Here is a 144,179-nt window from a genome sequence, read left to right as displayed (position 1 = left end):
GCCCCTCATATAACCCAACGCTTCATTTTCCACCTGCATCTCATTCCAGTTCATGTACTTGTTAGAAGCTGCCACCTCCCCACTTATCACCACCAGCAGAACCCTAATGGGTCTCTGACCAATTAGTGATTCAATCTAAAAAACCACCATATGGGGCTTCATGCTCAGACCTCCATCACCACCTGTCTTAGTCCGAGTTCTCTCAAATTCAGAGCCTGAGACAAAGGCCTGAGTGAAGAGTTGTTTACAGAAAAATGATCCTAGGAGAAAATATAAAGGATCACGGAAGTAAAACAGGGAAGAAGAGAAGGCTAATAAAAAATAAGTTATTGGTCACCACTGTGGGTAATTGCTATTCCATGTCACTAGAACTCTTTGAAACCCCTAATGAAATGCATCTCAGAATGAAACACATAGAAAACAAAATAGAAAAGAATTTCCTCACTGGCTTCCATCATTATGGATGTTAACTTTCTTACACTTCTGGGTTGTACATGGAAAAGTGTTGAGCAAATTCTTGCTGGAATGCCACACTGCAGAAGCATCAAAGATATAAAGTACCAGCCCTGCTGAGAAGCCACCCAATGATACCTGTACAAACTTGCTGAAGGCTAACTGCAGAGGCTATAATAAGATGTAAGGCCAAGGAAATTTTTTAGTTGTGTACAAGAGGTTTCCAATACACCTGAGAACCTCAGCTCTGGGTATTAAATTATCTGACTATTCTAATTCCAGTGTTTGGGTTTTTCTATTTGCAAAAAACTGAATCGAAAACATATTACTGCTGCAGCTAAGGATGGTCCCAAAAGATATTGGTGTAAAGTAGTGCTCTCCGTGGACAGATTTTAAGAAGTTCAATGGGTTATCAATTTTGTGTAAAAGAAGAAGTAGCCTGCAGTCAGGTTATACACTGAATCTTGAGCAATGGTGAATGGTTTATCTGGTTGGCCTTATCTTAGAAGAAGCATGGCTGGAAGATCAGAGATAGGAGGTCTGTGGGTGAATTTATAGAAGTGGGTGTATAAAATGTGCAGATTTTTATGTCTATGTCAATGTCCACCAGAAAGTGTATATTTTAGAGAGTCACTGAACAATCAAGTGGCTAAAATGACCCATCCAGTAAATTTGAACAAGTTTTTGTCCTCAGCTACCCAATGTTTGCACAAAGTAGACAGGATAGCAGCGATGGGATCTTTGCATGGACCCATCAGCTTGGGCTCCCTCTCACAGCAGCTATACTACATGTTAATTGTTGGCCTGAAAACAACAGATATCAACACGGAGCCTTCAATATGGTAACATCCTTCAAGAAGCCACTAGATGGCAAAGTGATCACACCATTCCAATAAATACTAGAGGAGAGTACTTTTCTACTAAAATTAAAATAAATTCTGGATATGGGTATTTCTCTGCTTAGAGTGATTTAGCCAGCACCTATTCAAGGACTCGTAGTGTCTGGTTTACCATCATAAGATCCTGCTAAACATCATCTTAGAGAAAATTTTTACCTTACAATAAAGAGGCACAAAGTAAATGTAACCACAGAATCCACAAATCCTTATATATCATCAAAAAGCTGCCAGCCTAACAGATATTGAAACCACTTAGAGATGTAGCTAAATTACATCGTGGAGTTGGGCATTGTCATTTGAAGTACCACATATAAAGGCTATTATATGCCAGCTAGAATTTATAGGCCTGGGAACCAAGGGGTTAAAAATAGGAGTATGCCTCATTGACTCATTTAGGAATTTGTGATCCACTGCTCCAGACTTGCGTCTCTGCTAAACTAGAGGGCCAGTTCTTGGTGGAGTTAAGTTGTTATCTCTACCAGGAGTCATAGTAAGATTCCATTAAACCTGAAATGACAGCTGCCATCTGGTCATTTTGTGAACTTCATGTTAGTAGACCATCCAGCAGGCAGTAGAAGAGATTGCTCTATTGGCAGGCTTAGATGACCATGATTTTAGTGAGGAAATAGTACATAAGACAAGCAGGGAAGAGTATGTCTGGAATTCAGAGGATTTACTGGGATACTCTTGGTGCTTCCATGCCTGTTAAGAACATTTGCAGCACAGAAACAGGTTTTTCGGTTCCTCAGGAATGATGTAAGCCTCACCACCAGGAAAGCAACTGCTGGTCAAGTATGAGCAAAATCTAGAATGAGTAGCAGGGGGGAAGATCTTGAATGTCAGTTATGATGACTATGAAATCAGTTGCAGCAATGAAAACTGTAGCTTAGACTTTGCTGATGTGTATAATTTAAAAATATAAATAAATTATGACTAGCTACCAAACTGAAGTAGCTGGGATGGAAAGGAGTGAACTTTACGTGAGCTGTGAGGGAATATGGGTGCGACACCCACAGCATCTGTGAGGCCATCTCCCCTTGTCACTACCCTTTCTGCACATTCCAATGACATCTTACTGCAAATATCAAAGATCCCTCATTTGAGGATTTGCTCTCAACTCACATGTGGCCAGGCCAGGAGTGTTAGGAGATTGTGCTTTCAGGAGCAATCCCCGTTCAGAGATTGAAGTAAGTTGGAGGAAAAGCACCCCAGGTTGCTAACCTATCCTAGAGGAAACCTGAAGGCGTGTTTTACAATGTTTCCTTGAGTTACCTCAGGAGATCTGAGCTCCTGGTTCCCTCAAAGGGACCTGCTAGATGTGTTCCATTTACTGGCTTCATTCCCTTCCAGTTTTCACTTTCCCACTCTCCTACCTTGCTTCTTGGGATCACCATCCAAATAAATATGCCTTGCTCACAAATCCATGTTTCAGGAACTGAACCTCAGAAAACAGGCCTAAGACTGCCTCTGTTCATTGTATGATAGAGATAAAAACCAGCTATCTTATAGGATTGTAATCAGGATAACAGGAGATATTTAAGTTGTCCAGATCTTAGAATTCAGTTATTAAAAATGAACAATGATTGTGATGATGATTATGATGATGATTCACTCAGCAAACACAGAAGGACTATAATGAAGTTATTGGATTTGAATCTTAAGATCCAGTTACTAGTAGCTCTATGATTTTGGACAAGTTAGTAAATCTGTGCCCTACCTTTTGGAAAATTGGGGGGACATATTTGTCGGGAGAATTAAACTAGAGTGATAGTAAGGTTAAAAAAATAGGTGCCAAAAACTTTGTCCTTGCCTGTGAGTTAAACTTCTCATATACTGAACCTACCGTAAAAGCAATAAACTTAAGTAAGTGCATTTAACATTTCAGAAAATTAGCCCTCAAAAGTTATATTGGGTTTCTCCTGACCTTGCTTCCAAACTGGAGACACATGTCACCATATTTCAGATTAGGTAAATAAATGCCGTATACTTTGAACAATTGCAAAGGACCTCAAAGTTCTCTTCTAGCAACATTTTGCAATTTCTGAGAAATCAGGCCAAGCACATCCAGCCTATCCACCAAACAACAGCTGCAAAATTCATTTCATCATCTAGCCTAGTCACTGTATTAGCTTTTTGGTTTCGGTTTCCGAATTCCTCCCCCTTTTCACTTGGTTTGTATTTCATGTTCAAACTGTCTGCTTTAGGAGGAAGGAAGAGGGGGTGGAGAGAAAAGAAATCCCCAGGATTGGGTGAGGCAGAAGTATTTAAAAAATCTTCACAGTTATTATAAATTAAGAAACAAGAGCTTGAACTTGTAACGGGTTGACATCAAAGCAGCTTTCTTACGAGTTCTATAAGATCTCTTCTGATTTTCCAGTCAAGGTAAGAATGGAGCAAGAAAGGGAAGAGATTTTCAAGGCTCAGTTAGTTTTAAAAAACATTCTATGCAGGATAGGATGCAGCTTAGCCTGATGTAGTGTATCAGACCTCAGTAAAGACTAAAATGTGGTGTTAATCAGACAGACAGCAGTAGTCATTAAGAGCCGGTTACATTTGGTTTCCACTGAATTAGACACAAGAAAGTGTGGGGACTAAACAGAGAGTTTGAAATGCCTTCAAGCTGATTTTTTTCCCTTTGCCATTTTATGATCTATCAGGATCATAATTGTTACTTAAGTTGCCTTTGTCTTTGGTAAAACCTAATTAAGTTGGTTCCAACTGCACCCTGAAAGTTTCAAGAAATATGATTGTATTATTATTTTTTGGTGTAAGACCCTATTTTTTTATTTTTTAAATTTTGTTTTAATAAATTTAGGGGGTACAAAGTTTCTGTCACATGGATAAATTGTATAGTGGAGAAGTCTAGGCTTTTAGTGTACTTATCACCTGAAAGGTGTACATTGTATCTGATAGGCAATTTTTCATCTTGCACACTCCTCTCAACCTCCTCCTTCTGAGTCTCTAATGTCCACTATGTAATTCAGTATGATGATGCATACCCATTGCTTAGCTCTCACTTATAAGTGAGAACATGCAGTGTTTGGTTTTTTGTTCCTGGGTTACTTCACTTAGGATAATGGCCTCCAGTTCCATCTATGTTGTTGCAAATAACATTATATCATTTCTTTTCAGATCTGGGTAATATTCCGTGGGGGGTGTATTTCACATTGTTTTAATCCGCTCATCACTTATGCTGTGATAAACATATGAATGCAGATGTCCTTTTTATAAAATGACTTCTTTTCCTTTGGGTAGATCTCCAGTACTGGGATTGATGGATTGAATGGTAGATCTACTTTTAGTTCATTAAGAAATCTCCATACTGTTTTCTGTAGAGGTTGTATTAGTGGCCTCTGAGTGGAGGTTTATCCAAGTTCAGTGATCATCAGGAAAATAATTTCAGGCAGGACACACCATGTCAGCCCAGCAAGCGACAGGTTTTTTTTTTTGTTTTTTTTTTTGAAAGCTGAAAAACATCTCTCAGGGAAGAGAGAGCTAACAGAGCAGCTGCACCAGGAAGAAGTGGTGTGGTTTTCAGTCTTTTTTTTGTTTTTTTTTTTGAGACAGAGTCTCGCTTTGTTGCCCAGGCTAGAGTGAGTGCTGTGGCGTCAGCCTAGCTCACAGCAACCTCAAACTCCTGGGCTCAAGCAATCCTTCTGTCTCAGCCTCCCAAGTAGCTGGGACTACAGGCATGAGCCACCATGCCCGGCTAATTTTTTCTATATATGTTAGTTGGCCAATTAGTTTCTTTCTATTTATAGTAGAGACGGGGTCTCGCTCTTGCTCAGGCTGGTTTCGAACTCCCGACCTCCAGCAATCCGCCCGCCTCGGCCTCCCAGAGAGCTAGGATTACAGGTGTGAGCCACCGCGCCCTGCCGGTTTTCAGTCTTTTGAAGTCTTACTAATTGAGGGGAGGAATATTCAAAGCTAAGGGATTGGCTTTTACTAAGAATGTGGGTAGTAATTCCTAGAATTGGTTTCCCCTCAATTTTTATACTTTATATGGTTGTCTCAGAACTCTCGTGGTGATTTCAAGGGTGGAGAAATTTTAAAACCACAATGTAAATGATATTAGAATTAGCCAAAGTTTATGTAAGGTGACAGAGATAGCTGATAAGCTACTTGAAGCCTTTTCTTGCCTGTGGTTATTAGTCCTCCTAGTTAGCTTCTGGCTGAGGATTGTTTTCTTTAACACCTGCACCTACTCTGCCAGCCCCTGCATCTAGTCTCAGCCCTGTCTCCTGGTCTCCTGCTCTACCCATTGTATTAACACACATTCCCATCTACAGTGCATAAATGTTCCCTTTCCATGGCATCTGCTGTAGCATCTGTTGTTTTTTACTTTACAATAATGGCCACTCTGACAGGAGTAATGTGGTATCTCATTGTGCTTTTAGTTTGTATTTTCCTGACAACTAATGATGCTGAGGTGTTTGTTTTTTTTTTTCATGTGTGTTGGCCATTTGTTTCTCTTCTGAAAAATGTCTGTTCATGTCTTCTGTCTACTTTGTAATGGGGTTATTTGGGTTTTTCTTGCTAATTTGTTTGAGTTCCATATAGATTCTGGATATTACTCCTTTGTCAGATGTATAGTTGTAAATATTTTCTCCCATTCTGTAGGTTGTCTATTTACTGTTGATTATTTCTTTTGCTATGCAAAGGCTTTTTATTTTAAGTCCATCCTATTTATTTATTTTTGCTTTTGTTATATTTGCTCTTGGGGTCTTAGTCATAAATTCTTTACCTGGGCCAGTATCAGGGATAGGTTTTCTTATGGTTTCTTCTAATATTTATATGGTTTCATGTTTTACATTTAAGTCTTTCATTCATCTTGAGTTACTTTTTGTGTATACTGAGAAATAGGGATCCAGTTTCATTCTTCTGCATGTGGCTATCCAATTTTCCTAGCACCATTTGTTGAATAGGGTGCCCTTTCCCCAGTGTATGTTTTTGTCTACTTTGTCAAAGGTCAGTTGGCTTTTCATATTTGGCTTTATTTCTGGGTTCTCTATTCTTCTCATTGCTCTATGACTCTAATTTCATGTAAGTATCATGATGTTTTGGTTACTATCACTTTGTAATAGAATTTGAAGTTAGGTAATGTGATGCCTCTAGATTTATTCTTTTTGCTTGGAATTACTCTGGCTATTCAGGCTCTTTTTTGGTTCCATATGGATTTTAGGATTGTTTTTTCTAATTCTATGAAAAATGACATTGGAATTTTGATAAGAATTGCATTCAATCTGTAGATTACTTTGGGCAGGGTGGATATTTTTAGCAATACTGATTCTTTCAATCCATCAGCATGGGATGCTTTTTCATTTGTTTGTGTCATCTAAAATTTGTTTCAACATTTTTTTGTAGTTCTCCTTATAGAGAGCTTCCACCTCCTTGGGTAAGTACATTTCAAGATATTTTATTTATTTATTTATTTATTTATTTTTGCAGCTATTGTAAATGGGATTGAGTTCTTGATTTGATTCTTAGCTTGGTTGTTATTTTTTTGTTATTAGTATATAGAAATGATACTGATTTGTACACATTGATTTTATAGCCTAAAACTTTACTGAATTCATTGATCATTCTAGGAGTCTTTTGAAGGAGACTTTAGGGTTTCCTATGTATAATATCATATCATTGGCAAGCAAAGGTAGTTTTACTTCCTTTTTTCTGTTGTGGAAGCCCTTTATTTCTTTCTCTGCCTAATTCTTCTGGCTAGGACTTCCAGTACTAGGTAGAAGAGAAGTGGTGAAAGTGGGCATCCCTGTCTCGTTCCAGTTTTCAGGGAGAATGCTTTCAGCTTTTCCCCATTCAGTATGATGTTGGTTGTGGGTTTGTTATGTACAGCTTTTATCATTTAAGGTATGTTCCTTTTTCGCTTAGTTTGTTCATGGTTTATATCATGAAGCCAAGCTGGATTTTGTCAAATGTTTATTCTGCATCTATTGATATGATCATATGTTTTTTGTTTTTAATTCTGTTTATGTAGTGAATCATATTTATTGATTTGCAAATGTTGAACCATCCTTGCATCCCTGTCATGAAAACCTCCTGACTGTGGTGAATTGCTAGTATTTTGTTGAAGATTTTTACATCTATGTTCATGATGGATAATGGTCTATAGTTTTCTATTTTTGTTGTGTCTTTTCTTGGCTTTGGTATCAGGGTGATATTGGCTTTATAGAATGAGTCAGGGATGATTTCCTTCTTCTCTGTCTTTTGGACCAGTTTCAGTAGGATTGATACCTGTTCTTCTTTATTGTTCCAGTAGAATTCAGCTGCGAATTCATCTCATCCTGGGCATTTTTAGTAGTGAGATTTTTTTGTTAATTGCTTGAATCTTGTTACTCACTGTGGTCTGTTTAGGGTTTCTGTTTCTTCCTGATTTAGGCTTGGGAGGTTGTCTGCTTTCTAGGAATTTGTCCATTTCCTCTAAAAATTTTCTAGTTTCTGTGTGTAGAGGTGTTTATAGTAGTCTCAGATGATGTTTGTATTTTTATATCAGTTGTAATGGCTCCTTTTTCATTTCTGATTTAGCTTATTTGAGTCTTTTCTTTTCATGGTTAATCTAGTTTTTGGTCTAACAAATTTGTTTACGGTCACAAAGAACCAACTCTTCATTTCATCCATATGTGAGATACTGATCCAGATATTATGTCGATTGTTACTTAGTTGTTTCCTAATCCCCCTGTGTTACTGTTTTATAAAAGCTGCACGATTTATTTATTTTTTTAATTTTGGGTGTTTTTATACTGGTGAATATCAACCTTTCATTTTGATGTTTAAAATTCCTTTGAGTATTTCTCAAACGGCTGATCTGGTGGTGACAAATTCCCTCAGTATTTGCTTGTCTGGGAAAGAGTTTATTTCCCTTTTATTTATCAATCTTAGTTTTGCAGGATAGAAAATCCTCTGCTGAAAGTTATTCAGATTAATAAGATTAAAGACAGGACCCCAATTCTTTCTGGCTTATAAGGTTTCTGTTGAGAAGTCTGCTGTTAGTCTGATGGGTTTTCCATTGTAAATTACTCCATGCTTTCATTTCACAGCTTGTGTGATTTTCTTCTTCATGTTGACTTTGGTCAGTCTAATGATTATTTCATTGGTGATGTCCTTTTTTTCAAAAATTCAAGAGTTTATTGAGCTTTTTATATCTGCATGTCTAAATCTCTGGCAAGATCAAGAAAGTTTTCCTCCATTATTCCCTTAAATAGATTTTCCATCATTTTTGCTTTTTATCTTTCTTCTTCTTCCTCAGGAATACCTATCATTAGTATGCTTGGGAATTTTACATAATCCCATATTTCTTGCAGGTTTTGTTCATTTATCTTGATGCTTTTTTCTTTATTTTGACTGACTGGGTTAATTCGAAAGCTTTGTCTTCAAGCTCTGAAATTCCTTCTTCTGCTTGGTCCATTCAGTTGTTAAAACTTCCCACTGTATTTTGAAATTACCTAAATGATTCTTTCATTTCCAGAAGTTCTGTGTTTTTTTTAAATATCTACCTCTTCAGTGAATTTTTCATTCATGTCCTGAATTATTCTTTTTGTTCTTTGTCTTTGTTTTCAAATTTCTCAGTGATGGCATTGAGGTTACTATGATCCATATTTTGAATTCTGTATCATCTGATATTCCAAAGTTTTCTTTTGGTTGGAGTTCGCTGATGGAGAACTAGTGTAATCCTTTGGGAATACTGAAATAGCCTTTTTTTTTTTTTTTTTTTTTTTTTTTACATATTGCCAGAATTCTTATCCTGGTTGCTTCTCTTCTGGAACCTCTTCCCTCAGCTCAAAACAGATAGTTTTGTGGTTCACCTATTCTCCTCTGCTGGGGATTCTGCTGTTCAGTGTAGAAAGGGAGAAGTACACTGCCTTTTGGCTCACGCAGGTAAGTACTCACTGTGGTGTTCCTGGCAATTTGGGGTGGTTGGATCTCAGACCTCTGGGATAGTGTTCAGGTGCCTGTGCTGGTTGACTAGGTCAGGTAATCCCAAGTCCCCAGGCCCCTGGCTGGCATGCTTGAGTCCTGGAGGGACCAGATGGAGACTAGGCTGGCAAACTTGCCCTCAAGCCTCCCTGAGTTCAGGCGCTGGCTGTGATAGTGAGGGGCAGTGTGATATCTTGCTCCATATCAATGCCGGGCAGGAGAAGGACATATGCCCTGTGGGCCTGTGACAGGATGGCTGGGCCCCTCTTGGTGAGATTAGCAGGGGCAGGGAGCTGTGGGATGCACATGGTACTCACACCTCCCACTCTTAGCAATGACAGCAGTGTCTGTCCTTTGGGGTCACAAAAGTATCCAGATCCCCAGCTCCCACCCTGGCCTAGCTGCAGCAGAGGAGGTAGAGGCAGCCCAGCCCACTGTGTGCAGGGCTACCAGACTGGCTGTGGGCTGTGACTGAAATGCTCTGGCAGGGGAGGTGTTGTTCTGCCAGGGCTTGCCTCAGGGAGGGTAGGCTCCTCCCAGAGGAGACAGGCCTCTCAGGGAAAGAACAGCTAGCTCCACCCTCCCTCCATGGAGGTGGTAGTTTTGTCTTTGGGGTACACAAAGGAGACCAGATTCTCTTCTCCCTTCCTGGTCTGGCTGCGGCAAAGGTGGCAGAGAAAGCTCCAACTTCTCTATGTATTCTGTGCTCCCAGAATGGCTGGGAGCTACTGCTGAAATGCTCCAGCTGGGGAAGGGTCCTTGTGCCAGGGACTTGCTTCCAGGGTAAGTAGACTTCTCCCAAGAGAGACAGGCACCTAGGGGAGAGAACTGCTAGCCCTGTCCTCCCTCAGCTGAGGCTGTAGATTTTGTCTTTGAAGCACACAAAAATGCTTGGTGTGGCTTTTTAGAGGGAAAGGAGTAAGCCTCAAGCTCTGTGGAAGCCTGGGTATGGCAGACACTCTGTCAGAAGTGGGACAGCCACTCAAAGTGCCCTGGCTTAATTGTCCCCTGTAGAACCGTCACCAGTCCCAAGTAGAAAGAACTGTGGTGGCCTCAGCAGCAGTGGGTGGCAGAGGAGAGGAGAAGGAAAAGGGCCTGAATGGGCAGGAGCTGGTCCCCTGGTCCCCATCATCATAAGGGGCCCTCTGGTGTGCTATACTTTCCTCTCAGCTGGAAGCAGCCTGCCCTGAATGCCCAAGCTCTGGGAGGCTCACAGTAACCCCAGGGCCCACCAGTTCCCCAAGGCTACTGCTGTCCGGGTGGGTGCTGAGGAACACTGGCTGTGAATCCAGCAACATAGAGACCCAGGGGCTGAGATTCCCTGGTTAAGACAGCTGCAAAAATGTTGCCTGTTTGTAGAGGGAGGGAAATGAGCAGCACCCGCTATGCAGAGCCCAGGAGCAGTGATCAGAATACGACTGGGGCATGCCCTCCCTGCAAGTCTAGCACTGCCCACCACACTGCACACCCATGCCAGGAGCTCATGCTTGTGAGCAGAGGTGGCTATGTCTGCAGCATTGGGTTCTTGGAGGAGGGGAAGGCTCTATCTCCACGTCGTCCCTTTCTAGGCCCCGTGCTGCTTCTGCTCTGGGGTAGGGACACTGTCCTACCCTACGGACTCCTCTCTGCACCTGCATCACCACTTGGAGGGGTGGGGACAACTTTGATCATGAGCCGGGGCCCCTTACGTGCAGAAGAGTGCACGTTACACCTTCCTATGTTCTAAAAAGCTTTCAGCTCTTTCCAGTCTCCTTGCAGCAGCCCACACTCCAGGTATACTGCTACTCTCCCGTGTCTCTGTTTCTTTCTGATTGCCACAGTCCAAGCGACTGCTGGGGAATGTTCTTGTGGAATCCAGGGAGATGAAGGGACTTTGACTTCACTGGCAAGATAGAGGCACCCAGCATGTGCGTAGGCAATGTGGTGCCTGCCATCTCAGCTGGGGTCTCTGGTGGGATGCAGTGAGCCCTTGTGGGCCTGCAGCCTGGTGCTCTGCTCTCCAGATGCTACCAGTTTGCTGGTAGCAGCAGTCCCTGGATTTGTGAGGGTAGAAGGGCTCTCTGACAGATCAGGAGCTGGCAGACTGCCACAGGCTGGAGGGAGGAAAAGTAGACTACCCCACTTACCCTTTCTGATAGACTCCAAATCCCTTGGGGGTCAGCCTCTGCCAAAACTTGCTCCTTCTTGTTCTTCTCCACAACTTCTTCCAATGGGATCTCCAGTAAGGATAAGTTCTGGTAGCTTTCCCTCAGCATTTCATTTGGGCTATGCTTTTTTTCACCTGAAACTTTTTCTTCTTTTTGTGATGATCTGGCAATTGAATGCTCTCCCCAAATCCTATTTTAAATTCCAGAAGCTGAATATGAATTGTCTTGCACCCTTGATAGCAGCCCCGCACTCTGTATTATTTTCATAAGAAAGAGCAATTCGTGAGATGCAGTATAAATAGCTTAAATGTTGCAACTCTGAGAAGTTTCATGAAAATAGCAACATATTTTTAGTCATTGTTTGACTTTGTTTGAAGGTAGATTTCTTCCTTTAAAAATAGTTCTGACTTAATTTGTTTGGTTTCTTGGCATCTGTCTTCACTTTTTATGCCTTTTGTATGGGATTCTGTCTCTACTACTCTGTTGCCTCTAAGAGTATGAATCACTTAATTTAACAGTTGCCCAACTGGATTCCTCAATACCGTCTGGCAGTTTTTTCACTCCCTGGAATTTTCTTCTTTTGGATTTCTTACCATGACACATGCTTCGTGCATCTTGTACCTGTTTGATTTCTGTTTATCTCCTTGATAAGATCCCTTTCCTTCAAACTCAAATAAAAAACAACACAAAATAAAGCAAAAGCAAACAACAATAACAAGAAAAATAGCACAAAACCCGAACTAGAACTGTATGGCTGAAAGCAGAGATGTTTTCTTTCAGAAACCCCATCACCAGCACTTCTGAGCATTTTCTCTATATTTGTTGGCATTTTCCTTCTTTGTACTTTTTTTCTCTCTCCTTCAGCTCTCTCTCTCTCTCCTTTTAAAGCTAGCAGTTACACTTGTGTAAATAAATGTTTATGTACCCCCACTTTTTTAGGAAACAGGCTTAGAGAGTGAAATGCCAGTGTGATATGGATAGCCAGTTGTAGGGCTGGGGTTGGAAGTCAAGCCTCAGTTATTACAAAGACAAAATGTGCAGTGTGTGTGTGTGTGTGTGTGTGTGCATGTGTGTGTGTGTTGATCCATTCTTGCATTGGCTTTATTCACAAAAGACTATGAAGCTCTAAGAGAGTTAGGGAGAATGTATCCCCAAACAGGCTAAGTTAGGAATGGAATGACAAAACAACAGTGTGTATGGAGCTCAAACGCGTTCAATCTGCAGTGATGTTTTAGAGATTTGACTCTCCTAAAAGCATTAACAATGCTACTCAGATAACATTTAGGAACAATATAAAATACTCTTTTAAATATATATTCACAGCACTAATGTTATTCATAAGGAAGTCTAAACATTCAAATTATTATTAGTCCCCTCCCCCATTAACAATATTATCCCAAAGCATAAGAGCTCATAAGTTCCCAATATCTGTTTATGGATTTGGCTTATGTATCTTCTGTTCTTCTAGCTAATTATTGTAGATCATCATTGCAAGGTTACCATAGCATTATAATTTTAAAATGATTCTGGCCCTTACTATATACAAATCAAGCAACCAGAATTCTACAAATATAAGGTACTAATATTGCATTGAAAGTAGCTTGAAATGGAAAGAGACTTGGCATTTAAGTTTTTACCATTTTTCCCCAAAAATAAGACAGAGTCTTATATTGATTTTTCCTCAAGAAGACACTGTAGGGCCTTCAGAGGATGTGTTATTTTCCCCTCAAAGCCTCAGCTTGCAGCACACACAGGATGGCTGGGACCTGACAGGGGGAGCCGACCTTGTTGGTGGGGCTGCCTGCACCTTTCCGGTCACTTCTGGGATAGTAGCTGTCATGCTGGGGCAGATGAGAAGGGCTGCTGGTCTTCTTTACTGCTCCGCAACGAAATGCATGAGTTGTGCAGAATTGCTGCGTAACCATGCCCATCACTAGATATTAGTTTGGGGGTAGGACTATATTGCGCAAATGCTTAGAAATCCTGCTAGGGCTTATTTTATGGGTAGGTCTTATTTTCGAGGAAACACGGTAAATATATTGTGAAATTGCCTCTTTCTGGATAAGGCTTACACTAGACATTTTCTGACTCCTATGCCATTTGCAAATGGATCTCCTATTATCTGCTCCCAAGCAGTTTCTGTTTTAATTTACCTGTCACCAAGATGATTTCGAGGGCATTAGCCATGAGGAAGGGGAGAGAATGGGTCTTTATAATTGTAAAAAGACAGTTTTCACAGTCTGTTAAGAAAGAGACAGAGAATCCAGACTTTTTCATTGTAAGATTTCAGTGAAAGAAGAAATCAAGCAGATGATAGATTTTTAGCTTCTTTAGTAAATAATCTCCTCTAACATAGAAGAAAACTGTTCTTTATAATAAGGCAAGGCAGAAAAGCAAACACTTCCTTCTGACTCACATAGCATAAAAATATTTTACTAGAGATTCTTCAGGTTACAGGAATTCATGCCCAGAAGTTAGGAAAAAAAATAGTTAAGCTTTATTAAAAGAAGTTGTTTTACTCATTTAGTCAATCATAAAAAAATCATGCTTTGAAGTTTTAGTTTAATAAAACACTTAAATAATGATGGAAAAAATTCTTTAAGAGATATATTTCTAGAAGTAAAGAATTAAACAGCTATGATTTGTTACATAATGCTGCATAATGACCTGGCAATATTCAATGTCATACAGTTTGACTGGATGGAGACCTAACTAAAAAAAAAACCAAGTTGATATGGAGTAAAAGCAAAAAGTGTAATATAACAAATACTATTAACAAAGAATTAAACTAGGGATTCAAGGAGGTAAAAAAAAACATAAAAGTCAATCAAAAATCAATGGAGTAAGAGTTAGATTCAAAGTAGTAGTAGGTTGGACTCTGTAAATGGGTTTCACTATGCCCACCAAATATTTAAGAACCAATAAGATAGCCTGTAGTAGATCTATAAAGGGTCTAGGACCTATTCTACTGTGGACTTCTTTGGTCTCTCTTTCTATTTAAAAAAAATTTTTTTTCCAGAAACTTAGGTTATGCTTGGAAATAGTACACTCACAGCAAAATAACTTTCTCTGCTTAAACACTAGAAATTCTAGCCTATCTCATCTTTTCCCTTGCAGGCAAAGTAATATCCAGGACATGGCTGCAGGGATCCCCATGCCAGACCCTGTGTGTCTCATTGAGAACACTACGGAGAAACTGAGTGTTAATCCAGAAGCTTTGAAGATCCTGTCTGCTATTACACAACCTACAGTGGTGGTATCTATTGTGGGCCTCTATCGCACGGGCAAATCCTATTTGATGAACAAACTGGCTGGGAAGAACAAGGGTGAGTGGCACCAGCAAAGCTCTGCAAAGTCCCTTCTGTCCACCGCCATGGTCAGCATCCAGGGTGGCAATGTGAGGAGAGAAAGCTAGAGATGAGATGGATATTGAAAACCAATGTTTAGATCACAGCTGGTCTTTTTTATCTTCTGGGAGATGAAGGGCAGCTAATTGTTCCTGATATATCACCTTTTTTTTTTTGCCTTAACATTTCCTTGGAAAAAGCATAACGTTTCTCTCACAAAGTATAAAACATTACTGAAATAATTTCCATATATATAATTATAAATTAGCAAAATTTTAGTAGCACAATATTATTTAAAAAAATCAAATTTCCAACCTGTATTTGATACTATTTCCGTATTCCTCTATTGTCATTCAGATCAATACTGGTTGTACTCTCTGCTATTTCCTCATGTTGCTTTCCTTAAACCCTAGCTCAATGACCAAGAAAATCTCCTATTCCAAAGTCCCTTCTCTATTACAACCTCTCCTCTCCCCTGGCAGGCTTCTCTGTGGGCTCCACGGTGCAGTCTCACACCAAGGGCATCTGGATGTGGTGTGTGCCCCATCCCAACAAGCCAGGCCATACCCTAGTTCTGCTTGACACTGAAGGCCTGGGAGATGTAGAGAAGGTAAGGACGAAGGATTCCTTTTTTAACCTCCTCATTTCTGGACACTCTTTATACAGGGAGTTTTTAGGTGTAGAAAAATACTAAATTGGTACTTCCACTTAACCAAAGTATACCTCCATTCTTTCTCCTTTCTATCTTTAATAGTCAGAGTTTAGAAGCCTGAAGTGAGAAAATACATCTATAAGCCAGAATTAGTACTGGGAGAACTGCACTGATGTTAACTAGGCCATTAACCCAAATGGGTAAAGATTGTGCAAATAAAATCACTGTTATCTGGTCCCACAGATTATACTGGTTAATAGTGGACTCTGGGTTCAGATGAACTTGTGTTAAAATCAGGGCTAATGCAGTTGTAGCCTCTGACTTTGACAAGAGAATTAAGTCTCCCTAAATCTTTTATTTTCCCTCTGGTCTTATACATTATTTAAACAATAGATATATGGACCTTTTCCAATTTTATGCTTATAAGTATTTAACAACCAGCTCACTGGATAAAAACAACAACCACCTTGATTTGTAGCACCTGACTGTGTCCTAAATGCTCCCATCATAACTGATTTCAAGCTAGCAAAGTGGAGACACTAACCTCAGACTTTGAAAGGGTGCACACAATCTACTGACACAAGCTGGTGTGAGCGGGCTCTGGCATCCAACTGCATCTTTCTCTTGAACTCCCATTGTTTTTCATGGGTTTTTTTGCTTGTTTAGTTTTGATTTGCCAAGATTCAAAGACAGTAAGCCATAATTTGAGCTTCAGCTTCCTCACCTACAAAATGGAGATAGTAATTATCAGCCATGTCACAATGATTTTTTAAATTAGATAAGATCAGTCATGTGAACTGCATTACATATAACAACTATTCAATAACATAGATATATTTATGGTAAATTTAAGCCAATTTTGTTTTGTGCTTTGGAAAACCTTGGTTTTGAGTACTCAGATTACCCCCACTAACTTTGACTATACCCTTTGCAAATATCTAACAGTAGTTATAAAAGAGACTGGTGAATTAACAATATGAATCAGTATAAAATTATATCAGTGTTAACAAGATAACTACTCAGAGTTCACATTTTTGATAATTGTTTTTGTTTGTTAGTTTGTCTTCTTTAACATTAGTAGATCAGGAGCCTATTTTTAAAGATTACTAATCTGGGAATCCCAAGAGACATGACTTAAATTTTTTCTGACTTCTAGGTGGACAAGAATGATACCCAGATCTTTGCACTGGCAATCCTACTGAGCAGTACCCTCGTGTACAATACCATGAACAGCATTGACCAGGGGGCTATAGACCTACTACAGTATCCTTTTGTGGTCTAAAATGGCGCCAAAATCAGAGAGAATTCCTCTGTTCACCAGCTCTATGTCTGTGAGTCCTTGTGAATCACAAAAATGAAAACATGACAAACATTGAAAGTACAAAGAAAATCATTCTTATAAATTCTGATAAAATTCTGATTTAGTTAAGACCCAAAGGAAAATAAAGGTTTGGGGAGACATGGAATTAAATACGGGCGTGGGTGCAGTCCTATCTCTGCCAGTTTTGCTTAATTGTATCTCAGCCATGTAACAGAACTGACAGATCTGCTCAGGGCAAGAAACTCACCTGGCCTTGATGGGGTTGAAGATGCTGCTGACTCTGGGAGCTTCTTTCCAGACTTAGTGTGGACTCTGAGAGATTTTTACCTAGTCCTGGAAACAAATGGGAAACTTATCACAGCAGATGAATACCTGGAGAATTCACTGAGGCCAAAGGAAGGTAACAGGGACTTCAGATTTGAAAAGATGGGGAAAAGTAACCTAAGAAATGATCTCTTTTGTGCATGTGGTTAAGTTTATAGTTTTCCAAAATAAATAATGAATATTATTAATTTATAGTGAACAAATAAATTCAATATTAAATTGCATTCCTCTTTGTTCTTAGAACAAATTTCTTTTTTTATCTGACTGGTTATCTTTTATGTTTTTGCTTAAAGTTTATGAAAATATATTAAACTATGTAACATCAGGAAGAAGGACATTTATCTTAGGTAAGTGGATGAAAATTCTATACTGAATAAATTCTATTTTTCCTTCTCTAGGTAACAGTCAAAGAATTCAGAATTTCAATTTGCCCCGTCTATGTATACAGAAGTTCTTCCCCATAAAGAAATGCTTTATCTTTGATTCACCTGCTCACCGAAAGAAACTTGCCCAGCTTGAGACACTGCATGATGATGAGCTAGATTCTGAATTTTTGCAGCAAGTGGAAGAATTCTCTTCCTACATCTTCAGTCATTCTATGATTAAGACTCTTCCAGGAGACATTGAGGTCACTGGATCCCGTGAGTACCATTTTTAGGATTTTCTTTCAATTCAATGTAAAGAATAAGGGGCATTTATAAGAGTATACTTGCAGTGTCAATGTTGACAAACGCATAGGCCATTCCTACCATGAAAATGACATGTGTCTTATTTATTAAGTTCCAGTGGGTATCAAACATAGTTCTAGTGTTTTTTTTTTTTTTTTTTTTTTTTTTGAGACAGAGTCTCGCTTTGTTGCCCAGGCTAGAGTGAGTGCCGTGGCGTCAGCCTAGCTCACAGCAACCTCAAACTCCTGGGCTCAAGCGATCCTGCTGCCTCAGCCTCCCGAGTAGCTGGGACTACAGGCATGCACCACCATGCCCAGCTAATTTTTTGTATATATATTAGTTGGCCAATTAATTTCTTTCTCTTTATAGTAGAGACGGGGTCTCGCCCTTGCTCAGGTTGGTTTCGAACTCCTGAACTCAAACGATCCGCCCGCCTCGGCCTCCCAGAGAGCTAGGATTACAGGCGTGAGCCACCGTGCCTGGCCTAGTTCTAGTGTTTTTTTAGTAGTGCCTCAAAGCTACATAAAATAGGAACACAGCCTAAAGATAAGATAAAGTTAAAGAAGTTTTACCCATATGTGATTCACTGTTGAACTAGACTAACCCACGTGGGCCAGCAGCATTTGTTCAACAAAATATATTGGATCCTTATTATGTGTCACAGCCTTTGATTGGCAGAAGAGGAGCAAGACACGTATGCTCCTTGTATAAATGGAACTTGATTGAAACAAATATTATACAAAGGCCCAATTGTCTAGAATTTCTTTTAGAACCCTAAAAGAAATCTAAGTAGACTTCTTGGTCTGGTTTTCCCTAAAAACTCTACATCTCAGAATTCTGTAAATAATTGCTACATTAGAGAGAGAAGTTGAGTACAAACAAAAGTGTGCAAATAAAGGAAGTAAAACAGGAAAGTTCCAACAAAGAGTAAGGAAAACCAGGTCTGAATTACTTATTTTTCACTTTCTCAGAAGAGGATAGCTCTCATACTAGCTTAACCATACTAAAGGGAAAGAGAAAAAGGAATTTCAAAGAGAATAGAAAACTGAGGATGAGGAAAAAAGAGGGGAAAATTAAAAAGGCAAAGCCACATAGCATTCTAAATAAATATGCATGACTTTTATATAATCATATCCTCATTTTTCTGTGGGAAAAGGATGGAATGTGTACAATCATTTACAGCTCGAGATTTCCTCTATTTTCTTCTTGGAACACAGTTTACTTTTCCCAAAAAAGGAAAATCCTGGCTTCTTGATCATGTGGTTTATCAAAGGAACTTATGTGAGCCCCTTGAACACCATCCAGAATACTGAAAATTTCAGGCAATTCATGTTAAATGTACATTCTCAGAATTATTAATGTAAATTATGTCTTCTTTCTATGCAAATAATATAAGCATTTTTTTTTTCTGTGAAGGTCTAAAGAACCTGGTGATGATCTATGTCAATGCCATCAACAGTGGGGATCTTCCCAGCATGGAGAACACATTCCTGGCCTTGGCCCAGACAGAGAACTCGGCTGCAGTGCAAAAGGCCATTGCCCACTACAACCAGCAGATGGACCAGAAGGTACAGCTGCCCACAGAGACCCTGCAGGAGCTGCTGCACCTGCACAGGGCCAGTGAGAGGGAGGCCATTGAAATCTTCATGAAAAACTCTTTCAAGGATATGGACCAAAAGTTCCAGAAGGAATTAAAGGTAATGAATTTTTTTTTTTTCTATTTCGTGCGGATTAGGGTCAACAGAAGGCAAGGTATTGTTGAATGATAAAATAGTACTTAATTAAGAAAAGTCCTTGCTCCTAGACTGGAAAATAATAAGAATCACGTATAAGGCCATGATATCACTTTTATTCTAAGAACAAACATGTAACTACTCTAGGCCTTATAGATTCTAAAGTTTTCACACATGTATACAACCTATCTTTACCATGTTATACCCATGGACTACATTTGAATTAATTTTATTGTTTTAAATAATTGTATTTACAAAATATTAATTAACTTTTGCAATTTATTAATCAAGCGTACAGAATTACCAATTGGATTCACAAAAATATGATGTATCCAGGTTTAAAATAGGCTTATCTCATTCCAGCCAATTATTCTATTCCACCTTCTCATTGGAAATCCAAGACCTAGTAAAACACTGAAGTGAGGAATGTTGTAAAATAGTAGGCTGCATTTAAAATGAGCATGAGGCTAGAGGTCTGTGGTCTGAATATCACACCTAAAGCAGAAATAACAAGAAAGGAGGGTTTTGGGAGATTTCAAACCCAAAAGTAAATGTCATTTTTATACAGAGTGTCATCCTTGAAACTTTTCTAGATTTGGTGGGAAGGATATAGTCCTGCTTGCATTCCTCTACATTTCTAGAAAAAAAAATATAGATTCTTTTTGAGAATCATTTCCAGAAATACTGAAGTATTGCTAACATCTTTGCCATGGGTTGTTGTCTCTTTGAAGACCCTACTAGATGGAAAGTATAAGGACATCTGCAAAAAGAACTTAGAAGCATCATGGGATCGTTGCTGGGCTTTACTTCAGGATGTTTTTAGTCCTCTAGAAGAAGGGGTGACGCTGGGGATTTATTCTATGCCAGGAGGACATACTCTCTTCATTCGGAAGACAGAAGAGCTGAAGGCAAAGTACTATAAAGAGCCTAGGAAAGGAATACAGGTATCCCTAGTTTTATCTGTTAATTGTGGAAAATTGCTGGGAGGCCTCTTTAAAAACCAGTGAGGACAGAAAGAAAGACATGATACAGGCACACAGATGAGGTTTATGTGTCTGTCTAGTAGTAGTTACTCCTTTGTTGAATAAGTATTCATGGAAAACCTATGTGCCTGGTATTGGTTTTCCTAGCATGGAGTTCACACGTTAATATTAGCTATGGAATTAAATTGAACCCTCACCATAATCACCAGAGTTCTATTGCAACCATCAGCATTCGTTGCAACAAAGGTATCTTTTTGGTCACATAGGACAGAATCTCAATAATTAAAACTAACTTAACAAAAATTGGTAATTTTAGTTTATACAAACTAAAAGCAAAAGGTTTTAATTTACTTTCAAGTATAGATACATTCAAGAGTTTAAATAATGCCATCAATTGTCCTCCTTTCTTCTTTCTTTCCAATCCCTATTTCATTTTTCTGTTTCTTTTTCCTACTGGCTTCATTTCCAGACAGGCTAATCCTACATGACAATGAAAATGACACCAACAGGACCAAACTTAGCTAGTCCTTAGTGCTTTTGTGTCAGGGGAAAGAAAGTATCTTTTCCCCAGCATATGTCAGTCTTTGAAACACCCAGGCATCATCAATTTTCCTCCTTGCAGTATTTTTCCACCTGTGAACCAGTCCTTTGCATGTAGTGGCCTTGGGCGCTCTGACTGGCCAGCCTAGACGCATGCCCACATTTGTGTTAATCAAGGACAGCCTTGATTAACAGTTCCACCAAGTGCAGGCTGAACACCTCCTACAGGAATAAACAGAAATAAAGATGTTTACAACATTCCTAATCACCATTTCCTACTTCTAACTGTATGTTTTGGGTGTTGCTAGGCTGAGAAAGCTCTGCGGAAATATTTAAAATCCAAGGAGTCTATGAGTAATGCAGTACTACAGACAGACCGGGCTCTCACAGCAAAGGCAAAGCAGATGGAAGGTGAGAAGAAAACAAAAGTGATGCAAGAAATCAAAGGAATTTCTATAAATTTGAAATTACTTTGGCCTGGCCCTCATGGGATCTTAAACTAAAGCAAGAATGGCAAACACTTCTCAGCTCCTCAGGCTGTGTCCGAGTGTGTGTGGCAAGATCAGCTGCATTGTGGCTATCTGGGAAGGAAAAACACCCCCAGGGAATATTCTCTATGAAGTTGCAGCAATGACAAATAAGAGTGGGAGGCAGAAGGAAGGGGCACATTAATCCTGGAGAGATTTGTCTTTTTACTCTTTCTTCTCAGAGGCACGCGTGAAAGCAGAGGCTGCAAAGGCTGAAGCACAAAGATTGCAGATACTTCAAAGGCGGAACCAGCGAAGGATGGAGGAGAGGGAGAGACTCCATCAGGAACAAGTGAGACAAATGCAGCTAGCCAAAGAAAAATGGCAGGCAGAGCAACAGAGGATGCAGGAACTTCGGATGCAGGTATTGCTCAATTGTTTCATCTGTCCCCTCTCTGTAACGATGGGAGCATGGAGCAGAGACCAAGGGGCAGGGCGGGGGAAGCCAGCATAATACTGTGGCTCAGCGCAGGAACTCTGGCACCAGACTGCTAGGGGGTGTAAATCCAAGCTCCACCTCTTAATATATATATATGGTTTGGCAAGTTATCTATCCTGTCTGTGCCTCATTTTCCTCCTGTGTAAAATGGAAACAGTAATAATACTTATTCTATAAGGTTACTCTGATAATTAAATGAGTTAATATTTGTGCTTAGTATGGTGCTTGGCGTAGGGTAAGCACTCTAGATTGTTAAATAAAAATGAAGGCATTTTTAGCCTGCAGTAATTAGCTTTTCATCTTAACTCATTAATTGCTCTGGATAATCTTTTCCTTTGGTCATAGATACCTTGTTAAATTAATTTCATATTATCGTGTCTATGCCCCAGTCCTTGCTTTGATCATTGGTGATTCTGAACGCTTTTAACTTGCAGAGTTTGTTTCACCCAGTCCTTTAGTTTTATTTTCATTCAATAGGCAGCAGTTGTTATTTACCAAGCACTGTCAAAGCACTTTACGTGCATTATTCACTGTAAAGCAGAACTATTGTGTCTTCATTTTTCAGATTTAGTTCCAAAGAGAACTAAATGCCAATATCACACAGCCTAGCAAGTTACCAAAACTGTCCTTTTTAGTGAGTGGTTTCTGCAGTGTTTTTGCTTCTTCAGATCTGGTGTGAAATTCCTATGGCGGTACTCTAATGAGACAAATGCCATACTCATTCTCCCCCCTGGTTGTCAGTCCACCCTCTAGGTACTAGTTTTCCAAGAGCTATTCCAAGAAATTTCTGAGTTTGCAGCTGTTTCCTGAAGAGCAGAATGAGCAACCTGTGGTTTTTGATCTCCTCAAACTTTTCTTCTATTTCTGTCACCAAAACTGTGGTGACCTGGAACAAATTCTCTCATCTAAGGTGCAGACATCTTACCTGATATTGATGCCACCTAGACACCTGTTTTTGTGTTAGCCTCCTCTCTTAAAAATATATCTAACATTCTCCTGTGTATGAATAAGAATTGAAGTCAAGATGTGGGTACGATTATCCAAAGAAATTGTGTAGTATAAGGGGGCAGAGAGCCTTGGGATGAAATTCTAGGGACAGCAATATTTCAGAGATCAAGAGATGACAATGTTTCTGGTGCTAGATAAGGAAAAGGAGAGTAAATAATTACAGAAGTAAGTTGGACATACATGAATGGAACTGTGGAGCAAAATAAGTAAGAACACATGAATGACTTATGTAGCCAGAAAAAGGTTGATCTTACTTTTTGTTAAACTTTAATAGTTTGTATTTATCACTCTTTAGAAAGAGGCTGAAGCCCTCAAAGCAGCATTGGAAGCTGAAACCAGACGTCTCCATAATCAGATCCAGCATCTCCAGGCAACTGCTAACTCATCAAGTGATCCATGCATCTTACTGTAAAGTCTAAACACTGGAGCTTCCCTTTCTTACTCTTTTGCACTGAAGACACAAACAAACAATAAATTTTAGAACTTGGAACAATCAACATTTAAATAAACTTTATAATTATTACATCGAACTTTTGTATAGAGTTATAAGGTTATGATGCTGGTATCTGGTAAGATGTACATCTCAATAGTCTGATAGTTGATGATTACTTCCTTGAAGAGATTATGAATTGTATAATAAGGGACATTTTATCACTATTTGGGGTTTATATTGGGATGGTTCTACCCAATGCCACCTGTCTAAATTTGTATATTTGTCTGAGGGTATTATAAACTATCTCGGAGGTGTCATTCACATAGGCTCAGTCACATGGAACTTGACCAAGGTCTTGGGCTCAGCTGGGCATCACTCCTGCTGATGGTCATGTGCTGGATGCTATCAGAAGAAAGCACAGGCAGTAAAGTGGGAACAATGTGTAGTTCTCTGTGAGGTGGAGGCTACCATTCTATGAGCAGTGGCATGATTCCTCAGCACTGTCAATAGACCACCTACACAGAGCAATTCCAAGCTGAAAGCCAATAATGTTATAGTAAAATAGAGATGTATCAGAAGATGAAAGGAATGTGGTGATAGAATATGTTAGCTTAATTTCATCTTTCCACTTTGTATTCAAAAATCATAACACCACTTTGTACCCCATAAATATATACAATTATAATTTGTCAATATATAATAAAAATTTAAAAAGAAAAAAAATCCAAGGAGCTGATTATGGAGACAAGTTGACTACATGAAATGGACTGAAACAACCAAAGGGTTGAAGCTGCTTGGTTTCACAGGGCTTTGAGGAGATAGGCAATGTGTTAATTGCAGCAATGGCATTTCTTGGTAAGCAAGGAATGAAAATTATGAGCTCACAAATGAAATAGGCTCAGAATTCCTCATAGAAAATTATAAAATGAGGCTACTTTTGTTATCCATGGCTCATTTTGGAGTGTATATGTCATGTTGGTATCATTTGTCAAAAATTTAAAAATAAAAAGGTATTACCTAAATATGTAAGGGCTTGCCACACAAAAAGCACTTAATTTTGATCAAATTTGTTTTTATTTTTTAAATGGAAAAGAAGAAAGATCTAATGGAAGAAAACAACAAATTTCTAATTGCATCAAAACCAATAAAACCTTATGGAATGAAATAATGAAGAAGTATGTGAAATTCAAAAGAAAAAACTTTTAAATGTTACTGAAATACACACAAAAAATAAAAATTGTCAATACTCTTAAGTCAATATATATATTTAATATATCAAATAAATATATCAAAATTTATTTGGGGGAGGTACATTTATTTTAAAATTTATATGAAAAAGGCACAAGCAAAAAAGACCCAATGTAATTCCTAAAAATAATGAAAGAGGGAGGACTAGCTTAAAACATACATTAAAACATCCTAGTAAATAGCAAAGTAGACAGGGATATGGATATTCAAGAAGTAATAAAATAACCTTTAAACTTTAAAAATCAGTTCAAAGTCAAACATACATTTAGTATATAATAAATTTGATATTTCATACTAGTGAAAGAACATGAACTATTTAGGTAATTGTATTTGAATTATAGGTGGTGATCTGGGAAAAAAAAAGGTTCCCTTATAACTTATACCAATATAAATTTCAGGCCAGGTGCAGTGGCTCACACCTGTAATCCTAGCACTCTGGGAGGCCGAGGTAGGAGGATCGCTTGAGGTCGGGCTTTTGAGACCAGCCTGAGCAACAGCAAGACCCATCTCTACTAAAAATAGACAAAGTTAGCTGGGTGTCCTACAGAGTCTCTGTAGTCCCAGCTACTCTGGAGGCTGAGGCAGGAGGATAACTTGAGCCAGGGAGTTTGGGGTTGCTGTGAGCTAGGCTGATGCCATAATACTCTAGCCCAGGCAATAGAGTGACATTCTGTCTCAAAATAAATAAATAAAATAAAAATTTTCAAATAAATAAAATATTCAGATCATTCAAGATAGAAACATGAATATATAACCATAAGTTATATACTATCGGAGAGTTTAAAAAGTAATATTGGAACAGGGAGCAATTTTCTAAGTATATCATAATGGGAATATACAAAGGAAAACAATTATAAATTCAACTACTTAATAAAATACACTCTTCAAAGGAAAACAGGAAAGGAAAAAGACAAATGACAAGAAGATGGATACATTTTAATTTATATCACAAAAAGAATATAATTTCTTAAGCCATAAGGATACATTTTAAATAAGTGAAAGAAAAATAATAGTCTCATTTAAAAATAGGCAATTGTATAAGAAGAAAATAAACACATTCAACTGCATTGATAATATTGAATGTGCAAATTGAAACTATAAGGCATCTGTTTCACCTGTAAGATCTGCCAGAAAAAACACATTTGGTGATACATGGGATTGACAAGAGTTTGGGGAAGCCAGAAATTTCTCACATTTGGTAATGCAAATTGTTACAATTATGCACCAAAATGTTAAATGTTCACCCTTTTGATCCAGTAAATCCACATTTAGGAATTTGCCTTTTAGACTTATTTACCTATGTGCAAAATGACATAGGCAATAGGATTCTTGTTGCAGCTTTGTTGCATAACAAAAATTTGGAAACAACATTAGAGTCTCTAGATTGCAACTGGTAATAAGAATTGCAAATCCTGACACCTAGAAAATATTCAAAAAATGTTTGTTGAACTGAATGAATTCTCCTTATCAAAATGAAAATTGCTTCATTTGACATGTTTATGTTTGTCTATTTGAGAAATTAACATAATAAGGAAAGATATATTTTTAAATCACCACATCTTGAAGTATTCATAATTTCTTTTTTTCTTTTGTGGTAGTGGGATAAATACCTCTTGGTTTTTATCTAGGTAAACATATCCTATTTATATATACATTTTTCTCATTAATGTGGTCATTACACATACATAGCATACAAATACTAAATTAATTTTTTTATTAACTGTTTTCATGGTTATCTTAAGTCAGTAGCATTAAATTATCTGGAAAGGGGTAATGGTGGAGTTAATTGTCTCATGCAAAATATTTAACAAGATTCAACTGTCACTGGAGTTATTTTGGAGGTGAAGGGGAGAGGATGGGTTTTCTAAAAAAATAGACCTTATTTGGTCAGAATAAGTAGTCGATGTCTTAGTATTGGTCCTATTTCAAAGTAGACTTACCCTTACTTTCATTTTCTTTACTACTCACAGAAAATACAGTTTTAATTTTTGTCTTTAAATGGACACCAGAACTTTTATCTCCGTGAGGAAAAGCATCAAATAATTTAGACTTTGTAATTTGCAAATGTTTAATCAGTCACATTGAAAAAAATTAGAAAGGGCCAGAGGATAGATATCGGAGAGTCATTTATCATCTGTTTCATACAGAAGTTTCCTCAAATTCAGTTGGCAAAGTGATTGGTCATTTTCAGGTCTGAGCTGGTTTCCATGTAGCTTATGTAAGACTCCAAATTCTGGATTATGCTTTGAATGATAAAGTGATCCTGATGTCCTCCAAAAAAATCCTGTTTCAGTGTGATGGTTATGTTTTAAAAAGAGATGAAAGGCCCATGTTACCTTATAAAGATAAACAATGGCAGCCACAACATGATTCCTATACCCAAGCATGCACAAGAAAGGATCAACATGAGCGGCATTACTACACGAACGACGGCCAGTCTTCAGTCATTGGTGTAATATCCACTCCCTGCTGCCAGACATCTTCTAGATATCCTTTTGGTTGGTATATACTCAGCATTTTCTCCTTGTCAACAGATGGCACTGCATCTCCTGGTACCTGGAGAAGTTGCCACATTCCCATCTAACTTATCACAAATGAACATTCCCCACAATGTTTCAGAAAATTTCCAGGGCAAAGAAAACAGCTTTGAGTATCTAGTTACCTAGCAAGGTTGGATAGTGGAAGAACCCAGACTTGTATTTGGAGGAGAGGCGGGAAGTTTTCTTAATCAGTTTTTACTGCAATAATACTCCACAAAAATAATCTCCAATATGGGAGCAGTTTGTAAAAACAAATATTTATTTCTTACTCATGTAACTCAAATTGGGTGCAAAAGTTATGCTGTAGACTATGGGTTAAATTCAAATCTATTTTGAGTGTACTTTTCAACTGTGATTTACTTGATGGAGCAATTCTTATGTGGAGTTTACTGTCCTCATTGTAGAGCGCAAATGGAAATGGTGGGAACCTATAATGTCTTTTGAAAACTCTGCTCTGGAATGACACACCGTCCTTTCAAACCACATCCCATTTGCAAAACAAGCCACATGGTCAATCTCATAAATGTGGCGGGGAAATAAAATAATTCCATGACAGTAAAGAAGGAAGAGTGAATGTATGTTAATTAAGCAAATCTACCACATGGAGGATTGAACCTAGCACCACAAGGAGAATGGCATACCAACACACTTAATGATAACCCACTACATGTTGTAGCTGATCGGGAACGCCATTAACTCATTAGTATGTTGTAGCCTTGCTTATATTATATGAATTGTAATAATATCTCTAAACTAAAGCCAAATATATAACTGTTATCTCTTTAGGATCATTCGAGATGAAAACCAAAGGGACACAAGGTAAACTTATGCTGGCTTTGTGATAATACCTACTAGCTACAAATTAAGTTGAGAAAATAAAAGAATCATTGGGAACACATTCATTTCACTATTGGATGTACCAGTGATGTACTGATTTTAAGGACATTTAACAGTGGGTGCATCTCACTAATTATCTTAGTAAGGTGCACCCAGAACTGACCTGAGAGTAGGTTCCTGCCATTTAAAAAACTGCAACCTCACTCCTTGAGGGGGAAGAATAAATAGTGGTTAGCCTAAAACTTTGGTGGCAAAGCCTAATGCAGATGAAAAACCCTTCCCCACTGCCCTAGGAAGTTGCCCTCATCAATAGGTAACATATTAAACAGTTATTTCCTTGTATTAAAAATTGAAACTATTTCTAGGAATCCCTACTCTGAGCATGAAAGAGATGTTTTAAACCATGCTTAGGTCAGCTTCAGTGAACATAGCAGAGTCTAAGGAAAACAAGGCATTTGTACAAGTCCAAACTCAAAGTATCAAGTGCAAAGTCTTAACCCCAAAGGCTGTGACAGAATGCCTGAGTGCATGTAATGCAGAAAACTTGTACCAAATGTATATGGAACAGAAACTCCATGTCACAAAAAGAGAAATGCAACTCTTTTTTTTGAAATTCCAATGAAGTTAGTTTGTGAATTCCCTCTGCCTGTGATCATAGAGAACTTCTTTCCAATATGTGTTAAATTCCATTTATTTTGGTTTAAATTCATTCTGTATTGGGCAAAAGATTGGGGAAGAAGAAAAACCTCCTTCAGGCTCTTCCACACGAATTAAGCTCACTTTGGGAGGGAGAGATGGATGTCATGTCATGGAATGTCAGAAAAAAACTATCTTGGGACTTGCTAGCTCTATTGCCAGATTTACAGATTTTCCTTCAAGAATTGGCTGCACTATAAAATTAGAGCTTTCTCAGAATTCTTATCACTGTAATAGACAAGGGCACAGGCTGATGGAATGGAATAGGGGGTCTGGCATCAGTTAAGTATATTGAAGAGTTTGAGAACTGAGAAAAAAAGAATTAGAAAAAGGCTAAAATCCTCAGGACCTGAGGATTCATCATGAGGTGCCTAATCAGACTAGGTCACAGCAGGCCACAACTGCAATTTCTACTTCTTTCACACCATAGTAATTACAGAAAAAAAGAGAGAAATGTGTGGGGTCCAGCCGGCAGACACTTGGGTCACTTCCTATTGCGGGGACACATGGACTGGTGTTCTGCTGCCTAAGTACTGCTCTCTATTGCTCTGTCTGTAATGTGATTATTAGGCTCTAATATTCTGAAGCATAGTAGAGGTTTGTGAAACGGTAAACACTACTGACATAATTGTCTAGATCCAAGAGGCTTAAAGGGTCCATCAGCACTGGACAAAAATAACTAATTTTTTTTCACTGGCAGCTACAAAGACCAGTTCACAGCTATTAATAACACAGAAGTTAAAGGCTCACATGTTACTCCATGAATTCTGTTCCCCCAATAGGTATAGAAAAAGAACAGGAGTTGTAACAGAATGTTTGTTAAGAAACCAATTGGTGTTTTTTTTTTCTGACAAAAGCACTCTCAGTTAACCTAGTATATTTGGTAACATACATTTTATAGGACATATTGACACATATTAACTCATTGCCTTACTTATAGAAACAGTAGAGTAGTCCTAGGAAATTAAAAATGATTTATCAATATCCTATTTGTTATTTGCCTGTACAGTAACAAACCAGTCAGAATTTTTTTATTTATTTATAACATCAATAAACAAATCGAGGCTTATAGAGGTCGGTTCCTCTTTTAAGGTCTCAAAAGCAGTAAGTGATTAAAGCTCTAGAGTTTGGACCCTGGCAGCCCTACTCCTGAATCTCTGCTGTGGTATCCCTGTGCTGTTCTGGGTGTCTCTTGCCTGACTCCTCCTCCAAGGGGCTCCTCTCCTGCCTGCTCTTACTCCTCTCTGTATGCCCTCTTTGCTTGTACAGGTCTTTGTTTCCTTCACAACCTCATTGACTCCAGCTACTGTTTCAGTCTAAAGTTAATCCTTCACCTTCATTTTGCATTCCATCCTTCCTGCCTCCATATATATGTACATATATATACACAAATATACATACATATATTTTTAGAACAAATACTTACACAATACTTACTGGGTGTCAGGTATGGTTTTAAGCACACCATAAATATTATGAGATATTTAATTCTCCCATGAAACAATGAGGTAGTTACTATTAGTATTCTCATCTTATAGAGAAAGAAACCAAGGCACAGAGAGCAAGTATCTCTCAACCAGTAAAGAACAGATCCAGCATCTGAACCCAGGCAGTTGGGCTTCAAATACACTATGTATATCATGTGGACTCTCCTTGGTTTATTGGGCATCCAGGATCTTTAGTCTTCTCTCTCTCTCTCTCTGGCTCTCTTGTTCTCGCCCTCTCCCCCTCCTTTTTTCTCTCTGTTTTTCTCACCTTTTTTTCTGCCCTATGTTTAGCTCTACTGGCACTCTTCTTCATTATTATTAATGCGTTCAAGCAACCTAGTTTTATGAGCTGAAAATCTATGGATATTTGCCATGTAATTAATATATATTTTTCCTTTCTCATAGAAAACACATGAACAATGTTATTTGATCTCAAAAATGGTAGAGAGAAAATATAATATTGAAAAGTTATGGAGGAAGCAGTCTTCATCCAGAAATCATACTTGGTTGCTATTTACTATTTCATTTAATGTCTCAAAGGAGATAAGATAGTTGCTTTTGCATATCACTATTTATCCTGCCCCAGATGATAGAGAACTGTGCTTCAGTATTACAGAAAATCACAGGAACTACACAGGAGTGGTGAGCGTGCCTGCCTCCTATGAGGCAGGTGCTCACCTGTTCCCAGAGAGCTCAGCTCTGCCTTGTGGGCAGACCCTCGTGTGACAGCTCCTGTCACTTGAGCTTCAGGACTGCCTGAATGACAGTTCAAAATAAACCCACCTTGGGCAGAGGGTTTTAAGCAGTGTGCTGCTTTGTATTGTCTTAGGATAAAAGGGCAATTGGAGCTCTTTGATGGCTTCTGTCTCTTCGGGTCATGAAATGCCCCACTCATTAAGAGGAAAAAATCTAAAGTAGGGTCTCATCCAGATTTAGGAACTCTGTCCTATTTGGGCAGGTCCTCAGACACTTACACTACTGTCTCTCTTCCCTGTCATCCAATAAACAAGAAACATCTCTTTCTTCCAGTTAAACAAATTATTTTCTCAACTCCCATTTTTGCCCAGGCACTATAAAGATATGCCCCGTATCATCCCAAGAGACGTTTATTTTTCATCTATTCTTCCTTCTCTCTTCATTACTCTTTCATCCACCCTGCTCCTGCCCCATCAATTCACTACATTTGTCCTCATCAAGGTTGATGAGCACCTCCACTGTGTCTCTTTCTCAGGGAGGCCTTTCCCTGACTACTCTATATATAAATCAACTCCCAACATTCCATGTCTCCATTCTCTGTTATTTTGCATCAAAACATTTTACATATATGTGTATGTATACATATACAGTATATGTATGCAGACACACATACACATTTTTATTTATTTTATTTTATGTCTCCTTATTAAAATAAAACTCCATGAAGCAGGAGTTTGTATCCATTTTATTTACTGCTGGACACTGAGAACCTAGAACAGTGTAGCACATAGCAAGTATTCAGTATACATTTTTTAAACAAATTAATATTGACAAACCTAAAGATATGTTTGGTCCTGTTATGTCAAATCTCTCCATGTATTAATAGTTTGTATTGATCATGTCCTCTTTCTTGATATTCATCCTTGCAGTCTAATGAGATGTGTTCTAAAAATTCTGGAAACTTCTCTGACTACTTCTTCTCAGGCTTCCTCATATCCCATTACGCCTGTAGTTACACTCAAAATATTGATGTTCCGAGAGCTCTAAATTTGTCCTTTGCTTTTCTCATTCTATTATTTTTTTCATCCTCTGTGTGAGATGATATAAAAATCACCCCTACTGTTTCAATGCATTTACTGTAGTCTTTATGTCTAACTTTTAAGTCAAGCTTTCCTCCTGAGCTGCATATCAATTCAAGTCAGCAAATATTTATTTATTTAGTGTATACTATCTGCTGAGAATTGGGTTCACATTGGTAAGAAAGTGGATATAGCTATACGCCCACCAAATTCAATTCAGGAGACAGGAATGAACATGATACACTGTGCGTTAAATGCTCTACTAGTCTGAGACACTTGTATTCAAATTTACACAATTCTATTAGGATGACCTATGAGTATACCAGAAATGAAATATGTTTCAAAATTTAGTGTTACTGAAAAAATATTTATATTTTTGGTTTTTTTACTTTTTGAAAATATCTACTCAGGTCCCCAAGTTAAAAATCTAGAAATCATTTTAGAAACCTCCCTCTAATTTTAATCTTTGTAACCATTGCATATGCTGTGTTTTCTTCACTTTTAACTCTCTTCCTTTGGCATTTTTACTAATTTGATTCTTTTAGAAACTTTTTTACTTGTTCTTCCTCAGTCTATATTGGATCACTCCTTTTGTATTCTGATACCATCCTGTGCATATATCTATCATGGCATTTCTCTACTTATGCTGCAATCAATAACATATTGTCTAACTTCTCCAATATACCATCTAGTCTTGAGATGTTCATGCTTGTTCTGACAGAGACTGCTTTTTGTCTTACAATTTTCATACTTTCCTTTTTCCACTGTAATAAAACATCTCATTTTTATCCAGACAAATAACAACCCACTAGAGAGACTAAATGACTCTACCTTCTTTGCAGAGAGGCTGGCTATAAGATGCAATTTTAGCAAATGAAATGTGAGCAGAGTAATTATTCATGATTAGTCATCTAGGAGATGTTCTTAAACAAAGGCAACCTAGCCTCTTCTCTGTTTTAGAGAAAGTACATGTGACTGTGAGCCATCTTGGAAGCATGTTAAAAGATGGCTAAACAAATAGTAGAAGGAACAAGTGCCCCTGATGACTTTGTGCAACAGAACCATGGACTCTTACCCTTTTAATTTTTGTGCCACAGGGAAATAAAATTTTTAGCTCCTTAAATAACAGTTTTCTGGGCATTTTCTATTATTCATTAATGAACTGAATCCTAATTGATATGAATTCTAAGGCATATTGAACATTAGGACTCTAGGAAATTTTATAACCACAGAATTGAGCATGGTGTCAAGCTCATTAAATGCATAATGAATAAAGCATGAAGAAAATAAGATTGGATTTCAGGATTATGGCTTTCACAAAATGTAAGATAAATTGGAATCTCTTATTAGACACACACCCTGTACATTGACAGATGGGTCTGGAAATATCTCATGGTTCCCTCCATGTGTGCTTATCTGTGGAAGTCTTTATTTCCCCATCATATATGAAACTTAGTTTTGCAGGATACAAAATTCTAGACTGGGCATTATTCTGTTTGAGCAGACTGAGAATGGGGCCCCAATCCCTTCTTGCTTGTAAGGTCTCAATTGAAAAGTCTGCAGTTGGTCTGATGGATTTTCCTTTGTAACTTACCTGATGCTTTTGCTTTATGGCTTGTACTAGGGCCTCTTTCACATTTATTTTGGCCAGTCTGATGACTATGTGTCATGGTGTCTTCCTGTTTCCCAGGAGTCCTTAGAGCATCTTGTACCTGGATATCTAGATTTCTAGCAAGGCCCAGGAATATTTTCTTTAATTATTCCCTCAAGTAGGTTTTGCAACCCTTGTGTATTTTCTTCTTTGTCCTCATGGATGTCTATGATTCTTACCTTAGGCTTCTTTACATAATCCCATGTTTCTTGTAAGCTTTGATTATCCCTCTTATTTCCCTGCTCTATCTCTCAGACTGACTTGTTTAATTGAAAGGTCTTGTCTTCATCTCTGAGATTCTTTCTTCTGCCTGATCTAACTTATTCTTAAGGCTTTCCACTGTGTTTTAAAATTTCTTAAATAAATTTTTCATTTCCCAAAGTTCTGTTTGATTTCTCTTTAATATTTCAACTTCTTTAGTGATTTTTTTCACTCATTTTCTGCATTGTTTTTGTGATTTCTTTGTGTTGGGTCCCCATTTTATCTTGCATTTCATTGAGCTTCCTTACAATCTATCTTCAAAATTCTTCATCTGTCATTTCAGTATCTGATTTTGGTGGTATCCATGGCTAGAGAGCTGGTATCCCCTTTGGGGTTGTCCTTTTGCTTTGATACTTCATATTTCCAGAGTTCTTCACTGATTCTTTCTCATTTCAAGCAGGTATTTCTTCTTACTTTGGATTTTCTTTTGTTTAGACATTGACATGCCAAGTTAAATCTCTGAGACAGTAGGTGGTGCTTGTGCATGAGAATCAACCACACCCTGTATGATTGAGTCAGGAGATGCTATATAGGGCTTGCAAATTGACCTCCTTTCAGTAGTTTGTGCTTTCCAGAAGTAACAAATTGCAATGGTGGTTTTAGGCACTATGACCATCTCTAGTTCCTTAAGAGAAGCCTTCAAATGCCCCAGGTGGTGGCTGGGGAACTGGGGAACTTCCAGGTGAGTTTTTTATTCTCTACCATAGCAGAGGTAAGTAGAGGAGTGGGGCTGAGGAGAGATGGACAAGGTAAGCCTGCCTTCAAGCTCTACTCATACTGTCAAAGGTACTATATCAGCAGTGATCAAAGTGTGTTCCCTGCCTCTGGGCAAAGTCAGGGAGAGATGAAGTGTCTCCATTCAACCAGAAGGTCTGTATGTGGAGGCAGGCCTATCTCCAACCCATAGTCCAGCAGTCTGGAATAGGCCTCACTCCTTTCTTCCCTCCCCTATTCTGAGGTTTCTCCCAGAACTCTGCCAGCAGGCAGCACTTAAACCAGCTGAGCTCCCCAACAACTGTGATTCGGACCATGAGGTTCCCTGCCTGTGGGAATAGAGGTGCCCCACAAACATACTGCAGCTAGTACCCACATTGCACTTCCCCCCCACCTCCCCCCTGCAGGCACCCATATCTCCTGAGACTAATTCACAAATATCCCCTCTGTGCCCCTGGGCAATGTGATCAAGACCTGGGTGTACAGGATCTGGCCTGCTGGCCCATCCCAAGACCATGGAGATCAATCCCTGATCATGACAGGGAGTAGGATGCTGGTAGCAAGTCACCCACAGGGTGTCCAACCTGGTTCGATGTACCCCCACCTCAGGACATGCCCCTCTCTGATGGGTCCTCCAGGCAAGTGGCACCAAGGAGGACCGGCAGGCAGGGAGCTCACAGTCTTAGCATCCCTCAGTCTGAAATAGGAACCGGAAAGGAAAGGTCTGAAGCCCGCTCCCTGTGGAAGTCTGCGCATGGCAGCTCGATTCTCTCAGCAGCCATAGGCAGTGGAGGGGAAGAGGAGAGAAAGAGACTGGGTGGAGGAAAGTCCACACTCTTGTCATCTCCATCACTCTCTCTGGGAGGCAGTCTGCCCAGAATGACCAGGCTCTGGAGTCAGATCACCTGTGACCCACTAGATCCCTGTGGCTCCTGTAATTTGGGTCAGAGTTGGGAAATGTCTGTGTGGTGACGAGCTAGACTGAACCTGGGGAGTTGAAGCCACCTTTGGAGGACAAAGGTGTATGGTGGGTCAAGAAGCAATATGGTTCCTGCCATCTGGCTCAGGTCTGTGGGGCAGAAGGTGTCCCAGGGTGGCTGGGAGCCTGGTTTCCTGTCACCAAGAAGTTCCACACTCACTGGCGGTAGCAGTCTTTGGGCTCACATGGGCAAAAGTTCTTGCCAGCAGCTTGGGAGTCCACCCATAGCCTGAGATGTGAGGGAGGAAGAAATTAATGACTCCATCTACCATTTTCACTGGTCTCTAAGCCTCTCAGAACTTAATGGCTGTTGATATATTTATCCTTTCGATTCTGCTCCACAACCTCTTCCCATGGAGTCTCCTATAAGTTCAGGCACCCTTCCTTCAACTCTCATTCAATCTGTGTTTGTCTGTCTGTTTGTTTTTTCTCTTTCATCTAAAACTTCTTCTTACTGAGATGCTCAGGCTGGTGGTGTCTCTGACCTGCCATCTTTGCTCCTCCTCTGTTTTCTATATTTTTAATCTGTGCTCTAACCTTTGTTTTTAATTTCTTTAAGTCATGTTTGTCATAGGTTGTGTTTTCGTATTTGTTTTTATTGACTTGTAAATTTAGGTGTTGATTTGAGATCTTTCTTTTCTTATAAACTAAACATTACAGCTATGAATCTCCCTCATAGTACTGTTTTCACTGTATCGCCTGTTATCTCAGGATATTTTATAATTTCCCTGATGATTTGTTCTTTGATCCATAGGCTGATTAAGAGTGTATTGTTTAATTTCCACTTACTTATGTATTTTCCAGTTTTCCTTTTTTTATTGATTTCTAATTTCATTCACTTGTAATGGAAAAATATGATTTGAGTGATTTATAGCTATTGAAATGTATTAATAATTGTTTTGTGGCCTAACAGATGCTCTATTGTGGAGAATGTCCCATGTATACTTGAGAATAATGTGCATTTAGCTATTACAGGGTAGAGTGTTCTGTATATGGCTGTTAGGTCTAATTTGTTTACGGTATTGTTCAAGTACTCTATTTCCTGTTTGTCTCATGTTTGGTTGTTGTAACCATAGTTAAAACTGAGGCTATCCATTTCTCCTTTCAATTCTGTCAATGTTTGCTACATATGTTTAGGAGCTATGATGTTTCATGTATATATATTTATACTAATTATACCTTCCTGGTGAATTGACCATTTTCCTGTTATAATAGCATCATTCTTTCTGTTTTGTGACACTCAAAATTTTTGACTTAAAGGCTATTTTGTCTGATAAAAATAGTCACCACTGCTCTATTTTAATAGTCTTTTTGCATGGATTATCTTTTCTATCATTTCACTTTCACCCTATATATGTCCTTAAGCCTAAACTGTGTCTTTTGTATATAGTACATAGTTGAATTCTGTCTATTGTTATATTCATTCAGCCACTCTATGTCTTTTTGGTTAGAATTTTAATCCATACACATTTAAAGTATTTACTTGTAGGAAGGAATTTTTTTTTAGTTGTTTTCTATCTGTCTTATAGATTTCTTCTCCAGTTTTGCTCCCTTGTCCTTTTCCCTTGTGTTTTATCATTATTGTGTTATTAAGTATAGAATGTTAGATTTCCATAAGTGCTAAGTTTGACAGTTGATATGTCTGACATTTCGCTTTGACACTCCTGTTTTTTTTTCCATTTATTTTGAAGGTATATCATCCTTCTTTCAAACACACACTTTGACTTGTGATTATCTTTCAGTTTTTTAGAACAATTTTTATGAAACCATGGATAAGTCAAAAATTCTTGTTATTTATAAATCTGAGTTCCATCATGAAACCAGCATGGCTCAGACAGCTCAAAATATCGATGAAGTGTTTGGGAAGGATGTGGCTAATTAACACACCATACGTTAATGGTTTGAGAAGGTCCATACCTGTAATTTTAATCTTGAAAATGAGCTATGTGGATGACCCGAGACCAAGGTAGATAATTATGAGCTGAAATCTTATCAGCGATTCCTAAGGAAGCTGCCTTATTCCTTATTTTCAATAAAGTATGTTGTTTTCATTGTTAAAGATGTTGATGGTGTCAATAAAATCCTTACTAGCTGGTGATTAAAAAAAAAAAGTGGAAGTGTAATCCATCAAAATCTATGTGTGAATTAACATCAAGGTTTGACATTGTTATTCCAACAATATTGGACCGTTTGAAACAAATGGGCAAGATAAAGAAGCTGGATAGATGGCAATCACATGAATTAAATAAGCATCAGAAGAGAAATCATCTCAAAGCTTGCCTTTTTATGCTGTTACGACATAAAGGTGAATGATTTCTACACCATATTGTTATGTGTGATAAAAAATGGATTCTTTTTGACAATAGCAAATGTTGGGCACAATGGTTGGATAAAGATGAAGTGTCAAAACACAGTCCAAAACTGAATATTCATCAAAAAAGGCTAATGGTGTCTATTTGGGGTCCAGTGCTGGTATTATCCACTACAGCTTCATGAAACCTGGTTACTAGATTCTAGCAGATGTCCACAGCAATCAGCTGGATGAAATGATGAGGACACTTTTGATTGAGCAATCGAGATTAATCAATAGAAACAGGCCAATCCTCTTGTAAGACCACATGTCACAAAAAACAATGCTGCTTGATCTATAAAAACTGGACTTGGAAACTTTCCATCATATTCACTAGACCTTGCACCAACTACCACTTTTTCCAGGCTTTGGACCACTTTTTTCAAGGACAAATATTAAATTCTCAATAAGCTGCGGAAAATGCCTTTCATAATTTCATTGCCAATCACTGACTAGGTTTCTTCACTGCTGGCATAAACAAGCTACCATTAAGATGGCAAAACTGTGTTGATAATTTAAGCACATACTTTGATTAATTGTACTGCTTCTTGTTTGAGATATAATAAACTAAACTTTTGATTTGAAATTGGGCATTTGATGCTTAATGTTATTATTTGGTTTGCGTTTTGTTTCCTTTCTTACTTTTTTGTGTGTATTTTCCATATGTATTTTCTTTGTGGTTTTCATGGGGCTTAACTAAAACATCTCATAATTGTAACAATATATTTTAAACTGATAACTTACATTTATTTGTATAGGAAATATCTACCTTTTTATTTTGCACATGCCAGAATTTGTTTTTGGTGTCACAAAAGCATCTTCTTATGCTGTGTATTCATTAACATAATTTTAAGTATAGTTATTTTTATTCTTTTGTCTTTTATATACCAAAATTGAGGGCGATTTTCACACTGCCATTCCAGTATTCTGTATTTGTGTATAGATTTACCTTTACCAGCAAGTTTTATACTTTAATATCCTTTAATATGCTTTCATGTCACTTATGTTGTCCCATAAGTCATTTAGGCTTTCCTCACACATTTTTATTCTTTTTCCTTTTTGATCCTCTGGCTGGATAATTTCAAATGGAGTCTTTTCACTTCAACTTTAAAGAGTCAATTCAGCATTTTTTATAAGACAGGCCTACTGGTGATATACTCCCTTAGCTTTTGTTTTCCTGGGAAAGTCTTTATTTCTTCTTTATTTTTGAAAGAGAGTTTTGCTAGGTATAGTATTCTTGAATGGGCATCCTTTTTTATTCTTTTAGCATTTTGAATATATCATCACACTCCTTTCTGGCCTCCATGGTTTCTGTGGAGAAAACCACAGAACCTTATGAGAGCTCCATTGTATGTAAAAAGTTGCTGTTATCTTATGCTTTCAAAATTCTTTTTATTGCCTTTGACTTTTAACAATTTAATTATAATGTATATCAGTATTCCTCCCTGGATTTTTCAAAGTTGGGGATCATTTGAGTTCTTGAATCTGAGTACCCATTTTCTTTTCTAGAATTCAGAGTGTTCCATGATTTCTCCAAAAAAGAAAAAAAAGCTTTCTGTCCCCTTCTCTCTCTTCTCTTTCTGAAAATTCTATAATCCATATATTCATCCACTTATGTTGTCCCATAAGTCACTTAGGCTTTCTTCATACATTTTTATCCTTTTATCTTTTTGCTTTTCTGACTTAATAATTTCAAATGATCTGCCTTTGAGTTTCCTGATTCTTACTTCTGCTTTATCAAGTATGCTATTGAACTTCTCTAGTAATCTTTTCAATTCAGGTATTGTATTATTCAGTTCGAATTTTTCAGTTTGGTGCATTTTTGTATTTTCTATTATCTTGTTGATATCACTTTGTTCTTAAGTCATTTTCCTGAGCTTGTTGACCATATTTATGATAGCTATATTCAATTCTTTGTAAAGTAATTCAAATACCTCCATTTCTATAGGGTAGATTTCTGGTGATTTATGTTGTTTCTTTTCTTAGGCCATGTTTCCCTTTTTCTTTGTGTGCCTTTTCACTTTATGTTGGCATCTGCACATGTGGAAAAAAATCAACATCTCCCAATGTTTGTGGACTGACTTTGTACATGGAAAGACCTTCATCAATAGGACTAGCTAGAAATTCTTGGACTTGGACTTCTCAAATATTTTCCATGGGTGTATCTTTTCTGGACTTGTGCATATAAATTCCCAATTAGAAAAGTTTTGCTGGTTTCTTTTTTATGAAGTTCATGATCTCTAGTTCCTCTTGGGATCTGTCTGTCAATACTCAAAGCCAGGTAAGACAGAAACCAGTCCTTCGGGAAGCTCCCAGAAAAGCTGCAACATTGATCACTTGTAGTACACCTCTCTTCCATGCTGGTGAGCTCTTTTTTTGTTCTTAGCAGCTCCAAGGCATCTATAGTATGATATGTGTCACTAGCGATCAAAGACAGATGAGGCAGAACCATTCACTTAGGCAGCCCACCAAAAGGCTGGAAGGTAGGATGCTCCCTTAAACTCTTTTGCTCACCAGGGAGAAACCAGGAGTTGGAGGCTTTCTCCCTCTTGCTCTACACTGAGCCTGAGCAAGGGGCTATGGTGTGTGATTATGTGCTAGTCAAAGGCGTCATCTTTGTTCTTGGTGGCATCCAACCTGGCACCCTTTCTTGTCAGTATTTAGATTCTGGAAGAAAGAAACTAATCCCTCATAAAGTCTTCTGAAAAGTCTGAATGTTGACTATATGCTCCAGTTCTGTCCTTCCTAAGGAGAAGCCAAGAGCTGGGAGTTTTCTACAAAACATGCCACTCTATGCTTTAGGAGCAGGGGTTCTGGTGACTGGGTGCCATAAATTTTTATGCTGAACTTTGTGTGGCTGCTTTTGCAGTTAAGAATGGCCTCTTAACTGATTTTTGAATTTATCATGAAGAGAATTGATCCACATATTATTGAGTTGGTATCTCCATGGGGGAAGGAGTATCTGGGGCTTCCTATTCCACCATCTTTCTGATTTCACTCTTTATTATGTATTTCTTTCTCTCTCCTATCTGTCTTCTTTCAGATAGATTGTATGTATCTTTCTCTCAATTTTTCTATATATTTAGAAGTTATGAATTGAGTCTATCATTTCAATACTTAAACATGTACTCTTAATATATTATGATTTGAGAGTAATCAGTATCTTTTTTCTCTTTCCAGGAAAACAAAGTCTGCAAGATGCATGTACACTCTCAGGACTTATATGTTATTATTGTCAAAATATTCATCTGTGCACTGATTATGCAGCAGCCATCCTACTTCTTCATGATGATCTGGGTCAATTACCAATTTTGCACAAAGGCAAAATTACCTTTTGTCACAGTAGCTATGACTATCTCATGAATTTATGGTATGTTAGACAAAAGAGATAATAAATCATTAATTGAAACATTACTAGGAAAAGTGCCATGATAGACATATGGACAATATGGATAAAGAGTGGTGAGCTATTATAGATTGAAGAAAGAATGAGTCAACAAAAGTTTCTAAAGTGGCACAGAGAGATAAACAGAAGCAGGATAAGTGAAGATGGTGCAGGGAGAGTGTTAACAATGAGAAAAAAACATCACAAACCATGATTCTGATTATTAATGTGAGTAAGCGCTATCAAATATGAATCCTAAGGATATCTGCTTGGGTAGCTGAATACTTTGTGAAACAGAACCAAAGACTATCGTTATACTCTTATGAGAAAGGGCAATAAACGTTCATCTTTTTAAGCAACGATTTTCTGTTTTATTTTCTATTGCTTTTAAATGAACTGATTCATAGCTGATAGAGATTCTAAGGCACTTTGAAGGTTGGTACTCTATCTTATTAAATCATATCCCCAGTGTTGAGCTTGGCATCAGTCTGATAAAACATATAATGAATTAAAAATAAGGATAATGGCCAGGTGCGGTGGTTCGCGCCTGTAATCCTAGCACTCTGGGAGGCCAAGGCCGGAGGATCACTCGAGGTCAAGAGTTGGAGACCACCCTGAACAAGAGTGAGACCCCGTCTTTACTAAAAAAATAGAAAGAAATGAGCTGAACAACTAAAAAAATATATAGAAAAAATTAGCCTGGCATGGTAGCACATGCCTGTAGTCCCAGCTACTCGGGAGGCTGAGGCAGAAGGATTGCTTAAGCCCAGGAGTTTGAGGTTGCTGTGAGCTAGGCTGATGCCATGGCACACTAGTCTTGGTAACAGAGTGAGACTCTGTCCAAATAAATAAATAAAAATAAAATATAAAATAAATAAAAATAAGGATAATAACACTGAAGGCCAATATTATGCCTTTCATAATATACAAGGTGAAATGAAGCTTACATACACCCTGCAATATATGGGTTGGTCTGGAAACATGTTGGTGGTTTTATGATGCTATAAGAATAACAGCATCCATTCAAATCACAGTATGTTTTATAATGAATTTATATGTGATTAGTCAATAGAGAACCTTTGCAGTTCCTCTGTCAAGAAGCTTATCATATATATTTTTAAATGTTTATTTAAGGAAGTTGATTTTGACACATAAGTTTTTATCAGGTAGTGTAGTAAGACAAATAGATCGCTGTTCAGTAATTGCATCTACCACTGATTATGAAAATCGTAACCAATCATTTAAACTATTTGTATATGACATTTACTTTATCTAGTAGGAAGAGATAAAATTATTAACTTTATGGTACCTTTAAGATTAAATAAGATAATGTACATAAAACACATGTGCCAGACATTGATATAGAGAGGAATTCATTAGCTAGAATATTATCTGTGGAATAATGAATCACTGGAGACCAGTTATACCCTATTATCATCATGATTACTACCAAGGGTAATTGGCACAATGGAGAAAGAGTCCTATAATCTGACAGTGCAAGCCTACATATTTTTCCCTTGGAAGATAATATACATGTTCTACAAATAGGAAGCTCATGTGCTTAAATAATTAGAGATGATTTTAGATCTTATATTAAATCATATTTTTATGATTTATGATCTTATATTCCACTGACAGGCTCTGCTGGTTTTGTAGCTCACCATGGCATCTGAACTCATCATGGTGACCCCTATTTACCTACTGAAAAACCAGAAAGAGCAGCTGATGGTGAATCTAAAAGCATTAAAGATTCCTTACAAGATATCTCAGCGTGGATGGGCTATTTAGGGCTGTATTGCACAGGAAAATCCAACTTGATGAATCACCTTGTGGAACAAAACCATGGCGAGTTTGGTCCTAAGATAGAGTACCACTTGTTTGGATAATGTATCTGATCACACCTGCTATAGGGTTATTGTAAGGCAGAGCCCAACCCTTCTCAATGAAGAAAATTTCCAATTCCTGCCACCAGATTTACGCCATGGGCTGCCTGTCCTATCTGCTATTATAGTACATTGCTTTCTCCTCTTCCTTTGCAGGCTTCTGTTTGGGTTCTGCCATGAGGTCTGAAACCAAGGGGACCAGAGTGTGGGACCACTCCAAGCTAAACCTTACCCTGGTTCTCCTGGACACTGAGGGTCTGGGTTTTGTAGAAAAGGTAAGGCAGAGTCGTGGAGAAACCTTTTTTTGCTTTTGATTCTCACTTTTTAATTAACCACTTTAATTCAACTTTTCTGACATATTTCTGCAAAATGCAAATACAAAATGTGAAGAATGAGATTAAGTTCTGTTTCCTGGAACTTTTCTCCTTGGTAAGCTAAAATATTTTGGAATATTAAGGCAAGACCTTATTTTAACACTGGGGTGAACAATAGAATTTCATAATATTGAGCAACTGAATTCCAGGGCTCTGTGTTAAGTACCACAGATAGAGCGATGAGCAAGGTCAAGGACCAAAGCTTAATAAGGGAGACAACGAATACAGTGTGATCAGTACAGGGTGCCATAGGTGTACAGAAGTAGGCACCTAACCCAGTTGTACACGTCAGTCAAAGCTTCTTGGAGGAAATAACATCTGGACCGTAACCAATGGGATCACTGAGAACTACCAGTTAAAGTATGTGGGAGTGATGCAGTTAGGAATTGAAGCCTTGAAGATAGGGTTTCAATGAAGTTATCTATTGAAAAAACCTTCATAATAGCTTTAGCTACACCAGGAATATTCATAAAGGTTTTATTCCATTTCTAAGGGCTTTACAAGATTAACTCCACTGACTCCTCTGAAGGCATTAATTTAACCTACCTAAACAGTGTAAATGGGATACTTTTAGGTATTTTGTCTTTATAGTATTAGGTGAAATGAATGATTTCTCCTTATTTTATATTACTTGAAGTCTAAATTAAAGTAGTAGCAGTAGGTCTTTGGCTTCCATTACTGCAAAAGAAAGAAAGAAATAGAGAAAAAGAGAGAAAAGAATGTGTGTTTCAATAAAATTAAACATAATCTTATGTACAGGTCTCGGTCATGCATATACAAATTATGTAGTCATGTAGTGCCATGACATCACAAGGTCCAGTGCTTGGTTTGAAATTTTTCTCTTGAATTTCTAATGTTTTTTAACGATGAGCCCCACATTTTCATTAGGAACTGTGCCAAATTATATACCTGATGTTGTTGTCCTTTAGTTCACCTCTTTAATCTACTCCTTTTTATTTAATTTTGATGGAAAGGTATTATTTCCTGGGCTCTGCCCTAAGCATATTGGCTTAGATCAGTCACTAAATAGTAATATGAAGAGTTACTGAATCATAAAGGAAAGAGTGAATTTCCCCTTGTGGTTAGAACTCAGAGGAGTCATGAATCCCCATCCCATAAAACTCGATATGAGATTTTTATTTATATGACAATGAAAAAGGCCTGGATTAACTTTTGTCAAACATTTAACAGCAAACAGCTACAAATAGTCATATAATCTGTTTTTAGCTTATGGATACTGCACCTTTGAAGCAAAGGTTCATTCCAATTTGAATGTGGTGAGCTTCCATGCCTGGACCCGAAGTTAAATCAGGTGGCAGAATCCTCTGTGGAGTGTAAAATGCAGGGCAGTAGGTTCTTAAACTAAAACACTGCACAGATGACACAGGCTAAGAGGCTTGCTTAATTTTATTCATTCTTGCCATGGTCTGAACGTTTGTGCTCCCCTTCAATCTATATGTCACAACCTAATCACCAATGTGATAGTATTAGGAGTGGGGTCCTTTAGGAGGGGCTTAGGTCACAAGAGGGGAGCTCTCATGAATGGTATTAACGCTCTTATAAAAGAGGCCCAGAGAGCAGCCTTGCCCTTCACCACGTGAGGACACAGCAGGACGGCACCATCTACTGAACCAGAAAGTGGCCCCCACCAGACAACAAATCTTCCAGTGCCTTAATCTTGTACATACCAGCCTCCAGAAATATGAGAAATACATTTTTGTTGTGTATAAGGTACCCAGTTTACTATATTTTTTTACAGAAGCCCAAACAGACAGATACTTCTTCATGCAAGAGTGTTGCTTATTTTTTCAATTAATTACCTCTGTTAAACAACACTGATAATATTAACTCTACTATCCCTTAGTCTAGTTGGCAAGAATTTGGTGTTGATGCTTAAAAAAATACCTCCTTCTGGAGAAGATCATTCCAGATTGGGTCATTTATATGCTTATCATCACTTCTAGAATGGAGATTGAAATCAATTGTAAACACAGGTGCACGTGCACGCAGACACACACACACACACACACTAAAACATTGATTATTATTATGAACTATTTTAAAGTAATTACACAGAGATAATGTAATAACTTGCTCCAGTATGACCTAAAAATGTCCTAACTTCCTGTCTTCTTGAATGGCCCAATGTGATAAAGACATTTACAACTCTATTATTTTCTCTAGTTTCTTTCCAAAACCAGTGAACCAGTAAAACACCCTCATTTCAAACAACGTTTTTTCTGTGATTCATCTTATAAATAAATAACAAGTTAAAGCACAGATATAAAAGCATATAGATCTTCATTATTAGATACAATACTTATTCAACAAATGTATAAATAAAAATTACAAAGCCTGAGACATGGAAAATATTTTTTAAATGTTGAACTAAATGGATTCTCTTTATCAAAATAAAATATCGTTAGTGTATGTGTGTGTATGCTGTGATCATAAAGATAGACTCATTAAAAATTCATATAATACACATAAAAATTTTGAAAAATCACTTGAACTAGAAGTATCAATTTTCTGGGTGGTGATAGAGTGAACACTTCTAGGCTTTTACCTATGTGACATAGACATGCTGCTATATATGTCTTCTCATAAGTGTAATCAAAATATATATGTATATATAACATGCACTGTGAATTAAATTTCTTCTTGATTAACATTTTCATGACTATCTAGTGTCACTGTCATTAGATTATTTGAAAAGGGGTGCCTGGGTGGGATTTGGTGGAATTCAGTTGGTTCATACACAATATTTACCAGGATTCAATCATCACTTTCCTTTTTTACTTTTTGTTTGAGAGAAAAAAGGGTTTCCTGATATAAAAATGTACATTAAAATGTTCAGAAGAAAAAGCAGCTGACTTATTATTACTGGTCTTATTTTCAAATTAGATTAACTTTATTTTCGCTTTCAATATCATTTACAGGAAATAAATATCAAATTTTGTCTTAAATCAGCACCAGTAATTTTACCTTTTTAAGAAAAAAAATGCCTAAAATTTTGGACTTAAGAATTTTCAAATGTTTTTTTTTTTTTTTTATTTCGGCATATTGTGGGGGTACAGATTTTAAGGTTTCAATAAATGCCCATTTCCCCCCCTCCCCTCAAAAGTCTGAGTCTCCATCATGACCATCCCCAGATGGTGCACATCTCACTCATTATGTATGTATATACCCGCCCCCCAAATGTTTAATTTGAAACATATTTAAACTAATAGGAAGATTTAGGGGGTAGACAGACAAAACTGGGGACACATTACTCATTTTGGGGGGTAGAAGTTTTCTCAACTTCTGTTGACAAATTGACTCGTGATCTTAGGAATTGAGCCAGTTTTTCTGGTAGCTTGGGTAAGACTCTTAATTATGAATTATGCTTTGAATAGTCCAATAATCCTGCTGCCCTCCAAAAAGTCCAGTTTCAATGAGATGACTGATTTTTGAAAGAGAGGAAGTGTTTACCTGCCACCTCTGGACTCTAATTGCACCTCTGGACTATAATATCAGGGGATACATACATTTATACGCACGTATATAAACACATATGTATTTTTACAGTTAATGAAAAAGGAACTTAAAAAAAGAGACGAGAAACAAAAACACACAAGCAAGTAAACAAGTTAAAAAACAAGCAAAAACCCCAAATTTTTTCCTGACAAAATCACCCTGATGGAGAGGCTGTTGCAACACTCCGAATCGACATTTACTTTGTTTAATTCGCGTCTCGTGCTCTATATTCATTTGTTGGGGCTAAGGAAGCCTAAGCCACGGGTGGAAGAGGGACAAGCCTGGGTTTCAGAGGTCTCATGTTGAGGAGTCAGCAATTTTCTCCCACCTCTTCTGGTCTCTTGCCTCAGGAAAACAGAAAAAACCCCAACAGTTAACTTCCCGGAAACCGCTTGTCCTTTCGATTTCGATTCTCTCCACGCCAGCCCTTATTTGGGTGTCTGTAGTATCCTGCGTGGCTTTCAGCTTCTAAGAACAGTCGATATCCGAGGAGACAGACTCAGGAGAGCAGAAGGGGAGAGGAAGGGGCAGCCGAGAACTTGTCCCGTGGCTGCAGCGCCCGCGCCAGCACCAGGTAAGGTCGCTCCTAAGCTTCACCTTTCCTGCACATGTGGGTTAACAAACAAACAACGAACTCCCAAGCGTAGACTCCACACGAGGAGGCCGGGGGACTCCACACTGGCCGGCGACAGAGGTAGCTGGAGCACCGCGCCGGCGACCCCCGCTTTGCTCCGCTCCGGGTGGCTCAGAATCTCAGTCCGGTTCAGAGGCGGCTGCGGGCCAACAGCGCGCGCACTGAGCGCCCCGCACGAGCCGCTCCTCTCGGGCCTCCGCCCGGGGCTGCAGCAGGGAGCCCAAAGGAGGGCTGAAGTCCTTTCTCCCACGGAAGGACCGCGCCGCAGCCCCCTCGCAGACGCGCTGCTGTGGAGTTGCTCTCTCCCTCCTCCTTTCTCAGACGTTTTCCTGGCTGCTCCCTGCCAGACACTGGAGAGACAGAGAAAAGATCCTTGCTACAGGCAATTTAAATCCTTCAGAGTTTTGACTCTTGGTTACTTTTCAGTGAGCTACATTTAATAGTACAAGGGTGCTGCAAAGCGTCATTATATGGAATTTCAGTCTCACTCTCACGAATTTGCTGTTTAAAATAACTTTAGGGTCTAATCCTGTTTGTTTATCATGCTCTGTTCTTGATGTCTAGTCCATGCAAGAACTGCATCAGAAAAACGTGTTGTGCTGGTTGAAAAAACAGAGTTCCAGGCCTTTTTGCTTTTTTTCGTGAGACAGAGACTGGAGTGCAGTGGCGTGGTGAGCATAGCTCACTGCAGCCTCCAACTCCTGGGTGTCCCGACCCGCGGGACCTTCTGTTACTCGCGGGGGCGAGGGGGACCGTGCCTGAAAGAGATGAGCGAGAGAAAGAAACGAGACCAAGCGAATGATTGTCAAGGTCTACTTTACTTGGATTTTTAGTAGGTTTTATATACAGAAAACAAGGAGGTAGAAACATTAAAATAGAGTGGAGGGATGATGAGGCTTGGGTGTGGGCTAATCAGCCCCAATCAGCATCTCAATGGCACCGAAAGCTGTAATGCATTCTTCTCGGAACTATAGCTGGAGGGCTGGGTGCTATTTTCATCTTAGGCTATTTTTCGTGCTAGGACAAGTCAGGACAAGTCAGGACAAGTCGTTGGAATGTGGAGGGTCTTAGTCTCCAAGACCTGGGCTCAAGCACCCTCCTTTCTGAGCCTCCTGACTTGCTAGGACTGCAGGCACCTGCCACCCTGCCTGGCTAATTTTATTTTACACGTTTTGAGAAGACAGGTCTAGCTATGTTGCTCAGGCTGGTTGCCAACTCCTAGTTTCAAAGGATACTCCAGCCTCAGCCTCCCAAAGTGCTGGGACTACAGGCCGGAGGCATTTCTAACCCTTACTCCAGATGTCTCCATGGACGGGAACTTTTGAAAACCATAGATTGTCTGCCCACGACTTATTGAGCTGTCTTTTTATACTACTTTGTTATGGATTTAAAAGCTTCTTGGTTTGGATATCTTACTATGCTTGCACTACACAAACAAACATAATTCTGTAAATTCATCTATTTCCACACAAAGCTTTTAAAATACTCAATATAAGATATATTCTGTACAATTCTTCCTGTTCAGTACACACCAGTGACAGGCTCATGTTTCACTCCTCCGATCCTACTCCGAAGCACCTACAGAAAAAGAAAAGAAATTCTATAGAGGAAATCTGGTAAGAAACATTTAAGAAAGATTTTGCTGACAAGGAGAATTTAGATATTTTTTTTTTTTATATCTTGGTCATTTGCATCTCACAGAATATATTCTGTGACATATTAATGCACTGCCACTGGGTGACCTGGTTCATACCTGTAATTCTAGCACTTTGGGAGGCTGAGGCGGCAGGATTGCTTGAGGCCACGACTTCAAGATCAGGCTGAGTAACACAGCAAGACTGCCTATACAAAAAAATAGACAATTTAGCTGGGCATGGTGGCATTTGCCAGTAGTCCCAGCAACTCAGGCTGAGGCAGGCAGATGGCTTGAATCCAGGAGTTGGAGATTGCACAAGCTCAGTAAACTATGATGACACCACTGCACTCTCTAGCCCCAGGCAACTGAGAGAGACCCTGTCTTTCCAAGAAAAAAGAAACCACACTGCCTGCCTACTCACTCTAGAAACAGTATATTAATCTTGAAAATTTAAAATAATTATTTCTTGAGAGTTTACTTTTTATCAGCATTACAGTAACGAGTCAGGCACTCGTTATTGCTTGCCTATAACACTGGTACGAAAATCTAGTTTACAGAAATAAATTCCATTTTCCAAGGCAATAGGTGATCTGTACCCTAAGGTTTGAACCCCAGCAGCCTGACTCCAGAACTGTGCTGTGACATCCCAGGACAGTCCGGGTTCCCCTTGCCTGATTCATCGCATGTTCATGCCCTCCTTCCGCTGGGTCAGCTCCTGCCTATTCATCCTCCTCACGGGCTATGCCCTGCACTTGCTTGCACCCTGGAGCGCAGCATCACTGTTTCTGTCCAAAGTCAACCCCACAGCTTCATTTAAAAATTACCCTCCTTGGCTTCTTAGACACTCTATTTTTATACAATGCCTATAGAGGACATACTGCATACCAGGCATGATTTTAAGAGCATTATAATGAGATATTTAATACTCCCAATGACCAAGATTTTTACTGTTAGTATTTCCATTTTACAGAAGATAAACTGAGGCAGAGAGAAATTGATAATCTTTCCAAAGCTCACACAGCTAGTAAAGGGAGGGTACATAAGAAAGCTGGTGAGCATTGTGTTTGAGAAAATACAGCAATAATCAATGCTCTGTCACTGCTTTCTGTCTCTTGAGTTCTTGCCGTGCCTCACTCATTATGAGGAAAACATTTGAAGAAAAGCCTTGACAAGATGTGGGATCTTGTCATATCTGGGAAGACCCTAAAAAACCCTGGCTATTGGATCTTTTCCCTATCAGCCTACAAATAAAACATATCTTTTTCTTTGACCTAAAAAAACATAAATACATTCTAGATCCATATGTTTGTCTAGTTACTCTAAAAATATATCCTGTTGTGTTTTGAGAGAGAGCTACATTATGTTTTCTTCCTTTTTTCATGATCATTCCTCTATCCAGTCTGCTCCAGCTTTCACCAATTCACTAAGTCTGTCCTGATCAAGGTCAGTCAATGATCACCTTCACTTTGTCTCTTTCTCAGGGAGGTCTTCTCTAACTAACTACCCTTTATATAAGTTCAATTCCCAACACTCTCCATCCCTGTTCCCTGCTGTTTTCTTCTAAGAAACACCATCATCCAGTATAAATATATAATTTTTTTCTTATTTGCTTTATTTGTTATCTTTCCCCCCACTAGAATAGAGCTCCAATAGGCAGGCATTTGTAACAATTTTGTTCCAGGCTTGACACTGAGCACCTGGACCTGTGTCCAGCACAGGGTATCTATTTAATATTATTTCCAAAATTAATGAGAGAACAAATTCTTCTGGAATGCCAAAACATTTTCTGACAACTCTTCATTTCCTTCACATCACATTCTGCCTCTCTTTGCCCCCAAATTTTAGTATTCTTGGGGCTCTGTCATCACCTCTTTGCTTTTCTCATTCTATTCATTTTATGATCCCCTTGGCAAGGCTCTTTAGGATTTTTGTAAGAATCATGAGATGTTTCCTTAAGAAACATATGAAACATAAGAAATTGATATATGCCTTCTGTAAGCAGAGCTGATATGCATGTGCTTTGGGTAACCATTACCGATGACTTCCAGCTCTTGCATTCTACTGAGTGGTGTTTCTGGGTTTTCAGGTTACTGTGGCATCTGAATCCACCATGAATGCCCCCATTTGTCTAGTGGAAAACCAGAATGAGCAGCTGACGGTGAATCAAGGAGCATTAAAGATTCTGAACAAGATTTCTCAGCCTGTGGTAGTGGTGGCCATTGTAGGGCTATATCGTACAGGAAAATCCTATCTCCTGAATCGTCTTGCAGGACAAAGGCAAGGTGAGTGTGATTCTGGGGCAGGAGCCATTTGCTTGGAACCAGTGATAACACAGTCAGATCATACCTACTCTAGGTATCTTAAAGAAGAGCATGACTCCTCCCAATGAAGAAAACCTCTAATTCTCCCCACCAAATTTACAATCTCAACCCCAATATGTCCATAAAATCGTACTGTTTTATCCAGTAGTCAATAATTATCCCAGCCCTATCAAAAGATCCACTCTACTGATCTTCTCAATCACGTCCATTCTCAACCTGCTCAGGAGCTCACCTGCAGCAATTATTCCTTTTCTTACACCACTTTAGCTCAAGGTATATGGTCATTTCAAATAGCACACAAGTGTAGTTTAATATATCCTGTTTTGAAAAGTGGATGAGCAGAAGAGCAGACATAGGATCCTTGTATATTTCATATACAATGTAACCCCTGGGCATCCTGGTCTATCTGCTGTCACTGTTTGTTGTTTCTCCTCTTTCCTTGCAGGCTTCCGTCTGGGCTCCACTGTGAGGTCTGAAACCAAAGGTATCTGGATGTGGTGTGTGCCCCATCCCTCCAAGCCGGACCACACTCTGGTCCTTCTAGACACTGAGGGTCTGGGTGATGTGGAAAAGGTGAGGCAGAGAATCTTCTTTGCTCATGGTGGTCCTCTTATCATTTTTTCTTGGAGTTTTAAACTTGCTTTTAAATATTGAAGATAATTCACTGGTTGCAAAATCCTTGCCTTATTTATTTGTGTGTGTATTTAATTTTATTTTAATAGATTTAGGGGTATAAATTGTTTTTGTTACATGTATGAATTGTACAGTGGAGCAGTCTATGGGATTTAATTGTACCTATCTCCTGAATAGTGTACATAATACCCAACAGGTAATTTTTTAGCCTGTACTCCCCTCCGACCCACTCACTGGTGACCCTTGTGAGTCACTAGTACTTATTTAGTCAATCAGTATGGCCATCCATACCCATTTCTTAGCTCCCACTTATGAGTGATTGCATGTGGCATTTGGTTTTTCCATTCCCGGGTTACTTTACTCAGGATAATAATCTCTAGTTCCATCCAAGTTGCTGAAGAAGACAGTATTTAATTCTTTTTCATGGCTTAGTTGTATTCCATGGTGTGTTTGTGTATTTATATCACATTTTCTTTATGCATGTATCAGTTGATGGGAACTTAGGTTGATTGTATATGCATGCTATTGTGAATTATGCTGTGATAAACATGAGTACAGATGTCTTTTTCATAAAATAACTTCTTTCCTTTGGGTAGATCCCAAGTAATGGCACATTTACTTTTTGTTCTTTGAGTATTCTCTGTACAATTTTCCATAGAGATTGCACTGATTTACATTCCCATCAAGAGTGCATGAGCATTCTTTTTTCACTGCATTCATGCCAGCATCTATTGTTTTTGACTTTGTAATAATGGCCATTCTAAAAAGAGTAAAGTGGCATCTCATTAGGTTTTAATTTGCATTTCTGTGATGACTTGCAATGTTGAGTGTTTTTTCAAATGTTTGTCAGCCATTTGTTCTCTTATTTTTTAAAATTGGCTCTTCATGTCTTTTGTTTGCTTTTTAATGGGATTATTTGTTTTTTCTTGCTGATTTGTTTGAGTTCTTTATAGTTTCTGTATACTAGTCCTTTGATAGATGTATAGCTTTCAAGGATTTTCTGCCATTCCATAGGTTGTCTGTTCACTCTGTTGAATATTTTTCACTGTAAAGAACTTTTTAATTTAATGGTCCCATTTTGTTTTTGTTTGTATTTTAGTTTCATTTGATTTGGGGTTCTAAGTCATAAATTCTTCACCTAGGCCAATGTCAAGGATAGTTTTCCTAGTTTTTCTTCTAATATTTTTGATGGTTATTTTTAATCTTACATTTAACTGTTTAATTCCTTTTAACTTAATTTTTGTATATGGTGAGAGATAGAGATCCATTTTCATTCTTCTGTATGAGGCTATCCAATTTTTCTAGCACCATTTATGGAATAGGGTACCCTTTACTCAGAATATGTTTTTGTCCATTTTATCAAAGATCAGTTGGTTTTAGATATTTTACTTTATTTCTGGGTTTGCTATTCTATTTCATTGGTCTATGTGTCTACTTTTATACCAGTGATATGCTGTTTTGGTTACTATTGCCCTGTAGTATAATTTGAAGTTGGGTAATGTGATGTCCCCAGATTTGATCTTTATGCTTAGGATTGCTTTGCCTATTTGCGTTTTTTCTTTTTCCTTTTTTTTTTTTCCTTTTTTTTAAATTTTAGCATAATATGGGGGTACAGATTTTAAGGTTTCAACAAATGCCCTTTCCCCCTCCCCCCACAAGTCTGAGTTTCCAGCATGACCATCCCCCAGATGGTGCACATCTCACTCATTATGTAGGTGTATACCCGCCCCCCTCCAACCTGCCTAATACCCTATTACTGTAGTACCTATGTGTCCACTTAGGTGCTGCTCAGTTAATACCAGTTTGCTGGTGAGTTTATGTGGTGTTTGTTTTTTCATTCTTGGGATACTTCACTTAGTAGTATGGGTTCCAGCTCTAACCAGGAAAATATAAGATGTGCTATATCACCGTTGTTTCTTAGAGCTGAATAGTACTCCATGGTATACATATACCACATTTTATTAATCCATTTTTGGATTGATGGGCACTTGGGCTGTTTCCACAGCCTTGCAATTATGAATTGTGCTGCTATAAACATTCGAGTGCAGGTGTCTTTTTTGTAGAGTGTCATTGGATCTTTTGGGTAGATGCCCGGCAATGGGATTGCTGGATCAAATGGTAGATTCACTTGTATCGCTTTAAGGTATCTCCATATTGCTTTCCACAGAGGTTGAACTAGTTTGCAGTCCCACCAGCAGTGTAGGAGTGTTCCTCTCTCTCCGCATCCACGCCAGCATTTGTTATTTGGAGACTTTTTGATAAAGGCCATTTTCACTGGAGTTAAGTGATATCTCACTGTGGTTTTGATTTGCATTTCTCTGATGAGTAGAGATGTGGAGCATTTTTTCATATGTTTGTTGGCCATTCTTCTGTCTTCTTTAGAAAAGTTTCTGTTCAAGTCCTTTGCCCAATTTTTAATAGGGTTATTTGATTTTTTCTTGCTGATTTTCATGAGTTCTAAGTAGATTCTAGTTATTAGCACCTTATCAGATGCGTAGGATGCAAAAATTTTCTCCCATTCTGTAGGCTGTCTGTTTACTTTCATGACTGTTTCTTTGGCTGTGCAGAAGCTTTTTAGTTTGATCATGTCTCATTTATTTATTTTTGTTGCTGCTGTGATTGTCTTTGGGGACTTCTTCATAAACTCTTTGCCTAGGCCGATGTCTAGGACAGTATTTCCAATATTTTCCTCTAGAATTCTAATAGTTTCATACCATAGGTTTAAGTCTGTCATCCGGCGTAAGTTGATTTTTGTGAGAGGTGAAAGGTGTGGGTCCTGTTTTAGCCTTCTACAGGTGGCTATCCAGTTTTCCCAGCACCATTTATTGAAAAGGGATTCTTTTCCCCAGTGTATGTTTTTGGCTGCTTTGTCAAAGATTAGATGTCTATATGAGGATGGTTTTATATCAGGATTCTCAGATCTATTCCACTGGTCAATATTTCCTATTTTTGTGCGAATACCAGATTGTTTTGATTACTACAGCTTTGTAGTATCATTTGATATCTGGCATATTAATACCTCCCATTTTGTTTTTGTTGCTTAGAATTGCTCTTGATATTCGGGGTCTTCTTTGGTTCCATACGAAGCGTAAAATTATTTTTTCTATATCTGTGAAGTATGCTGATGGGATTTTAATAGGTATTGCATTGAATCTGTAGATCAGTTTGGGTAGTATAGACATTTTAATGATGTTGAGTCTGCCGATCCACAAGCATGGAATGGATTTCCATCTGTTTACATCCTCTGCTATTTCCTTCTTCAGTGTTTCATAGTTCTCCCTGTAGAGGTCTTTTACATCCTTGGTTAAGTATATTCCTAGGTACTTTAATTTCTTTGTTGCTATTGTGAAGGGAATTGAGTCTTTGATTTGGTTCTCAATTTGATTGTTGTTGGCGTATATGAATGCCTCTGATTTCTGTGTATTGATTTTGTATCCTGAGACTTTATTAAATTCATTGATCAGTTCCAGGAGTTTCTTGGTTGAATCTTTGGGGTTTTCTAGATATAATATCATATCAACAGCAATCAGTGACAGTTTGATCTCTTCTGCCCCTATTTGGATACCTTTAATTCCACTTTCCTGTCGGATTGCTGTAGCCAGGACTTCCAGCACTATGTTGAAAAGAAGTGGAGATAGTGGGCAGCCTTGTCTGGTTCCAGTTCTAAGTGGGAATGCTTTCAATTTTCCCCATTCAGTATGATGTTAGCTATGGGTCTGTCATATATGGCTTGTATCATCTTTAGGTATGTTCCTTCTATGCCTATTTTATTAAGTGTTCGTATCATGAAAGGGTGTTGAATTTTGTCAAAAGCTTTTTCTGCATCTATTGAAAGAATCATGTAGTCTTTGTTTTTGCTTCTGTTTATGTGGTGAATTGCATTTATAGATTTACATATGTTGAACCATCCCTGCATCCCTGGGATGAAGCCCACATGGTCGTGATGGATTATTTTTTTAATAAGCATCTGGAGTCGGTTAGATAAGATTTTGTTGAAAATTTTTGCATCTATATTCATTAGGGATATTGGTCTGTAGTTTTCTTTTTTTGTTGCATCCTTTCCTGGATTTGGTATCAGAGTAATATTCGCTTCATAAAAGGTGTTGGGGAGGTTTCCGTTCTTCTCGATGTTGTGGAATAGTTTCTGCAAGATAGGTACTAGTTCTGCTTTGTAAATGTGGTAATATTCAAGTGTGAAACCATCTGGACTGGGACTTTTCTTTTTAGGGAGAATTTTAATTGCTGTTTCTATTTCAACTCTTGAGATTGATCTGTTCAGGAAATCTATTTCTTCCTGGTTGAGTCTAGGGAGGCTGTTTGTTTCTAGAAATTTGTCCATTTCCTCCACATTTTCCAGTTTGTGTGAATAAAGTTTTTTGTAGTATTCATAAATTATATCTTGATCTCTTTGGGATCAGTTGCGATATCTCCTTTTTTGTTCTTGATGGAGCTTGTTAGAGATTTCTCTTTTCTGCTTTTCATTAGCTTAGACAGTGGCATGTCAATTTTGTTTATTTTTTCAAAGAACCAACTTTTTGTTTTATTAATCTCCTGAATAGCTTACCTGTTTTCAATTTCGTGTAGTTCTGATTTGATGTTGTTGATTTCACTTCTTTTGCTGGGTTTTGGGCTGGTCTGTTCTTTTTCCAGCTCTTTGAGTTGATTCATTAGATTGTCTACTTGTGATCTTTCTGACTTTTGGATATGGGCATTTATGTAAATAAACTTTCCTCTCAGTACTGCTTTAGCTGTGTCCCAGAGGAGTTGATAACTTGTCTCTCCATTGTCATTTTCTTCATAGAATTTTTTAATTTCCATCTTGATTTCTTCATTTATGAAGTAATCATTTAGTAGGAGGTTGTTTAATTTCCACGTTTTTGTGTAGAAATGTGAGTTTCTGTTAGGGTTGATTTCTACTTTTATTCCACTGTGATCTGAGAAGATGCATGGTATGATATCTATTTTTTAAAATTCTTGAGGTTTACTTTGTGTCCTAGGATATGGTCAATCTTAGAGAATGTCCCATGAGTTGATGAGAAGAACATATATTCTGTGGATTTTGGGTAGAATGTTCTGTAAATGTCAGTCAGACCCAATTGTTCTAGAGTTTTGTTTAAGTCCATTATTTCTTTATTAATTTTCTGTTTGGAGGATCTGTCTCGTGATGTAAGTGGGGCATTGAAATCTCCAGTGATTATGGAGTTGCTATTAATCCATTTGCTTAGATCCAGTAAGGTTTGCTTTATGAAACTGGGTGCACCTAAGTTGGGTTCATACATATTTAAAATTGTTATCTCTTCTTGTTGAACTGTGTCCTTCACCATTATATAATGACCCTCTTTGTCTTTCACTACTTTTGTTGCTTTAAAAACTAAATCGTCTGAAATTAGAACTGCCATGCCAGCCTTCTTTTGGCTTCCATTTGCTTGAAATACTGACCTCCACCCTTTTATTTTTAGTCTATATGCATCCTTGCAGGTTAGATGTGTTTCCTGAAGACAGCATATACTTGGCCTGTATTTTCTTATCCATTTAGCCAGCCTATGTCTCTTGAGTGGAGAGTTTAAGTCATTCACATTTATTGAGAGAACTGATAGGTAAGGTAGATTACTGATCATTCTGTTGGGTTGGATGTTGTTGCTATGATTTCTGTCTTGAGCCATTGTAATATCTGGCCTTTAATCTTTGGGTTTTGGTTGTTTTTATATTCGTGGCTTATTATTATGATGTTCCGTGCATAATGCTGTTTTGAGTACTTCTTGTAGGGCTGGTTTTGTCTTGGTCAATTCTCTGAGTCTTTGCTTGTCTGAGAATGTCTTTATTTCTCCTTCATATACAAAACTTAGTTTTGCAGGGAATAAGATTCTAGGCTGGGCATTGTTTTGTTTCAAAAGAGTGAGAATGGGGCCCCAGTCTCTCCTTGCTTGTAAAGTCTCATTAGAGAAGACTGGTGTTATTCGAATTTGCTTTCCCTTGCATGTTACTTGCTTCTTTTGTCTTACAACTCTTAGAAGGGCCTCTTTAGTTGATATTTTGGTCAGTCTGATGACTGCATGTCGTGACGTCTTCCTGTTTGCATTGAATCTCCCAGGGGGTCCTCCGAGCTTCTTGACCTTGTATAACGAGATTTTGAGCAAGGCCTTGGAAATTTTCCTCTATTATATCTTCAAATAGCTTGTCCAACCCTTGAGTGTTGTCTTCTTCCCATTCTGGTAACCCTATGACCCTCACATTAGGTTTCTTCACATAATCCCACATCTCTTTTAGGGTTTGCTCTTTTGTCTTGTTTCCCTTCTCTATCTCTGTGACTGATTTATTTAATTGGAGGGTGTGATCTCCAAGCTCTGAGATTCTTTCTTCTGTTTTATCTAGCCTGTTCTTGAGACTTTCCACTGTATTTTGTAGTTCCCTGAATTGATTCTTCATTTCCAGGAGTTCAGTTAAACTTTTCTTCTTTGTGTCGGTTTCTTTAGTGAACTTTTGTTCTAGGTCCTGGAGGCTTTTTGTGGTTTCTTTGTGTTGGTTACTGAGTTGTTCTTGCAGGTCGTTGAATTTTCTAATGATCCACATTTGAAGTTCCTCTTCTGTGATTTTGGTTGCCTGATTTTGATTGGTGTGTGTTTCTAGGGGGCTGGTGCTCCTCTTTGGGGGTGTGTTTTCCATTTGGTTCTTCATATTTCTGGAGTTCCTTCACTGATTTCTTCCCATGTCAATAAGTTATTGTTTCTTTCCTTTAGGTTTTCATTTGGGTATTCACACGCCTTATTTAGTTTCTGAGTTGGTAGGTGGTGTCTGTGGGTAAGATTCGACCACTCCCTGTATAATGAGTCAGTAGGTGCCGTGAAAAGGGTGTGCAGGATGCCCTCCCTGTCAGTAGGTCGGGCTTGCTTGGAGGAACAAGCTACCTTGTTGTTTTTGTGTCCTGTTATCAGCTCCTGTTCCTGTAGAGAGGCACTCTAGTGCCTCAGGTGGTCAGTGGGGCCCTGGGACTTCCAGGTGTGTCCTTTTCTCCCCTTCAGTGAGGGCTGGTCTAGGAGAGAGTCTGGGCAGAGCTGGGTTGGGTAAGCCTGCCCTCAGGCACCACCAATGTCGTTAGCAGGAGTCAAATTTCTGTTCTCTGCTTCCCGGAAAAGCTGTTAGGGAGGGGCTGGAATGGCCTTGCTAAGTCAAAGAGTCTGCCTGTGGGGGTGGGGCTGTCTGAGACCCACAGTCTGGAGCAGGCCTCACTCCTTTCCACCATCCCCAACTCCCGGGCTACTACTAGGCCTCTGTCAGCATGCCAGACCACACACCACCAGGCCACCCCTGCCTGTGATGCCGCCGGGGAGGTTCCCTGCGCAGGAAAGCCACCTGGGTTGGGTGCACGGCCTCCCTTTGGGAGGAGGGTTGCCCTCTAGGATGCTGATCTGCCCCTGAAGGCACACACACCTCTGTAGGCTGTTCACGTATATCCCTTCTGTGCCCCGGGCAATGACCTCGGTGCACATGATCTGGTCTGCAGGTCTGACCTCTGGGTCCCAGAGTTCAAACTATATCCCCACCAGGGAGAGGAGTGCCAGTCCCAATTCACCCATAGGGAGCCCAAGCAGGGTCTATGTCTCTCAGCGTCAGGATCTGCCCCAGTGTCCTGGTATCACCATGCCAGCAGCACCTGGGAGGGCTGGCAGGTAGAGAGCTCACAGTCTGAATTCCCCTTAGTCAGCTGTAGGGGCCCAAAAGGGAAGGTCCTGTTCCCTGTAGGTGCCTCCGGCTGGGCTGGTGGCTGTATTTTCTCTCTGGGCAGCCCCGGGTAGGGTCGGGGGAGGGGAGAAGGAGGCAATATGGTGCCTGCCGTGCTGCTCGGTTCTGTGCACACGGAGGTGCCCCAGGGTAGTTGGGAGCCTGGTGCCGCCTCCGCTACTGGCTTACCGCTCACTGGCGGTGGCTGTTGCTGGGCTGGTGTCTGCAGGTCTCTCCACCCGCTGGGGAGCCCACCAACAATCCAAGATACAGTGAAGGGGAAACGGCCGATCTACCTACCATTCCTGCTGGTCTCTGGGCTATTCCGGGGGTCCCAGCTTCCAGTTCTCCTCCACGACCTCCTCCTGTGGAATCTCCCATGGTCTCAGGTATTCCTCCTTCTGACCCTCATCTGATGTAGGCTCGTCTTCTTGCTTCTTTCTTCTAATTTCTGCTAGAATCTGTCTTTTCTGCAGGGACACTGTGTCTGGCGGTGTTTCTCGTTGGCCATCTTGATTCCCCTCCTCCCTGTTATCTTTTAACTTGCCAACTTCATTCAGCTCTATGACACATTCCTATAAACTGTAAATCCAATTATAAGTAATGAGGCTAAATTTTATTTACTCAAACTTTCTTAATAAGCTCAAATACTTTGATATATTTAGGAATAGATCTTATTTTTTAACACTTGCATGAATGATATAATTTAATAAGTATGTATTGAACAGGTGAATTCCAGTGCTCTATGCCAAGTACTACAGGTATAATATTAACAAGGTCAAGGTCAAGAATCTAGGTGTGGAGACAAGAAATATGGAATATAATCAGTACAGAGTATCACATAAGCAAGCTCATTTAGTCATTCTAGTTAGAGAAAGCTTCCTCAGGAAAGCTTTGGGATCAATGGGATCTACTATTTAAAGTGTTTGGGCTTGGTGGGTTGAGTAGAGACTATGAAAGTGTACTTTAGGTGAAGGAATCTATTTCAAAATTCTTCAGAAAAGCTTCAGTCTCATAATCAAGGTTTTGTTCTAAGTCTCTGAGCTTTGGATATAAATTCTCCACTTACGGTTTTAAAAGCATGAGCTAGACTCATGGAAAACTATTATAAATAGCATATATAATTTTAGATATTTTGTCATACAGTATTAGGTACAATCAATTTTTTCTCCTTATTTATATTGGTCTGAGTCTAAATTGATAGTAGCAGCAGTAGATCTTTGGCTTCCATTACTGCATAAATGGTGGGAGGAGAGAAGGAAGCACAGAATTAGAAACTCTGAATTTAAAATTTCAGTTTTACCATTCTCAATCATCTTCTTATCTTGAAGTTTACATAAAACTTCTGCTTTCTATTTAATATCTAATTGCATTTGTCAAGAGACCAAAACACATCAGAATATAAACCGATGGCAACAGAATTACTGGCTGACTATAGAACTTGGAGTATGATTTGGATAGTGTCTAAATCTGTTTAAAGGCCTTTCATGTCTTGCCATGAATCTTGCTTCCAGCCTCCTCTTCTGCTCTGGCATGTATAGCTACTGCTTCAGTCAATAAAATAATTCTGTAATACTTTTATATGACCATGCTGTAACCATGCTGACTTGGCTTCTGTTGGTCATTCTACCTGCTTGATCCCTGCAGCTTGCAAGGCCACTTTCTATCAGTTCTTTAGAGCTCAGGCATTTTCAACCTACTGCCATCGTATCTGAATCTAATATAATCACCTCTTACTCTGAATTTAGGGAGTAATTATTCACGTTTCTGGCCTGCCCCCACTAACATTTATTTTTAATTTATAACTTTGGGTTTCACTCCTGGAAGACATTACTATTTTGGCTGCATTTGTATGCTTTCATGTTTATCTACTGCTCTAGAAAGTCAATTTTTTGAGGTTAGGGATTGTCATATGGAACTTTGCATCAAAAAACAAGATGCAGGATCTGTTATTTTATCAGATGCCTAATGAAGAGCTGTTGAACTTAATTAAATAGCATTTGTGTCCTTAATGTAGTAATGATTGAGAAAATATTGGAATGAAATAATTGCCCATTAATTACTGGACACCTACTATGTTTTAGATACTTCATTAAATATTTTATGCACATTAACAATGTTAATTTCTGTTAATAGGTAAATGGAGTGATGCTCTGAGAGGGCTCAATGTAAATATCAAAATTGAGGTCCGAATGTAGCAATACCTTCAAAATTTATGTTATTTACCCTACTATTTAACTATGGTATAGCAGAATAGTGAAGGAAGAACTAAATGAATGAATGAATAAAGAATAGACTGCTAAGTACTTTGCTCAAATGTGCATTTTAGGGTGACCCTAAGAATGACTGCTGGATCTTTGCCCTGGCTGTGCTTCTGAGCAGCACCTTTGTCTACAACAGCATGAACACCATCAACCACCAGGCCCTGGAGCAGCTGCAGTATCCTTCCACAAAGTGAATGTCAAAGTCTTACTGATTTTGGCAGAATAGAAACTGACTCTATGTCTTCATTGCTGGGACTCAGTTGTCCTCATTGAGTAAGAATGGATGGACACAGGGAAAAGAACAATATTTAAAATTTGTTTTTAAGTGTAATCTGGAAATTATTGTGTATAGTGCTTCTCATTCCTTAGCTAAGATTTCAGCTATGTGACTGAACTAACAGAGCTAATCAGGGCAAAATCCTGCCCAGGACCTGAAGAAGTAGAGAATGACACCGAGTTTGTAAGTTTTTTTCCAGACTTTGTTTGGACTGTGCGGGATTTCACCTTGGAGCTGAAGTTAAATGAACGTCCCATCACAGAAGATGAGTACCTAGAGAATGCCCTGAAGCTGATTCCAGGTACTAGGTCATGGCCAGGGTGTGGGAAAGTTCAGTAGCGGGGTGAGATCCAATAAACCCAGTCATTCAGCACCTTACCTAAATGTTCATAGGAAGCTGAAGTGAGGCCCATGATAATGGCGATTGGTGATGGACAAGTGGCTGTGATTTTTGTGGTCATTATTACTTGAAAATTTCCATAAGTTGGCATTTAAATTCACTGAAGAAATTTAGGACTTAAAGTACTATGAAATGATTTTAGACCAATCAGTACCGTGAAAGAAAAACTTCAGCATTACAATCATTGCTATTGCTTCCTAAGACTCATATATTTGTGTTACTTATTAAGTTTAAAGGCTCCTCTGATTCAATGTGGAGAAAATTACCTCAACTGATTGGAAGCTGGTAAACACAGAATCCTAAGAAATCAAATGACATAATTTTGAAAATATATTTCAGTCTGTATATTTTACCAGCCTGGGTAGTTACATCTTCACAGAACAGGAGATCTATACACTACATGATTCTGGAATAAAGAAATAAACACTGATATGTGTTTTCAGTAAGACCGTCAAATCCTTCATTTTACCTTTTCCATAAGATCACCTTCTTCATTCTACAGCCGTATACAATATGTTGTCCATCTATCATAAAGTTATTACATGGATTATATTTAGTGGAGTGGAGAACTGATGACAACTGGATCAATGTCAGCTTCTGTTCATTCACTTATTCATCCTTTCCACAAACCTTTATTTTGAAAAGAAGATCTATGCCACAGAATGCCTCTGGAAGACAATGTCAAATCTAATATAGTCTGACATAGAAAAGTGGTGAGATCTCCAAATTCCATTTAGATTAACTTTACTCTGGAATTTTCTGCTAAAGGAATCTCTAAACATAATTATGGTGTTTATAAACTTTGGCTCTGATTTTGAAGCATTTTTCTTTACTGATGTGGATACCATATGTCCTCCTCATAAAGTTATTTCCAACACCATCTTACCCTTATTTATAGCTTACTTTGCTTTAGAGCCCACATTTCATTTTTGACATGTGACTGTAAATACCAGAAAAGTATTTATGATGTTTGTGATTAATCAACCACTCAGAAATATTTAATAAACAGTTGATCTCCTGGCCACCATACAAGAGCTGAGAAAACCAAACATAAATTTCTTCATTTGCCATTTGCCTTTGCTCTCCAGAAGTACTTTCTTGATTCTCACCCTGTACACAAATGGGTTTCCGTTCCTTGGGTGGATTAGCATAAAGCTGCTTTGAATGATTGGATAAAGATTTACAAGGCAGGGGAGCAGCACTGATGCAGCCATCCTTGGAAAAGTCCTCAGCACTGGCCCTTCCCTACAGGCTGTCTCTTCAGTGGGCACTCTTTTTACAATTCCACAGGCAAGAATCCCCGAATCAGGGATTCCAACATGCCTAGAGAGTGTATCAGGCATTTCTTTCCAAAACGGAAGTGCTTTATCTTTGAACGGCCTACAAGTAACGCAAAAAATTTATGCCGTATCGAAGAAATGCCAGAAGACCAACTGGAACGGAATTTCCGGGTGCAATCAGAAAATTTCTGTTCTTACATCTTTACCCATGCAAAGACCAAGACCCTGAGAGAGGGAATCATTGTCACCGGGAACCGTGAGTCTCTTTTTACCCAAAACATGTCTTTCTGTGGTCCGGTGTGTGAGATGAAGCTGTGATGTTTCCGCAGGTTTATCAATAATTTTGTTTACTTCTGAATAAGAATGTGGAGAAGCAGATGTTCATGCCACACATACAAATGCTTATTTCTTACTTAAACTTTCCTCATGTGAGGATTTATTGAGGCCTAATGTATCTCATGAAATTAATACATGGATGACATAAGCTCAAACTGCTGTTAGGAGAGAAATCTGCATGATAGGGAAAAGTCATAGGGATGAATGTTTCTCAGTGAAAATATACAACACATTTTGTATATTTTCAGTCAGAAAATAAACAGCAGATCATAAGTCCCATGCAAGCTCATTGGGAGTTTGAGAAACAAATTTAAATATTGTCTTAAGTACAGCACGGTTTCATGGACATGCGACCTGTGCATTCACCCAGACACCATGCTGAGATGGGCCCACCCTTGTTTCAATAGCCTATGTGGCTGTCCTCAAATTCCTCAGGATATTTTTCATAAAGGGACTTGCATTCTCATTTGGAACTAGGACTCACACATTATGTAATATATTTTCCTTGTCTAATGAACTCACATATATTTTATTTAACTGGGATAGTATTTTTTCCAGGGAACTCTAAAACATATATTTTGCAGTGAGTAATTTTAATTTTATAAGGTGTGACTTCAAGAATCATAAAAGAAAGAATGAATAGGAAAATCAGTAATGTGGCTGTAGAGTTGGATTCATCAAGCAAAATGAAAAAAGAAGAAGAGGGGGAGGAGGAGAAAATGGAAATAAAATTTTTGTGATTTTTTAGAAGGATGATTCTTAAATCTTAAAAAGAAAGTGAGTAGAACTTTCTATTTATTCTCTAAATATATGCCATTCAGGGCTGGGGACCCTGGTGGTGACCTACGTGGATGCCATCAGCAGTGGGGCAGTGCCTTGTGTGGAGAATGCAGTGACTACGCTGGCCCTGATTGAGAACTCGGCAGCTGTGCAGAGGGCGGCCGACCACTACAGCCGGCAGATGGCCCAGCGAGTGGGGCTCCCCACGGACACGCTGCAGGAGCTGCTGGACGCGCACACGGCCTGTGAGAGGGAAGCCATTGCGGTCTTCATGGAGCACTCCTTCAAGGATGATGAGCGGGAGTTCCACAAACAGCTCGTGGTACATTTAGTATTTTTCCTTCCTCATTTCAGCCCTTCTGAGCAATGCCTAAGCTCGACCTTTGTGACCCCATAGTCCATCTTATTACCATGTGGAAGGAACCTGGATTCCTGCGAATGAAAGGGCTCTATTTGCTACAGATCACGCTTTTCCTAAAAGGTCACTTTTTTTTCTATGCTGCTAAACAAATTACCATGAGTTTAGCAACTGAAAACAACACGAATTATTAGCTCATAGTCCACATGTAAAAGTCCTTATCAGGGCATCTGGACACTTTACTTAGAGTACCACAAGCTGAAAACAAGGTGTCAAATGGCCTTAGTTTTTAATATGGAGGCTCTGGAGAAACACTCTGCATGTTCCAGCCAGGGATGATGCATCAGATTTCTGTTTCTAATCTTTCTGATTTCCTCTTCTCACACCAGCTAGACAAAACTGCTTTTAAAAGCCTTAGGTGATTGGGTAATGCCCAATAAGGTACTCTGCAGTTCTTAAATTCAACCTGTGCTACATAACGTGATCTAATCACAGGATTATATCTGTCATTGTCACCAGGGTCAGGAACACCAAGAGGTGAGAAATCTTATGTGGTATCTTAATTCTGCTTACCATAGGCACATTTACTGAAAGTGTCTTTCGGTCTGTCTGGGACAGATGTAAAAGGGGAAAAAATTCTCTTAATTCCTAATGATAAAACCAGCTGGATTGTAATTTATAAGTAAAAACAAAATAATTTTTCTTCCCTGAATCTTCACATATTCAAAACTTCATTGAAAGAATGCATAGCGGTTCATACTCTGTTCAGAATACACTTAACTCATTACTGGGAAATTAATTTTCCATGTATATATATGTTTTTATTCATACCAATCTATGTTTTCAGAGGAAATTTTACTTCCAGCAAAAATTCAACTTTCTATTCCTCATATTTGGTTGTTGAGTCCTGATAATCATACTATAACTAGAAGAACAATAGAGTTTACGTCTTATCCCCTCATAATTCTACATACATTGAGCCTAACCCCAAAGTGATTAGTGACTTTTCACAGGTCACACAGAGAAATGATCAGTCTTCCGAGTCTTGGTCTACACCACATCCCAGTCCACTCTGAGGCCATGAGACTGCTTCTTTTAAAAGGATCACAGCTAGACGTTCCCTTCTAACATCTTCTCTCTGTTGGATTTCCCTATATCTCCCTGGCAGGTAACCATAGAGAAAAAGAAAGAAGAATTCTTGCTGCAGAATGAAGAGGCATCTCTCAAATATTGCCAGGCCAAGCTTAAACGTCTTTCAGAGTCCCTGATGGAAAGCATTTCCAGAGGAACGTTCTCTGTTCCTGGAGGGCACAAGCTCTACTTAGAAGCAAAGAAAAAGGTTGAAGTGGACTATGAGCGAGTACCCAGGAAAGGAGTTAAGGTGAGGAGTAAGGGGACAGGGCATGGCCACCAGAGTATGGTCAGAGGGTCTTCGTTGCCCCTCTGAAAACCTAAGACCACATCACCATTTGTGGAGAGAAAGCAGAACATAGCAATATCTTTACATTTTTAGGTTCTACATCCACAATTACTTAGACACTATAAAGAAACCAGAAATATTTCTTCCTAAAGAGGATTTAGAATCAGGAATTCAAGTGAAACAAATCATTTCTTTTATTTATCAAATAATGGGGTAGGTATTTTTGTGCTAAGTACAGAGAACACATTATGAAAGAAACAATTGTGTCTTCAGGAAGCTTATGATCTCACCTGAGATGGAGAAATTATTAGTCAATTGACGATGATGTTATTATGGTTATCATACTGGTATGTGCTGATTGTAATGATGATGGTGATGAGCATAATGGCTCACATACATGAAGCATTCACTTTCTGTACCAGGTATAGTGTTTGGTGATTTGTTGGATTATCAATTTAATTCTTATAATAACATAAATTAGGTCTGTCTTCCACTTCATGCAGTTGAGAAATGTAAGGCATAGAGAAGTTAACAAGATGCCTAAGACGACACAGCCAGCAAGTGGTACAGCTAATAGGGCTGATCTATGTACTTGGCAGCCATTAGACACTCAGAACTTTTCTTTTTGAGAAAACATTGTACTGTGCTCCCTGATGACTATACAATTTATATTCCTACCAACACGATCCAAGTGTTTCCTTTTCTCCATATCCTTGCCAACAATTGCTATAGGTTGAGTATTTATAATGTCCATTTATAATGGTCATTCTAACAGGTGTGAGAGAATTTCTAATTGTGCTTTTAATTTCCATTTCTCTGATGCTTAGTGAGGTTGAACATGTTTTTGCTTAGGCATTGGCTATTTAAATATATTCTTTTGTGAAATATCTCTTACAGTTTGTTGCCCCTTTTTTACTTGGGCTTTTCTTTTTCTGTCTTTCCATTCCTTTTTTTTGCTATTGTTTTGTATGAGTTCCCTATATATGGTACATATTAGCCCCTTATGAGATATATGTTTGCAAGCATTTTCTCCTATTCTGTCAACTATTTTTCTATGTTATTTTTTATCCTTTGACTTTACTGAATTTATATATTATTCTTTCAACTTTACTGAATTTATTTATTATTTTTAACAGCTATTGGTGAACTTCCAGTTACATTCCAAAGGAAATAAATAACTATCTTGAAGAAATATCTGTATTCTAATGTTGATTGCAATATTATCCACAATAGCCATCCTATAGAAACAACCTACATGTATATCCACAAATGAATAGGTGAAGAAGAGTATATATATATATACATATATATATATGTATACACACACACACACAATATAATGAAATATTATTCAGCCTTCAAAGAAGGAAATCCTGCCACTATGACAACATGAATGAACCTGGAGACACAGACAAATACTGCATTACTCACTTTTATGTGAAATTTAAAAGAAGAAATTCAAAGTCATATTAATAGAGAGGACAATGTGAGTTTCCAGGGGCAGGGAAGTAGAGAAAACTGGGAGATAGATATTAGTCAAAAGTCACAAACATTTATTTATCATATAAGTAAATTTGAACACCTAAATTATAGCATGGTGACTCTAGTTAAAATAATGTTTTATATACTTACATTTTGCTAAGATAGTAGATCTCAAGTGTTCTCACCACATAAAAAAGGCAACTATATGAGGTGATAGATATGTTACTTGGCTGTATTGTAGCAATCACTTCACAGTGTGTACATGTATCAAAACATCATGCTACAGACTTTAAATGTATACAATTCTTACTTGTCAATCATACCTCAGAAAACCTGTGAAAGAAACTCAGAAGGAAGCCTGGGAAGCTTTCTGGCATTGAAGTGGGAGCTCTTAGTTGAAGTATTGATAGATGCTGTGCTAGTTAAGAACGGGTAGCACAGCAACCAGACAAAATAAAAAGAACGTGAAAATATTTCAAACAATGGAGAATCAGTGTTTGCAGAACAGCAGTAAATCTGGTGTCTGCACCTGGGGTGGATGGTGGCAGTGTCCCTGGGAGAGGAGCTGTCGAACTGGGAAGGAGGCTGCTCTGGAGGGTTCTCACATCTCATCAAAGAACTGGGACTTTCTGTTGTGGCCAAGGAAGGAAAGAAGCACTGTGGGATCCTAAGCAGATGCAGAATTACAGGGTTAGATTTGTGGCTTTACTGAACAATAATATCCTCATCAGAAGACTAGATCTTTGCTGCCTGACAGATCTTTGCTCCTTCTTGCTTCCTCAGGCAAACGAGGTCCTACAGAGCTTCCTGCAGTTACAGGCAGTTACAGAGGAATCCATCCTGCAGTCAGACAAAGCCCTCACTGCTAGAGAGAAGGCCATAGCAGGTACAGGGGCAGGGCTCAGCTCTCAGAGGGGGGGGGGGGTAGCTTCCTGTGGTGCCCTCTGCCTGATCAGACAGAAAGATTTTCCTGACACCAGAAGCTTCCTCCTGCTAGAGACACATGCTCTGCCATATCTTAAAGCAACATGGAGAGTTGGGGTTTCATATACAACCAGTCAGTGTCTTCCCTTCACATTCTGAAACATGCTCTTCCTGCCATGGCTAGTGGGAGAATTCAGGTAGTCCCAATCATCCACCTCCTTGCCTTTTTCAAAGTCAGTTTGGTCTCTGAGTTCAGGAGGGTAGAACTCAGGCCTGACTATAATTCTCTTTCTTCTGTAAAACGTTTGTGCAACAGCGGAGAGGGCCATGAAGGAGGCAGCTGAGAAGGAAATGTTGGTGCAAAGACAGAAACAGGAGGAACAGCAGCAAATGATGGAGGCTCAAGAGAGAAGCTTCCGAGAAAACATAGCCCAACTGAAAGAAAAGATGGAGCGAGAAAGGGAAAACCTTCTGAGAGAGCAGGAAAAGATGCTGGACCACAAGCTGAAGGTGAGTTTGAATGAAGCCTGAAAATGCTTGAGGGAAAAAGCTCTGCTTCCTCAGGAAGGGGAGTTCCATAATTTTAAGAATAGTCATAATTCAAGAAGGAAGCACAAAAGTATAGATTCCACTAAAACCTCAAATACAAACCTCTCAATCCCCATGAAGCTTGCACGTTTACAGACTCCAGCGCCATCTGTAGCGTCAGCCTTTAGAGAGCACACGTGACATCGCCAGGGCGCTGGCTGCTGTGCGTGGTGAGTATAGGATGGTCTCACTGTGCCACAGTGAAATAGGTTCAGTCCACTATTCCTTAGGATTCTTGGCACAACCATCAAAGAGACCTGAATTAGATCCATCTGGTCTGAAGGTATCAGATTTGGCCTGATGCGGAATGGGGGATGCTCACAGCTGTGAAATTGCTTCATTTGTTTCCATAGCTTCCTGATTCATTCTATACAACTAAAGTAACATACATTCTTTAGCCCAACCTGGAGCTTGACCACCAGAGTTCTATCCAGGGTCAGCAGCTCCCATAATTTGTTAGATGAGCATAGCCCAGCTTACTCACAGTAACAGAGAATTAATTAGAATTAAAACTACATTGACTCTGAACGGGCATACTTTGTGCTAAAACAAAACTCCTCCCCTCATCCCAGTGAGGGAATTTCACAAAGGTATAAACCATGTATGCTCCCACTTCTCAGGCCTGATCATCTGGAAATTTTGAACAAACTCATCAAAGAGTGTTCTAAGATGTTAGAGAAATAAGCACATGCTTAACTGCTAAAATTGTCAAATACGAAACTCTGACTCTTACAAATTGGCGATTTTCAAAAGTGTATTATTCCCCCTTTATAGGTCCAAGAAGAAATGCTTAAGGAAGGATTTAAAAAGAAATCTGAAGAGTTAAATAACGAGATAAATCGACTACAAGAAAACATTGAAAGAGCTAACAAAGAAAAAACCTCGGTGTTTTCACAGCTCCTTGACAGGGCTGCCGATATGTTGATGGCAGTCTTACCTGGACCTGCTAAGCTACTTGGTGTAGGGATGAAATTTCTCACCTCACATTTTAAATAGGCTGAGTACTCCTGGTAATAAAATTATAAAATAAAGTTTCTTTTCTCTTAATAACATAACAGTATCGCTCATTTTTTAAATATATGTGTCAAGTAGTTTCATTCAAGCAAAGTTTAAAAATCAAAAGCAATTAATGAAGAATATTAGGACCTGACATCCACAAAATCAAAGTTAATTTTGATTTAATCAACAATTTATAGAAAAGGGAGCATGTTGGAAGATAGTGAAATTATTCATAGAAAGATTTAAGTAAAGCAAAATGGCTAATGGTCACATCAAGAAAACATTTGCAGTTTATAGTATAGTCACAGAGATAATTTAAGTTATAATTAACTCTTGCAAATCTTTGAGAAGAAAGCACCACCACATTTTTTAAATAGGCAAAAATATGAGAATAAAAATGTTTCATTTTACTGATACTAAAAGATGTACAAAGTAAAACAACAAGGTTCTTGTTTCACTTCTATGGTGGGCATGGAAGAACAACACTGACAGGACATTGAGCTGGCAAGGCTTTGGGAGAATTGGCAGTGTCTCATATTGGCTAGTGAGCATGTGAACTGTTCAAATTCTGTATACAAAATGTAAATGCACATACCTTTGATTTAGCAATTCCAATTTAGGTATTTGTGTATGCATTTTTTACATAAGTTTAACATAACATAATATTAATAGTATATATGTTGCAGAATTGTTGTAATGCCAAAATACTTGAAATAACAGTTAAGTCACCCTGGCAGCTACTGATAAGGTAAATCTTAGAAAATACTTTCAAAGTAATACCCCATAGTCACTAAAGTGAAAAGAGAAGCTCTATTTATACTAACGTGAGAAAGTCTCCAAAAGGTTTCATAAGTAAAATGATACAGGAAGTGTGTATAATTATTGCCACTAAATTTAGAAAATAATAAATATGTGTATATATAAGTATCTCCCTCTGAAAAAATACAAGATAAACTAGTATCCAGGGTCACGACTGTAATGGACCTGAATAGCTAAGGTGAGAAACGGAATGATAACTTTAAATAACATATTCTTCTGTGCCTTTAATATTTTGTATGAATTTATTTATGTATACAAATATGAATAAATATTAAAATTAAAAATGAAGTAATACTACATGAATGGGAGAGTTCCCATGACAGGATAAAAGTGACTATTACTACTAGAAATACTCAGTTCAACAGGAAACATCTGCTCATCAGAACAGGGAACTAGAAAGAGCACAAGACATGCATCCTAATTTTGTTTTTATCATAGCCTTTCAATAAGGATTTCAAAGTTTACTCCCAAATATATTTTCAGATACAGACTCCCCTGGGATGTCTTCTTGAAATGGTCGCTAAATTCTGCCCCACATTTAAAAGATGATGAATTAGAAGGAAATATTTTCTTTCTTTTTTTATTTCAGCATATTATGGGGATACAAATGTTAAGCTTACATATATTGCTCATGCCCCCACACCTCCCTCAAGTCAGAGCTTTAAGCGGGACCGTGCCCCAAACGTTGCACATCTCACACATTGTGTTTGTATATACCCATCCCCTCCACCCCCCTCCCACTTGCCCAACACCCGATAAATGTTATTCTTATATGTCCACTTAGGTGTCGATCAGTTAATACCAATTTGCTGGTGAGTACATGTGGTGCTTGTTTTCCATTCTTGAGATACTTCACTTAGTAGAATGGGTTCCAGCTCTATCCAGGAATATACAAGAGGTGCTATATCATTAACTCAACATTTTAAGAATTGTTTTCAGCTGTATAGTACTTAAGACTAGTAGCTACAAAGAACTCCTTGTAATTCCACGAACTGGGCATATTCTCTTGCCTGTGGGCCTTTGCACATGGGACACAAACTTCTTAAAACAACTGTGATTCCACATCTTGTATCCTTATTTGCCAACCAACCACTGCTGCTGCATAAGGTGTCCCATTCTCTGACTTCCCAAGACTGCATGGGGTGGCAGGGTGCGGTGGCTCACGCCTGTAATCCTAGCACTCTGGGAGGCTGAGGTGGGCAGATTGCTGAAGGTCAGGAGTTTGAAACCTGCCTGAGCAAGAGCAAGACCCCGTCTCTACTATAAATAGAAAGAAATTAATTGGCCAACTAATATATATAGAAAAAAAATTAGCCGGGCATGGTGGCTCATGCCTGTAGTCCCAGCTACTTGGGAGGCTGAGGCAGTAGGATTGCTTGAGCCCAGGAGTTTGAGGTTGCTGTGAGCTAGGCTGACACTATGGCACTCATTCTAACCTGGGCAACAAAGCAAGACTCTGTCTCAAAAAAAAAAAAAAATGGCCGCATGGTATGACCCTGTTTGTGTTGCCATGTCACCACACTGTCACTGCTACCATAGAACTTTTTATATAATCATGAAATTGAAATTGCCCGTTTACTTTTGTCTGGCTCCTCTTGTTCTCAGTGCTTGGTCTTCTTCATCATCTTTTCTTTAGTTTCTTTTTATTTTATTTTATTTTTTTATCTCAAATTCTGTGGGTACAAATATTGTTAGGGTTACATATCTTGCCCCTCCCCCTCCCTGCTCTGCCAGAGCTTCAAGCGTGTTCTCTAAGTCGTGTGCCCTGCACCCACCATGAAAGTGCGTACTCTTCCCCTTCTTCCCCCTTCCACCTGTTCACCTCCCATTAACAAATTTTTTTTTAGACATATTGGTTACAGTGTGTTTCTTTGCCTCTCCCTAAAAAGGGATAGAGGTAATCCTTTCCCCCCTATAATGCTCATCACATCCTTAAGATGTGGGTCTCCCCCCAGATCCCTGTTGAACACTACAATTTTTTGAGCACCATAGTTTTAGTCTGTCAGTACCAATTTGATGGCAAGTAGATGTGTAGCCCATTTTCCAGGTCTTGTGTTGTCTCCCTTTGTATTAGGCTTAAGCTTAATCCAAGATAGCATAAATGGTGCTAATTCACTATCGTTTCTAAGAATTGAGTAATATTCCATTGTGAGTATATACCACATTTTAGTTATCCATTCATGAATTGATGGGCACTTGGGTAGTTTCCATGACTGTGCAATGAGTGCAATAGTGAATTGTGCTGCCATAAACATTCGGGTGCTGATGTCTTTATAATAGAGTGACTTATGTTCTTTTGGATAGATGCCCAACCATGCTATTGCTGGGTCGAATGGTATTTCTATTTCTAGTTGTTTGAGATATCTCCAAATTCTTTTCCACAAAGGTTGCACTAATTGGCAGTCCCACCAGCAGTGTAAGAGTGTTCCTGTCTCTCTGCATCCTCACCAGCATTTGTTGTTTTGGGATTTCTTGATACAGGCCATTCGCACTGGGGTTAGGTGATATCTCATTGTGCTTTTGATTTGCATTTCTCTAATGATTAGCGATGTTGAACATTTTTTTATGTGTTTTCAGGCCATTATTCTGTCTTCTTTGGAGAAGTTTCTGTTCATTTCCATTGCCCATTTCTTGATGGGGTTGTTTGATTTTTTCTTATTTATTCTTTTAAGTTCTAGATAGATTCTTGTTATTAGACCTTTATCAGAAGTGTAGAGAGTGAATATTTTCTCCGATTCTGTGGGTTGTCTATTTGCTCTAATGATCGTTTCCTTGGCAGTACAGAAACTTTTTAATTTGATCAGATGCCATTTGTTTATTTTTGCTGTGGTGGTGATTGCCTTGGGGTTCTTCCTCATAAATTCTTTGCCTAGATCAATATCTGATAGGGTTTTCCCAACATCTTCTTCGAGGATTCTTAAAGTTTCATGCCTTAGGTTTAGGTCTGTTATCCATCTTGAGTGAATTTTTGTGAGGGGTGAGAGGTTGGGGTCCTGATTTGCTCTTCTGCATATTGCTAACCAGTTTTCCCAGCACCATTTATTGAAGAGAGAATCTTTTACCCATAGTATATTTTTGTCTGCTTTATCAAATATTAGGTTACTGTATACAGATGGTTTGATCTCTAGAATCTCAGGTCTATTCCAGATATTGATGTTTCTGTTCTTGTGCCAGTACCAGACAGCTTTTACTATTATTGCCTTATAGTACAGCTTGAAGTCAGGAAGACTGATCCCTCCCAGTTTGTTCTTTTTACTTGAGATTGCTTTGGCTATGTGTGGTTTTCTCTGGTTCCATACAAAGTGAAGGATTATTTTTTCTAGATCTGTAAAGAAAGCTGGTGACATTTTCATGGGAATTGCATTCATTCTGTAGATCATCTTAGGTAATATTGACATTTTAATAATATTGATTCTTCCAAGCCATGAGCATGGTGGATTTTTCCATCTCTTTAAATCATCTGCAATTTCTTTTTTTAGTGTTTCATAGTTCTCCTTGTATAAATCTTTCATATCTCTCATTAGATGTACTCCTAGATATTTAATTTTCTTTGGAGTTATAGTAAAGGGTATTGTGTTTTTGATTTGAGTTTCTGCTTGATAGTTTTTGGCATATATGAATGCTTCTGATTTGTGTATATTGATTTTATACCCTGAAACTTTACCAAATTCATTTATCAGATCTAGGAGTCTCTTGGATGAGTCCATGGGTTTTTTTAGATATAATATCATATCATCAGTGAAGAGTGAGAATTTGATCTCATCTGACCCCTTGGATGACCTTTATACCTCTCTCATGCCTGATTGCTATAGCTAAGACTTTGAGTACTATGTTGAATAGGAGGGGAGAAAGTGGGCATCCTTGTCTAGTTCCGGTTCGAAGGGGGAATGATTTAAATTTTTCCCCATGTAGAATGATGTTAGCCATTGGTTTGTCATAAATAGATTTGATAAATTTAAGGTATGGGCCGTCTATGCCTATTTTGTTAAGGGTGTTTTATCATAAAGGTATGTTGGACTTTATCAAATGCTTTTTCTGCATCTATTGACAGACTCATATGGTCTTTGTTCTTGACTTTATTGATAAAGTGGATTGCATTTATAGACTTGTGTATGTTGAACCAGCATTGCATGCCAGGAATAAACCCCACTTGGTCATGGTGAATTATTTTTTTTATGTGCTGCTGAATTCTATTTGCTAAAATTTTGTTTAAGATTTTTGCAGCTATATTCATGAGGGATATTGGTCTGTAATTTTCTTTTTTTTGTTGCATCCTTTCCTGGCTTTGGTATCAAGGTGATATTGGCTTCATAGAATGAGGTAGGAAGAATACCATCCTTCTCAATGGTGTGGAATAGTTTCTGTAGTATAGGTTTGAGTATATCCTTGAATGTTTGGTAGAACTCTGGGGTGTAGCTATCTGGCCGGGACTTTTCCATTTGGGCAGGTTTTTAATTACTGCTTCAATTTCTGAGCTTGTGATTGGTCTGTTCAGGAACTCATTTTCCTCTTGGGTGAACTTAGGGAGGTTGTGTGATTACAGGAATCTGTCCATTTCGTCTTTGTGCTGCAGTTTTTCAGCATATAGATTTCTATAGTAGTCAAACATAATGTTTTGTATTTCTGTGGAGTCTGTTGTGATCTCTCCTTTTTCATTTCTTATTGAGGTTATTACAGTCCTTTCCCTTTGAGTTCTTGTCAGCCTAGCCAGAGGGCTGTCAATTTTGTTGATCTTTTCGAAAAACCAGCTTCTGGTTTTGTTGATCTTCCATATAATTCTCTTATTCTCCATTTCATTTTGTTGAGCTTCGATCTTAGATATTTCTTTTCTTCTGCTAGGATTAGAATTGGTTTGCTCTTCTTTTTCCAATTCCTTGAGTCTATTCATTAGGTTGTCGGTGTCTAATCTTTCTGTTTTTTGGATGTGAGCATTTATTGCTATTAGTTTTCCTCTCAGATATGCTTTTGCTGTATCCCAAAGGTTTTGGTAAGATGTGGCTCCATTGTCGTTTTGTTTGAAGAAATTCTTGATTTCCCTCTGAATTTCTTCCTTGACCCAATAGTCATTCAATAGTAGGTTGTTTAGTTTCCATGACTTAGTGATGTGGTATGTATTTCTGTTAGAGTTGAACTCTAATTCTATACCACTATGGTCAGAGAAGACACAAGGTGTTATTTTTATTTTCTTGAATTTTTTGAGCTCTGCTTTGTGGCCTAGTATGTGATCAATTTTTGAGAAGGATCCATGGCTGCTGAGAAGAATGTAAATTCAACTTTATTTGGGTGAAATGTTCTGTATAGACCTGTCAGAACTTTTTGTTCAAAATCTTTGTTTAGGTCCCTTATTTCTTTACTTAATTTCTGTTTGGAGGATCTATCCAGTTCATTTAGTGGTGTATTGAAGTCCTCTGCTACTAGGGCAGCATTGTTTAGGGTGGTATTTAGCTCTGGTAAGGTTTGCTTTATGTAATTGGGTGCTCCTGCATTGGGAGCATAAATATTAAGAATTGTTAGGTCTTCTTGTTGGATCATCCCTTACACCATTATTAAGTGGCCTTCTTTATCCTTTTTAACTTTTGTTAATTTAAAACTAATGTTGTCTGCAAATAATATAGTAACCCCTGCTTTCTTTTGACTTCCATTTGCTTGGATGATACTTTTCCATGACTTGATCTTCAGCCAGGAGGCATCTTTAAGGTTTAGGTGTGTTTCCTGTAGACAGAAAATACTAGACTTTTGGAATTTTATCCACTCTGCCAGCCTATGTCTCTTCAGAGGACAGTTTAAACCATTTACATTTATTGTGAGGATTGAAATTGGAGGAAGATTTCCGTTCATATTGATGGGTGAACTCCTGTTGCTTTGACTTAGGGCTTGAGTCATCATGAAGTTCAAGATCTAGACTTTAATTCTTTGAGGATTTCATTTTGAGGAGTGTCTATAGCCCTGTTCACTGTGGAAGGCAGGTCTGAGAATTTCCTGTAGTGCTGGTCTGGTCTTTGCATAGTCCTTCAGTGATTGCTTGTCTGAGAAGGATTTTATTTCACCCTCATAGATGAAACTTAATTTTTCCGGATAAAGAATTCTAGGTTGGGCTTTGTTCTGTTTTAGAAGATTAAGGTTAGGCACCCATTCCCTCCTGGCTTGTAAGGTTTCAGATGAGAAGTCTGCGGTTAGTCTGATAGGCTTTCCTTTGTAGGTTATTTGTTGTTTACGCCTTGCTGTACGGAGGATTGCTTCTTTCACATTTACTTTGGTCAGCTTAATAACCACATGACGAGGAGATTGCCTATTCGCATTGTGTCTCCAAGGAGTTCTGTGCGCTTCTTGAATTTGGATATCCTAATTTCTAGTTAGGCCCAGAATATTTTCCTCCAGTATGCCGTATAGTAAGTTTTCCAACCCTTGTGAATGTTCCTCTTCCCCTTCTGGAATGCCAGTCATTCTGAGATTGGACTATTTTACATAATCCCATACTTCCTGTAAGCTTTGATCTTGTCTCTTGTTTCTGTGCACACTTTCTTCGTCTGATTTGTTTAGCGTATAGGTATAATCTTCAAGCTCTGAGATTCTTTCCTCAGCATGATCTATCCTCTTTTTGAGGCTTTCCACTATGTTATGGAGTTCCTTGAATGTTTCCTTCATTGCTAGAATTTCTGCTTGGTTTCTCTGAATTACTTCTATATCTTTGGAGAATTTTTTATTAATTTCCTGGCTTGTTCTTGTGGTTTCTCTATGTTGGGATTCTATTTTCTCTTTGATTCCATTGAGCTTTCTAACAATCCATATTTGGAATTCTTCCTCTGTTAGTTTAATTGTATCATGTAAGTTGGTGTCAGTTGGTGGAGGATGAGTATTTTCTTTTGGAGGTGACTTTTCTCTCTGATCTTTCATCCTTCCTGATGTTTTTTGCTTGTTATTCCTCATCTAGTTACTTTGTTGAGGACCAGAGGTGCTGGGAGTCTATTATAAGCTGTGTACTTGGGTTCCAAAGGAATGATCCTTGGAAGACCTGGGGAGGATGTGTTCTGGACATGTATTGTCTCTCCCAAGGGTTCTTTGAGTCCTCAGGAATAGCAGTTTCCTTCACTTCTTTGCCTTGCTAAGACAGGCTCTACTCTCTGGGCACAGAATGCCAACCACTGAGTGCAGCAAGATACCACTCAGGTTCAATTTGTGAGATAGCTGCAGAACAAAGTACCCCTCTCAACTTTCCACCTTTATAAATTCAGCTTTCAAGGCCACCTGCCCAGTTAGGGCAGAGGGGAAGATTGAGTTGACTACCAGGCCAGCCCTCTGCAGTGTTTTTATGCTAAGGAGCAGCTCGGTGGAGCTGGAAAGCAGCTGATGGGTTTGGACCCTCTCCCACTTGCTTCTGCTCCAGCAGAGCACTGGGGGCTCAACAAGTTGCCTTCTCCAGAGGCCTGAACAGATCAGCCAGTTTAGGGTAGAAGAGGTGCTAGAGAAACACTTGAGCACTGCCCCCCTCAGCGTCTCCAAGCTTCGGGGCATTGTGGCGGTGCTAGGAAGTGGCTGCAGTGTTTGTACCCTTTCTTCTCCTGCTACTGGTTCAGTGGGGTTCTGGCGGTTCAGAGAGGTGCCTTCTCCAGCCGCTTGAGGAGTTTGTCTGGTTTAGGGTAGTAGAGATGCCTGGAAAACTCCTCCAGCATGGTCTTCCACAGCTTCTTCAAGCCGTCTGGGTAGGGTAGTGGGGCGGGGGAGTGGGCACAGAGCTGGGTCCTTCTCCCTACCCACTACTTCTTCAGTGGCTCTGTGGGCTCGATAGGCTGCCCTCTCCTGAAGCAGGAACAGTTCAGCTGGTTTGGGGCACTGGGAAAGTGCAGAGAATGTCTCCCACGCAGCTCTCACAGAGTCTCCAAGCCGGGGGGGGGGCTGGGAGGCAGAGCAGGGGAGTGGGCACAGAGCTGGGCCCTTCTCCCTACTCACTACTTTCAGTGGCACTGTGGGCTCAATAGGCTGTCCTCTCCTGGAGTAAGAACAGTTCAGCTGGTTTGGGGCAGTGGGAAAGCAAGGAGAACGTCTCTCGCGTGTGCCTCTGGACAGAGTCTCCAAGCCGCAGGGGCTGGGCGGCGGGGCTAAGGAGCAGGTGCTGGGTTCAGACCCTTCCTGCACTCCCCAGTGCTTCAGCAGGGCGCTGTGTAGAATTCAAAATGCTGCCTGTTTCAGACTCACCTCCAAACCCCTCATCTACCCACGTTGCCATCAACTTCAGGAAGTTCCCTGCCTGCGTGGGTGTGGGGACCAGTGGGGAAGGGATCGTCTCCGTGTGTGGGGGAGAAGGGATGCCTCCTCCCCCCAGCCCGTGGGGTGGCTGACATGCGGGCGTGCTCCCTCCCCACTATATTTCTGACTCCCCGAGTTTTGTGAAAGAATTTCGGTTCACCTTTAATTGTTGTCCACAATTTCCGTATCCAGTGTCTCTTTGCAGTCCTGCAAATCTGCTCCAGAGTAGGTGCAGATGCCCTGCGTGTGGTCATCTGTCCTCTTCACCCCTCACCCCAAGAGCTGAGAGTCAAGAGGTCAGTCCTATTCCGCCATTTTTCTGGACTCCTTTCTTTAGTTTCAAACACAAAACCCACCACATAAACACCAGGTATGGGTTCATTAAATACACAAGCTGCCCTCTGATAGGGCCCAAATTGACCACATTCTAACCATTTTCACGGATCTCTAGGACTTTCAAAATAAAGAACGCAATTAGGAACAAGTGCATAAGGGATTCACTGAATCAGAAAAGACACGAGCAATTGTCTGAGTCTGCTGCCCTTTTCCCTTGAATGGATGGGACAACCCATGGGCTCTGTGTTTCTCCAGCTTCTCACCCATAACTACCCACAAATGAAGTCACCACTATTTCTCCCTGCACAATTACTGTGCTTACAATGATAAAGAAAGTGCCAGAGTCATGCAAAAATCTCATTTCTGCCTTAGTTCTTCTATTCACTCAGGCTACTACTGATGCAATAAAACAATGCTCTGTATATGAGGATCAAAATCTCACTGAAAATGATACCCACAGGCTGACAGAGCGGAAGAATCTGTACATTGTCCAAACAGCCATCATATAGCAACACTATGATTACTTCATTACCTTTTCCTTCCCTCTAAGGTCCTATAAGCACAGCTCTGCTTATCAGGGTTTCAAAGCAATGCTTAGTTGCCTCTCAGGTTCCCAAACCAAAACCAAGGACTGAGAAGCATCTCACAACTGAGCCCACAAAAGTCCACTGGTATCCTTCAGAGGAATGCTCTGAATACTGCACACCTCGATGGTCTGGGAACAATTAATGAGGGGGCAAGAGAAAATTGGACTTCCCCATCAAATCTTCCCAACATATGACCACCAATGGGAGTAGGAAACAGTCAACCACAAAAGATGCACCAAATTATAGCTGTTGATAAATTAGGGAGGGAGCAGGATTGAGCTTAAGGACAAAAAAGCAGAGAAAATGATTCTCCACCCACTCTGATATTCAGGCATAAGTTGTCATCTGTTGAAATAAAGTTTATATACATCCAAAATAAGGCTCCAGGCAAAAGACCTCTCACATTCTAGAAAATCAACAAATAATTGGTGTATTATTGAAAGTGTAACAGATCTATTTCCAACATCTTCTAAAACATATTGGAGAAAGGCAGGTTCACATCTTTGGTTGCACATGGTATTTAGTTACGGTAAGAAGTGACCTCCTTATCCATTTCTAGATTCCTTTCCCCATTCTCAAGGACTTTTTGTATAGCCTATCTCACCAGTGCTGCCTTCTGTGAGCCTGAACTTGAAGAGCCCTCACAGGATTTATTTCTTAAGGAAACATTAGTGTTGGAGAACTTAGGGTTGGCAACTTGTTAAAAATACACTAATTTGCAGTCCCACCAACAGTGTTGGAGTGTTCCTGTCTCTCCACATCCTTGCCAGCTTTTGTTGTTTTGGGATTTCTTGATACAAGCCATTCTCACTGGTGTTAGATGGTATATCATTGTGGTTTTGATTTGCATTTCTCTGATGATTAGAGATGTTGAGCACTTTTTTTTTTTTTTTTTTTTTGAGACAGAGTCTCACTTTGTTGTCCAGGCTAGAGTGAGTGCCGTGGCGTCAGCCTAGCACACAGCAACCTCAAACTCCTGGGCTCAAGCGATCCTGCCTCAGCCTCCTGAGTAGCTGGGACTACAGGCATGCGCCACCATGCCCGGCTAATTTTTTATATATATATCAGTTGGCCAATTAATTTCTTTCTATTTATAGTAGAGACGGGGTCTCGCTCTTGCTCAGGCTGGTTTTGAACTCCTGACCTGGAGCAATCCGCCCGCCTCGGCCTCCCAAGAGCTAGGATTACAGGCGTGAGCCACAGCGCCCGGCCTTGAGCACTTTTTATATGTTTGCAGGCCATTATTCTGTTTTCTTTGGAGAAATTTCTGTTCATTTCCATTGCCCATTTCTTGATGGGATTGTTTGATTTTTTTCTTGTTTATTCTTTTAAGTTCTAGATAGATTCTTGTTATTAGACCTTTATCAGAAGTGTAGAGAGCAAATATTTTCTCCCACTCTGTGGATTGTCTATTTCCTCTAATGATGGTTTCCTTAGCTGTGCAGAAACTTTTTAACTTGATGAGATCCCATTTGTTTATTTTTGATGCAGCGGTTATTGCCTTGGGGCTCTTCATCAAAAATTCTTTGCCTGGACCAATGTCTAATAGGGTTTTCCCAACGTTTTCTTCTAGGATTCTTAAAGTTTCATGCCTTAGGTTTAAGTCTGTTATCCATCTTGAGTGAATTTTTGTGAGAGCTGAGAAATAGGGATCCTGTTTCAATCTTCTGCATGTAGCTAACCAGTTTTCCCAGCACCATTTATTGAAGAGGGATTCTTTTCACCATTGTATATTTTTGTCTGCTTTATCAAATATTAGGTTGCCATATACTGATGGTTTCATCTTTGGTATCCTAGATCTATTCCGGATATCGATGCTTCTGTTCTTGTGCTAATTCCAGGCTGATTTAAGTATTATTGCTTTATAGTAAAGCTTGAAGTCAGGAAGACTGGACTACAAATTAGTGCAATCTCTGTGGAAAAGAATTTGGAGATACCCCAAACAGCTAGATATAGAAATACCATTCGACTCAGAAATAGCATTGTTGGGCATCTACCCAATAGAGTATAAGACATTCTACTATAAAGACATCTGCACCTGAATGTTTATGGCAGCACAATTCACTATCGTAAGATCATGGAAACAACTCAAGTGTCCTTCAATTCATGAGTGGATAATTAAAATTTGATATATGCTCACAATGGAATACTACTCAATTCTAAGAAATGACAGTGAGCTAGCACTGTTTATGCTGCCCTGCATTAAGCTTAAGCCCATTATCAAAAGTGAGGTGACACAAGATCAAGAAAATGGGCTCCACATCTACTCACCATCAAATTGGTACTGACTGATTAAAACTATGGTGCTCAAATGGTGATAGTGCCCACCAGGGTTTGAGGGAGAGGGAGATACACATCTTAGGGTTGTGGTGAGCATTGTGGGGGGGGGGGGAGGGAATACCTCTAACCCTTCCTAGGGAAAGGCAAAGATATACAATGAAACCCAAAGGTCAAAAAAAGAAAAAAAAAACACAAACTTTTATCCGGTGGTGGCCAGTAGGAGAGGGGAGGAGGGGAAGAATTTATATTTACAAAATAGGTGTGATGCGCACCACCTGGGGGTAGGACACACTTGATGTTTTGGTAAGGCATGGAGCAGGGGGACAAATGGCAGGGGCAATATATGTAACCCTAACAATATTTGTACCCCCATAATTTGATAAAATAAAATAAAAATACAAAGAAAAATAGAGTATATCTCTCTCCAAAAATACTAGAAATAGCTGAAGGAAACAGGAAGGCTGAGGGGACAGTGTTGTATGGTGTCCTTTGACCTCCTCAGTCTCAAATTAAATCAAGACATACACACATTGGCATTGAAAATAGATAGGAAGTAAGAATAGCTAAGCAATGTGCCTGCATCCTGAGTTGGTCCTTGTCTGTGAAGTAATGACTCACTCCAGGTGAACACAGAGAAGTTCTGTGAAAGGTTTCCTGTTCTTCAAGTTAGATCAAGGGCAGGCTCCTCTCTGGTGTGAGGGAAGTGGGGCAGTAGCTCCAATCCACAGGATGGGATGTGCCAGGTCTGTGAGGAGCTACTGGGGATGCCATATCTTATATCATGTTCATAAAAGGGAACTGGGAGCTGTTCACTTCTAAACAATCACATAGTTTACATCCCATGACCTCACCTTTGTGTCAATTAGCAAAACATTTGTTCATATATGGAAAAGAATGCTTCTGGTGCTAAATTGCTAAAATGTAAACCGATCATTTCCGATTAGGACAATTCACACACTCATTGAACACCACATGCATCTACATTAAGTGCCTCTCATTTCAGTCCCAACCAAAGGGTAATTCCACATAGTGTTTCCTGTTCGACATACCTTAATATAAATAACGGTACAGAAATGAACACTACTGTGTGACAGATGTTGTGTAAAGTCATTGTTTATTAAATACCTAAAAATAAATGTGCAATGGATTGCAATGCTAAATACCTAGAAGAAAATGATTCTTAAAATATGTGATTTTATTTTTCAAGTGAAAAATTAATTTATTTGTGTGTATATCTTTTTCCAGGATAATAACATATTTCAGAATATGAAAAAATCACACTACTCAGAAAAGTACTAAAATAAAAATAACCTTTAATTACATCAATGAACTAAAAATACTGTTCATTTTAGAAAATAGAAACAAACGAATAAAAAAACAGAAGCTAGAGGAGGCAAGATGGCAGTTGGGAAACACCACAAGCCAGAGCATCTCTGCAAGAAGGAGAAATTTTAGATGAAAGAGAAAAAAACAAACACAGGGACAAACATTGGTTGAGGGTTGGAAGGAAGGGTGCCTAAACCTATAGGAGAATCCACAAGAAGAGGTTGCAGAACTGGAAGGAGAAAGGCATTGGCAGGGCTTAAACCCGGAGAGGCTTGGAGACCAGTGAGAAGGGTAGGTTGAGTGGTTAAAAATCTCCTTCCTTGCATCTCGACTGATGGTGAGCTCCAGACCTGCTGGAGAGACCTGCTGACAACAGCCCAGAGACTGCTGCCACCAGCGAGCAGAGAGCTTCTTGTGGACAGGGCACGAGGCTCCCAGCAACCTCAGGGTGCCTCCACACCCAGAGATCTAAGCCAGTCAGCAGGGGATATATTGTTTCTCTACCTGTTAGGTGCCTTTGTCCCCCCTGGAGGGACCTCAACTCCTCAGGGTCCGTCTTATTCATCCCCACACAGACATTTTCCAACTCCAGCCCAGACTGCAGGAACTATAGGGGTCCAGTGGGTCCTGGGAGATCTGGGTGACCACAGAGTCCAGTCATTTTGAGCAGACTGCCTCTTGGAGAGAGGATTGGATGCTGACAGTGTGCACAGTCCGTCCTCCACCTAGTCCTTTATTCTCCACATCCATTCCCCATCCACTGCTGCTGAGAGAGATAATTTAGCCACCACCCAAAGGCATCCACAAGGAATGGAACTCGGACCTTTCCTTTGGGGTCCTGCAGTGGACTGAGGGGTGCTTGGACTGTGAACTCCCTACCCTCTGGCCCTTCCTGGTGTTGGTGGTCAAGGTAAATGGCAAAAATTTGGCTTGAATTTAACAATATCTTCCAAATGTATATCTCTTGACTTGTTCAGCTGTAAATACTACAGCTAAAACACTGCATGAACAATCAAATGACTAAAGAGTAGACTCCTGAGTTCCAACTATAATACATTTTCTTGTGTCAGTAATAAAATCAGATCAAGTTAGGAAAAATGTTAAAGTTTATTGTCATACACTGGGGCCCCATTCTCACTCTCTAGAAACAAAACAATGCCCAGCCTAAAATCTTATTCCCTGCAAAACTAAGTTTTGTATACGAAGGAGAAATCAAGACATTTTCAGATAAGCAAAAACTGAGGGAATTCACCAAGACAAGACCAGCCCTTCAAGAAGTACTCAAAACAGTGTTACCCACAGATCAGCAAAATAAACACTCACCAATGTAAATCTACTCAAAGCTAAAGATTAAAGCCCAGATACTACAATGGCTCAAGAGAGAAAACAAAGCAACAAAGCTCAACCCAACATAATGAACAGAAATCAGCCCCACCTATCAGTTATCTCAATAAATGTGAATGGCTTGAACTCCCCACTCAAGAGACATAGGCTGGCCAAATTGATAATAAACACAAGCCAAGAATCTGCTGCCTTCAGGAAATACATCTAACCTGCAAGGATAGAATTAGACTAAAGGTAAAGGGGTGGAGAACAATATTTCAAGCAAACGGAAGCCAAAAGAAAGCTGGCGTGCTGGTGCTGATTACAGATAACTTAGTTTTTAAATCAACAAAAGTAATAAAAGACAAAGAAGGTCACTATATAATGGTGAAGGGTACAGTCCAACAAGAGGACATAACAATTCTAAATATATATGTACCCAACCTTGGTGCACCCAGATTCATAAATCAAAACCTACTGGATCTAAACAAATGGATACACAATAACACCATAATAGTCAGAGACTTTAACACCCCACTGGCAGCACAGGACAGATCCTCCAAACAGAAAATCAACAAAGAAATAATGGACTTAAACAGAACCCTAGAACAAATGGGCCTGACTGACATTTACAGGACATTCTACCCCCAAACCACTTAATATACATTCTTCTCATTAGCTCATGGGTCATTCTCTAAGATTGACCATATCTGAGGACACAAAGCATGTATCAAACAATTTTAAAAAATAGAAATTATACCATGTATCCTTTCAGACCACAATGGAATAAATATAGAAATCCATCCTAACATGAATCCTCATTTCTACATAAAGTCATGGAAACTAAACAACCTTCTGCTGAATGATCACTTCATAAATGAGGAAATCAAGATGGAAATCAAAAGATTCTATGAACTAAACGACAAAGGTGACACAAGTTACCAAATCCTGTGGGACACAGCTAAAGCAGTCCTGAGAGGAAAGTTATTTCCATAAATGCCTATATTCTAAAGTCAAAAAGATCACAAATAGACAACCTCAAAGAGCTGGAAAAAGAAGAACAGACCAACCCCAAACCCAGCAGAAGTGAAATCATTAAGATCAAATCAGAACTAAATGAAATGGACAACAGGGAAACTATACGGAAGATTAATAAAACAAAAAGTTGGTTCTTTGAAAAAATAAACAAAATTGACACACCATTGGCTAGACTAACGAAAAGCAGAAAAGAAAAATCTCTAATAAGCTCCATCAAGAACAATAAAGGAGAAATTACAACTGATGCCACGGAGATACAAGATATAATTTATGAATACTACAAAAACCTCTATGCACACAAAATGGAAAATGTGGAGGAAATGGACAATTTCTTGGAAACACACAGCCTCCCTAGGCTCAACCAGGAAGAAATAGAATTCCTAAACAGACCAATTTCAAGTACTGAAATTGAAACAGCAATAAAAAAAATTCCTAAAAAGAAAAGTCCTGGATCAGATGATTTCACACCCGAATTTTACCACACCTACAAAGAAGAACTGGTGCCTATCCTGCAGAAATTATTCCACAACATCGAGAAAGATGGAATTCTCCCAACACATTTTATGAAGCGAATATAACCCTGATACGAAAACCAGGAAAGGATGCAACAAAAAAAGAAAACTACAGACCAATATCCCTTATGAATATAGATGCAAAAATTCTCAACAAAATCCTAGCCAATTGAATCCAGGTGCTTGTCAAGAAAATAATTCATCACAACTAAGTGGGCTTCATCCCAAGGATGCAGGGATGGTTCAACATACACAAATCTATAAATGTAATTCACCATATAAACAGAAGCAAAAACAAAGACCATATGATCCTCTCAATAGATGCAGAGAAAGCATTTGACAAAATTCAACGCCCTTTTATGATAAGAACGCTCAACAAAATAGGCATTGACAGGGCTTACCTAAAAATGATACAAGCCATATATGACAAACCCACAGCCAATATCATACTGAATGGGGAAAAATTGAAAGCATTCCCACTTAGACTGGAACAAGACAAGGTTGTCCACTATCTCCACTTCTGTTCAACATAGTGCTGGAAGTCCTCACTACAGCAATCAGAAAAGAGAGTGGAATTAAGAGCATCCAAATGGGAGCAGAAGAGATCAAACTCTCACTCTTTGCTGATGACATGATATTATAATTAGAAAACCCCAAGGATTCAACCATGACACTCCTTGATCTGATACATGAATTTGATAAAGTCTCAGGATACAAAATCAATACACAGAAATCAGAGGCATTCATATACTCCAACAACAGTAAAAGTGAGAACCAAAGTAAAGACTCAATTCCCTTCAAAATAGCAACAAAGAAAATAAGGTACCTTGGAATATATTAACTAAGGAGGTAAAAGACCTCTACAGGGAGAACTATGAAACACTGAGGAAGGAAATAGCAGAGGATGTAAACAGATGGAAGAATATACCTTGCTTGTGGGTCAGCAGAATCAACATTGTTAAAATGTCTATAGTACCCAAAGTGACCTACAGAGTCAACACAATCCCTATCAAAATACCATCATCATTTTTCACAGATATAGAAAAAATAATTTTACTCTTCATATGGAACCAGAGAAGACCCTGTATAGCAAAATCAATCCTAGGCAATAAAAACAAAATAGGAGGTATCAATTTACCAGACTTCAAACTATACTACAAGGCTATAGTCATCAAAACAGCTTAGGATTGGCATGAGAACAGGGACATTGACCAGTGGAACAGAAGAGAGAACCCAGATATAAAACCATCCTCATATAGACAACTAATCTTAGACAGAGCAGAGAAAAACATACTCTGGGGAAAAGAATCCTTATTCAATAAATAGTGGTGGGAAAACTGGATAGCCACATGTAGAAGACTGAAACAAGATGCACACCTTTCACCTCTGACAAAAATCAACTCATACTGGGTAACAGACTTGAACCTTAGGTGTGAAACTATTAGAATTCTAGAGGAAAATGTTGGAAATACTCTTCTAGACATTGGCCTAGGCAAAGAATTTATGAAGAAGACCCCGAAGGCAATCACAACAGCAACAAAAATAAACAAATTGGACCTGATCAAATTAAAAACCTTCGGCACAGCCAAAGAACCTGTCAAGAGAGCAAACAGACAACCCACAGAATGGGAGAAAATTTTCGCAAGCTACGCATCTGATAAAGGGCTGATAACTAGAATCTATTTAGAACTCAGGAAAATCAGCAAGGAAAAATCAGACAACCCTATCAAAAATGGGCAAAGGACATGAACAGAAACTTCTCAAAAGAAGACAGAATAATGGCCAACAAACATATGAAAAAATGCTCAACATCTCTAATCATCAGGGAAATGCAAATCAAAACTACAATGAGATATCACTTAACTCCCTTTATGAAAAAGTCCCCAAACAACGAATGCTGGTGTGGATGAGGAGAGAGAGAGGAACACTCCTACCCTGCTGGTGGGACTGCAAACTAGTTCAACCTCTGTGGAAAGCAATATGGAGATACCTCAAAGCGATACAAGTAGATCTATCATTTGATCCAGCAGTTCCACTACTGAGCATCTACCCAAAAGATCAAAAGTCACTTTATGAAAAAGACACCTGCACTCGAATGTTTATAGCAGCACAATTCACAATTGCAAAGCTATGGAAACAACCCATGTGCCCATCAATTCATGAGTGAATTAATAAAATGTGGTATACGTATACCATGGAGTACTTCTCAGCTTTACGAAACAATGGTGATATAGCACCTCTTATATATTCCTGGATAGAGCTGGAACCCATTCTACTAAGTGAAGTATCTCAAGAATGGAAAAACCAGCACCACATGTACTCACCAGCAAATTGGTATTAACGGACCAACACCTAAGTGGACATATAGGAGTAACATTTATCGGGTGTTGGGAGGGGAGGAGGGGGGAGGAGGGGATGGGTATATACAACCACAACGAGTAAGATGTGCTACATTTGGGTGATGGACACTCTTGAAGCTCTTACTCGAAGGGGAGGGGGCATGGGCAATATATGTAACCTTAACACTTGTACCCCCATAATACGCTAAAATAAAAAACAGTTTATTGTCATACAGAGTAGAGACCATGAATGATCCCAGTGACTTCAAGCAGTAGAAGCTCTTCTTACAACAATTACAGCACAGTTTATAAAGCACAGAGGAAGAAGTGTTTGGACTTTTTGAGATTGGCTATTATACATGTAAACATCATTTTTGGGGGGCAAGTAGAACTGTTTGTTTGTTTAGAGTTGATTGGTTTCGTTTCACTGAATCAAGCTGACAAACATGTGTCCTCATTTCAGCAAAACCAGAATGACTTAAGTTTTGTATGCATGGATATGAACAGATGGTACTAGGTTATATCTAAACAGTGGCCTCCAGTTTTATTTTTCTTTACCTCTAGATTGACCCTAAGATTGACTTGTGGCTCTTTGCCCTGGCTGTGCTTCTGAGCAGCACCTTTGTCTGCAACACTATGAACACCATCAACCACCAGGCCCTGGAGCAGCTGCAGTATCCTTACAGGAACGAATCTGCCATGTTTTATTTAATAATATAAATTAATGATGATTGAGACTGTCTCCTTGTCTGTGGGTGGTTGTCACTCAGTGTCATGTATTAGGAGGGAAGATGGGGTAGAAGGCCATGTGCAAAAGGAATTGTCATGAAACCTGTTTCTAAGTGAGATCTGGATATGGTGGTTTAGGGTGCTGCTCCTTCCTTACCTAAGATGCCAGCTACGTGACTGAGCTAAGAGAGCTATTCAGGGCCAAATCCTGCCCAGGACCTGATGAAATACAGAACTCCACTGAGTTTGTAGTTTCTTTCCAGTCTTTGTTTAGATTGTATGGGATTTCATCCTGGTGCTGGAATTAGATGGACATCCAATCACAGAAGATGAGTACCTGGAAAATGCCTTGAAGCTGGTTCCAGGTATCAGACAATGACCTCAGTAGGGAATGTTCAGTAAGAGAGTGAAATCAGTTAAACCCTGTTAATCAACACTTGAACAAAAATGTTTCTGAAACTGTGTTGAAGCCCATGCTAATGGTGATTGGTGACAAGTGACCATGTTTTAGTGGTTATGATTACGTGAACATCTCTCCAATGGCAGGGGTTGAAATTTGCTTAGGAAATTTAGGGCCCAATACCTTACCAAATGATTTTAGAGCAATGAGTGCCATGAAAAAGTATTTTGGTTACAATAGTGCTGATACTTCCTAAGGCTCACATACTCTGAGACTCAATCAGTGACCCTTCTGTTCTATTTCAAGAAACATAATTCATTAGATAGAAAAGTAGTAAATGAATACTCACACAGAAGGTATTTGACCTGATTCCTAAAACATATTTCACACCCTATATTTTACTAATGCCTGTATAGTTACATCCTTCAAAGACAGAATTTTATACTTTTATACACTAAATGGACCAGTAATAACATTTCTATATCCTTCCAGTAATGCTGCCAAAAAATCCTTCATTTTACTTTCCTTGCAATATCAACCTCTGAATTCTGCATCCATACCCATTGTGTCATTCTTTCAATATTATAAATTTATTACATAGATCAGATATAGGAGAGTGACTACCTAGTGACAGAGAGAAAAATATTTATTTTTTTCAATAATTTATTCAGCCTTTCACACACATATTTTGAACAACCAGTATATGTTGCAGAATCCCTCTGCAAGACACTGTCAAGTCTAGTATAAACTTGTTAGAGAAGTGCTGAGGTCTCCTAGTTTCCTTTAGGTAACTATAGTATTCAGAGGGTTTTACTAAAAGAATTCCTAACCACATTCATACTGTGTAATTTTTCTTTTTGTTCTGAAGAAAGGTTTTTCTGTACTCACCTGGCTATTTTCTGTCTCTTTCTGACATTTTCCCCAACAGCATCATGTCCATGTTTCTAGCATATTTTATTTTTAAGCATACATTTCATTTCTGACATGCGGATAGTAAAATTTTAAAACATACATTATGCTTTGTAAAACAAGCCAGACAAAGAAAGAAAAATAACTTCACTTTTATATGGAATCCAAAAAATCACATAGAAACAGAAAGTAGAATGGTGGTTACCAGGGGCAGGATGAGGGAGGAAATTCAGAGGTCCTTGTCGAAGTGTACAAACTTGCAGTTTCATGGCATGAGTAGGTCTAGAGACCTAACGCACTGTAAAAGGAACATAGTTTATAATATTGTGCTATATTAGATGTTAGTATTTGCAGATGAAGTACACTGTACATTCTCTTACCACAAAAGAGAAAAAATGTAACTATGAAAGGTTATAAATATATAATTTACATACTTACAGTAAAAATTTCACTGTGAGTTTGGATATCAAAACACTATATTATGTACTATTAGAATATATAATTTAAAAAGCAAACTGTACTTCTTATTATATTTTAGTTAATCGATAATTCAACAAACATTTAATATACAGTCAATCTTCCAGATATCATCCATGGCTGAGAAAGCCACTTATAATTTATTCACCTGTGTTGGATGCCTTCCCTTCCTCTCCAGAAGCCCCTCCTTGACTCGGCTCTGTGCAGATATGTATTTCCCATTCCTCGTGTAGATTAGCATTAGATTGATTGCTTGCTTGTATAAAAGGGGATTCACAGGGAAACAGGAGACTACAGTGATAGAAGGAATCCTGGGAATGAAAATCACTGGCCTTGCCTGAAAGCTGTTTTTCAATTGACACGGAAAATGTAGGGGGCTGGGACTTGGCCGCTTGCCACCTCCCTGTTCCTCCGCATTGCTCGGGCCAGTGTTGTGCAGGGCCAGTCGGAGGGCACGTTGCTGGGGCAGGCCCAGGCAGCAGGGAGCATCCCCCACCCCTGCCTGCTTCCAGCCACAGTTGCTTGCGTGATCCTGATTGGCTAAGCTTGTTGCTGATTGGATGTTAAAGATTGATGCTGATTGGATGTTAAAGCCTGTAGTTGATTGGACACTTTTTGAGCCCTACCAAGGGTATAAAAGCAGGAGGAGAACAAGGAAGGGGGGCAGAAGACCGGAAGACGGGAATTGAGCTGTGACACTAAGTTTGCTGAGCCTGCCAGAGGAATAAAGGCAGTTTTCTGACTCTTCATGTGTTGCTGGGATCTTTCCCCTGTCAAGAGCTGTAACACTAGCTGTACACGTTGCTGCAACACTATATTCACTCTTTTCAACTTCTGCATGGAAGAATCCCCAAATCCACAGTTTTAACATGCTTAGAGAGTGTATCAACCATTTCTTTCCAAAACAGAAGTGCTTTTTCTTTGCCCAAAAGGTGACCAAAAAACTCTTAAAACATACTGAGAAAGTGCCAGAATACCGGCTAGATTCTAATTTTCAGAAACACTAAAAAAAAAAAATTCTGTTTATATATCTTCACCCATGCAAAGACCAAGAACCTAAGAGAGGGAAACATTGTCACTAGAAAGCGTGAGTCTCTTTCCCTATGTGGGTGTTTATTGATTTTTTTTTTTTTTTTACAAAGGGACTCACAAATGACATAATTGACTTTACCTGTCTAATACATACCTTTTAAATTTTACTGAAATAGGAAAGTGTTTTTTAGGAAACTCTTAAATATATTGCTAGTGATTGGCAATTATTTTTGTAATGTGATGAATTGGAGAGCAATAAGAGAAAGGGAATAGAAACAATAGTGATGTTACTATAAAAAGGTGGATTCATAAACAACAGTAGTAGTTGTAGTGATACTAGAAGCAAAAGAAGGAGGAGTTCACGTTAAGGAACGTTAACGTGAAGGAGTTCACGTTAAATAGAAATTGTGATTTTTTAGAATGCTGTTGTACAATACTTGTAAAATAATGAGTGAAACTTTTCCTTTTGTCCCCCAAATTTCATAACTCCTTCAGGGCTGGGGACCCTGGTGGTGACCTAGGTGGATGCCATCAGCAATGGAGCAGTGCCTTGAGTGGAGAATGCAGTGACTACGCTGGCCCTGACTGAAAACTCGGCAGCTGTGCAGAGGGCGGCCGACCACTACAGCCCGCAGATGGCCCAGCGAGTGGGGCTCCCCACGGACACGCTGCAGGAGCTGCTGGACGTACACATGGCCTGTGAGAGGGAAGCCCTTGCGGTCTCCAGGGAGCACTCCTTCAAGGATGATGAGCGGGAGTTCCACAAACAGCTCATGGTACTTTTAGTATTTATCCTTCCTGATTCCATTTCTTCTGAATGATGCCTAAAGTCCATCTCTGTGACCCCATGTTTCATCTCCTTACCATGTCGAGGTATTCTTGTGAATAAAAGGGCTCTGTGTGCTACAGATAACGCTTTTCTAAGACATGGTCCCTTTATGTTCTATTGCCCCAGAATATATGATCACGAGCTTAGCAACTTAACACGCATTATTAGCTCACAGCCCTGTAGGTCAGAAGTCCTTATCAGCGTGTCTGGGCACTCTGCTTAGGGTACCACAAGCTGAAAAGGAGGTGTGGAACAGCCTTAGTTTTCATATGGAGGCTCTGGAGGAACACTCTCCGTCTTGCAGCCAGCACTGGTACATCAAATTTTCTGTTTCTGATCTCTCCGAGTCCCTCCTCTGAAGTCAGCCAGAGGAAACTGCCTCACAGGTATCTTGTGATTAGCTAATGTTCAACAGGGTACCCCAAATTTCTTAAAATCAACCTGTGCTGCATAACATAATCTAATCCCAGGATTATATCCATCATATTCACAGGCTCAGGAACTATACAGCGTGTGGACACCAAGGGGTGAGAAATCTTCTATGATATCTCAATTCTCTTTACCATAGGCACCTTTACTGAAAGTACCTTTCAGTCTGTCTGGGACTGACATAAAAGGGAAAAATTATCTTAATTCCTAATGATAAAACCCAGATGGATTCTAATGTGTAAGTAAAAACAAAATAATTTTTTTTCCCTAAATCCTCACATATTCAAATCTTCATTGAAAGAATGCAAAGCGGGTTCATACTCTGTTCAGAATACATTTAACTCATTACTGGGGAATAAATTTGCTATATATATATATATATGTTTATCCATACCAATCTATGTTTTCAGAGGAAATTTTACTTCCAATAAGAATACAACTTTCTATTGCTCAGAGTTGGACATTGAGACCCTAATAATCCTACTATAACTAAAAGAATAATACATTTCATGTTGTATCACCTCATAATTTGGCAGACATTGGCACTAATCCCAGAGGAATGAAGTGACTTTTCACAGATCACACAGAGAAAGAATCAGAAGACATACCACATGCCAGTCTGCCCTGAGGCCATGAGACTTCTTTTGAAGGATCACAGTTGGATCTTCCCTTCTAACATCATCTCTCTGTTGGATTTCCCTATATTTCCCTGGCAGGTAACCATAGAGAAAAAGAAGGAAGAATTCTTACTGTGGAATGAAGAAGCATCTCTCAAATATTGCCGAGCTTAAACGTCTTTCAGAGTCCCTGATGGAAAGCATTTCCAGAGGAACGTTCTCTGTTCCTGGAGGGCACAAGCTCTACTTAGAAGCAAAGAAAGAGGTTGAAGGGGACTATGAGCTAGGGCCCGGGAAAGGAGCTACGGTGAGGAGTAAGGGGACAGGGCATGGCCACCCGAGTATGGTCAGAGGGTCTTTGTTGCCCCTCCTGAAAATCTAAGACCACAGCATCATCTGTGGAGAGAAAGCAGAACATAGCAATATCTTTACATTTTTAGGTTCTGCATCCACAATTACTTAGACACTATAAATAAACCAGAAATATTTCTTCCCAAAGAGGATTTAGAATCAGGAATTCAAGTGAAACATTTCTTTTATTTATCAAATAGTGTGGTAGGTATTTTTTGTGCTAAGTACAGAGGACACATTATGAAAGAAAGAACTGTGTCTTCAGGAAGCTTATGATCTCACCTGAGATGGACAAAGTATTAGTCAATTGGCTATGGTGTTATTATGGTTATCATACTGGTATGTGCTGATGGTAATGATGATGGTGAGGAGCATAATGGCTCACATATGTGGAGCATTCACGTCCTGTACCACGTACACTTTTAGGTTATTTGTTGGATGATCAATTTAATTCTCATAATAATATCAATTAGGTATTACTGCCTTCCCTTTATGCAGTTGAGTAATGTAATATGTAGTGAAGCTAATAAGATGCCTAAGATGACACAGCTAGCAAGTGGTAGAGCTGATAGGGCTGATTGATGTACTTCGCAGCCATCAGACACTCAGAACTCTCTCTTTTGAGGAAACATTGTACTATATCAACTTACATTGCTACCAGCCATATCCAAAGTTTCTCTTTTCTGCACAGCCTTGCCAACAATTGTTATCTTTTGAGTTTTATAATGGTCATTCTAGCAGATAATATCTAATTGTGCTTTTGATTTCCATTTCTCTGATGCTTAGGGATGTTGAAGATGTTTTCACTTAGGCGTTGGCAATTGAAATATCTTCTTTTGAGAAATACCGATTAAGGTACTTTGCCCCTTTTTTAACTGGGTTATTTTGGTGTTTCTGTTTGTTTGTTTGTTTTTGTTTTTGGTATTGTTTTGTATGAGTTTCCTATATATGGCAGATAGTAGCCAATTATCAGATATATGTTTGCAGGCATTTTCTCCTGTTCTGTATGTTACTTTTTAATCTTGTTGATCATTTCCTTTGCTGTGCAGAAACTTTGAGTTTGATGCAGTCCCACTTTACTTTTGCATTTGGTTGCCTGTGTTTTTAGTGTCAAATTCAAAAAAATCATTGCCAAAACTAATGTCAAGGAGCTGTTCTCCTGTGTTTTGTTTTAGGAGTTTTATGATTTCTGGTCTTATGTTTAAACCTTTCATCCATTTGTAGTTTATTTTTGTATATGATATAAGGGTCCAATTCATTCTTTTGGATATTCGGTTTTCCCTGTGTCATTTATCAAAGACACTCTCCTTTCCACGTGGTATATTTTTGGCACATTTTTTGAAAATTATTTTACCCTATATGAGTTAGTTTGTTTCCTGGATTTCCATTCTGTGGTACTGGGCTACTTGTGTGTTTTATGCCAGTGATATGTTCATTATTACTACAGCTTTGTAGCAGACTTTAAAATCAGGTAATATGCTGATGACTTTGTTTTTGTTGATCAAGAATGATATGGCCACTCATGACTTTTTGTGGTTCTGTACAAATTCTAGTATTGTTTTTCTTATTTCTGTGACAAATCTCATTGGAATATTCATAGGGATTGCATTAAATCTGTAGGTGTCTTTGGGTAGTATGGATATTTTAAATAATATTAATTCTTCCAATCGATGAACACTGAATATCTCTCCTTTTATTTTATATCCTCCCAATTTCTTCCATCAGTGTTTTATAGATTTCACATTAGAGTTCTTTCATCTCCTTGGTTAAATTTATTTCTAAGTATCTTGCTCTTTTTGATGCTATTGTAAATGTTCATTTTCTTAATTTTGGGGAAGATAGTATTTTGTTAGTGTATAGAAATGCAACTATTTTTGTACAATAATTTTTTATCATTCAACTTTACTGAGTTTATATATTATTACTTCAACTTTACTGAATTGGCTCATTATTCTTAGCAGCTATTGGTGGACTTCTGGCTATGCTTCCAAAGGAAATTCAATCACTATCTTGAAGGAATCTTTGTATTCTCATATTTATTATAGCATTATTCACAATAGCCATGCTATGGAAACAATCTAAGTGTGTATTCACAAATAAATATGCAAAAAAGATGTATATATTATACAATATAATGAAATATTATTCGGCCTTAAAAAGAAGGAAATCCTTCATCCCAGGGATGCAGGGATGGTTCAACATACGTAAATCTATAAATGCAATTCACCACATAAACAGAAGCAAAAACAAAGACCACATCATTCTTTCAATAGATGCAGAAAAAGCTTTTGACAAAATTCAACACCCTTTCATGATACAAACACTTAAGAAAATCGGCATAGAAGGGACATACCTAAAAATGATACAAGCCATATATGACAGACCCATAGCCAACATCATACTGAATGGGGAAAAATTGAAATCATTCCCACTTACAACTGGAACCAGACAAGGCTGCCCACTGTCTCCACTTCTGTTCAACATAGTGCTGGAAGTCTTGGCTACAGCAATCAGATAGGAAAATGGAATCAAAGGTATCCAAATAGGGGCAGAAGTGATCAAACTTTCACTGTTTGCTGATGATATGATATTGTATCTAGAAAACCCCAAAGATTCAACCAAGAAACTCCTGGAACTGATCAATGAATTTAATAAAGTCTCAGGATACAAAATCAATACACAGAAATCAGAGGCATTCATATACGCCAACAACAATCTAATAGAGAACCAAATCAAAGACTCAATTCCCTTCACAATAGCAACAAAGAAATTAAAGTACCTAGGAATATACTTAACCAAGGACGTAAAAGACCTCTACAGGAAGAACTATGAAACACTGAGGAAGGAAATAGCAGAGGATGTAAACAGATGGAAATCCATACCATGCTCGTGGATCGGCAGACTCAATATCATCAAAATGTCTATACTACCCAAACTGATCTACAGATTCAATGCTATACCTATTAAAATCCCATCAGCATTCTTCACAGATATAGAAAAAATAATTTTACGCTTCGTATGGAACCAAAGAATACCCCGAATATCAAGAGCAATTCTAGGCAACAAAAACAAAATGGGAGGCATTAATATGCCAGATATCAAACTATACTACAAAGCTGTAGTAATTAAAACAATATGGTATTGGCACAAAAACAGGAATATTGACCAGTGGAACAGATGTGAGAATCCTGATATAAAACCATCCTCATATAGCCATGTAATCTTTGACAAAGCAGACAAAAATATATGCTGGGGAAAAGAATCTCTTTTCAATAAATGGTGCTGGGAAAACTGGATAGCCACCTGTAGAAGGCTAAAACAGGACCCACACCTTTCACCTCTCACAAAAATCAACTCACGCTGGATAACAGACTTAAACCTAAGGTATGAAACTATTAGAACTCTAGAGGAAAAAGTTGGAAACACTTTCCTAGACATCGGCCTGAGCAAAGAGTTTATGAAGAAGTCCCCAAAGACAATCACAGCAGCAACAAAAATAAATAAATGGGACATGATCAAACTACAAAGCTTCTGCACAGCCAAAGAAATAGTCATGAAAGTAAACAGACAACCTACAGAATGGGAGAAAATTTTTGCATCCTATGCATCCGATAAGGGACTGATAACTAGAATATACTTAGAACTCACGAAAATCAGGAAGAAAAAATCAAATAACCCCATTAAAAAGTGGGCAAAGGACTTGAACAGAAACTTTTCTAAAGAAGACAGAAGAATGGCCAACAAACATATGAAAAAATGCTCCACATCTCTAATCATCAGGGAAATGCAAATCAAGACCACAATGAGCTATCACTTAACCCCAGTGAGAATGGCCTTTATCAAAAAATCTCCAAACAATAAATGCTGGCGTGGTTTCAGAGAGAGAGGAACACTCCTACACTGCTGGTGGGACTGCAAACTAGTTCAACCTCTGTGGAAAGCAATATGGAGATACCTTAAAGCGATACAAGTGAATCTACCATTTGATCCAGCAATCCCATTGCTGGGCATCTACCCAAAAGATCCAATGACACTCTACAAAGAAGACACCTGCACTCGAATGTTTATAGTAGCACAATAATTGCAAGGCTGTGGAAACAGCCCAAGTGCCCATCAATCCAAGAATGGATTAATAAAATGTGGTATATGTATACCATGGAGTACTATTCAGCTCTAAGAAACAACGGTGATATAGTACATCTTATATTTTCCTGGTTAGAGCTAGAACCCATACTACTAAGTGAAGTATCCCAAGAATGGAAAAACAAGCATCAGATATATTCTCCAGCAAACTGGTATTAACTGAGTAGAACCTAAGTGGACACATAGGTACTACAGTAATAGGGTATTGGGCAGGTGGGAGTGGGGAGGGGGGCGGGTATATACATACATAATGAGTGAGATGTGCACCATCTGGGGGATGGTCATGATGGAGACTCAGACTTTTAGGGGGAGGGGAGGAAATGGGCATTTATTGAAACCTTAAAATCTGTACCCCCATAATATGCCGAAATAAAAAAAAAAAAAGAAGGAAATTCTGCCACTTGTGAAAGCATGAATATACCTAGAGACACAGACAGACAAATACTACATGACTCACCTTTACGTGAAATTTAAAAGAATAATGACAAAGTCATATTAATAGGGAGGGGAACATTTTTTTCCAGAGGCAGGGGAGTGGGAGGAAATGGGAGATATTGGTCAAGAGTCACAAACATTCATTTATAATATAAGTAAGTTCTGATTACCTAATTTATAGCATGGCGACTCTCGTTAAAATAACGTATTATATACTTGAAATTTGCTAAGATAGTAGATCTCAAGTGTTCTCACCACACAAAACAGGTAACTATATGAGGTGATGGATATGTTACTTGGGTTTTTTTTTAATAGTCATTTTGCAATGTATACATGTGTCAAAACATGCCATATACCTTCAGCATATATAATTTTTATTATGTTAATCATATCTCAGTAAAGTTGTGATAGAAACTCAGAGGGCAACCTGGAAAGCTTCTGGCTTCGAGGTGGGAACTCTTAGTTGAAGTATTGATTGATGTTATGCTACTTAAGAAAGAGTAGCACAGCATCCAGGCAGAAGAAAAAGAACGTGAAAATAATTCAAACAATGGAGGATCATGTTTGTAGAACTGCAGCAAATCCGATTGTTTGCACCCTGGGTGGTGGCAGTGTCCCTGGGACAGGAGCTGTAGAGCTGGGCAGGAGGCTGCTGTGCAAGGTTCTCATGTCTCATCAGAGGGCTTGGACACTGTGTTGTGGCCGAGGAGGGAGAGAAGCACTGTGGGATCCTAGGCAGATGCAGAATTACTGGGTTAGATTTGTGGCTTTTCTGAATAATAATATCTCATCAGAGGAATAGATCTTTGCTACCTGACTGATATTTGCATCTTTTTGGTTCCTCAGACATATGAATTCTTGCAGGCATAGGTGGCTGTGGAGGAATCCATCCTGCCGTCAGACGAAGCCCTCACTGCTGGAGAGAAGGCGATAGCAGGTACAGGGTCAGGACTCAGCTCTCAGAGGGTTGGTAGCTTCCTGCAGTGCCCTCTGCCTGATCAGACAGGTTCTCCTGACACAAAGAGTTTCCTCCTGCTGGAGAACACATGCTCTGCTATATCTTAAAGCAACACGGAGAGTTGGGGTTTCACATCTAACCACTGAGTGTCTTCCCTTCACATTCTGAAACATGCTCTTCCTGCCATGGCTAGTGGGAGAATTCAGATAGCCCCGATCATCCACCTCCCTGCCTTTTTCAAAATCAGTTTGGTCTCTGTGCTCTGGAGGGTAGAACTCAGGCTTGACTATAATTTTGTTTTCTCTCTAAAACATTTATGGAACAGCAGAGAGGGCCTTGAAGGAGGCAGCTGAGAAGCAAATGTTGGTGCAAAGACAGAAACAAAAGTCTGCTCAATTTACAAGCTTCCTGGAAAACCTAGCTCAAGTGAATGATAAGATGGATAGAGATAGAGAAACTCTTCTGAGATAGCATGATAATATGCTGGAGCACAGTTTCAAGGTGAGTTCCTACGAAGCCTGGCATTATTTGATGAACAATACCCACTCTTGGTTCCTCAAGAGTGGAAGGGCCAACATTTTAAGCATAGTCGTGATTCCAAGGAAAACCTGAAAGCTATATATTTCACTAAAACCGCATCTGGATCTTTTTTTTTTTTTTTTTTTTTTTTTTGAGACAGAGTGTTCCTTTGTTGCCCATGCTAGAGTGAGTGCCATGGCATCAGCCTAGCTCACAGTAACCTCAAACTCCTGGGCTCAAGCAATCCTCCTGCCTCAACCTCCTGAGTAGCTGGGACTACAGGCATGCGCCACCATGCCTGGCTAATTTTTTCTATCTATATTAGTCGGCTAATTAATTTCTTTCTATTTATAGTGGAGATTGGGTCTTGCTCTTGCTCAAGCTGGTCTCAAACTCCTGACCTTGAGCAATCCACCCTCCTTAGCCTCCCAAGTGCTAGGATTACAGGCGTGAGCTACCACGCCTGGCTGCATCTGGATCTTATCGAAGCTTATACATCTAAAAAACTCCAACATCTTCTGTAGTGTTAGACTTTGGAGAGTACATGTGACATCCCCCCGGGTGCTGGCTGCTGTGTGTGGTGATTACAGGATGCTGTCACTGTGCCCAGTGAAATAGGACCTTTGTCCACCACTCCTATGATTCTTGGCACAAACATCAAAGAGACCTGAAATAGTTACTCTGGTCTGAATGTATTAGATTTGGCTTGATATGCAATGGGTGATGCTGAAAGATCTGACATTGTTCCATTTGTTTTCATATCTGCCTGATTCATCCTATACGAGAGTAACATATATTCTTTGTCCCAACCTGGAGCTTGACCTCCTATGTTCTATCCAGGGCCAGCAGTTCCCATTACTTCTTAGAGGAGGGTGACCCTGCTACCTCATTGTAACTGAGCATTAATTAGAATTGAAACTATATCCCCTCCGAAAGGGCATTCTTTGTGTTGGAACATAACTCCTCTCCACCCTGGTGAGATAATGCTGAGGGAATTTCACAAAGGTATAAACTGTATGTATTCACTCGAGTCAAACACAGTCATCTGGAAATATTGGACAACTCATCAAAGAGTGTTCTAAGATCTCACAAAAATAAATGTGTTCTGAACTTATGAAATTATTAATTAGAAAACTTTGACTATTACAAATTGGTCATTTTCAAATATATGTACTTCCCCTTTTGTAGTTCATAGAAGAAATGTTTAATGAAAATTTAAGGAGAAATATTATGAGTTAAAGGACACTGCACATCAACTAAAGGAGGAGATTGCAACAACTGAAAATGAAAAACCCTCAGTGATTTCCAAGATCCTTGATATTGGCATGGTAACAGTTTCAGTACTTAAAATGGCTAATAATATACTGGATCTCTCATATAATTTTTGTTGATAGCTTGTGCATCTTGTAAAGGAAATTATAAAATGAGGGATTTTTTATTTTAATACCATAACACTATTGCTTATTTTAAAATGCATTTGTCATAGCAGTTTAATTCAACAATAGTTTAAAATTAAAAAGCAATTATCAAAGAATATCAGGGCCTGACATCTACAAAACAAACTGGATCCTTTCAAATGAGGTTCTCCAAATCCATTAAGGCATTCATGTAGGTTCCTCATAAGGGGCCAAGGCAAAACTTTGGGTAGGCGAATGAATCCATGAGAAATTTTTCTCCACTCAGTTGTGCCATCCCAAATGGCAGAGTCCTTGTGTTTAGCTTTAAAGAGGATCTAAGTCTAGCTGGAGTATCAAGGTCCCAGAGAATCAATTATCTCCAATGGCCTTCTAGGAGCTCTGCCCGTGGCCTTGTTTCTTTTTGCCATGTTGGCCACCTGTTTGGGCTCAGCCATGGCCTGTATCAAGGCCATTATTTTAGTGGCATACTTAATATTCTTATCTCCTGCTGTCAGGAGACACCTTTTCTTTCAAATGGCACTATGAGCGTTTACAATCATAAAAGCATATTTAGCTGTTTACCTTTGTCCTCTTGACAACTTCAACTCAGCTTCCTGGGCTGAAGTCCCTGGTGGCGGTGCCAGTGCTGTGATCACTGCGTATCCTGTCCCTCACTGTTCATAAAGCTGTTCCACCAGTGAAAAGATCTCACTTTTGATCTGGTGTCAGCTGATCTGATGGGTCCATCCTGGTAAAATACACAGTCTCCAGAACCTCTAAACAGTCATGTTGTAAAGGCAAAAGGGTGGCAGGATGGAGAATAGACATACATAGGCATACATAGACATACATAAATAGGATACAATTTATCAAAGAGGCCATCTTCTCGCTCTTCAGAGGCTCCGAGCGGTATGCCACTGGCTTTGGGATGCCTCTCAGCATCTATGCTAAGACTCTAAAGCTCATTCCTTGCATTTTTTTTCCTGTAAAAGGGCTTTACCATCAGTCCAGAGTCTGACATCTAGAAGCCATTCTTAGGGACCCCAGACAAACTAATATAAGTTTATGAATCTGTCTGATTGTCACAAATCCCCTGCTTGCCTTCCATGAGATAGGGCAGGAGAGCCCTTTTAAAAACTCCTAACACAGTCTAACAGCACTGTAAAGCCACTCCTGGCCCAGGATCCTGTCACTTACATGTTACTGAGTACCAATCCCATTCTTCAGCAGCAGCTTGCCTACAGCTGCCTCGCTGCTATCCAGCCCCTCCCCCACTGCTCTTCTGGACTCATTAAGTGCCAGGCATGGCTGGTGGCAGGGATGGGGCTGCAGCTGGGGGAAAGGGCCCCAACTACCAGATCACTCCTATACACACAGGTTGGCCCCAATTGTATTCCCACTGTCACTTTTTCCCAGGGCTCCTGTGGGGATATTTGGAGCCAGGGGGCTCTGACCCCCTCCTTCCCAGTCTGAGTCCTGGGATTAAAAAAATTCCTCTCTTGGTGGCTTCTTACTATCTTGAGGCCTTTGTAACTTTGGGGCAATGTTCTTTCTAATGTCTTTTCCTTTTACAGAAAGCATACTAACTGTATATATAATTTGTCCCCTTCTGATTACGGAACATCCTCTGGCCAAAATGAGTTTTCTGCCTGGTCCTGGACATTGAGACCATTCCTGACCCTGAGTTACAATTTAGTGGGCATGTGACTGAAGAGTTTCAGTCGGACAGTGGCAGTGGACACTCAGCAGCCTGGAGCTCAGACTATCCACCCTTCTCCCACATGACAATGGGCTGCAGCTCTCCCCAAATCATACATTTACCACCCACTCAGGCCGGGGGAAGCTCAGAAAGCACAGGGGCTCCCTTGTCCCCAGAGCCTGCCTTCATCACTTAGGCCACAGATGGCCTGCTCAGCACTGGCAGGCAAATAAGAAGAAATTTTCTTAAGTACCCTGCTCCTGTTCCATGCAAACACCAAAGGCAGATAGAAATTCTGCTTAGCATAAAACAAAGCTTCCCCAGGCCAGGTCCAGGCAGAGAGGGGAAGGTGCTGTTTCCCAGCTGGCTGCCGGCCCCTGGTCCAGGTGCCTCCCTGTCCTGTTGCAATGCATGCCTGGGGCGCTGGTCAGGTGGCAGGTGTTTTTTTCTAAGACTCACTCCATTTTCCTCCCTAGGGGTCAAGATGGCTGGGGCAGGCGTTAGTTTTCCCTGGCTGGACTCCAGCCTCCCCATGCAGGGCCATTCCCTCAGCCAGCTGCAGGCTTCTGGCAGGGGGCCGATCACCACGAGCTGGAGCCTGCAGCACCTTCCTGCAGATCAGTCACTGGCACTGCGACCTCTCCCCTGACCCACTCACAAGAGATGACACACCTCCCCATCCTGTCTTATGCAAGCTTGGGGGTGGGGGCAACAGGCTTTTCACCCCCAGCCCCACACCATGTGGCAGCAGGCTGTACCCACTGATCCCCCCTTCCGCTGGGGAAATTCATCTATTTAACCAAACCATTAACTTTATCCCAGGCCTCTCAGATCGCATTAGGTCATTAAACACGAAATATCCAGCCTCAAATAAATCAGACATTTTCTACACAATAAGCCAACCCATATGGGATCGTGTCCATTTACCTGACCTTTGACAAAATAATTTCCATTATATGACAGTGCAATGTAAAGTTTCACTTAACAGTCACTTTTCCTCATACTTCAGCACATACATTGGATTATGATAAAACCATTTTCCTGAGACATAGGTTTTCAGCTATAAGTTAACCATCCAGTTACAATTGTTCCCAAAGGACTTTTAGGTGGAGCTTGTCTATATTGCAACAAAACTTTATAAAAAAAACACAGACAATACAGACTTCTCAACACAAAGTGCCAGGCCTATCAAACAAATGGGAATCCAAAGGGACAAATGCCACCCTAAACTGCACCGCAACAGTGCCCCAAATGCCCTGCCATAGGGCTGGAAGGTTCACAAATGGGAATGCAAAGGGGATAAATGCCACCACAACTGCAAGTTTCAAAAACACTCGCCAAATGGGTAGTCTAGTCCCCTGGTTCCCTCGGAAACCATCCCCAAATGGCAGCCTAGCCCCAGCCCTGTTCCCATAGAACCACAAAGAGCTCCAAAGCCAAACCAGGTCCCCAGCTTCCACTAACTGCTAGACTTCCCTCTGCAAACAGTGCCTCTCACCAACAGGAAGGTCTGACTGCCCCCCACCCCAAAAAGGGTGGAAATAAGTACTTGGTGCCCCAGGGGACTTTACTTCCAAATGACCATGGCTATTGTGACATTTCCCAAATCTGTTTCCTTCCCCTCAACTCAATTCAGGCTGTGGGGGCTGTGTCAACTTCAGGGAGACTGAGATAGGAGTTTCCACAGAGCTATAAACACTCTCCAGCAGCTACTGGGATCCCATATTCTCTGATCTGAAAAAGAAGCCACCCCTCCCAGTGAAGACCCATGTCTTGGCCCAGGGCTTCTCCCTTGTTCCAGGATGCCATTTCACCAGGATGCCTATAGGGCTCCAGCCAGGGAAACCAAAATCGGTTACCGAAAGCTTGGCACTTGTCCTTGAGATCTCATCAGAAAAATGAGAAAAAGTGGTTTGAAGAGAAGGAAAGAGAAGTTTATTACTTTGCTAGCAAAGGAGGAAAATGGTAGACTGTCTTGTCTCAAAATCCAAATTTCCTGAACATAAGCAGAAACACAGAGCCTTTAAAGGGAGGGCCCCTCTGTTCTAGGCTATGGTGTTTAGCTATTCTAATCGTCCCATCTCTAACAAAGACAAAGCCTGTGACCTTCACCAGCTGCCTGCCTGGGAGGCTGGCCCGAGGGCCTGGGATGGCTGATTCCCAGGCCCCTCCTGATCACCTAATCGGGCAGGAATGCAGTTTCAGTTCTCAAAACAAATGGGGGAAGTTTTAAACCATTTTTTTCCGGCCATTCTGTCTGTTACACCTTCTATTATCATAAACCTTTGTCTCCCTATTTGCTCACTAGGATAAGGCATCTTTATTGACTCTTGCAACTGTATCAAATTCCCTGATTTTGGTCCAAACCAAGGGGAAAATCCATCATTCTAAATAACTTTTCCTATCTGCACTACCTTAATATAAATATCTCAACTATACACAATTGAACACTAATATAAAACAGACTTTGTGTATTGTATATGCTTATGAAATATCTTTCCAACAATGGATTGGAAAACTGAATGCCTAGCAGAAAATGATTCTTGAAAAAAATGATTTTATTTTTCACAAGAAAAATTACCTTTTTGGTGTCTATATATTTTTTCTTATAATAAAATAATTAAGTCATTTAAAAAATTCACAGTACTAAAGAAAGTATAAGAACAAAAGATAACTTCCAGTCTTATAAATGAGCCAAATAATATTGTTAATTTTACAGTAGCTATCCTCCTAGACTTTTACTTTTATTGTTGATTTATAATTTTTATAAATAGAATTATTTTATATGTACCATGAATTATTCTCAAACAATACATACAAATTTATCTAAAGATAAGAACTTTAATTCTTCTGGAAGGTAGGTAGTAAATTTTTTCATATTGTTAGTGAATTTAAAATTTTACCAAACAATAGTCCTCCTCATAAAAATTTAGAAAAGAAGGAATATTGTTTTATTATTCGGTAAGCAGAGCCAAGTACATGTCCATAGCTATTCTGCAGGCGAGTAGAAAATCATGATGAAAGTTCACATTATTTATACATTATTTATACACCAAAACAGATAAGATTCTTAATATTGCACTATTTTTGCCAGTATGTAACATGTTTCCTTAACATCAATGCTATTCTCTGTCCCCATAAGAAGACTTGACACTGAAGTTGCTGTTATATCCTGAACTTTGTTGTACCTTTCTTCATGTGGTTCATACTTACTTGGGAATTGAGGTGACTATTTGCACAGTTAATTGTCCTCATCTGAAAGGTTAAATAACTTTTCCTTATCTTCCTGAGAAGAGAGATCCAGGATAGGCATCTGGATTATGCTCCCATGCTGTCAGGGACCTGGGGATCTGTCTTTACGCGTGTTTACATTTCACATGAACTGGAGCCCAGAATCTTGAGGACTCCTCTGGGTTACAAAGCTGGCAAGGTTTTTGTTTAGCCCCTGGAAGGTTTTATTTATAGTCAAATGGTTAGAGACAAGCCTCTGACCCACTTGTCTTAAAAAAAAAAAAAACCTGTAAAAAGAAGTTGGAAAAATGGGCTATTTTTAATTTATAAACAAGTTTTCATCTTTATTTACCTTTAAGTTATAGCTAATTCACAAAGATTAAATTGCCCTGAAACTATTTTGTGTGTGCATGATATAAACAATAGATTTTATTGTTCAGAAGAAATAAAGCAACTGATTTCCCAGCACTAGTTCTATTTTGAGATAATCCTGCCCTACTTGTACTTTCGATTTCACCAACATTAATACACACGCACACACATATACCCCCTCCACTCACAGAATCTTATTCTCACTGTCCCCCCCTTCTTTCTTTTAGAGGCAGTTTAGAGTAGTGAAATAATGTGATATTAAAGAAACAGATTTTCAAGTTTTAATCTCACTCAATGACTTGCCAGTTTAGTGTAAGTCACTGGCTTTGGGTTGACATATTACTTAACCTCTTTCTGACTCTTTTCCTTTCTTGGACAAAGGGAATAACACACACCCTATATTGTGAAACAGTATTATACTGTTTAAATGATATGTGCATCTGGCCTATAAAACAACTGACAAACGAGAAACATTGTTATTATTATTGTTCACTTAGCAAACACAGAGGTACGTTGGTGAGTAATTGTTAGCCTGAGTTTTGGAGTCAGACTTCTTGGGTTCAGATCTTACTTAGTAGCTCTGTAATTTTAACAAGTCATTAAATCTCTCTGTAACATGGTGGTAAAATATTTGTGATAAGAATACAATGGGATAATCTATGTAAAGAAGTTGACAGTGGGTCTGTATCAAGTGTGAGATAAATGGGTACTCTCTTCATTATTATTCATTTATTTATTACATGCCAAGTGTCAGGACATGGCTCAGATGCTAAGAATTCAAAAGTGGACATTCCCTCAGGGGACATCCAGTCCTCATCACTAAACATGAGTTACAAGATCCACTGCTAATGAGTGCAATATACAAGGTCACTGGATCTACAAATTATTACATGAGACTTTCTCATCCCCAGAATTCTCAAACTGGTACCCCCATAATATGCTGAAATAAAAACAATATATATATGTATATATATTTTAAAAAAACATTATTTTAAAAGATCCAAGGAAACTTTTGAGTTAGTAGGGCAAGCAGTCTCTAAGATTTCTCCCAATAATACAGTTGGAATGTTCTGATTGAGAAATCGTGTCAAACCCTCCCACCAGAACAGCTCTCAGAGAGTCTGTTTATGGTAAATGAGTTATTTCCTGGAATTACCACTTTCAGTTTTGTATCGCTCTATTTCTTTGCTTTCCTTTTTAATTTGTCCAATCCTCAGGTCTCTGAAGACAGTCTGGAAAACCCCAGGGCATTGGAAGGGTAAAAATATCACATTTTAAAGCCTGATTAAAGTCCAAAACTCCAGGACAGATAAAGGAGGGTGAAAGGACTGCAGCCAAACTTGGAAGAGGGAACAGGATAAGGACTCCCATCCTTCTCATCAAAGCTGCATTCTTCCCAGCTCTAAAGGATCTCTGCTTACAGGTAAGACTGGGTAGAGATGCGAAAAGATCCAGGAGTTTTTCTAAAATGGCCATCTCCCAGGCAGGCTGCATGAGCTATGGGACACAGGTCCTGATAAAATCCTGGTCTCATCACGGGGCTGCTTGTCCCTTAAGTGCCCTGGGCTCCTGCTGTGCTGAATTGGGCTGCTGCAGAGGTGGAGCCTGGACAGAGATGGGGAGGTTTTAAGGCTCTTTCTTGACACCATCTTAAATTACCTTTATTTATTAGTATCTACCTAAATAAACTCAGAATCCATCACTTTCTCACTGGCCAAACTTTATAGTTTTAGGTAAATAAAGGTAGGCAACTTGGGATCTTCAAAAAAAGGCAACAAGTTATTGTAATTAGGAGCTTACAAAATCTTTGTGTGGCCACTCTTTCTGAATCAGTTGTTGATTTATTCCCAGTTTATAGTGGTACACCTCAGCCCACAAAATGAAACTATCTGTGTGCCTCCTGTGGACCATTGTTGTTAGAGGCAATAAGTCCTGATCATGGAAAAATAAATGGCTTTTTTTACTGTCTCCCCCTGAAGAAGTGGGAAGCCAGATACTTACATAAGCTGTCAGCAGAGCAAATCAGATGTAGTCAGGTCCATGGCTGAGGAAAGAGGCTCTTCATGTTAGGATGAGAATGAAAACTGCAGTGCGTATTGTCTCTGTTTGTATCTGGAAGATATTATAAATTTTGTATCATGATCACTTGACTTACAGGGAGTGAGACATTCAAGTTTGAAACACAAAGTTAAGGCATTACTACAGGAAAGATTTTTACTGCTTTTAACTTTACAAAATTGTCAAATTATCAAGCCCTGGTTAAAGAGGATGTGCTTACAGTTGTGTATCTAACACTCCATATGCAGCAGAGTTCAAACAACAAACAAGCCTGGTTTATCAGAGAACGTTTCCTGATGGTGTCTTCGTTACTTGAAAGGAGTAATATGAAAGCAGATATACATGGAGGGAATAAAGACTCAATCTTAAAACACAGAGAGATCAAAATCTGGTAACATAATTGAGTCAGAAATCAACAGATAAGTGTCCGGGTTGAGATATCAGACTTGAGTGAGAACGTGTGAGTGCTGACGTGCAGCAAATATTAAGAACCAGTGAGTGGGCAGGCGGGATGGACGGTGGGAGCTCGGAGGGCTTCCGGCACAGTGAGGGGAGGAAGTTACTGGGTGAGCTGAGTCCCATGGTCTGACGAGATTCTGCCCATGAACAGATTGGGAAGAAACCAAGACCAAGGCTGGTTAGGATGGCACCCATGTTACAAAATGTAGATATACATTCGACATAACATTTCCCAGGTGAAGCCTCCCTGTTACTCTATACATGGGCTCAGAGAGTTGAGCTTTGTCAGTCCAAAGATCTAAATGTAAACATGGGCCTGGCGCGTGGCTCACGCCTGTTATCCTAGCACTCTGGGAGTTGGCCACCCTCCCAGCGCAAACTGGCCCCAAGGCAGGAAGGTCGCAAGGGATGTGGAAATAAAGAAATAAAGAGATGATATGAGAAATGATTGAGATGGAGACGGAGAACAGTATAAAAGATGGGGAGTCAGGGGTTCTCAGCTTCCCGCCGGCCGAAACCCAGATTGAAGTCCCGCATCAGTATTTATTGGTACAGTAAATAGTTGTCTTTTGTTAGAGATTTATGTATACAGTTCATTTTTTGAGGTTTCCAGGGGAATCCTACCTAATTCTGTCTACAAGAATAGATGGCTACACAATTTTTCTAAGATAAGCATGTTAAGCCCTAAAAGAAACAGACCTAGCTGAGCATGCAAATTGAAGATAAAATGTATAAAATGAGAACACTGAGTCTGTGTACTACTCTAATCTACTTCTTCTAAACACAGAGACATGTAATCAGAAGCGAAGCAGGAATAGCCTTGAAGTCTAGGATAGTTCCAGCTGAACGTTATCTGCTGGGCAGGCATTTTAATCAGCTTCTCTGCCCAGGGCCCAAACTGAGCTTCTGCTTTGCAAAAAAGCTCAAGGCGATGATGGGCAGTAAGAGAAGAAATGTTGTTTGCAAATGTCCTCTGACAATGCCCCCCTTCTTAGAAGCAGCTTCTAGTCTGTGAAGTAATTGTCCACACATTCCTTCAAGGCAAAGCCCTGCAAAACCCCTGAAACTTCTCATGTCTCTATTTCCCAACAAACACTGGCGGATCGTCTAAGCTCAGGAGTTTGAGACCACCCTGAGCAAGAGCATGACCCTGTCTCTCCTAAAAAGATAGAATTATCTGGACAACTAAAAAATATCTATAGAAAAAATTAGTCGGGCATGGTGGCACATGCCTGTAGTCCCAGCTACTCTGGAGGCTGAGGCAGGAGGATTGCTTGAGCCCAGGAGTTTGAGGTTGCTGTGAGCTAGGCTGATGCCATGGTACTCTAGCTCAGGCAACAGAGTGAGACTCTGTCTCAAAATAAATAAATAAATGTAAACATGAAAAGTTTCCAAAGGAAATTTTAGAAGTAAGTCAGAAGATGTGAGACACCTAGAAAAAATTATATTTTCTGGAAAATGAGATTCAAAATGAGCTGGTGTGGTACAACCTGAAACAACCTCTGGGTAGGAATTTCATAACACCTAACACAACAATACACTCACACATTTTGACCCAGCAATCTCACTTGTAGGACTCTATCCTGAAGTTACTTCAGCAACACTACAAAAATACGCATGCATATAGTTAGTAGAGGTATTCATTGCAGCCTTGTTTGTAATTGAAAAATATTAGAAACAATTTGAATGTCCACACATAAACGAGTGATTCAATAAACTGTGGTAGAGCCACATAATCGACTAGACACCTATGCAAAGGGTTGAGGAAGCTGTTTATGAACTGATATGGAGGGGTTTCCATATACTTAAAGGCTGTAATCTTCATGTTAGAAAATGTGAACGAGAAAATACACACGTTCATTTGTGAAAAGAAAATACAAGAAAGATTAAATAGAATCTAACAAGATTGGGTATCTATGGAGGATGAATAGGAATGAGGTGGAAAGAATAGAAAAATAGCTGTGATGGGAAAAGAGTGGTAAGGTGAAGGAGAACTGACACTTCTCCAGCCACAGATTTTTGTAAAACTCCGACTTTTAGAACCACGATATTTCAAAATCTCAAAAAAAGAAATACATACTTAAAATTAACCAACAGCTGAAACTAACTGTATTAGAAATGAATAATTTAACCACACAGAAGAGAATGGAGGAAATAACTAAGCAATTTATTTATTTATTTATTTTTCAAGCAATTTTAGAATGTAGTGTTTTAACTGTATGCATAAGCCTAAAGACAAAAAAAAGTCAACTTATTACATACTCTAGTTAGTAAATTTATTTTTCACAGTTATATATTAATAACTTTGAAACTACTTTATGTATACTAAAATTGAGTAAGTAAATATATTATGTACAATGATATAGTCATAGGATAGGGTTAAAAACAAAGGAAAAAAGTTTGAATAAATTCAGTTGTTTTGGATTGGAATTGGAAATATCAGAAGAAACTTGAGCTTGGATATAGAAATGGATAAGTAAAAAAGAAATGTAGATGTGTGTATTCATGTGCTAGTATATAAACATATATTTTTTAACTTTACCCCTGAGAGGGCCTAGAGGTAATGGACACACCTAGTATGATATGTTGGTGTCTAAGTACTATTATGCAATGATAGAAACCACAATTTTGGGGAGAAATGGCTTATTCTAAGGCTCAGTAAGGAAAACTATGAGAGGCACCTGGAATATATTTTGGTGTCAGAAAGCAAACGAGCACTGAAAATACATTGAAAGCATGTCCAAAGAACATGCGACCTCGCTTGAAGGAGCTCTCAACAACCAAACTCAGACAAGTTGAGTAACAAAATAAATAACGATAGAATAGTATTACCCACAGAGCAAAATAAATATCTGTAAGTCTACACCAATAAAACTAAATGATTGAATGAGTGAATAAAATAAATGGAGGAGAAGGAACAACTCTCACTCACAGTAGAACTCTAATTAATAAATGTGGAAGGAATAATAAGAATAGAAAGTTACCTTCAGTCGAACACCACAGTAAATAATTTATAAGCAATAATTATCAATGGGTGGTAAAAACAATGGCTGAAGAAAATATTAAAGTATGATGAGACTCTATTTGCATAGTCTCAAAGTTGTCTCTTCAAGTGGTACTTTTTCGTGAGAAAATGGTAGTATTTCACAGTGGAGAAATCTGCAGACAGTACATTAACAAAATGATCAAATGATCAAAGTTAAGATTGTAGCATCAGAATAAGTCATGTCAACCTCATGAATCCCTTGATACAAGACACTAAAATGGCAGAACATCACTTCTGTGGCATACTTTCCAAAAATATGTAACTTCAATCTAATAACGAGAAAACATCAGAGAAACTCCAAATGAGGGATATTCTACAAAATCACAGGCAGTGATTTTGTCAAGGTCATGAAAGACAAAGATAGAATAAGGAATTAGCAAAGAAGCAAGGAGACTAAGGAAACATAACGACCACGTGCAATGAAGGACCCTGGACTGGACGGTGGAGCAGGAGGACCATAGTGGAAAACTGCTGAAATACTAATAAGGTGTGTGGGTTAGTTAGTAGTATTGTATCAGTATTAAAATCCTGCTTTCAGTAATTGTTCTCGTCCCTACCTCTGGTTAAGTAAGATGTTAACACTAGGGGAAGCTGGGGAAATGATCTATGGGAACTCTCCATACTTGTGAATTTTCTCTGTAGGTCTAACTATTTCCAAATAATCTGTTGTGAATCTTCTCTGTAGGTCTATTTCCAACTATCGTAAGAGAGATCCAGTGGAACAGTCTATAGAATGGTGTTAAAGGGAAACAAGGCTTTTTTAAATATACAAAAACACAGTTCAAGGATAGAAAACAAAACTTTAGTCCATATTGCGAAGTTCAGCTTGGCTAAGTAACTAGAAATTGCTTTCCATTTCATCTTTTGCCTTGCAGATAAGGGAACACCATAAACATGACCTCAGAGATCTGCATGCCAGGCCCAGTGTGTCTCATTGAGAACACGAAAGGGCAACTGGTGGCTAATGAGGAAGCCTTGAAGATCCTGTCTGCCATTACCCAGCCTGTGGTGGTGGTGGCTATCGTGGGCCTCTACCGCACGGGCAAGTCCTACCTGATGAACAAGCTGGCTGGGAAGAAAAAGGGTGAGTGTCACCAGCAGAGTTTGGGTGAGTCCCCTCTCTGCAGTCACAATGCCAGCATCCACTGTAGGGATGTGAGGAAAGGAAGTTAGAGTCCGGGATGAATATTGAAAACTAACTTTCAATCCATCATGGCTCTTTAATTCACTTTAGAAGATTAGAGTCAACTCATTCTTCTTCCCACTTTGCCTTTATTTTCCCATTTAAGAATACAAATGTGCCTTTCTGGAAAAAATATGGTGTTAATGAAAAAATTAGCTTACATAATAATGGATCATAAACATTTACCCAAATATTGCTGTAGCAATAGCAAGCTTCCACTGAAATTTACAGAAAAATGAGTGTTTCAATCTGTGTTAGATATCTGTTTTCCCCATTTCTAGGATTATAATTAAGATTAATACTGGTTATAGTTTCTTTTATCTTTTAACTTTGATTATGTTAACTATTATCCCAATTTCTAGAAGTATATGTTTTTTAATCTCCTTCCTGTCTTACCCCCTCTCTCCTTTGCAGGCTTCTCTCTGGGCTCCACGGTGCAGTCTCACACCAAGGGAATTTGGATGTGGTGTGTGCCTCATCCCAAGAAGCCAGGCCACACCTTAGTTCTGCTGGACACTGAGGGCCTGGGAGATGTAGAGAAGGTAAAAAATAAATCTTTTAAATTCTACATATGTCACATCAATAGCCTTCTTTGCACTATCACTCCTACTCCTTGATTTTTGGCTCTAATTAATCATATTAATGTATTATTTTTTAATTTACTTGGGTTAAGCATTGAGAGTAGATAGTAATTGTCAACCTAGGGGTTGACAGGTCAACCCATAAAATAATGGCTAGCTATTTCTTTCATGTTATAGTAATATGTTTTGGTAAAGCTACTGAAGGCACCTTTGAACCTCACATGTCTGACTTTTCACGGTGGGGCCCCTGAAAGATGGTAAGAATATTCACATCCACAGCAGCACTACTAGAAAGAGAAGCAAAGCTTAAGATCTACTAACATCTTTATTCATTATGGATAATGTATTACTACTATAGAATTCTTGGACATAGAAAACTCCTATTAAAATAGCTTATTTTCATCACTGTCTAAAGTGTTTCTTACTGTGATATGTCATGGACATGGACGAGGGTCATAAACTAAGTTCAGAGACCAGCTTGAACTTCAGTAGCTGATCGAAATAACACCTGCTAATCAAGTGCTTATGGACTTACCACTGTCGTGTACAAGTTATATATGATGACTTATTTAAATTATACATCATGCATTGAATATTATAAATTCATTCTAAAGATGGAAACAAATATGGCATAGGGAAGTGAGATACCTAAGTTGCCACAGCTAATGAGAGACAGAGCTGGGATTCAGTCTCCACCTATCTGAATTGACAGCACATTCTCTCAGTCACTCTTCCACGTGGCTTCTACCTTGACTTCCAGGGAGACAACCAGAATGACTCCTGGATCTTTGCACTGGCCATCCTCCTGAGCAGCACTTTTGTGTATAACAGCATGGGAACCATCAACCAGCAGGCCATGGACCAACTGCAGTATCCTTTTATGTGGTCTAGAACAGCATTCAATCTAAAAATGAATGGTTTCATTTTTTCACCAGGTACAGAGCCAAGCAAGTACCGAGGTATATAAGTCTCCTCTTTAACGGATCCTGCCATGCTCAGCATCTTGTTTTACCTCAATCTCCACTTTTACTTCAATCTCTACCAGAAGTTCAAACCTTCCTGATCACACATATTCTTAGAAACTCAGCAATACAAGGTTCTGTACATTCTCTATCTGACTTAATCTCCTGTCCATGTCCAAACCCTCAATGTTCTCTAGAACTTATGCTCTCACTTCCAGAAATCTCTATATTCTTATCATTTTTTCTAAATGTTGCCTTCTAACTGACACCTAGCTGTACTCTATAGATGTTATTTCCTCTGCAGACCTCTCAAGTGGTTTTATGTGGTAATTATTTTTCTTTTATCCCAAACCTTACAAGTCATAGGTCCCAGGTGTGGGGAACCTGAGGCCTTAAGCCACACGTGTCCTTGTAGGTCCTTAAGTGTGGCCTTTTGACTGAATCCACATTTAGTAGAACAAGTCCTTTTATTTTTATTAATACGTTTTGTTCATCTTTTATATTTTTATTTTATTTTAAAAATGAATATATTTAAAATACCAAAAAATAAAATAAGTTTCAACAAAATAATCCTCCTGTATTGACTGGCACAATTAGAACAATGTAAGCCATAAGGGCTAAAACGATGGCTGTTTTCCAATGATTTGGTTATAACTTCTCCCGCCTGAATGGTGCCACTACCGCACACACGAGACTGGTTGGCGAGAGTTTATGGGAGTCGAGTACACCAGTCTGTTATCAGTTTTTGATGATGGTGTACTGTGTTTCTGTTTGAAGTGGAATTTGTAAATAGCTGCACAGATCCACAGTATTTTTAGTTCTACATGCTTAAACAGAGAATGCTGAAGGAAGAAAACATTTTTTAATGAGGATTGGGAATTGCAATATCATCTTGTGTCTGCTAACTATAAAATGATTTGCTTGCTTTGTGATACTGCAATATCAACATTAAAGAAATTTCAATGCTCATCAGCATTATAACACTCATAAGGACCACAAATATTTTAAATTAGAGGCAGAGACATGAAAAGTTGTATTGCAGAAATTAAAAGATGAAAAGCAAAAGCAATAAGACTTGGAAATAATGCCACTGATGTAACTTATAAAGTAGCTTATATACTCAGGAAAAAAGGGAAGCCATAAGTGATGTAGAAATTGTGAAAGACTGCATTGTTGAAGTTGTAGCATGCTTAGAGCCCAGTAAAGTTTCAAAGTACAAACAACTGCCTCTTTCAAGGAGAACAACTGATTGTCAGCATGAATTAGCCTTCAACTTAACAAAATAACTTTATTCAAAAGGAAAATTTATATTATTTAATCACTTTGGATGAATCAACTGATACTACTGACTCGACACAGGTTTTATACTTCATTTGGGTCACAACAGAAGTTTTTTTTTCAATGAAGAGTTACTCACTTTGGGCACTCTTCCGAACGCAACACAAGAAATAGATATTTTAAATAACTTTTGTGAAGTTGGACTGGATTTGGTAAATTAGTGAGTGTATAGATAGGCAGTGCACCTTTCATGACAGGAAAACATGAAGGGTTTATTGCACAGATAAAGATTTTGAAATGCTTGAATTTTTCGTCACATATACATAGCCTTAGTTTTACCTTGCAAAGAAATATTCAAGTCATTTTGATTTGACGTATCATACAGAAATGATGCATTTATTGCACAGATTAAAAATATATTAACAGATCCAGATGCTCTCATTTCTTTTCATCGTATCTTGCATTAGCAAAATCTCTGTGCTAAAGCTACTGTTTCAAATGACACTTTACAACCAGTTATAAGTATTGTTAACTATATTCCTGCCAATGCAACACAGCATAGTCAGTTTGATAACATGGTAAAGTAGAATGATGAGGTATTCAGTGTGGATTTGCTGCATCATTCTAAAGTACGTTGGCTATCACAGGGACGGGTGGTAGCCAAAATTTTATCTCTGCGAGAACAGATAGTTAAATTTTGTAAAGAACAAAATCAGCAATGTGAATTATTGAAAGAAGATTTCTATAGGAATGCAGGGTTTCTGTGTGATATGTCAAATCAAAATGACTTGAATATTTCTTTGCAAGGTAAAATTAAGGCTATGTATATGTGACAAAAAATCCAAACATTTCAAAAAAAGCCATCTTTTTTACAAAACATTTCTTCAAAAGGAAATTTTAGATGAACGTTTTCCCCAGTTAACAAAGGTCACTGCTGAGCAGGATGATATATGCAAATTGATTGAAGAATACATAGCAGGCGTAGACCTATTAATTGGAGAATACAATGAAAGGTTCACTGACTTTGAGAATCATGACATCATACTCAAATTAGTATTTCAGCCTTGCTTAGTTGATACCACCAAGGCACCTAAAGAACTACAGATAGAATTGATTGAGCTCTTAGTAAATGACATTTTAAAGTCATCTTTAAGTGCTAAGAAAGATCCAATTGAAATATGGAGAAATGCTGTAGAATACCCATGCTTTCGGCAACATTCCTGAAAAATGCTTTCTTGCTTTTCAACCATTTATTGCTATGAATCTACATTGTACCTAACCCAAATTAAGATGCCCTTAAGGTAACAAATGACTGATACCCATTTATAGGATCAACTGAAACTGCAGACCTCCATGCTGCAACCAAATATTTAAATGATTTTCAACAAAAAGCAGTCATAGCAAAGTCATTAAAAGGTTAGTTAACTTTAAAATTACCAAAGTTTTCATTTTTTGAAACTATTAAATACATAGAAGTTAGATTTTTACAAAATAAGGTACATTTTTAAGTATATCTAATTGAAGTTTCTTGAATGCAGCCTTATTTGATTACGGCTAAATTAATGCAGCCTTCCTCACCCTTCATCTAGTCTAAGTTTACACCCTCTCTCATCTTGTTTATGTACTCAACTACTTAACTATTTCATTTGCTTACATACTTGACTCAGATACGTTGCCAACCTGTATGATCTTTAAAAAAAATCATATCCTCTCGCCATTCAAAATCTACCAATGCTTTCTCATTAAGTTTTGATTAAATTTCAAACTTCTTACTTTGGTTTATGTTCTGACCCTATTCTTTTTTTTTTTTTTTTTTTTTTTTTTTTTTGAGACAGTGTCTTGCTTGCTTTGTCACCCAGCAGGCTGGAGTGCAGTGGTGTGATCATAGTAATCATAGCTCACTGTAGCCCTGCAGCCCTGAACTTCTGGGTTGGAGCAATCCTCCCTCCTTGGACACCCAAAGTGCCAGGATTAGAGGCATGAGCCACTTGGACTGACCCTGACTCCTATTTCTTTTAAGACTTCTGCCCTACCACACTGGATTTCTTGATATTCAATATATGTTGGACATATTCAGTGATTTTCTATCTGCAGGATGGCAGGTTCTGTGGCCTCTGTCTGGATGTTCCTCCAGTGGATTTATGCATGGTTGGCTCCCTCAATTCATTCAGATCACTTCTGAATTACAACCTCAGAAAGAATTTACCTAGACAACTGGACAACATAAAGCAGCACCACATGCAATTACACATAGCTTTTCTCTAAACTTTTGCTGAGTCCATTCTTCTTCAAGACCATTGTTGTCAATATCTGAGATTTTATTATATTTGTTAACTTGTATATTGTCTATCTTCATCATCAAAATGTAAGTTTTACAATGATAGCATTGTCTCATTTACTGTAAGAATCTTAATCCCTAAGACAGTGCCTGTTTCATGGTAGGTGCTCAATAAATGTTTGTGAATGAATGAAATGTGTGATTGAATGTTTGTGAATCAATAAATCGGCTAATAAAGAGAAAAATTAGTTTAGCTAAGTACTGGGATTAAATGTAGTATAAAAAGTGACAATTTTTTTCTATAGTTTTCTTAATTTAGCATCTCAGCTATGTGACAGAGCTATCAGATCGAATCAGGGCAAAATCCTCACCTGAGAGCAACAGTAAGGTAGAGGACTCAGCTGACTTTGTGAGCTTCTTTCCAGCATTTGTGTGGACTCTCAGAGATTTCTCCCTGGAACTGGAAGTAAATGGACAACCCATCTCTGTTGATGAGTACCTGGAGCATTCACTGAAGCTAAAAAAAGGTTATTGGGCCTGGTGTTTGGTTGGGTGACAAATACAGAGAAAACAATATCAGAATGACCATTCCTGTGTAGGTGCTGAAGGTTATAATTTTGTAACTCTGTTTTCTTGATTGTTCTGTTAGTGGAAATGAAAATACTGCTTCACTAAATCAATGGAATCCAATTTTAAATAGCACTTTTTTATTTCTATAGATTTAGGGGGTACAAGTGTTTTTTGTTACATGGATGTATAATGCCCAAATCAGGGCCTTTAGTATACCCGTCACCAGAATAGTGTACATTGTAGCCAATCAGTAATTTTTTATTCCTCTTCTTCCTCCTACTCTCCCCCCTTCTTTGTTTCCAATGTACATTACACCACTTTATGATCATATATATTCACCATTTAGCTTCCACTTGTGAAAACATGTGGCATTTGATTTTCTATTCCTGAAATATTTCACTTAGGATAATGGTCTCCAGTTCCACCCAAGTAAGTAGTACTCCATGATACATATACTGCATTTTCTTTATCCACTCATCAATTGATGGGCACCTAAGTTGATTCCATATCTTTGTAATTGTAAATTGTACTGTGATAAACATTTGGGTGCAAGTGTCTTTTTGATATAATAACTTCTTTTCCTTTGAGCAGATCCCCAGTAGTGGCATTTTTTCCCTCTTCTTGGAAAAGATTTTTCTTTCTCTACCAATTTAATTTTTAAAAATTTCTCCTTTATCATTAATTTTCTCCTTTACATAGACTTTGTGAAAATGATAGAATTGAAGGATCATATATTTGAAGTATTCAGTTTGAAGTTTTACCACTCCTAATTTTCATTCCTGCAGGTAATGATCAAAAAATTAAAAATTTTAATGAACCTCGATTGTGTATCCGAAAGTTTTTCCCTGTGAAGAAGTGCTTCATTTTTGACCGGCCTGCTCAAAGGAAGTACCTTGTCCGCCTGGAACAGCTAAAGGAGGAAGACCTGAACCTTGAATTCAGAGAACAAGTTACAGAATTCTGTTCCTACATCTTCAGCCATTCCAGGACCAAGACTCTCTCGGGTGGCATCACAGTCAATGGGCCTCGTGAGTTGCTCTCTCTACTCACTTGTTCCCCAGACTTTCCTTCTGCCCATTGTAGAAGATAAGAAAGCAAAAGAGTCACTTTTGACAAATACATAGTTTAATGATGCCAAGGAAAATATAGCACAAAGATCACATTAATTTTACATGAAATCTAAAACCCCTTCTAGTATTGTCTCATACCATAACAGCAAAGACAAAAACAAAATAACTAGAATCTAATTCTGCTGTAGTAACCTTCTCCACCAACTTCTCAGCTCCACATTTGTGAAATAGCCTTCCAGGAGATATACACAGAACAATAGAGAAAAAAGGAAATACTATATGTAAGTGAGACTTTGCCACTAACCAGAGTGTAATTCTCTTGTTCAGCAGTTTGAAAATATTTAGGGAATGTGGGTGATATATGGGTATAATGATGACCAAGACAAATAAGATTTCTTGTCTCATTCCAGCATAATGGGAGCAAAAGGTATTTTTTTAAAAGTTTGAAATTTTACAATGGTAGCTAGAGTGATTAACATAATAAATCCACATATTAGGCTGCTATAAAAGAGTAAAGAGTCTGAGAAGGTAGATATGGTTTACACTATGAGATAGAGAATGTTTGTCTGTGAAAGTCACATGTAAGATGAGAACTTAAAAATGAGTAGGAGTTAATCAGAAGAACAAGGAATAATACCTTTAAAGACAGAGATAATGTCATGAGGAAAGGCCTGAGGCAGGAAAGAACTTTGCAACTTCAAGAAAAATAGAAGAAAGACAGGCGATTGGATCAAGGGTAGACTGAATCAGAGTGGTGCCATGACTGGAGAAGTTAGCAGAGATTGGGTCTTGAAAGGACGGGCACAGGTCTTAAAGGAGATTAGCATTTGTTCTAAACTCTAGGAGATGATCTTGAAGAATTTTGGGCAGTGAGGTAAAATTTATATTTATTCTTGGAGTATTTTGCAGATAATTTGTTAGAGAGGTGTAAGGGAGGGAATGAGAGAATGGATGCTGTTTGCAGAGGTTTAGCAATAAACGAAAATTGGGTTAGGCTAAGATTGTGGCAGTGAACATGGTCAAAATAGACAAGATCCAGCATATTTTGGATATCAAATCCAAAGGGCACCATGACAGATAAATACAGGGAATAAACAGAAGGAAGGGCCAAACCTGTCTCTAGAGTTTCAAGCTTAACAAACTGCTTGAATGCATGTGCTATTTACTGAGATAGTAATATCAAGAGGAGGATGAAGTTGTTTATATTTGGATTATTTAATATTGAGTTTCTTCTGATATATACAGTAAGAGATATTATACAAACATTAAATATACAAATCCAAAATTTAAAAATAAGATCAAGGCAGGAAACAAAATTCACCAGGCATCCACACATATGGCAGTTAACACTATATAGAGTGGGTCCAGGAAGTATCACCTATCATCTTTTGGGTGACCAACCACTTCAATTTGCCTGAGACTGGGTTTTTCTGGGATGTGTGACTTTCAGTGCTATATCCAGCCAAGCCCTGGGCAAATCCAGATGAGTTGGTTACCCCATCTGTAGCTCTGATAAGAGAGTATCTTGATGACCCATTTACCTAAGCCAAACACAAGACTAGTGGCCTGAACCACCAAAGAAAATAAAAGTGAAAAAGGCTAAGTTTTCTCCTTGTTTTTTTTAATAAATTAGGAGTGAAGAGAAAAAAGAAATGCAGGGAGAGATGAGAGACAGGAAGAGTAAGAAAAGACCTAGACCTGATATCTAAGCCTCAAAATACCCTGAATATAATCTTTACATTCCAACATCTTCCTTTTGGGTGAAGCAAGCAGGAGAAAAGAGTATCTTTATTTTACTTTATTTTTTTATTTCGGCATATTATGGAGGTACAAATTTTAAGGTTTCAAAAAATGCCTTTTACCCCCCTACCCCCACAAGTCTGAGTTTCCAGCGTGACCATCCTGCAGATGGTGCACATCTCACTCATTATATATGTATATACCCACCCCCTCCACCCCAATTACTGTAGTTCCTATGTGTCCACTTAGGTGCTGCTCAGTTAATACCAGTATGCTGGTGAGTATATGTGGAGTTTGTTTTTCCATTCTTTGGATACTTCACTTAGTAGTATGGGTTCCAGCTCTAACCAGGAAAACATAAGATGTGCTATATCACCATTGTTTCTTAGAGCTGAATAGTACTCCATGGTATACATATACCACATTTTATTGATCCATTCTTGAATTGATGGGCATTTGGGCTGTTTCCACAGCCTTGCAATTATGAATTGTGCTGCTATAAACATTCGAGTGCAGGTGTCTTTTTTATAGAGTGTCATTGGGTCTTTTGGGTAGATGCCCAGTAATGGGATTGCTGGATCAAATGGTAGATCCACTCGTATTGCTTTAAGGTATCTCCATATTGCTTTCCACATAGGTTGAACTAATCTTCAGTCCCACCAGCAGCATAGGAGTGTTCCTCTCTCTCCGCATCCACACCAGCATTTATTGTTTGGGGACTTTTAGATAAAGGCCATTCTCACTGGAGTTAAGTGATATCTCATTGTGGTTTTGATTTGCATTTCCCTGATGATTAGAGATGTTGAGCATTTTTTCATATGTTTGTTGACCATTCTTCTGTCTTCTTTAGAAAAGTTTCTGTTCATGTCCTTTGCCCACTTTTCAATACGGCTATTTGATTTTTTCTTGCTGATTTTCGTGAGTTCTAAGTAGATTCTAGTTATCAGCCCCTTATGAGATGCGTAGGATGCAAAAATTTTCTCCCATTCTGTAGGCTGTATGTTTACTTTCATGACTATTTCTTTGGCTGTGCAGAAGCTTTTCAGTTTGATCATGTCCCATTTATTTATTTTTGTTGCTGCTGTGATTGCCTTTGGGGGCTTCTTCATAAACTCTTTGCCTAGGCGACTGTTTCCAACATTTTCCTGTAGAATTCTAATAGTTTTATACCTTAGGTTTAAGTCTGTTATCCAGTGTGAGTTGATTTTTGTGAGAGGTGAAACTGTGTGTCCTGCTTCAGCCTTCTACACGTGGCTATCCAGTTTTCCCAGCACCATTTATTGAAAAGGGATTCTTTCCCCTGGCATATGTTTTTGTCTGCTTTGTCAAAGATTAGATGGCTATATGAGGATGGTTTTATATCAGGATTCTCACATCTGTTCCACTGGTCAATATTCCTATTTTTGTGCCAATACCATATTGATTTAATTACTACAGCTTTGTAGTATAGTTTGATATCTGGTATATTAATGCCTCCCATTTTGTTTTTGTTGCCTAGAATTGCTTTTGATATTAGGGGTCTTCTTTGGTTCCATACAAAGCGTAAAATTATTTTTTCTACATCTGTGAAGAATGCTGATGGGATTTTAATAGGTATTGCATTGAATCTGTAGATCAGTTTGGGTAGTATAGACATTTTGATGATATTGAGTTTGCTGACCCACGATCATCGTATGGATTTCCATCTGTTTACATCCTCTGCTATTTCCTTCTTCAGTGTTTCATAGTTCTCCCTGTAGAGGTCTTTTACCTCCTTGGTCAAGTATATTCCAAGGTACTTTAATTTCTTTGTTGCTATTGTGAAGGGGATTGAGTCTTTGATTTGGTTCTCAATTTGATTGTTGTTGGCGTATATGAATGCCTCTGATTTCTGTGTATTGATTTTGTATACTGAGACTTGACTAAATTCATTGATCAGTTCCAGGAGTTTCTTGGTTGAATCCTTGGGGTTTTCTAGATATAATATCATATCATCAGCAATCAGTGACAGTTTGATCTCTTCTGCCCCTATTTGGATACCTTTAATTCCACTTTCCTCTCTGATTGCTGTAGCCAGGACTTCCAGCACTATGTTGAACAGAAGTGGAGATAGTGGGCAGCCTTGTCTGGTTCCAGTTCTAAGTGGGAATGCTTTCAATTTTTCCCCATTCAGTATGATGTTGGCTATAGGTCTGTCATATATGGCTTGAATCATTTTTAGATATGTTCCTTTTATGCCTATTTTATTAAGTGTTCGTATCATGAAAGAGTGTTGAATTTTGTCAAAAGCTTTTTCTGCATCTATTGAAAGAATCATGTGGTCTTTGTTTTTGCTTCTGTTTATGTGGTGAATTGCATTGATAGATTTACGTATGTTGAACCATCCCTGCATCCCTGGGATGAAGCCCACTTGTTCGTGATGGATTATGTTTTTGATAAGTGTCTGGATTCGGTTAGCTAGGATTTTGTTGAAAATTTTTGCATGTATATTCATTAGGGAAATTGGTCTGTAGTTTTCTTTTTTTGTTGCATCCTCTCCTGGTTTTGGTATTAGAGTAATATTCGCTTCATAAAAGGTATCGGGGAGGTTTCCATTCTTCTCAATATTATGGAATAGTTTCTGCAAGATAGGTATTAGTTCTGCTTTGTAGGTGTGGTAGAATTCAGGTGTGAACCCATCTGGACCAGGACTTTTCTTTTTAGGGAGATTTTTAATTGCTGTTTCTATTTCAGCTCTTAAGATTGGTCTGTTCAGGAAATTTATTTCTTCCTGGTTGAGTCTAGGGAGGCTGTGTGTTTCTAGAAATTTGTCCATTTCCTCCACATTTTCCAGTTTGTGTGCATAAAGATTTTTGTAGTATTCATAAATTATATCTTGTATTTCCTTGGGATCAGTTGTGATATCACCCTTTTTGTTCCTGATGGAGCTTATCAGAGATTTCTCTTTTCTGCTTTTTGTTAACCTAGCCAATGGCGTTTCAATTTTGTTTATTTTTTCAAAGAACCAACTTTTTGTTTTATTAAGCTTCCCTGTTTTCAATTTCGTTTAGTTTTGATTTGATCTTGTTGATTTCACTTCTTCTGCTGGGTTTGGGGCTGGTCTGTTCTTCTTTTTCCTGCTCTTTGAGTCATTTCATTAGATTGTCTATTTGTGATCTTTTTGACTTTTGGTTATAGGCATTTATGGAGATATATTTTCCTCTCAGAACTGCTTTAGCTGTGTCCCAGAGGATTTGATAACTTGTCTCTCCATTGTCATTTTCTTCATAGAATTTTTCAATTTCCATCTTAATTTCTTCATTTATGAAGTAATCATTTAGTAGGAGGTTGTGTAATTTCCATGTTTTTGTGTAGAAATGTGAGTTTCTGTTAGGGTTGATTTCTACTTTTATTCCACTGTGATCTGAGAAGATACATGGTATGATATATATATTTTTAAATTTCTTGAGGTTTACTTTGTGTCCTAGGATATGGTAAATCTTAGAGAATGTCCCGTGAGCTGATGAGAAGAACGTATATTCAGTGGATTTTGAGTAGAATGTCCTGTAAATCTGAGTCAGACCCTGTTGTTCTAGAGTTTTGTTTAAGTCCATTATTTCTTTATTAATTTTCTGTTTGGAGGATCTGTCTTGTGCCGTCAGTGGGGTGTTGAAATGTCCGGTGATTATGGAATTGCTATTAATCCATTTGCTTAGCTCCAGTAAGGTTTGCTTTATGAATCTGGGTGCACCTAAGTTGGGTGCACATATATTTAAAATTGTTATCTCTTCTAGTTGAACTGTGCCCTTCACCATTTTATAATGACCATCTTTGTCTTTCACTACTTTTGTTGGTTTAAAAACTAGATCGTCTGAATTTAGAACTGCCATGCCAGCCTTCTTTTGGCTTCCACTTGCTTGGAATACTGATCTCCACCCTTTTACTTTTAGTCTGTATGCATCCTACAGGTTAGATGTATTTCCTGAAGACAGCATATACTTGGCCTGTATTTTCTTATCCATTCAGCCAGCCTATGTTTCTTGAGTGGAGAGTTTAAGCCATTCACATTTATTGAGAGAACTGATAGGTAAGGTAAATTACTGTTCATTCTTTTGTGTTGGATTTTGTTGCTTTGATTTCTCTCTTGAGCCATTGTAGAATCTGGCCTTTAATCTTTGGGTTTTGGTTATTTGTATATTCAAGTTTTTATTATGGTGTTTTTTTTTTTTTTTTTTTGAGACAGAGTCTCACTTTTGTTGCCCTGGCTAGAGTGAGTGCCGTGGCATCAGCCTAGCTCACAGCAACCTCAAACTTCTGGGCTCAAGCGATCCTCCTGCCTCAGCCTCCCAAGTAGCTGGGACTACAGGCATGCACCACCATGCCCGGCTAATTTTTTGTATATATACTTTTAGTTGGTCAATTAATTTCTTTCTATTTTTAGTAGAGACGGGGTCTCGCTCAGGCTGGTTTCGAACTCCCGACCTCGAGCAATCCGCCCGCCTCGGCCTCCCAGAGTGCTAGGATTACAGGCGTGAGCCACCGCGCCCGGCCTATTATGGTGTTTTTATATTTGAGTTTTTATTATGGTGTTCCGTGAGTAACACTGATTTGAGTTCTTCTTGTAGGGCTGGTCTTGTCTTGGTGAATTCTCTGATACTTTGCTTATCTGAGAATGTCTTAATTTCTCCTTCATATATGAAGCTTAATTTTGCAGGGTACAAGATTCTTGGCTAGGCGTTATTTTGTTTTTAAAAGAGTGAAAGTGGGTCCCCATTCCCTCCGTGCTTGTATTGTTTCTGTTGAGAAATCTGGACTTATTCGAATTGGTTTTCCTTTATATGTGATTTCCTTCCTGCATCTCACCGCTTGTAGGAGGGTCTCTTTTGTTGATATTTTGGTCAGTCTGATGACTACATGGCGTGGTGTTTTTCTGTTTGCATTGAATCTCCCAGGAGTCCTTTTGGCCTCTTGTATTTCTTATTCTAGGTTACTGGTTAGATCTGGGAAGTTTTCCTCAATTATTTCTTCAAAAAGCTTATCTAACCCTTGGGTTTTTTCTTCCTCCTTTTCTGGGATCCAGTGGAACCACAGGTTATTTTTCTTTGTATAATCCCACAATTCTTGTAAACTTTGCTCATGTCTCTTATTTTTGTGCTCTAGCTCTGTGATTAACTTATTTGATTTGAATGAGTTTTCTTCCAGCTCTGAGATTCTTTCTTCTGTTTTGTCTCCCGTATTTTTGAGGCTTTCCACTGTGTTTTGAATTTCCCTGAATAAATTCTTCATATCAAGGATGTCTGATTGATTCTTCTTCAAGATGTCGATCTCCTTAGTGAATCTTTCTTCCAATTCTTTTATCTTCTTTGTGTTGATTATCTATTTTTTCTTGCATTTGAGTGAGCTTTTTAACAATCCAATTTTGGAATTCTTCTTCTGTCATTTTAGTGTTTTGGGTTTGTTCAGGCTCCATTTCTTGAGAGCTGGTGTATCTCCTAGGGGGTGAATTTTTGCCTTGATTTTTAGAGTTGCGTTGGGTCCTCCCCATCCTGGGTCAATTGCTAGAGCTGAGTCGACTACTTTTTGTAGTTTCTTGATCAAGCACTGGGGGGAGCTCTTCCACCACACTTGGAAGTTTCTCCTGACAGGGGCAGCTTTTGGGGAAAGTGGGTTTTCTTGTCTTGCCTAGCCTCCAGGGGTGGAGCCTACCACTTTGGGCAAGAGAGATGTGGGCTGAGGGGAGGTGGTATCTCCCCAGTTTGCCCTGCACTGCAGCGCCCCAGTGGCTGTGACTCCCCTTGGCTGCTAGGCTTCTCAGTAGATCCTTGATGGAGCAGGGCCTGATGAGCTGATTGCAGATTGTGTAGGAGTGGGATTTGCCAGGAGAGACTCTAGTCTGGGCAGGGGCGGGGGGCTTTGTCGCTGCCGGCTGGGCTGTGGACCCCCTCAATGGCGATCGCTAGCCCACTCATAGGGCACCAGTACTGGGGGCGATTGAATAGGATGCAGCCGGTGCCGGGTTGGGGGCATGGTTCAATAGGACGCCCCCAGATTCCTCCAGGCCGCCGCCTGCCTGCCCACCTGTTCAGTCAGAGCCCATGCTTTTACTGACCCGCCCTGTGTGGTTTTATTCGCCCGGGGCAGTTCCAGCTTAGAGCCCTCTCTTAGTCTTGCAGGTTACCGGAGGTGAGACCTCTAACCACCTCCCCAGTCTGTGCCGATCAGTTTCTTTCTGTCTTGGAGCCTTCCTAGCATGGGGCTCAGGGGAGACCACGCTGCCGCCTCTCACCATCAACTGTTCCCTCCGGCACCCTCTTCTCCTGCTGCGATTTCGCACCAGTTTCAGACAGGTCTCTGGCTGGGTGGGTGTGGAGGTCAATGGGGAAGCAAGGAGTTCTCCTGTGGGTCTGATCCCACTTCACCACCTGGGCCTACTGGCCGGTGCCCTCCCACGCGCCCTATTGTTTGCTCTGCACTCTCCAGAGAACACAATCTTATTTCCTGGTCACCTTGAATCCTTTTATGGGAGCCTCACGCTGTACCTCTGTGGATTCTCAACTCTGTCCTTGTAGTGGGGAGATCGACTCGCGTGTAGGAGACCAAGATCTATGTTTCCTTCTCTGGGAGTAGAAGTCTGGAGAGTTACCTCTACTCTGCCATTTTTCAATCCCTTGAAAAGAGTATCTTTAATTTCCTCAGTACCTAGAGGTTAAGAAATTATTTTATTACCATTCTTTCTCAGAAAATGCTTGAAACCAATATTTGTGACACTCACAGCATACAAATAATCTGTCCACCAACTGATACTCACAATTTTTAAATACCTTTCTGTAGGTCTAAAGAGCCTGGTGGTGACCTATGTCAGTGCCATCAGCAGTGGGGATCTGCCCTGCATGGAGAACGCAGTCCTGGCCATGGCCCAGACAGAGAACTCGGCTGCAGTGAAAAAGGCCATTGCCCACTACGACCAGCAAATGGGCCAGAAGGTGCAGCTGCCCACAGAGACCCTCCAGGAGCTGTTAGACCTGCACAGGGCCAGTGAGAGAGAGGCCGTTGAAGTCTTCATGAAGAACTCTTTCAAGGATGTGGACCAAAAGTTTCAGAAGGAATTATGGGTATATTTGGTGTTCTTGGTCATGAAAGGCAGAAAAATATGGGCTCTTCTTGAGGAGAGTAATTTTTTCTAGATCCCAAAATAGTAGCACTTGACTATGTGTACAAATTTTCAATCATTATTAAAAGATTAGGATATGCCTAGTCTAAACTTATAAAGAATGGCATCATAACTAGCCAAGTTGTTAAATAAAAATCCATTTTTTTGTTCATTTCCACTCCTCTGCTGTGTTTGAAGCAAATAAGTAAATTACACAACTGCATTTATAAAAGATTATTTTTGTTTTAAAGTGGAAAAATGCATTGCATTCATGGGGATTCAGTTATTTTTTAAATAACCCTAAAACTTTGTTGATTTTTTTTTTCTTAATGTAAGTCAATGGTAAAACATTCAGAAGATCAAGAAAGAGAAACCAGTCATAAGAATTTCATTAGAGAATGTTTTTAAAATCTGCCTCGTTCCAAGTTAAGGAAGTAGTGTTGCCTGAAGAATGACCACTTGACAAGTGAAACCCTTCCCCTGGCTAGCAAGGCAGGGTTGTGTCAACAACAAGGCAGGTTGTGTCAATGAGACGTTGCTGCAGTCAGAGGTTCTGGTGAAGCCAGGTAGTCAGTGTCAGCAGACGGTCAGCACCCTTTCGACATAAGGAGGAAAAAAGCTCGATACTTACAATCTTGAGTGAATTAAAGTAGATAAATGTGCTGTTCTATTAGACTGTCTCAATACTGAAAAATACTTTTGGTACAACCTTCACTACCTTCATTAGCCCTATATTGAGAAAATACACAAAAATAGTCTCACATTAGTGAATGTAGTAAACAATCACTTACCCCTTCCTGAGCACTTCTAGGAAAGTCACTGGGCTTAATATTTTACATCACCTCGCATAATCCTGTTGAGAAATCTAGGATAGCTATTTATTCCCCCATTGTACAGGCAAGGACTCCTCAGTTCACAAAAGTTGAATGTCACAAAGCCACAACGTGGTAGCGCAGGCCTGCCTGACTCCGGCGTTGGTGCTCTGAACCATTCCAGAAATTAAAGACTTGAAGATGAAAATTTCATATGAAACAGTGTCTGTGCTTTGAGAATCATTCTCCGAAGCAGGAAAGCAGGGTAAAGTGGCTGCAGGAAACCACAAAGAAGCAGATACGTTTTTGCAACTGGCACTTGTCTTAGGGAAGATGAGGAGTGTGGCCCTGTTGAGATGCCACCATCTGTGCGGGAGAAGTACCTCCCAGTAGTCTATGTGTGCTTAACATCCTCGCAGATTTACTGTATCATCTGTGTATTTTGTAACTTCACAGGCCCAGTTGGAAGCAAAGCGAGATGACTTTTGTAAGCAGAATTTGAAAGCATCATCAGATTGTTGCATGGCTTTACTTCAGGATATTTTTGCCCCTCTAGAAGAGGATGTGAAGCAGGGGACATTTTCTAAACCAGGAGGCTACCATCTCTTTATTCAGAAGATGCAGGAACTGAAGAATAAGTACTATCAGGCACCTGGAAAGGGACTACAGGTAAACTACACAGTGGGTACCATTTCTGGGGACTTGCTAAGGAGACTTGCTAAGGAGTTCCCAACCCCATTGGGAACAAAAAAAAAAAATGGCACTGTGATTCGTATGTAGGACCCCTGCCTTTTGTTCATTCATTTACTGATTCATTCAATAAGAGAGCCTACCATGAGATAGATACCAAGTTCCTTATTGGAAGCCCAGATTGAGCCCTCAAAAAATGTTTATGGGATTTACTCATTTATTTATTTATCCATTCAATCATTATTTATTTTGGCCTAATTGCATACCAGGTACTTGTCAACTTGCTGGTGATAGAACAATTTAGAAAAAACAAACAAACAAAAAAAAACAAAGTCCAAGTTCTTTCAAAGTACTTACAGGCAATAAGCAAATTATACCTTACTGACAAATAATAGTAACAGCTATTACTTAGCTTGCACTTACTATGTTCCAGGAACTGGGCTAAGAGCTTAAGTCATTTAATATACACAACAATCCTACAAAGTATGTATTTTTAATGTCCCAATTTTATAAAAATAATTGAGGCACAGAGAAGTATAGAGACACACCCTATGTCACACGCACGGGTAATGAGCAGTACAGCTTGAATGCAAGATCAGGTAGCAGAATCTGTGCTCTTAACAATTCTTCAATGCTGCTATACTCTGGCTATATCAGTTAGAATTAGGTTTGGCAATATATTATTTAAAATGAAAAAAAATATTTAAAAAAAAAATTTAAAATAAAAAAAAAAAAAACCACAGTGGCTTAAAAAAGGCAAACATTTCTTTCTTTCTTGTTCACAAGAAGTCAGGATGAGGGAGCCCAGTGCTGCTATAATGACCCCAAATTCATCTTGGTCCCAGTCCCCTCCCTTTGTTCTATTCCAGCTTAGCACATGGCTTCCCCTTAGCACATGGCTTTTATCTCCAGGATCAATTTACGCTCTAAGATGGCTCTTAGAATTTCAGCCTCTGGTTCCATATTTATAGGTGGATAGAAAAAGGGAAAAACTGAAGAGTAAAAGGGCTGTGAGTTAACTTCCTTTTTTAGAGATTTCTGAGAAGTACTATATAAATTTCCGATCGCAGGTTTTTGGCCAGAATTTAATCTTATGGGCAGCCCAGCTATAAGGGATATTGAGTAGAAAAGACAGTATATTATCATGATCTGCCATGTGCCCAGCTGGGAAAAAAATCAGAGTTCTGTTACAAGTACACAGAAGAGAAGAGATATTTAGGATGACTCTAGCAGTCCCTGTCAAAGAGACAAAAATATCTCTGAAGAATAAAAAAGAATAATACAGTTATAGTAGAGGAAGGAAATCTGGAACAATTTTGTGCATGTATTCTTAGAAAAGGCCTCTGAGATGAGTAAAGTTTTAGCAGAATCTTCAAAGCAGTTAGGGAGTGAGCCAATGGACTTAGGGGAAGAAAATTTCAAGCAACAGAAATGGTTCAGAAGAATAAATTGGTTTATATTCTGGGAATAGCAAAACAGCTAATGTGCTAACAGGCAGTGATCCAAGGAGAAGCTGGCAGGTGATAGGGTCAGAAGAATGGCCAGAACACAGAGGCCAGATAGGGGAGTATGTTGAAATCTGCTGAAAGAAGTTGGGAATTTATTTTGATGAGTTGGAAAGTCAATAGAAGGTTTTAAGTATAAGAGTGGTATGATATTTCTTAAAATAATATAGCAAAATTCTGGTTGCTCTGAGAAGAATGGGCTGTAGTGAAGAAAGAGTGGATGCAGAGAGACCAATTCTGATGCTGTAGCAATGGTCCAGGGTAGAGGTGATGCTGCTTGGACGAGTGTGTTTGGGTGGAACAGGTGATGCGTGATGGGTTCTGGTTGTATTTTGAAGCTAAAGCCAACACAATTAGCAGGCGATTGCACATGGGATGTATGAGACAAAGAAGGTGTCAAGGATTTTGTTAGATGAACAGAGTTTCTAATTATTAAAATTGGGATGATTGTAAAGGAACAGGTTTGAGGGTGCATCTAGAGTTGAGTTTTAGATCTACTAAATTTGAAATGCTCTTTGAATTACAAAGTGAATTGTTACATGGGTGATAAAATTATTTAATACATTGAATTAACATGTATATTGCAGGGTTTTGCCTTAACCCATAGTCTTTATTTCCTCATTATAACTTCCTGTGTAACTAGGCAGAAGAGACGCTGAAAAAATACTTGGAGTCCAAGGAGAATGTGGCTGATGCACTTCTACAGACTGATCAGTCACTCACAGAAAAAGAAAAAGAGATTGAAGGTAAGAACAACTGAAAGCACTCCAGATGGCTGGAAAGCCCTAGAAATGTTGGTTAGCAATATTAGTCCACCTGGAATTATTATTGTAGAGAAGGAATAGCAACTATCATTCCTAGATCTATGGTAGTTTTTTCTTAACTGGTATGTATGGCCATCTCTCTTCTGGTTACTCAGCGAAAAAATTATAACCAGTTTTCTCAGTGACATGAGAATAAAACAAAAACGGGTGAAAGGCAAAAGGAACACGTGATTTATTATTCATATTTCTCTGCTTATTTTTCTTCCTCAGCGGAACGCATAAAGGCTGAATCTGTAGAAGCTGCAAACAAAATGTTGCAGGAAATGCAAAAGAAGACTGAGCAGATGATGGAACAGAAAGAGAAAAGCTATCAGGAACATCTGAGACAACTGACTGAGAAGATGGAGAGAGACAGGGCCCAGCTGTTGGCAGAGCAAGAGAAAACAATAAGTCTTAAACTTCAGGTATTAAAGTGCATCATATCAATGTTCTCTTCCAGTGTCCCAAATCAAAAATATAAGGGTGAGAAACTAATGCCTCCCCCAAAAGCTTTCTTAACCAGAAAGAAACTCTATTACATTTTTCATTCCCTAACTGTTTTACCCTGGCCATTTGATTACTAAATGCTGTTTACTTGCAGGATAAAATCCCACGGAATCTTTCATTATGCTATCACCAATAAACAGTAGCTAGTCATTACTAAGCACTTCAAGAGTGTTTTAAAGGCATTCAACATCAAATCTTTATCCAATGGCATAGGAACTATTATTTTCTCATTTGAAAAATGAGAAAATCATAATTTCATGAGCAATAAGTAACTTTTCTTCATCTGACTGCCTGATGACATATCCAGCCTGTCTTTTCTGAGTGGGATCCATTGGGATTTTGTTTCTCCCGGACCGGGTATATGGCATTATCTCTTAAAGCACCCAAATGAGCAGAAAGACTCCTTTATCATCTATGCACTTAAGCACACTGGTTAAATGCCCATATTTCTAGTACTTTCCTGCTCTCCAGGCTCTACTCTGTACCTATGTTGAATCTGGATGTTGGCCCCAAAATTCCGTATGAGTTACTGCAAGCCCTGATCTCAACTTATTTTTGTTATCTCTGCCACAAAAATTACAGACTTATACTAAATTCACTGATTAAATATCTGCCCTGATTCTGAATTATACAGTAACCTTCCAGTTGGAAATCACCCGTTTTTCATACCTTCCTAGATATATATTTGAGAACCCATACTGTTAATATATAGATCAGAGATGAAGCAAAAAAGGAAAGCGGTGTTTTTTCAGAAAGACTATGTTGCATGTGGGTTAAGAGACCCCAAAATAAAATTCTGGGTCAACACTGTTTTGTAAACTGTAAGATAACAACATTTCTGAAGCTAAAGAAATACCAGAAAATTTATTGGCAGAAATAAGAGACTCAGGAAAGAATGATACAATGGAAGTTAAGGGAAGAAAGGATTTTAAGGAAGAGTGTCAAAAGCTCTTGAGGGATTGATATAAGTGCCAAAATGGAAACTAATTTGGCAAATATGGGAAATGTGTCAAGCCATACAAGTTTAGTCTCCACTTTCCCTTTCAGGAACAGGAACGACTTCTCAAGGAGGGATTCCAGAATGAGAGCCAGAAACTTCATAAGGAGATCCAGGATCTCCAGAAGAGAAGCACACCATCGGGCCCATGTACCATACTCTAAAAATTCAGGAAACACAATTTCTGTATCCGGCTTTCTCTCCCCAGGGAAAAAATGGAATGAGCAAATGCAGGCCAAATAACAGCCACTAAACTTGACTTAAAATCATTACCCTTGCATTTTTGTTGAGCTGTAAAGTTTGCAAAGTGAAGTTTAATTATAAAGCCAATGTTTCACCTACAGAACAATTCAATTCATGCTTATTTATAGTACTAATTGTTAATATGATCTTTAACTGGATCCTATATTTGAAATCATGTTCAGGGACTCAAGAGAGATATTAAATTGTAAAATTGGGATGCATTTTACAATGGGGAGATATCATACGTTATCTGTTCAACATAGACTTTTTCCCCCTCATGCGCACCAGTTCCATGCTCTTACTGAAGGATTTACTTTGGTCCTAGCATAGGGTTGGCATGTTGTGAACACAGGGAAAATCTAATATGACTGAACAAAACCCTGAGGCACAGTTGAGCATCACTCCTGTCGAGTGGTTTTTGATCTCATGGAGCTGCAAATAAGAGAGATCTGGGATACTTCACTTGGCTTCAGGGTGCAGACAGTGCACAGTTCTCACTTGGGTGGAGGCTGCATGGTCTGTGGGCACCGATGAAACTTCTGGACACTGGCAGAGGACGTGGTCCCCAGTGTGCATATGACAGAATGCATGTATGAGTGGAGGCCCCACCTTCACCGTCTATGCAAACCGTCTGCGTAATCACTGCCCCATCCCAGGCCACCTGTCTCACTCTCATCCAATCTCCCTTTCTTAGTCTTTTCTGCTTTCTGGAGTTTGGAAGATAACTTCCACAATCACAGAAAGGAAAGGTTTTAACTCAAACTTAAAATAAATCTCCTTCCATTTCTCTGAGGACCATGACTATAATTTTATAAAATCTAAAATTGACTCCATCTTTCTCTCTGCCCCTCTGATATGACATTATATCCTCAAAGCCACTCAGGATAAATATCTTGCTAGTCAGGAACAGATGAAAGATGGAAAAATCAACAATACTTCATTAATACAAAACATTAACCTACCACAATTGTTTCAGGAGGTGTATTATTTAGGGTTCTTTAGGGCAAATAATGGAATCTTCTCAGAAATTTAAGTAAAAAGTAATTTAATTTTTAAGACTATTAGGCAGCACACAGATACTCTAGGTGGGTAAGGGAGTCAAACTCTACAGTTATTCCATCCAGAATAATGCCACCATACAGTGCAGGCCTTTCAAGAGAAAACATCTGGAATGACAGATTAGGAGAGTTCACTCTGTTATTGTAACACTTTTTCCCTGTCTACAAAGCACAACCCCATTAGAAATCTTTTTACTATAGGGTCTGCATAATCTCTAAAGGCATTTTTTCATGTAGAGCAGGAAGAAATAAAGTTCTTGACAAGTGATCTTTCTTCAGGCTCCCAAAGGCCAACAGCAAATGCCTTTCAAATGAAGGTCCTTCCTTAACCTTCCTGGTCCATAATCTTGCCCTCCTTGCTTAGGTTCTTGAGCCCTCACACAATCATCTGCTCCTTTGAGCCTGTTTATTTGAATGTTTTCAGCTGAATAATCAGGACATCTATTGGCAAAGACTCCAGAACATTCTAGAAAAGACAGCAAAAGGTTCTGGTGTTTCTAATCTATGTGGGTATTGGTGGCCTGGGTTAGACTTTCTTAGCAGTGTTTCCACATATTTCCTTAATACCAACCGTGTTAAAGCAAGGGCTAAGACCTCTCTTTAGTACAGACAAGTGTCAGGAGAACAACACAGCATTAACTCATGTATGGAAAGGAATTATGTTGTAAATCAGCAAAGTGCCCACTTCTCTGGAAGCCATTTTTATAGGGAATGGTATTTGGCTTATTTACAGCTTCACTGACAAAAATTCCCTTTAATCATTTCCCCCATTTCCCCTTGAAAAATAGGCTATTCTAGTAAGAATACAATTAAATCATACGGCTCTGCTACTTCCCTGATTAGGTAAAAAAGAACAAAGGGAGAGAGCAATTCCTTAAAGTACTGGAAATATTAAACAGCAGGGAACAATATTCTACCAATAGAATTAACTAAAAAGCTATTTGTAATCGATAAAAACATTTATACAGCACAGCGATTATTTTAAAAAATAAATACTGTATGCCTTTCCAACATAGAAGTAGCTCACCAACACAAATTCCTACAGACCAACAAAGCCCAGTACACTAGAAGAGTGGACTAGCTGTAGGATAACATAGAAAAATGAATCGAAAGGTCATGGGATGTCACAAATTATGCAAAATAAGCCACTTAAAACACTCTGTGCATATAGAACTCAACATTATGACAGAATTTGCCTTAGGCTCACAGTTGGGGGAATTCTGTTATAGAATAACAATCTCTGGGCAAAAAAAATACACTTGAAATATTCAATTAGAATATAAATTTAAAAAATTTTAAATACATCAATAAACTGATCATAATATTTGAATTTGAATAGAGACCTAGACAACTACCAAATAATAAAACTAAAAAGGGTTTAGAATAGACAAACAGAACATGGTCAAAAATGGAAGCTAAGAAATAAATATATTAATCATTCATAAATCCATTTATATTGGCCTATTATATCCAATACAATGCCAAGAAAAATATTGGAAGAACTTCACAATGTGATCCTAACGTTCGTTCAAAAGAGGTGGAGAAGGCACAACAATGTGTTATACCTCCATCTCCCTGATCTGCTTTCTCTACGACAACTTCATGCTCCAGCAACCTCAGCCCACATGGAACCACAACACCCAGAGCTCCAAACTTAGAGCCCTCAATCTAAACCAACATGGAATCCCTACTTTGCAGTATTTGTATCAGCTCATTTAAAAGGTCCCTGCTAAGTTGGGTGCTCTGATTGCCCAGGTTAGCCTGTGCCTGTCCCTGTGACTGGGAGTCTTGACTACCAGCAGAGCAGGGCCAGGAGGAGCAATTCCTAGGGGGAAATCATGGTGGGCACACAAACAGGAACATTTGTGCACAGCCATTTCCTGCTACTAACTCTGCTCTCTGGAATCTAAGGCTGAAGAGTTTCTGCGGATGTACTTCAGCTCCAAGCAGTCTAATATTAATGCAATTCTAAAGACAGATGAGGCTCTCACAAACAAGGAAAGGGAGACTGAAGGTAAGCCAAGGAGTAAGCCAAAAGACTTGATATGCACAAAAGGTCTTAAAAGTTTAAATGTTTTGTGAAGTAAAACTGTGATAATTAAACTAGAGCAATAAAAATAAAATAATCATAGCTCTTTAAGTCATTCTGAGAGCGACATAGGCAGTCAATTACATTATAGTTACCCCTAAAGAAAAATGTTTCCAGGAAATTTCTTCTATCAAATGTCAACAATAACAAGTAAATACGGAAGGAAGCAAAAGGAAATTCTGTGTCTTGCTAGTGTCGGCCACTGTAACAGAATACCATAAACAGGTAGCTAAAGCAACCAAAATTTATATCATATAGTTTGTAGGCTGGCAGTCTGAGATCAGGCTGCCAGAATGGTCAAGTTCTTCCTTAGTGAGGCCCTCTTTCTGGTTTGGCTGCTTTCTCATTGTATCCTCACCTGGAGGAAACAGCGAGCTCTGGTCTGCTCAAGTTGTCATGAGAACACTTATCCCATTATGGGAGCTCTACTCTTATGATCTTATATAAGTCTAATTAGCTCACCAAGGCAAACCTATATAACTTTTCTTTTTCTCCATTTCCTTCTCATAACATACAAAATCTGAATCAGCAGAGGCTACTGCAAAACAGTTGAAGGAAATGCTGGGGTGGTGGCTCACACCTATAATCATAGCACTCTGGGAGTCTGAGGCGGGAGGATCATTTGAGCTCATGAGTTTGAGAGGAGACTGAGCAAGAGTGAGACCCCGTCTCTACTAAAAAAATTGAAAGAAATTAACTGGATAACTAAGAAGTATATGTATATATAAAAAAATCAGCCAGACATGGTGACACATGCCTGTAGTCCCAGCTACTCAGGATGCTGAGGCTGGAGGATCACTTGAGCCCAGGAATGTGAGGTTGCTGTGAACTAGGCTGTTGCCACAGCACTCTAGTCTGGGCAACAGGGAGAGATGCTGTCTCAGAAAAAAAAAAAAAAGATAAGCAGATGATGGAAAAGAAAGAAAAGAGTTGTCAGGAGCACGAGAAACAATTGACTGAGAAGGTGGAGATGGACACAGCCCAGTTGCTGGCAGAGCAAGAGAGGACTGTAGCTCTTAAACTTCAGGTATTCAATTGTGTCATTTCTTTTATCTTTCACTGTACAGAATTAAAAGCACAGTGTGGAGCTTAGAGCATGTAGAAAAAGGAATTTTCTAGCCCATATACTAGTAGGCTTTTCATTTCCTTATTGTGTCTATCCTTGGTCATCTCTATTTACTAAATGCCATTTGCTTACAGAATAAAAATCCATGAAATCCACTTTGTTAAATCACTACTAAACAGTAGGTATTCATTGTTCATCTTTGCATACATATTTTTCAGGCACTCTGTAATTGATTTTTGACTAATGGAACAGGAACTATTTATCTTCATTTTTTAAATGAGAAAATTATAATTTAATGAGTTTTAGTAAATTTTCTAAATCATAACTCATGAAAATGTGTCTGGCCTGGGAAATAGTGAATATTTTTCCATATCTGTTAGGACTTTATCTCTGGAAGTACCCTAATGAACAGGAAGACAAATAACCACATAGGACATTGTTTAAGCATCTAGGTTTATTCCAGGGTTTATGTGTGTCCTGGAATTTGCTGGAGCTTTGAAGCCATATGGTGAGTCAGACTGGGAGTTAAAGTCTCTGGGCACAGTTGAGCATCAATCTTTCCAGTGGTCAACCTTATTCCAGGACCTTCCTGTTCTTTGGCCCTACCTGGAGTCTACCTTGAGTCTGGATGTCAGCCCAGTGATGCGCTATGGGCCACAGTAATCCCTGATCTCCTCGGTATGAGTATTTCCTCATACTGGTCTCACTGAAATTTGGGAGCTTATTTAGAATTCCCTTATAAGACAGTTCCTTTGATTCTGATATTCGCAAAGGAAATCTTCCTTTGAATTTCAAGCATTTTTCTGGAGTACGTACATGAAAATATCCACATTATATAAGTGAAAGTTGAAACAAACAAAACATTGACAATTTAGATTGAATAACTATGTTCAATGTGGAATCAAAAATCTCAGGTTGGAATTATGTAGCAAATATATTTTAGAAATTATAAATAAGAAAATTATATACTTAACCTATGAGAAAAGAAACACAGAAAAATCGTAGCAAGGAAAGATAACTGCAGTGAGACATAATAGGATTTTAGGAGGATAGAATTGAAGAAAGAATGTCAAATCACTTGAGGAAGTAGTGCAAGTACTAAAAGAAAAATTAACATGAAAATTATGAACAAATTTAGTAATCTTATTTTATTCTGTATTAGGTTCAGTATTTCTTTACCTCTTAGGTAAAGAAACAGCAACAGCTACTCAAAGAGGATTCAAAGAAGAGAACCGAACACTTCAGGAAGATATCAAGAATGTGGAAATTAGATACAAAGAAACAAGTATGATCATCTATTTAATAGGTATCATATTGAAATCTAGAAAATAGGAGTTTCTTCTCCTACACCCTCCTGTCAGGGTACAAGTTGAAAGACAATCCTTAGAAGATCAGACAACTGCTACTACTGTTAACATGAATTCATGACACTTGCATGTTCACTAATTCACAAAGTCTGCAAAGATGAAGCTTACTCGTGAAGGCAGTCTGTTACCAACAACTGAAGCTACCTATTTCATGCTCACTGATATTGCTGATGGCTAACGTGATCTTTTACTGGATCATATATTTGACATCATTCACAATTTCTGCTATGTATATAGTAAATTGTGTAATTTGGATAAATTTTACTGTGTGGAGTTATCAGACAGCTTCTAATCAGGTAAACTTTTAAACTTTTCATCTATACCATACTTTTAGACCCTTAATTGCCATAGAGCTACTCAAGGGTTTACATGTATCCTGGGATGATGTTGGAGCTTTGAGAATATAGGGTAAGTGGAAGTGGGGGTTAACAGTCTTTGGACACAGTTGAGCGTCATACCTCCCTGTGGTCAATAGGTCAAGTGCCTGCTGCATTTAGAAGGAAGTCCCCATCACCAATCAATGTCAGTGCAATGAAGCTACCTTCAGTGTGAGTGTACAGTTAACCACTGGCTGGAGGCTGCATGGTCTGTTGGAAAAGGTGGGACACTGAATGCAGGAAGAGCTCACATCAGAGGAAAGGGAGACATAAGTGGAGGCTCAACCATCTTTATGGAAGCTTTTTGAGTAATTAGTGTGACTCTTCAGTCCTAGATCACCTCAGTTCTTTAAGCTCAAGCAAGAACAGCAAAGATGTGTCTTCACTCTTGAAGAAATGTCTGAGTGTGGCATAATATGTCAGCAGCATAATGGCTACCCCAAGGGAAATACTGACCCAGGGAATTTCCTCTATAAAGGAGTAACATAACTAATAAGTCAGAGGAAGAAAGAGGGAACAAAGTGTTCCTACATATTCATTTTTCTTTTTCCTCATCAGTGAACCTTATGAAAGCCAAATCTGAACATGAAAACAAAGTATGAGCAGATGATGGAACAGAAAGAGAAGAGGCATCAGGAAAATGTGACATGTTTGTTTGAGCAATTAGAAAGAGATAGAGCCAATTAAAGCCAGAGTAAGAAAGGACTCTTGACTCTTAAACTTCAGGTATTTAATTGTGTCATCTCAATTTTCTCATCCAATGGCCAAGGATCAGAGACAGTGATTACAGGTCAGCGCACTTCTTTGTCCAGATAAAAGTGAAAGCCAGACGTTACTATAGTTTTCATTCCCTTCGTGTTTCTATGAGTGTCAATCTGTGGTTGCTAAAGGCCTTTTACAAACAGATTATGCTCCACGTATTCTGTATTATATCACTCAATACACAGTAGTGAATAATTCCCAAGCCCTACATAAGCCCTTCATAAAGTGATTAATTTACATGCATTACATATTTCCATCCTCATCTAACAGCATAGGAACAATTCTATTCTACTTTTTCAAGTAAGAAAATTATAATTTCAGTAGAAATTAGGTAGTTTGCTGTGTCATATATCATAGAAGAAGATCCATTCTGTCTTTTCTACCTAGTGGAGCAGTCCATGATTTGTTATCATATCTGCTATGACCTTATCTCTACGATCACCTTGATGATTAGAAAGACATTCTAACCATGGCGTCACTTAAACACACTAGCTAAGTGCCCATGCTGCCATTAATAGCATCTTCCCGTTCTCCAGGCACTATTCAGAATCTGTGAATTGTCTGAATGTCAGACCAGAAATGCACTCCAGACACCAGTAGTCCTGATGTCCTCAACGGTTTCTTTCTTACTATGCCCACCAAAAGTTTACAGGCTTATACTGAATTTCACCATCAGACATTTCCACTGCCTCTCAGCATCATATGTAAATCTTAGGGATTTTCCCATTAGCCAAGATTCTGGAACAAGTATTCATATGTGTAAAAATCCACATTATATAGAGTGAGAGTTGAAGGGGAAAAAGTGTGACATTTCTACACAATTACTGTGTATAATTGTTAGTTCAAGGATCCCATAGAGGAATTCTAGAGAAACAATACTTCAGGAACTATATGAATAAAAGATATCTGAAGATAGAGAAAAAGTCCTAGAAAAATTAAAAACAAGCTTAGGATTCTTAAGAGAGAGTGACATAATGGAAGTTAAGGAAGGAGGAAATTCAAGAAATAATATCAAAATCTAGTAGGAGATTAATTTAAGGAATGAAAGGGAAACTTATTTGGTAATTATGGAACAATTTCTACAAAATTATT

General features: G+C 38.9%; 3 protein-coding genes, 2 long non-coding RNA genes and 1 pseudogene across 8 annotated transcripts in view; 5 read left to right on the top strand and 1 right to left on the bottom strand.

The window, feature by feature from the left end:
* The first annotated feature begins 3,546 nt into the window (after window positions 1-3,546).
* Window positions 3,547-23,497, top strand: LOC105862724 (guanylate-binding protein 5). Of its 4 annotated transcripts, XM_012749232.3 has the most exons (13): window positions 3,547-3,734; window positions 6,717-6,747; window positions 9,096-9,239; window positions 14,543-14,751; window positions 15,255-15,382; window positions 16,581-16,687; window positions 16,949-17,145; window positions 17,468-17,710; window positions 19,154-19,434; window positions 20,202-20,414; window positions 21,302-21,404; window positions 21,703-21,884; window positions 23,263-23,497. In XM_012749232.3, exons 4-13 carry the CDS (start codon window positions 14,562-14,564, stop codon window positions 23,377-23,379), a joined length of 1,761 nt encoding a protein of 586 aa, XP_012604686.2. In that variant the 5' UTR covers window positions 3,547-3,734; window positions 6,717-6,747; window positions 9,096-9,239; window positions 14,543-14,561; the 3' UTR covers window positions 23,380-23,497. The 4 variants fall into 4 exon arrangements, with proteins under 4 accessions (XP_012604686.2, XP_012604687.2, XP_012604684.2 ...); XM_012749233.3 differs by lacking the exon at window positions 6,717-6,747; XM_012749230.3 differs by lacking the exon at window positions 9,096-9,239.
* A 23,960-nt stretch (window positions 23,498-47,457) lies between these two features.
* On the top strand, window positions 47,458-71,203 carry LOC105862725 (guanylate-binding protein 7-like). The gene is made up of 11 exons (XM_012749235.3): window positions 47,458-47,670; window positions 51,453-51,648; window positions 52,133-52,260; window positions 62,369-62,478; window positions 62,685-62,881; window positions 64,271-64,516; window positions 65,418-65,698; window positions 66,903-67,115; window positions 69,420-69,522; window positions 69,877-70,070; window positions 70,923-71,203. Exons 2-11 carry the CDS (start codon window positions 51,477-51,479, stop codon window positions 71,142-71,144), a joined length of 1,866 nt encoding a protein of 621 aa, XP_012604689.1. The 5' UTR covers window positions 47,458-47,670; window positions 51,453-51,476; the 3' UTR covers window positions 71,145-71,203.
* Window positions 71,204-78,239: 7,036 nt separating this feature from the next.
* Window positions 78,240-94,327, top strand: LOC105862719 (guanylate-binding protein 4-like; annotated as a pseudogene).
* A 6,306-nt stretch (window positions 94,328-100,633) lies between these two features.
* On the bottom strand, window positions 100,634-110,995 carry LOC142866561 (uncharacterized). Its single transcript, XR_012916507.1, has 4 exons — window positions 110,757-110,995; window positions 110,480-110,590; window positions 101,116-101,215; window positions 100,634-101,033 (listed from the first exon to the last, which is right to left on the bottom strand). It is a non-coding gene; the product is annotated as an uncharacterized LOC142866561 (long non-coding RNA).
* LOC105862727 (guanylate-binding protein 2) lies at window positions 109,647-136,464 on the top strand. The gene is made up of 11 exons (XM_012749237.3): window positions 109,647-109,901; window positions 114,917-115,125; window positions 115,639-115,766; window positions 116,566-116,675; window positions 120,651-120,850; window positions 121,679-121,921; window positions 130,493-130,773; window positions 132,080-132,292; window positions 134,462-134,564; window positions 134,853-135,046; window positions 136,176-136,464. The coding sequence occupies exons 2-11, from the start codon at window positions 114,936-114,938 to the stop codon at window positions 136,287-136,289; spliced, it is 1,776 nt and encodes a 591-aa protein (XP_012604691.2). The 5' UTR covers window positions 109,647-109,901; window positions 114,917-114,935; the 3' UTR covers window positions 136,290-136,464.
* Window positions 136,465-143,368: 6,904 nt separating this feature from the next.
* Window positions 143,369-144,179, top strand: part of LOC142866572 (uncharacterized) — a 3,191-nt gene continuing 2,380 nt past the window's right edge. The window contains exon 1 of the long non-coding RNA XR_012916509.1: window positions 143,369-144,179. This exon is cut by the window's right edge and continues 1,319 nt beyond it. This is a non-coding gene — a long non-coding RNA (uncharacterized LOC142866572).

This window comes from Microcebus murinus, chromosome 2, assembly GCF_040939455.1.
Source record: "Microcebus murinus isolate Inina chromosome 2, M.murinus_Inina_mat1.0, whole genome shotgun sequence".
Taxonomy (NCBI): Eukaryota; Metazoa; Chordata; class Mammalia; order Primates; family Cheirogaleidae; genus Microcebus; species Microcebus murinus.
This window is presented reverse-complemented; position numbering and strand designations above follow the sequence as displayed.

Excerpts from the sequence above, each read along its gene's own strand:
- LOC105862724 (XM_012749231.3), top strand. The coding sequence starts at position 14,562 with ATGGCTGCAGGGATCCCCATGCCAGACCCTGTGTGTCTCATTGAGAAC. Across the intron at positions 15,383-16,580 it reads GCCTGGGAGATGTAGAGAAG|GTGGACAAGAATGATACCCA; the intron begins GTAAGGACGAAG and ends TCTGACTTCTAG. Across the intron at positions 20,415-21,301 it reads AGCCTAGGAAAGGAATACAG|GCTGAGAAAGCTCTGCGGAA; the intron begins GTATCCCTAGTT and ends GGGTGTTGCTAG.
- LOC105862725 (XM_012749235.3), top strand. The coding sequence starts at position 51,477 with ATGAATGCCCCCATTTGTCTAGTGGAAAACCAGAATGAGCAGCTGACG. Across the intron at positions 51,649-52,132 it reads TCTTGCAGGACAAAGGCAAG|GCTTCCGTCTGGGCTCCACT; the intron begins GTGAGTGTGATT and ends CTTTCCTTGCAG. Across the intron at positions 69,523-69,876 it reads TAGAGAGAAGGCCATAGCAG|CGGAGAGGGCCATGAAGGAG; the intron begins GTACAGGGGCAG and ends TTTGTGCAACAG.
- LOC105862727 (XM_012749237.3), top strand. The coding sequence starts at position 114,936 with ATGACCTCAGAGATCTGCATGCCAGGCCCAGTGTGTCTCATTGAGAAC. Across the intron at positions 115,767-116,565 it reads GCCTGGGAGATGTAGAGAAG|GGAGACAACCAGAATGACTC; the intron begins GTAAAAAATAAA and ends CTTGACTTCCAG. Across the intron at positions 135,047-136,175 it reads CAATAAGTCTTAAACTTCAG|GAACAGGAACGACTTCTCAA; the intron begins GTATTAAAGTGC and ends TTTCCCTTTCAG.